At 40.3% G+C, this 144,179-nt stretch overlaps 1 protein-coding gene and 1 long non-coding RNA gene across 2 annotated transcripts; both read left to right on the forward strand.

Moving 5' to 3' along the window:
• Positions 1–8,102: 8,102 nt before the first annotated feature.
• NKX6-1 (NK6 homeobox 1) lies at positions 8,103–14,128 on the forward strand. Its single transcript, XM_082389941.1, has 3 exons — positions 8,103–9,614; positions 11,299–11,471; positions 13,730–14,128. Exons 1-3 carry the CDS (start codon positions 8,948–8,950, stop codon positions 13,985–13,987), a joined length of 1,098 nt encoding a protein of 365 aa, XP_082246067.1. The 5' UTR covers positions 8,103–8,947; the 3' UTR covers positions 13,988–14,128.
• A 14,708-nt stretch (positions 14,129–28,836) lies between these two features.
• Positions 28,837–84,583, forward strand: LOC309628321. Its single transcript, XR_014244417.1, has 2 exons — positions 28,837–34,408; positions 83,693–84,583. It is a non-coding gene; the product is annotated as an uncharacterized lncRNA (long non-coding RNA).
• Positions 84,584–144,179: the final 59,596 nt, after the last annotated feature.

Raw genomic sequence — 144,179 nt, forward strand, 5'->3', positions numbered from 1 at the left:
GCACATCATATTATTATAAAGTATTTTCCATTTATTTTTCCTTTATGTTATAGCTCAGGTTGTATATTGATTGTTTTGGAAATTATGTGTGTAGTTAGACATGAATATCGCTTCAGGGCAGTAAAAGAGCCATTATTAAATATTTGTTATAAAAAGGTAGCACTCATTCTAATAGGGTTGAGAACCACTGTTTTAAACCAACATGGCCCTTGTTATCCCTGTTTGCTGTAGTCTCTTAACCCTATCAGAGAACTTTCTATGCATGTGAAAAACACAAATTGTTACTTCTGAGAGTACACTAGTGCTCTCCTTTCCAAGGTGGGGCAATAGCTTTGTGGTGGAAGGGAGAAATAGCTGGACAGCCAACCTAGACAGCCTAGGAGGGGCACAGATCTCCCTCTAATATTGTGTGCAAATATGGACAGTGGATTTGTACTTTCTGGCAGCAATTCCTAGACCACGATTGAACATTTCAATAAAGCATAAGGAAAATTAAAAGGAAAAAATGAGTATCATGAAACTAGGTAAACTAGTTTATACAATGTACTCATCATCAGTTTGGGGTTCCCTTCAGGATTTTCTTCTTCCTAGATCAAATTTTGCTTCCATGTGATAGTGCTTAAATTTAACCTCTATCTTAAAAGCACCTTGGACAGCTCGAAATCCAAACCAAAACAAGGGACAGTCCGAGTGAGATAAACATTTTCTCTTTTCTTATCGTATGAGGTCACTTATATGCAGAATCTAAAAAGAAATGATACAAATGAACTTATTTACAAAACAAACACACTCACAGAATTAGAGAAGGAACTTACGGTTACGGGGGAAGGGGGGGGAAGGGATAGTTAGGGAGTTTGGGATTGACATGTACACACTGCTATATTTAAAATGGATAACCAGCAAGGACATACTGTATAGCACAGGGAACTCTGCTCAATATTATGTAGCAACCTAAATGGGAAAAGAATTTGAAAAAGAATAGATACATGTATATGTATAACTGAATCACTTTGCTGTACACCTGAAACTATCACAACATTGTTAATCAACTATGCTCCAATATAAAATAGAAAGTTAAAAAAAATTTTTCTCTTTTCTAATTATTTAAGGGCTGCCTTCAAGTATATCTTTCCTTCCCAAGGACCTGCTCTTTCACTGATGATTGAGACCAAGAAGTTCTACTTCATTTGAGTAAACTTCACCCCTGTATACATAGGGCCCTACTTCTGCAAGATTACCTCTACCAGCCAACTCTAGGAAAGACAATACACTAAGTCTAGAGACTCACTTATTAGCATGACAAAGTGCCAGTTTTAAATAAGAGTAATTAACTTGTCCAAGATCACAGCTAGGAGGGAGTAGAGCATGAATCAGATAGGGTTGCTGAATTCTAGGCTGATAAACAGCACATTTGTTCTAATAGACAGGGTATCACTTCTGGTTGGTTGATAGCTGTGCCCTGTAGATTGTAAAATAGCTTTAGTACCACTCCTATTCCATCATTATTTCATGATACCTAAAGTATACCAAGTAACTGGAGATTTTCTCACTGGGATAACCCACATCCTTGCAATTTTGCAGGGTAAAATGGCCAGGTTGACAGGTTTATTTAGAAGTCTACCTGGCCCGTGAATAGCTAGTTAGAGCTATAATCTAGACCATCTGTGAAGCAAATCTATGATTAACCGCTCCCCTGGATTCTGGGAACAAAAATATGAAGCTGAGGTGTGTGTTTGTTAAAATTAAAAATTTAAGTTAAAGTAATTAAAATGCCTAAAACTACTCTAAAATAAGGTCTATTTTTTTTAAAAAAGTAACTAAATTTAAAATTATTTTGAAACTGAAATACTTGTGTGTAAACCAAGGCCTAATATTATTTTCAGGAATTAAATTTTTATCTGAATAACTCAGAAAAGAATTCAATAAGCTCTATTATCCTTTTCAATGTTTTTCTTATCTAAGAAAATGTGAATTGTGTTTTTTTTCTGTAATAGAATATGCAAAGATTCACTTTATATTTACTTATCAATTTATAATATTCAGATTGCTTTCCTATGCATTAATTTTTTTTCAGTTATCAGCAGAGCAGTTTAATATACTGGTTAAAAGTAGGGACTCTAGAACCAGACTACCCGGGGTTTAAATCCCAGCTTCCCAAATTAGTAGCTGTATAATCTTAAGCAAGTTACTTAACTTCTCTGTGCTTTAATTTCATCATCCTTATAATGGGCACAGCTCTTGTACCTAATTCAGAGATGCAGAGTTGTTGAATTAATGCTGTAAAGTACTTGAAAGAGTAAACACTCAGTGTTAGCTATTGTTAATATTACTATGTCATAACATTCTGAGAACTAGTGGCAAAGTGTCTGAGGGGGTTAATGGTAAGTGGCAGAACCAGGGCAGGAACCTTGGCATTGGGGCACTTAGCATCCCTGCAGGATTATGGTTTGTGGGAGTAGGCTGGACCCAGGCCTCTGACAGTGTGCAGGGCTCTAAGAGGAGACTAAGTCTGGGAGATTTCAGTGCTGATCTGTATCTGCTTCAATAAGTGAATAAAGCAGGTTATAAAATAAGCTTGAGGATACACTATTATATACTCAGTGTGGTCTCAACCATTAAAACAAAACATAGAATAAGGATGGGAGAAAAGACAGCAAGCAAATATGCCAAAATATCAGAAGAGTTTGTCCCCTGAAGATGGGATTCTGGGTGACTCTTTGGGTTTATAATTCTCTCTACTTTCCAAATATTCTGAATGAATTAGAGTATTGTTTTGATAATTAGGGAAGAAAAGTAAAAAAATAAAACAATTCCAATAAAAATTGAAATTCGTTTTATCCCAATTGAGTCAAATAATGGAGTGCAACGAAATGTAGGTGAGGAAAAAAGATTAAAATCGAAATGTTCATTTTAGAGGGCTTTTACTATCTGAATTAAAGCAAGAACTGAAACCCACGCTTCATTTTATGAATTTGGCATTTCAGATAAAAATTAAGCACATGTTAATCAACGAGCACAGCAGTTACACAAAGGCAGACCTCTTTGAGAAAATAAATCCTTCTAACACAATCGGGCAGGTTTGTCTACTCTAGACCGAATTAACCGCTAAGTTTTTTTCCACAAGAGGGCGGTAACTGCTCAGGATTTCTTCAAAAGGGCCTGAAGGACCCAGGAACTGTAAGCAAAGCAGTGACGCAAATAAAACAACTTTTTCTCATCGAAGAATAAGGAGCCGCACGCGTGAGGCGGCTGAAAGGACCAATGCTGACACACTCACTCACATGTAACGACTTTTAGCAGGACAGAAAGAGGAACTAGTTCACAGGCTCGTTTAAAATTACTTAAATTATGTTCAGTGGACGTCATTTATACAGGTGTAAATTTTTTACCGCTGTTCACATCAGATATTGTTTAATCTGGTGGTGAAACTGAACCAGCATTTTATTATTTAAGGAAATTGTAGAAACTCACAGACATTCCTTGGAGCGCATGATTCCACGCCGGATCCCCGTCTCCAGAATATACATCAAAGCAAGTGGGTTCCCTGGAAGCAAATGGGGTCTCTGCAGAAAATGCTTGGGAGCGTGAGGGGTCGGGGGTATTATACATACATGTATGTGCTTTGCTGAAGTTATGTGTGCTTTGCTGAAGTTGAAGACTAGTTTTCTCTCTTAGCAGGTCATTGGTGTCTTCTTGCAATTATTCTTATTCCTGGATCGGGTCTTGATATTGCAGACATTTCCGGACTTTAGTATTCTTTAGCATCTTCTTGGACTTTTCAGAACCCTCCCTTCCGAGTGCACGTGTCTCCCAGGAGAGCTCAGTACGTATTCTGCAGTTGTGCACTGGACTGCCATGCTGCTACTTTGAAGATCGCTTGGTGGTGGTGATGCTGGGGGGGTCCTGGCTTGACGTTCGAGATCTTTTTGGTAGTAGATCCAACGAGGCAGTCTCCACCGAGGGTCGCTTCCCTCTCGTGTTTTGCGTTGGCCTCGGCTGGGAGAGCGCCGACAGCAGGATCCCCCAGCGCTCTTCCCCACCCAGCATTGTTGGCCCCTTCGCTACCCCAACCCTTCCCAAGTAGTCTCGTTAATTCCCTGTCAGCAGAAGCGGCCAAGGGTCGCGTTCCCATCCCGCCGCGTTTACGGGTTGCAAAGATGCAGACAGCCGTGCTCTCCCTCCTCGCCGGTTCTCCTTCTCTGACACTGGGTTGTTCCAAGATCGTGGACATTCTTCTTTCTCCTTTGAGTTGCCACTTCGCTGCCCGCTAGACCCCACTTTTAACATGAACGTAAACCCAGCCGGCCTCTGGGTTCAGCCCGAACAGGCCCCACTCGTCGGCGGAAGTGGAGTTATTAAAGAAGTCATCCAGACGATACAAGCAAACACATTTTCTAGTGGGTTTTGGCCTGAAACACACAAAATCCCCTTCATCCCCTCCTCCCTCCTTCTGCGAATATAGAATTGGCTTCCGGTGGCTACACTCGAGCATCCCGACCTTTTAACGTTAATATATCTGGGGAAGAATAGTTATCACCCATCAACGACAGACTGCTGAATTTAGGTACACTCAGCTGAGATTTCATTTGCATTCCTTCTGTGAATTACTCTGAATTTAGTGGCTGCTCCTTCATTTTAAAACAGAAGTATCAACGCACTAGGCGTCTGAGTCCAGGGTTAGATCGAGGGTAGGGTGGGCAGGTGCGTGGCGCAGGCTGCGTAATAGTAGGAGCGGCTAAAAACAGTAACTTGAGAACTGAGGCCCTTGTTTGCAGGCTTAAAGAAAGTCAAGGGGCTGGAGAGGGGTGCGTCGCCTTCCTCACCCCTACCCTTTTTAGCCCTTTTTGCAACCTCAGAATTTGCCAAACCGCTTTCATTTGTTTTTCAATTAAAATGCAAATCACTCGCTTTCAAACACAGTCCCCCCAAATATATATATACTGTTCAGAGACGCGGGGCGCGGGGGGCGTCGCGACCACGTGTGACACGTTCCATTCCTAGGGGTTGCTTAGAAGCGCCGGACTTTATTAGGTCGTGGGCAGAAGCGCGCGAGGGTCCTGAGGGTTCCCCGAGGGAGAGAAGTCCGGACTCTCTAGGGCGTGTGTATGCAGTGTGTAAGATGGCCCCGACCGAAAACGGCCTCCCGCATCCGCGTCGGGATCTGCTCCTCCAGGACGCCGTCCTGAAGGTGGTTTTAGCTCTGGAGGGACAGGGCTATCTTTCCCCGCGAGAGACTGGGGCAGCCCACCCCCCTTCGAGGACGCCCCCTCGCTCTCCCGGCTCCCAGCTGGAGACAGACGGAGCAGATCGATGACGACCACCAGCACCAGGCAAGAGGCACCGGCCTTCCTTCCGCGCCTCGCAGCGTGCGTCTGCAACACACACTGCCCCACGCGGGATTCAGGCACCCGGGGTTCACTCCCCGGGGATCGAGGTACACAGACCCCAGATTTGTTTTACTGTCACAATTAAGAACAATGCTGCTATTTTAATTCCCCAATGTGAATGATAAGTAAAAGCAAACGATTGAGACTTCTTACCCGTACCCAGCTTTGCAACTATTTACCGATGGCAATTAACCCGGAGTTGGGTGGAGTTGAATCAGTCTCTCCTGGTGTCGGTCTGTCTCTTTGATTTTACTCTGTCTCTACCTCACCCACCCCAAACCTGATACTAAATTTACAATAGGAAAATGCTCAATTCTTTCCCAGGTCACGCTATTTACATGAAATAAAGGGGAGTAGCTTTTTAAAATTGGCATCTTTGGGAATTACTGGCCTCCTTCCCTCTCCATTCCTACCTAGCCCTTGAGAATGCTGTGAGGAATGCCGGCGATGTGAGGTCGCTGGTGGCCAAGGCGCGCGGTCCAGGCGGAAGGTTGTGTGCCACCTCCGTATTGGAGACACACGAGGCGAGAAAAAGTTTCGTTTTTAACGAATCGAGAAGCAGAGGACCCCAACACTCGGGGCAGGGCCGGGCTACACGCGCCACTCTCCTGCAGCAGTCTCCCGGCTGGCCTGCCGAAGGGGCACGGCGCTGGGGTTTAGACCCATAGCCCAGCAAAACATCCTCGCCGGGAAATACAGATAGCCCCCTCATCATCTCTATTCTTGCTCTACTCAGCATAATTCACATTGAGGAAAGACTTCACCTTCCCCGGAGTCAGATTCTAAGGTCTATGAGGTGATGGGTTTAGCCCAGTCTTGAAGTTAATGAAAAAGGGTCGGGAAGCAAGAAGGGAACTTTACTTTTATCTCAAGTGAATAATAAAAGTGGCAAAAGATAAACAAAAACCCCTGAAGCTCAAGCTCAAGTTGCCACCCTTAAAAGACCAGTGCGTCGGAAATGAAGGTTATCAAAGCGGAATAATCCCTCTGGCTTTTGGTGCTTGGATGCAAATGAGTGCTTTTGGCACTCATAGCCAAACTCCGTCCATGGGTGGTGCCACTGGAATTTTATTCCTTTATTATAGCTGTTTATTTCTATTTTCTGCGAATTAAGTTTGGACTTAATGATCTCATCCAAATTACTCTAGTCACCACCCCTCAGTGGTGTGTTACTTTAATATCTTGAAATCTCTAAATTGTGCAAGGGTCCTCCTCCCCGTCTACACAGGTCAACCCTGCTGGAAATTTAAAGATCTCCAGGGATGGAAGAAATTGAGAGGGGATAAGGCAAACTGCCCTCCAACTCAAACCCTAGACATCCCATCACCACAGCGCAGAAGCCGGAACATCTCCATCTCCCGAAACAACCCTGGACTTGAGAGCAGGGGTAAGAGTTTCGGAGACGGTTTTCAAAATCTTACAGTGGATCGGGGGTGTAACCAGGTACTTCTGTATCTAAAGACTCCACCTCAATTTTGGTGATTCTGCCCCCGTAAAACTCAAAACGAATAATAATCACAGGGGAGAAAAGTTTAAAAGTTCACTGCTCTCAGGTCGAAACATCACACGAGAAATAAATATTCCCAATAAGCTGATTCCGTTCCCTGCGAATTGAGTAAACCTATAAATGATAACATCGTGTGGGGGGGGGCGGGGGGGGGGACCCAGGACTAAAAAGAAAATGAAGGAGAAGGAACAGCGAAGGAGAGCGGGAGGTGGCAAAGACGGAAAAGGACGATGCTTCGGCCTACAAGAGGATTAAGGACATCTATAAGGCTTAAGGAGCAACAAATTAATTTACACAATCCTGGGAGAGCCCAGATGGCCTTTAATTAATCCCTTCAAAAGAAGGAGCCAGGCCAGGGCTACGCGGGCTGCCTGCTCCATTAGCTCCATTTTACAAGAGACCAGACTCTGTTCGAGGTGAGGCGTCGCGAGCTAGTGGGGGGAAGGGGGGTAGGGTGACGCGAGCGAGCAGGCGAGGGGGAGGAGAGGGAAGAGTATGAACTGCTTTTCCATAAAAGGGTTGGGTTTCCATTATTCTTCTCTTTAAAAAGTAATACCCTCTTCATCTCTGCTCCCTCCTCCCCTTTCCCGTTTTATTTAACACAATTAATTGAGGCGTCCACTGGCCCAGCGGCCGAACCTCACCACTCGCCAGGCCCCGCCTCCGGGCCCCACCCACAGGAGGGATGGAAGTGGGAGGGGGCGGGAACCAGGCGGGCGCGGCCCAACGGCTCGTCCTCCTAAGCCAATCAGAGGGCGCAGCGCTCCCGAGTGGGCGCGACCCGGAGGCGACGCAAGGCCCAAGGCTGAGTGCTATTGGAGACGGTGGTTACGCCCCCCGGCCTGCACCCCCCACTCCTCGGCCCCGCCCTTGCCGGCCGCCTCGGAGTGACGTCCTTCAAAGTTCTCATTTTGGACCCCCATTTCCCCCTCCCTCTCGTCCCCCAGCTAAAGAGGGGTAGGGAGTGATGCAAATGTTTTATTACCTTTGAGAGCTTCATCTGAACTGTCAGGCCCGAAGGGAAAAGGAGAGGAGAGAGAGGCAGTGGAAGAGCCGCGGAGAGGGTCAGCTTGGCCAGAGGACAGGACTTAGAAGAGCGAAGCCTGTAGAGCCGCGAAGAAAATGCGAGAGAGGAGAGGCAAAGGCGGAGAGTGAGAGGAAGAGAGGGCGCTGGTGGGGGGGGTGGGGCCGGGGTCGCCAGGCCCGTTTACAGAAGTGGACAGACGAGTGGAGCTGTAACCGAAGCCGTCAGACTTTTCACTTAGTCTGTTTTCCCGTGTTTTTCTCGCCCTTTTTCTTTTCAATATTGCAACTCTAGTGCCCCGTGGCCCAGAGGGGAAGGCAGGTCGGCGCGCCGAATCCGGGAGCCGCGGGGATTGGTGGCACTGCCCTTTCTGGCGCAGAAGCCTCGGGCAGCGCTGGCGGAGGAAGCCCGCCCAGAGGCCAAACCCTCCCGCGGGCTGGATGCTCTCTCTCCCTGCGCGCTCCGAGCGCCGAGTGCGAATCAACCTCGTGGCCTAAAGAGCAGGGCATCCAAGTAAGATTGGACGAGCTCATCGGGCGGAACCCGGCGTCCTTTGAACCTCCCCAAAGAAAAAGAGCCAGCCCCCACTCTCCCACATCAAAGCGGAGATTCGGTGACTCTTAACTTTGTTACAAGCTCTCTGGGGCCGGCTGGGGTTTTGTTTTGCTTATTTCCAAGAGGGAGAAGATGAGAAGTAGCGCACTTTGAGCGGCGAGGAAAAAGTGAGGAAGAGAGAAGAGCCCGGGATTGAATCCGGGACTCTAAGAGGGAAAAGACAGCTCAAACCACCCGGACCCTCGCTGGTCTCGGCGAGCCACCGCCTCTCGACTGGTGTGTTTGGACATTTCTGCTGCGCAGTTACGAGAGCAACTCTCAGCGGCTGCATTCTTGGCCCAGTTGGCAGGTCGCCTCCTGGTGTGCGGAGCAACTCCTCGCTCGCGCCCTCGGCGCTTCTCGCTCTCCTGAGCCCCTCCGGGGCACCGGCCGGCGCTCCCGCTGCGTGGCTGCGGGCTCCGGCCTGATCGTGGGATGTTAGCGGTGGGGGCGATGGAGGGCACCCGGCAGAGCGCGTTCCTGCTCAGCAGCCCGCCCCTGGCCGCCCTGCACAGCATGGCAGAAATGAAGACCCCGCTGTACCCCGCCGCGTACCCCCCGCTGCCCGCCGGGCCCCCCTCCTCCTCGTCCTCCTCGTCCTCCTCGTCGTCACCCTCCCCGCCTTTGGGCTCCCACAACCCAGGCAGCCTGAAGCCCCCGGCCGCGGGGGGGCTCTCATCCCTGAGCAGCCCCCCGCAGCAGCTCTCGGCCGCCACCCCACATGGCATCAACGACATCCTGAGCCGGCCCTCCATGCCCTTGGCCTCAGGGGCAGCCCTGCCCTCCGCCTCGCCCTCCGGTTCCTCCTCCTCTTCCTCGTCCACCTCCGCTTCCTCCGCTTCGGCCGCCGCGGCCGCAGCTGCGGCCGCTGCCGCCGCCGCCTCAACCCCAGCGGGGCTGCTGGCCGGCCTGCCCCGTTTCAGCAGCCTGAGCCCGCCGCCGCCGCCGCCCGGGCTCTACTTCAGCCCCAGCGCCGCGGCCGTGGCCGCCGTGGGTCGGTACCCCAAGCCGCTAGCCGAGCTGCCCGGCCGGACGCCTATCTTCTGGCCAGGAGTGATGCAGAGCCCACCCTGGAGGGACGCACGCCTGGCCTGCACTCCTCGTGAGTACAATCGACTGCGCCCAGTTGTGCTTGTTTTGCCCGCTCTCAGGTCATGGCCCCTGGTGTGCATGCGGGTCGGTCCACCCTCTTGCCTGCCGAGTAGTTTGGCAGCACCAGAATCGCACGAGTTAGGTTGGGCCAGGGCGTTCAGCGAGGAACTCTCGCTGTCCTGAGCTCCATGGTTGCGTCCAAGCGCCCCCCTCTCCCCAAGCCTTGGGCACGCCTCGCGGAACCGGTGTGCATGCGTCTCCACGGAACACAATGTGGTGCGGGGCGTGTCTCATCCGAGGCCCTGGCTGCTCCCGGAACAGCCCGGCCGGAACCGCATACCCCTCCTGGGTTAAAGAGGTGGGGAGGGCAGGAGAGGCTACTGTGCTCCAGCCCGCACCCCAGCTTTCCAGTGTCCCATGCCGAAGTCCCACTCGACCTTCGCCAGCCTGACTGGCCTCCTCTCTACGAACCGGTGGGGACCGGCAGCGGCGAGCCCTCCACAGCCCTGAGCCGAACGTGTGTGTTTGATGTACGTCTCGGTCCAGGGTGTCCCCACCTCACCTCGTCGTCCTCACCACCCTCCCCCCTCGTCCCCCGAGTACGCTCAGCCCAGGTGAGCCCACTGAAGACAGGTCCGCGGCCCGTGGAGGAGGGCAAGTGCTACTTCGGGCCGCTCCCCACCGCTGGGCCCTCGCTTTTCCACCTGCCTCGGCCCCGGACATATTGAGGGGCATCGTGGCTCTCAACATCCTAATATGAGAAAGAACCGGAGGAAGAACGAGGTAACAGGGCAAGGACGGGGGAAAATGCAACATCCCGCAAAGATCTTGCTCGAAACCAACTGAGTTACCCCAGGATCCCCCTAATCTTACAGGTAGTTGGCCAGCGCGCCGCGGAAGCTCCCATACTCCCAGGTGGCATTTAGGGGCCAGTCCCCTGTCCTTTTCTCGCTCTGTTCTTTGCTTTTGACCGAGTCCCCGAAGTTTCTTCTGTCTCTTGATCTCTTTCGTGTGGCTGAGCGGCAGTAACTGAGGGAAGCTGGGGGAGCCAAGCGGAGGCTCCCTTCGAAGCCTCGGGACAGGGGCGGCCGGGGCGGGGGCGGCTGTCGGGGAGACGTTATTGTATTCGTTTGGATGGCCGCGTAGGGACCGCCAACAAAGGCGGCGCCCCCTCCCCCTCGGCCGCAGCGGCGTTCGACTGGGGGTGATTTAGCTCTCTTGTGTTCCAAAAACAAGGCGCTCTTTGTTGCGCGGGCACAGGTTAGGAAAGCGTTCGAGGAACAAAACTAGTCACCCCCATGCAAAGGCCCTGGGACCGAACGAGCCCCAACTAGACTTGGCGGTGAGAGGGGACTTCCCCCCCGCCCCGTACCCACACGCCTCAATTTACTGGGCTTAGAGATTGGGCCTCGGCAAACTTCAGCAGTGCGCTCCCTCTGTTGGACGTCGTTGTTGGGCCGAAGGTTATTTACAGCGGCTCCAAACACACGCTCTTTTAAAAAAACAGGTGGGTGTAAGAAGGCAAAGCGAGAAGCGCAGTGGGACTGCAAGCGCCACTGCCCTTCTCGTGCCGCCGCGGAATACGCTTCCCTTTCCCGCCACAACGTTGTTTCTGGAGTTCGTCTCTTCTCAGCGGAGCCGCTCGTAACTGGTTGTTTCCCCCCTTCCTTTCTTTTTTTAATCTGTTCTCGTAGATCAAGGATCCATTTTGTTGGACAAAGATGGGAAGAGAAAACACACGAGACCCACGTTCTCGGGCCAGCAGATCTTCGCCCTAGAGAAGACTTTCGAACAAACGAAATACTTGGCGGGGCCCGAGAGGGCTCGCTTGGCCTATTCGTTGGGGATGACGGAGAGTCAGGTCAAGGTGAGTGGACCTTGCAAACCTCGAGGGAGAGCTCCCCCATGTACGTCATGCGCGCGGGTGTGCGCGCACACACACACACACACACACACACACACACATACCCCAAACTAACAAACAGCCGCCCGAGGGTGCAGTCTGAGAAGCATGGGGAGAGATGAGATCAGCGAAGGGGGTGGAGGGGGAGGTTACAAAGGCTCTGGGGTCTCTCGGGCGGGCAAACTGTTGATGAACAAAAGGAATCAAGCCTCCGCCTTTGAAATTAGGTTAATCTAGATAGCAGCATGTGCTGGGGGAACTCGCCATTATTAGAGAATAAAAGCATTACGGAAATATCAGCCCTGAGAATAGACCAGGCCAGTTAGATAGCTTCTATGTATTCTATTTGTAAGGTTATTCAACCTTTTGTTTGTCAATTCAGGCTCCACTAGTTATATAATATCCTAATGTAGATCAGCATTATAGTGCTACTGTGTTAACTTGCAGGTTAAAAAAACCCCAATAAATCCACAAGATCTAACCACTTAGCATGGATGCATCTGCTTTTAGCTTACCTGAGGCAGCCACTTCGGAATAGTAATTTTCCAGGTGAATTGACAAGATTATTACTGTATTATGAAATACAAGTTTATCAGTAGATGTAAGATGGTTTACTGTTTATGACAACAAATTATAATTAAAATGTCACTTACCTTATAATTGAGTTGTACGGTGTATTTCCAGGGAATCAAATTGGAGAAATCTTTCCCTGAAATATAAAGGGATTGAAACAGCTAGGTACTTTAAATCTAGTGGTTTCCTATATTTCTGGTATTCTCTTTTGTTCCTCTTTTTCATTATATATATGTATGTATATATATATATATATATTTTTTTTTTTTGGTGTGTGTGTGTGTTTAAGTCTGTTTCCATTAGTTATACTGTTGCTTTTAAAATTAAGCAGGGATAACGTTAGCCATATCTGCTGGTCAGAGAGTATTTCCCCACAGACAAGCACCATAAAATGCATTTCAGGAGTGATTTTTGTATGTGACCATTAGAGTACCATCGCAGTTAAAATTATTTTTGCAGTGGTTGGTACAGAGCCTACCACAGTAATCTGGAGATCTTCATTTGTCACCATAAATATGTCGGCGTGGCTAGAAGTGAATTATAGCTGTATAAAGAAACTAAAAATCACTTTCTTAACAATTCTGATTCTCTAGATAAATACATAACGGATGAGAAAATGGATGAGAAGCATAAAGAGAGGATGATTCAATATGTTTGGGAAATTGGTTGCTATTGCTGATGCTTTAGGTTAAAATATATGTATCAAACACGATGTCAGACATCGTGAATAGGTTTAAAATATTTGTATAAAAATGAATGTCTTAGGGAGGGACAATATTAAAGTAATATTTGGAAGACTAGGCACGCTAATAGTGGGAAGTAATGTAACTGGCAAAATTTCACTTAAAAAAAATAACTGATGAAAATTCTTACTTTGACTTCGGTTTTATGAAAAACATTAAACCAGAGAGACAGAGAAAGACACACAAACTACTATGATGATTTCAACTTTTAAATATAAAATATTTTCATGCATTTATGTTGGTTATTATTACTGATTTGAGGTTTCTGTTTTAGCAGATTTTTTTTAACTTTACATCATACATTACAAGTGTAAATGGGGAGGGGTGTGTTTACCTACCATATTTGTGTGTATTCAGACCCGAAATAAGTGAAACAGACAAATACCCAAAAGTGAAAAGAACAGAGGTAATTGGGGTAAATGCTGTGGCTTCTCCCACAAATCACACTAAAAAGCCAGTACACTTCAGATTGTTTGAAATACCTTAATCTAAGAAAGTTGAAAACGAATAGAATCGCAGTCATTATGAGGCAACTTTACGAAAGGGAAAAGTTTTCTACTTCAATCGAGAAAGCAGGCAAGCGAACTCTTTTAGGGAAACTCATTTTAAGTTTCCAAGTTTTTTTCTTTTCTGAGAAATCGCTCACTGACAACCTCAATACTCTTGTGTTACCATCGCTATGGCAACGGCAGTCAGTTTGTTGGTGCCTGATACTCGGAGGAAGCTGGGGCAGTGGAGACCGACTTCAACGGCCCAGACATGGGAGGGCTCTGAGGGAGGGTGTCAAGACGTCAGGGGCCCGCAGGAGCGACTGCGGGATGTGGGAGAGAAGGCATTGCCTGGCTCTGCTCCCCTTAAACTCCTTCCGCCCCTGTCTCCCCTCTTCTCCTCTTTCTCGGCCCCCAGGTTTGGTTCCAGAACCGCCGGACCAAGTGGCGGAAGAAGCACGCAGCCGAGATGGCCACGGCCAAGAAGAAGCAGGACTCGGAAACCGAGCGGCTGAAAGGGGCCTCGGAGAACGAGGAGGAGGACGACGACTACAACAAGCCCCTGGACCCCAACTCGGACGACGAGAAAATCACGCAGCTGCTGAAGAAGCACAAGTCCGGCGGCGGCGGCGGCGGCCTCCTGCTGCACGCGTCCGAGAACGAGAGCTCGTCCTGAGCGCCCGCCGCCCGCCCGGCCTCCGGCCCCTCCGCGGCGACCGCGGGGACCGCGCGTCCCGTCTTCCCGCTCCTCGGGGCCCGGAGGACACGGCCCCGCCTGCCGGGGCCCTTTGCTATTTTCTAAGATGTACATATCTATTTTTTTAACCTAGAAGTTGAGCGGGGCGGGGGAGAGAGACTCGGAGGATGATGAGAAGGCAGAGAAGACCACGAAATACACCGCAAGACTAACGCAACAGACGCCGCAGCTGGGCCACCCTCCCGCCCCGCTCGGTGTCCTAGTCGCGTCCCCCTTCCCGTGCCCCCCCCCCCGCGCCCCCGCCTCTGTCTTGCGGCCGCTGGCCAGGGCGGGGGCGCTGAGAGGGCCTCTGGACCCGTCGACACCCACCGCGCGGGGGACCTCGGAGCCACGCGGGCGGGCGGCCGCCACAGATGGGAAGAGGGATGTTTCTCCCGCACACACTGCTGTGCCGACTAAAGTGGCCTGTTGAAGGCTCTTTGTAAATAAATCGTGAGTCTCACTGACTAGAAGTTACTTTATTGTGAATATTTAAAATGTAAAATGCTTTTTTGAATTTGGTATAAAAAGATGGACCTCCTTCTTCCTGCTACCCTTCCCCTTTTAAGAGCTATTCAAACCACGTTCCCCTTTGCTTAACTGGAGAAGCGTAGTAAAGAATGTTCTCATCCTCCCTCGCCCGGTCCCCTCCCGGGTTTGGATTTGATCAATCCCATTTCCCCTTCATCCCTCTCGCTCTTCCCGGACCACCCCTGGCTCCGCAACCGGCTCCCGCCTCCAGGACTTGAAGTAGAACACTTGGAACCAGGAAGGGCCTCAGGCCTGCCTCTCTGTTTCTCTCCGAAATTGCACAGTCGTTTGTTGCTATTTATTAGTGATTTAAAGAAAAGTGTTGGGGAGGGAGGGGCTACAATAGCTTGTATTTAATTTAACTCCTTTCTGATAAAAATGCGTGTTAAAGTAGATGGTGGGAATTGTTACGACTGCTCTGGGTCAGAAACATAAAAATCCATTTAGTTGCTGTAATTGAATTTGAAGTGTTTTGTATCATAAGAATACTATAGACTATGTAAATTGTTTTCTTTTTTAAGCTAATAACGGTGATATATTAGCATCTTTAACTTTTATTAATTTATATAAGGAATTCGGTTTGTAAAGAGAAGAAAACCCCCTTTGCAAGACCAGTTAAATGTAATGCACTTTCTGTTTCAAAGGATAAATCAAATTAAAAAACAGTTGAAGACGTCTGTTGCCTTGAATGAAAGGGTATAGATCGTTTGATCTCATCAGAGATCTCAAATAAAAGTCAAAACCACAAGCACTTTATATTGGTTTCTTGGGTAAAATAGCTGTTACCTGATTATTATTTTGGAAGAGTGGGGTCACATCTCCTGGTTTGGGAAGATAAATGCAGTCCCACTCATTGGGCTTCTTGGAGAGACTTGTCCAGCAGGCTGCCTCTGGTGTCTGTGTTGTCTAATTTTTTCCTGATGGCTTTTTCCTTTGCTAGGAATTCCCCGGGGGTTTTGGAGGAGACCTCATTTCCATACATCCAAGATAGCTTCTCAATTCAGCCTTAGCTCACTTAGCTGAGAGGAGGCAGCGGAGCCTGCTGTCAGCGCCGCACGGCTGTTGGATGCTAACATTTTCTCCCCAGTACCCTGTAAGAATACAGAAGTTGGTGGAAAGCTGGGAACCCGGATTTTGCTAAACATTACAATAAAGGATACATTTAAAGAAAGCTGCTTCTAACAGATGTGAAACTCTCTAGGATTAAGGAAGCAATGTCACAGCTTCTGCAGCTGAATTTGCCAAAAAAAAAAAAAAAAAAAAAAAAATTGGGAATTCCAGGGAGAGAGCTGTATCACTGTCTTGGGATCTTTTTGTTTTCAGACACTCAGTTATAGGCTCAGTGAAATATAGTTATCCCCTTAGTGTTTCAGGTTAATGAGCTTGTGTTCAAAGGGAGAAAAATCAATATAATTCAATAGATTCTTCAGGCTAGTGTTAGGTAAAGAAAGTGTGGGTCTGTTTTGTTCCCTTGAAAATAAAAAACAGTGAAAACTGGGAATGAAATTGCCTGAAGGAAATTATTGTAGAATACATTCCTGATGGCATGGTTTAATGGAAAAAAGGATGCAAATCTGCCTTATTTCTTTTCTCTAGTTCGTGAAGTTCCCAGTAAGTTTTAAACTTCTGAATTTCTGTGTGCTTAGCAAGACTAAGGTGTGTGTCCTACAAAGAGGCAGCTATTTCAAAAGAGGCTTTGCTGTGCTGGGGTGATATAATTTAAATCCTAGCTGTAAATAATAAGATCTTTCTTTTCCCTTCCTTCCCTCCCTCCCTCCCTCATCTTTTTCTTTATGAAAGAACCTGGGGGTGGGGCAAGTCTGTTATGTTAAAGCACCACTTTATTATTTGTTATTTTGCAACAACTGAGTCTCTTATCTACTTTATTTACTTATTTTTACCTTTATCATCCCTCTTCTGTCTTGAAAAGCCAAGCAACTTTTTATTTATTCCTTCTTCCTAAGAAAGCAAATCCACAAGATAATTAGAAATGCTATTCCTGAAATATAATAATAAAACCTACTACTATACCAGTAGCAGTAGTAATATAGTCATATCACTGATAGAAACTTGGAACTACGATTGAAACTTTTTCTCAAGAAGTAAATAGGGTTATAATATTTATCCCGAGTTAGACATGTGGAAAGACACCTCTTTTAGTTCCTTTAGGAAGCATTCTCTCTGAGCTCCTTATGTTTAGAGCATCCGAGAAGTGTGAAAGTTTGTGGCCTGGCCTCCATCCTACAGGCAAATACGCAGAAGGCAGACAGTCTGCGTGCTTGCCAGCCTGAGCACAGAAGTGCTCTGAGTGGTGTGGGCAGTAGCCAGAGGTGGGCTCTGGGGCCATGCTGCACTGGCATTCATTCCTTTATTCCAGGGGACTGCAGCAGTGACTCGAGTTTCCAGTTAATTTACTTCCACCCAGGATTCCAGCTGGCCACCAGTTGGAACTGGCCCTGTAAAACTGGGAGTGAGCGAGAAGTGGGTGGAGGGCACCTTACTTAGGTGTCCTTTACCCTGGTTGGTTTGGTTTAGTTCCATGTATGCACAACAGGAATGTTTTTCCTAAGAGTTAGCACGGTGGAGAAGCTGAGGAAACGCTTTACAGCTCAAGCAAGGGAGAGTAAGAATTATCTCTCATCATGGCTCAAAAACTTTATGACATTAACCAGCCATAAGCATCTGACTGAGCCTGCCAATCAGTCATTACAGCTAAAGGGGGTCACGATTTAAAAACAAAAAGTAAGGGCAAGTGACCTCATACACCACTGCTTTTATTTTAACAATTTCCCCAGTTTCATTAAGATATAATTGACAAATAATATTGTGTAAGTGTAAGGTGTACAACATAATGATTTGATATACATATATATTGCAAAATGATCACCACAATAAATCTAGTTAATATTCATCACCTCACACAGTTACAATTTTTCTTCCTTATGATGAAAACTTTTAAGATCTACTCTCTTACTAACTTTTAAATACACAATACAGTATTGTTAACCATAGTCCCCAGGCCGTACATTACGTCCCCAGATGTTTTCTACCTTTTGACCACCTTCACCCATTTCCCGCTGCCCCCCACTTGACCTCTGCTTTTAAAAATGCTTACAGGTAACAAAGTGTCAACACGGAAAACAAAATGAGAAAAACAAGGGTTTTGTGTGTGTGGTGAAAGGAAGGTAAAACTGCTTTTTCGCTTTTGTTTTATAGTGTGTATGTGTCTTCTCCTGTAAAGGGAAAGCCAGTGAGGTTGGGTGAGGGATACAGAGTGGAAGGGAAGGGCCCTGTTTGTGTCTCTCAGATGTCCCAGCAGCATTCACAATTTGAGGCTTCTACACAGTTATTTTCCCAGTCCCCAAATTCCAAGCTCAGTTCTTTGGTTCACATTCAGAGGATTCTGTAACTTAAAGCTCTATACCTTCTTTCCCAGAAGTTGTGGTTTATTGAGTGGCTTCCCAAGCTTGTGAACACTGTAATCCACTTTTCCTTTCTCTACTTGGGAGATGCTGGGAAGAGAAGGAACCAAAAATGTTTCATTCTTCTCTGGAAAGATGTGCACCCCTCACCACTCAGTGTGCAGGCAATTCTGGACTGGAGGCCAGCTCTTCTTGTAAATATGGTATCAGGCAACAGAGTCAGAGGGCGCCTTTGAAAACTTTTGGAGCCTAATGTCATGTACATGAGTGTGTTATTAGACCAGCATCAGCTTGGGTTGATCTACATCTACACCATCTTGCCCTTTAAGCTGGTCATCAGGGCGCGCGCGCGCGCGCGCGCGCACACACACACACACACACACACACACACACACACACACACACAAACACACACAGGAGAGGTGAAATTCCACTTGGTAACTCCTAGCACTGAATAGCTTAAAAAAGACAGTGACTCTTTTGTCAATCATTGACAATAGGCTCGTGTAATAACAACAGAGGTAAGCAGCAAATTTCATCTAGAAACTCTATTTTAGGCTAATCTGAGCAGATTTCTGCACTAAATTTCCTCCCTCTTACCACACAGATACATGCAAAATGTATTCTTCTCCCTTCCTCAGTATGACTCTTTAAAAAAAGCCAGCTCCTCACTATATTTCCTTTTTTCACAGGAAAGCGTGTATTTTGTTCTAAAGCATTTAGGCTCCAGCTTCACAGAGAAATATTCTCCCTAATGTAGCCCTTTTAAAGATCTGCAGAAATCACAATAATACAAACCCCACATCTATAAATGTAAAATTTGACTGGCAAGTAGAGTGATGGTGTGAGTTGGATGACAAAAGGGCTGGGATATTTTCCTGAATTTTAGCCTTCAACATTCCATAAATTGGCTTGGGATTGTTCCACAAACTGGAAAGTTTATCTGAGAGCCTCAGTTCACTCTCGGGTCTTCTTCTTTAATCCAACAGATCATTCACCTCAAGGATGAAATGTCTAGATATGCATCATTTATTTTCTGGTCTGGACCAGACATTTCCATGGAATACCACACTTGGAAAAAGGAAAGCATAATGTCTCTTTGGGGTTTAATATCTACTGGAGGCTGGCGAGAGTTCTGAAGTAGAAGCCTCATCCAGGGCTTCTATATTAGTACACTCTGAATAATAAGGGCTAGTTTGGATGAAGATACATTCAAAGATGAATCCCTTCCTCATTATACGGAAAGAAAGAATTTTTAGTACACAATTTAAATGGGTGCATATTATTTTTGTAGAGGAACCCTACCACCTCCCTAATGTCACTGCCTATGTCTACCTTGGCGAAGCTAAAGGAAATCTTGAGATATAAATATCTTATATACTTGGTTATTACAAGGGAGACAGAGATATCAGGTTGAGAAAGAAAACCAGCACACCTCTATAATATAGTTTTATTTCTTAAAAAAATTCTGAAGGTGCATACATTCTGAAAAAACTATCAATCGTCAGTATGTTGTTTGGGATCAATCTGCTTGTATAGACCACAGGAAAGCAAGGTTGTTGAAAATCCATTAACCTAGTTATTAGCAGATGGTCTAACCACCTTCGAACAAAGGCAACCAACAAGTTTTCATGCCTCCAATCTGAGCCTCGTATGTGCATCCGCGGTTTGCAGTAATTCCTCTAGGCATCATCTGCTGCTTGGACCCTTGTGCTTGATGCTATGGCTCAGCTCTTAAAAAGAATTCTGTAAACTTTTTTTTTTATCCTGGATTTTTCTTCTTCCCTCTCTGTGCTCTTCACTTTGGTCTATAAAGATCTGTCTAATTTTCTCCCAAATCCAAATGGCCCCGAGTGAATAAGAGGCTCTGAGAAATCTTTTATCTTTGCCATAACCAGGAGAGCACACAGTGGTTGAGAGCACGACTGTGCAGCCAGATTATCTGGTCTACAGCACTCACTGGTTGTGGTCAAATGACTCCATCTCTCTGTGCCTCAGTCTTTTCATCTGTAAAATGGAGATGATAATTGTACCTATTTCATAGTGTTATTGGGAGAATTAAGTGACTTAACATATATGAAGTTCTTAGAACAGTGCCTGGCCTAGTAAGCTATGAAAGTCTTAGCTACCATCATCATCATCATCATCCTGAAAGGCCCAGTCTCGGGTCACTCCTAGCTCAGGCCCTGCTGTCTTGTACAGGATAACTATTCAACCGGGGAAAGGATTCAAAGTGAAAGTGAAAAGAGAAGTAGGAGCAAGGGATATTTTTTATCCTGTGACACTTAAAGGTCTAATTACCTGTGGTGGTTTTCAAATATTTCCAAAAATTCCTTGATATTCCTTTCTTTGAAAGATGCAGCCTAATGCCCCTCTTCCGGAGTGTGGCTTGTATTTAGTGACTCTCACGAATAGAGTGCAGCAGAAGTGATGGTGTGTGGTTGGGTCATAAAAGGCCCTGCGGCTTCCTCCTTGCTCTTTCTCTTGATCACTCACTCTGGCGCAAGTCAGCTGCCATGTTATAAGGACACTCAAGCAGCCCTATGTGGAGGTCCGTTTGGTGAGACGCTGAGGCTTCTGCCAACAATCAGTCCTCATTTACAAGGAATGTCAGTGAACCCTGGAAGCAGATCCTCCAGCCCCACTCAGGCCATCACATGACTGCAGCCCTGGCCAACACGTTGACTGCAACCTTATGAGATGCTCTGAGGCTTAATCACCCATCTAAGCTCTCCAGGATTCCTGACCTGCAACAACTGTGTGAGATAATCAAGGTTTATTGTTCTAAGTCATTACATCTGGGGGTAATTTGTTACATGGCATAGATAACGAATATAGTGTTTAACAGACCTATCTCAGGATAGGTCTGTTTTCTGGATAAAGAAGAGTCTTTTGAAGGTAAAGATCTGGAGGGAGGCATCTTTTATGATTACTTAAACTCACTTGAAAATGACCCCATGTGGTGTGAAAGAAGCACTGGGTAACTTCATTAGGGTCAAAAAACTTGAGCCCTAGTGCTGGTTTCTATTTCTTGCTGATAACTGGATCCCAGAAAAGTCACTTAACTTTGGTAGGCTTCTGTTTCCTCGTCTATAAAATTATCTTAATAATAATTACTGCCTCACAAAGTTACTGTGAAACTCAAAAGCAAAAGGGCTTTAAAAATATAACATAGCACATAAATAAATGTAAGCGGTGATGAGTGTATTCTATAATGTGGATGTACAGTTTGGCTAAGTGTGTCATACTGTTGTTGAAGGAATCTCAGCCATGGAGAGAACTTGGATCTGGCTTCACAGGCCAGTATTATTTATTTCACCATAGAACATAGCCACAGACACTCTCCAATCTTTACTCTGGCTGGTTGGATGCCAGGAAACCTTTTGTCTAGCGGGAGAAAAGCTCAGGGAAACAAACAAAAAGGTACAAAGGAGAGAAGGGACCCTGAGTTTTGAGTAAGGATTGAGGGTTTGGAATTGCCCCCTTTATCTCTCCTTTGAGAACTGGGGACAAGACTCTGTTTCCAAGAGAGTCAAGGTGGCAAGAAGGCAGGAGAGAGAGGGGGTAAGTGACAGGCTCTGAACCTGCTGTTGGCTACTTGGGATGAAGGAAGGAAGGGAGGCAGCAAGCCCTTAGAAAAATAAAGTCCCCCAAAGCCAGGAGAGCTGGCTCTTGATTAAGAGGAAAGCTCCTGTAGACCTTGCTCCTTCCAGAGTGAACTTGGGCATTACTTGCCAACTGAAGTTGATGGGCAGAAGGTTCCTCTTCCTTGCCTGACTACTCTACTCTTGCACATCCCTTCCAACAGAGCAGAAGCAGAGAAGTCAGTGCGCCAGGGTAACAGTACAAACTGCAAATACAGTTGAAGACTTGGGCTTCATGGCCTTTGGTGTAAGAAGCCATCCCAGCGCCAGTCTAGGTATCCTGATAGAGGCAATTACAAAGAGACAAAGGACTGTAAAGGCATATATGAAATCAGCGTGTTGTCATTAACCTCCTTGGTATGGAGAGTAAGGCAGAAGTGGATGACTTCAAGGGACCTTGCTTCCAGCACACGCGGGGTGACTGTCAGCCTGGGACCCACGCTCTACCTAGAAGGATCATGATGGTTTCCAGTGAACAGTCTGCCTGTCTGCTTGCCTGCCTCTCTCCCTCCCTTTCTCCTCTTCTTCCCTCGCCTCTTCCTTCTCCTTCTTTACAGTATAGTGCTGTGTTTATTCACTCGGGAAGAATGTGCCTCAAAGGCCAAAGTGGGTGACAGCTTGGACAGAGCTGCAACTGCACTACCTCTTCGAAAACTAAGATGCAGAATAGTCAGACTGCAAGGGCACAGGCCCACGTGCCCCTTGTTTACTGTTGGATCCCCAGCACACTGCATGGTGCCTGCCACATGGTGGGCATTCAAGGAATATTCTTCGAATGCGCGTGCGTGAGCACACACCCACACACACCCACAAAGCTGAAGCCACAGGGAACTTTGCATTCTCTTGAAGGTCTTAAAGAAAATGATAGACCTTTAATGCAACCCTTTCTCATCTCCCAGCCTGCAGGCAGAGAACTGATCTCCAAGCTATCAGGAGTCTAATTTAACTCTGTGTATATATGTAAACATCTGACATATTGCTGTAAAAATAAGCACGAACAGCTTAAGTAGCAAATGGGTGAGTTCAAATATAAAAAAAATTTTTTTTTGGACAAAATGCAAGATCAAGTAAGGGTATTAAAATATATTCATTTATCAGCTCACATAGTTCCTTTAAAATAACTTTAAAATACAATCTTCAGCATTATCATCATTTGTAGTGGTGTTATGTCACTCTCCAAGACACATGGATTATAATCATGTGTAAAACAAATAAGAGGACTTATAGACCATTTAAAATACTCTTTGGGGCTTCCCTGGTGGCGCAGTGGTTGAGAATCTGCCTGCCAATGCAGGGGACACGGGTTCGAACCCTGGTCTGGGAAGATCCCACATGCCGCGGAGCAACTAGGCCCGTGAGCCACAATTACTGAGCCTGCGCGTCTGGAGCCTGTGCTCCGCAACAAGAGAGGCTGCGATAATGAGAGGCCCCGCGCACCGCGATGAAGAGTGGCCCCCACTTGCCACAACTAGAGAAAGCCCTCGCACAGAAACGAAGACCCAACACAGCCATAAATAAATAAAATAAATAAAATAGTGTTTAAAATACTCTTTGCAGTTGAGATGCATGTCTCAGTTACTGATTCCATCGAATAGTCTGCAATACCAAACTTAGATTTCCAGCAATATTTTCTTAGAAATAAAAATTTGAGAAGCTATACATTAATACGTCTAACTCCTGTATGTTTTAACAGGGTTTTCCTGCTGTTAGAGGATTCTCTCTCTAAGACTTGGAAGCATTTCTCTTGGCCACCCTCCATGTCTGTCTCATGCTATTCTCAGTACCTGAAAAGTCTGGATGCACTGTGGAGACCTGTGCATCTTCAGAGACCTCTTTGTGGTGAACTGATCCTTGGAGGCTGTGAGAGATCTTGCTGCAAGTAGGTGGTGGTGGTAGTGGTGGGTTTGGAGTCAACTTCTTCTTGACCTGTTGGTCAAGGTTACAATTAAGCTGTTTTCTTTAGTCCACTCCCTTTTCTTTCCCCTAGAACAGGGAATTTAGGGGCTCCTGGTCCGTGTCCCCAACCCCCCCTCCACCACTGGCCTCTGTATTGAAAGCCAATAGCCAATGACCACTTCTATTTCCAAGGGAAGGTTTTTAAAATTTTGTTCTGGAGAGAGGAACAAAATCTAGGACAAATCCAGGATCCAAGGAGGAGGAGGAATAAATAAATCAAGACCTCAGATCTCTTCAATAAAGCTATGAAACTAGCGATAGCTGCCCCGCCCCTGCAGTCCCCTATCCTCGCCTTCACAAGGGGTATGAATTCTTCCACCTGTAATAGCGGCATCACTCAACAACTTTTATGCAGTACTCTATCTGTATTGCTGGCTTACAGCAATAGCCACCCCACTGTCCCCTGGCTGCCCTGGGAAGCCTAGAAAAGTCCTTTGTGTGGTGCCTTTGCTCCCTGCAAATCTGGGAGATCCTTACCCAGGGAGTGGTGTCTGGTCTGCGGCTGTCCGTCCACAGCTTGAGTCCAGGCTATTTTACCTGGTCCTATTCCGCTGGGCGGAAAACTTGCTTTCGTTTTAGGAGCTGTTTCCCAGACCCCACCTCTTACTCGAACTGGCACCAATGAGGCTCTCTTTAAAGAGTGGGACGTGTGTAAGAGCAAAGAATAAGGGAACTCAGCTTCCCCAGGGGAAAAAGGCCGTATCTGGTGAGGGAAGACTTCCCAGACCGGGACAAATGTGACTAAGGGAAAAGTTTGCAGAGTGCTCTGCGTCCCACCTACAACAGGCAGGGGCTGAAATAATCGCCCCGAAAGCCTGAGAGGCTGTGCCTGGTCTATAGGCCTCCCAAAACTTTCCATCCAGGTGAGGAGGGAGGGGACACCCTGAAGGGCTTGGAAGCCGGAAGTTCTCAAAAGGCCTTCCAGTTCAAAAAGGACCTGGAAGCAAAAGATGTGGAGTTTGCGGGGGCTGAGATTCCCTTTGAATCACACAGGTCTGAAGGAGACAAATGGGAATTCATCTTGATTAAATGGGAAGACAATTGAAAAAACGCTATTTGCCTGCCTCATTCCATTTGCTCTGAAAGGGGCTCCCCACAGAGAAATCCTACATACAGGCTCAAGCTCCGTCCTCTCCCGTCCCTCTCCCGTCTCCGTCTCGTGAGACTCTGGGTCCTCGAGTCCACGGCTGCAAAGGGGGACAAGCGGGCAAGAGCGTGTCTGTAACGGGGGTTTAATGGGGTTCCTCGCGGAGTGGATGATGCGGGGATGCAGGCAAGGAGAGCCCACTGGATGGGTTTGCTTCTCTAGTTTGCTTACAGACTGCTTTAAGCCCAGAGGGCTGCGCCTCTGCGGACAGCTGCAGCGCTCATCCCGCCCTCCTAGGGAGCGCGCGCGCCTACCCTTAGAGGAACAGGTGCTGCAGATCCCGGATCCCTCCAGATCCCCTTAGATTGGGAAAGGGCACTTGTGGCTGCTGCCTTCTGTTATATGGCTGTCCCTGACTTTGTAGACTCCCTCTTGTCGTGCTGTCTCCTCTGCGACCCTCCCACGATTTGGATCGAGCTAAAACCCAGCCACTGCACAGCTGGTCACAGGGAACTCACCTCCACACATCATCAGACTCTCGCGACCACGTTCTCTACTTTCGGAGGTGACAAGGCCCAGGAAATTCGACAGAGTTCGGAAGTGGCAGGCACCGTGCCTCCCTCTCTGGTTTCGGCTCTGCCTTTTGGCAGATTCCTTATTGAGCCCAGCCAAACGAGGTGTGTTTTGGATTCAGGACACCCGGCCCCAGTCCGCTTGTGCCCGGGGCAGACTCCATCCCCGGACCCTGGGCCCCCGAGAGACCCCGCGGCCTCGGCCCCTATCGTTGGGCACAGGCCTGCGGGGGCCTTCGGGCTACACTTGCCATTGCCACGTGTGCGAAGCCAGTCGGGCTCCCTCCCGCAGAACAGCTTCCCGCTGAAACGAGAGGGTTCCAGAAGCCCCTGGGAAGGCACCACCGAGCCGCGGTACTATCTTCCTTTGATACTTCCGTGCCTAGAACTGAACCTATTCCCCTCCAGGCACTTGACAGCTCGGCTTCACAGAGGAATAAAACTGGGGTGCCCGGGGCAGAGCCGAGCACGGCCCGCTCTTTCTTCTCCACCTCCAGGAGTTTTTTACCCGAGCTTGCCGGCTGAAGGCTGAGCCTCGGACGCCCGCGCGTCGACGCTGCAGCCTGGGCGCGCCCCCTGCAGGAGGGGCGGGCTGTTCCGGCGGTCGGGATTCCGACCGGGGCTGGGCCCACGGAGCCCGAGCGCGCCCCCTGCAGGCCGGGAGAGACCACGCGCACCCGCGGTGGCGCCCCGAGCTTGGTCACCACTCTCCCCTTGGTCCCAGCTTAATTTGCACCTCTGACGTGGTCGGCGCACGACGCCTTCGTCGCCACCCGCCCTCCCGTCCGCCCAGGGAAAGGTCCGTCTTCTGGGCCTCCCCAGGTCGCAGAGCTGCAGCGCCCGGGCAGTGCACACCGCGTTGTGCAATTCGTAGACGAGGGCGAGCCCTCTTCCCCGAGTTCCTCCGCACAGACCACCTAGACGCACTGCGCTCGCTTCCGCGTTTCCCAGCTTCTCTCCGTACTTGGTTATCACGAAGAAGCCGTAAAGGCCACCGCAGCCATGCTGGACTTCACCGTTAAAAAAAAAAGCGATTAAATGATTCCTTTAGAGAAGTGTGTGCGCACGTGTGTACATAAATTTTCTCTCTTTCTCTCGTCTCTCTCACACACTCTCCTGATTCTTCCCCAGTCCATTCTCCCCTCAATACTGCCTCTCCCCTCTCCCCCGCAGCTCCCACCAGGTATGTTCTAGAACCGACACAGGTTGCTAGCGCGGTCCACCAGCTGTCCCGAACATCAGTTACAAGTCTCCGCGAGGGACGAAAACATCTGTTCGGGTAGAGGCTGGAAGCAGCGGCGGCGGGTGTCGCGCGGTGGGGACGCACCACACCCCGGCGCGGCGCCAAGGGAGAAGGGCCCTGCAGGTCACGAAGGATTTTCGAGATCGCAGGTACCCCTCGCGGAAGGGCACGGCGAGAGCGCTTCACGGTCTTCCACGCCCTGCCCCACCCACCTCCGACCTTTGTTCTTGCCCCACTCCCGCTAGGCTGGGGGTGGGGACATTCCCTCCACCTTCCGCGTCGGCTCCCGGGAAAGGTTTGCGCCCGCCCCTGTCCCGCAGCGCGCCGACTGGGTGCGGGTGAAAGGGCTCGTCGCGGCGGCGGCGGCGGCGCCCTGCGGGCACAGAGATGGGGCGCCGCTCTCCGCGCGCTGCCCGCGTCTCCGGCTCGGAAATCCCGCCGGAGACCTCGTTTGAGCCGTTTCTCCAGAGACCGCGAGGGAAGGCAAGGCCGCCTGCAGTTACAAATATATGTAATTTTTATAGTTTATTCATATTTTACTATGTAGTACGCGCACATGGTGAAAAGAAATTCAAGCAGGACAAAAGGATGCTCATGCAAGCAGGTATTTGAATGTATCCCCTTGGGTGCCTCATCTACGGAGTGTCAGGGCTCTTGGCTCTCTGGGCGCAAAGAGACTCTCAGTCCATGTGCCCACAGACTCGGCGGACGCTTCCTGAGTTATCCACAGTTTCTCACTTAGTGGTTTTCTCATCCCCCCTGCTCAGCGGCAGTTCACTGTGCTGTTCCCGGGAGAGCGGCTGCTTGTCCCGCGGGTTCTAGTCGAGCGTAGACTTCCTCTGTGACTTCCGACGGAGGGGTCCTGGTATCAAACGCTCATTATTGACTACCTAGATGGCTAATACGGGAGGGGGTGAGCGGCGGGAGGGGGCGGTTTCATTTTTCTTTTTCATTCCCCTGATTACATTCACAGTGAACGTACTAATAGTTAATAAAATGTAGTTTGCGACGGTAATATGGGGACGGAGCGGTCCCAATAAATGTCACAAGATATAAGACAAAAAGTACCCTCCAACTGTATGCGGAACTGTATTGCTTCCAGTTTCGGCTACGGATGCACTAAAATAACTTGTTAACACACACCAAAGTGCATCCTTATAATAACCTCCTCAATCATTTATTAAAAGTCGTGTCAAGCAGGCCCGTATAACTCATCTCTATGCAAATACATCAATGTCAGGCCATTAGTGTATTGCTCAGGTTTTTATTAAAGTGCATTCTTTTTAATTCAGCCCCGTAAAATACGAGCCCCATTGCTCAAGAATTATAGCAACTATTAGAGTAACATATGGGCAACATGCACTCAGAAAATAAAAACCAACAGATAAAGTGGCAGGGTCACATCGCAGGAGCAAACACTTAACAAAATGGCAGTGGGGTAATAGATTTTTCTCCCAGGGCCTTTGCGAAAGGGTGTCATGGGCATCAACACCTCGGAAAAGGCAAGAGGCTCGAAGTTGCTCTGCCCGGTCCCAACCCCAGAACCAGCCCGGGATGGACATCGTAGGAGTTAAGAGAGGAGAAGCTTTCAGAGCTCCTCCGTATCTGGCCTCCATCTTTCGCCTCGAGGATTTCAACATTCACCCGAGAGAAAAGTCAACGTAGGGTGTTTGGTTGAAACCATTCTCTCCCTTCCAGGCCCTCCACCTCTTCCCTCCCTCCCATCTCCCCGTCCCCGCCCCCGCCCCCCACCCGGTCAAGGCCACTTCTCAGGACTCACTGAGGAGGCTGGGAGCCCCACCCCCATCTCGAGCACTTCCTGAGATGTTCTTCCTTTCTTGCAGGAAAACCGAGCAGAAATGAACAAGGCCCAGGAAGGCCCGGGGATTTGCTGGCAAATTTCCCTCTCACGTGTAGAAGCCTGGAGAAAAACTTTCTATGAAATCAACCCGTGGCTAAATAGTATGGACATCTCCTGTAAACTCCCGACTCAGAGGAAACGTAGGTGACCTCTGCCCGCTCCACCCCTTTCTCCCTCCCTCCCCGCTGGGCCCCCGCCGGTTTTCCTGGTTAGAACTCTTTGCTGTCAATTTTGCTAAACCGGGGCAAGCTCTATTCTGATCCCGGGGGCCCTGGCTATTTTTTTGTACCGAATACCGAGGACGGTTTGGGGGGCCCTGCGTTCTTTCAACCAACAGCCAACGCACAGGTTTGAGGCGGGGTGGGGGAAGGGAGGGAGGGAGGGGGGAGAGAGAGAGAGAGGAGGGGGGAAGGGGAAGAGGAGGGGGAGGAGGAGGGAGGAGGAGAGAGAGGGGGAGGGAGGGGGAGAGAGAGGGGGAGAGAGGGAGAAAGAGAACACCGAAGTGAAATAGCAGCTGACAAATCCACTGGAGAAGTCAGCAGCATCAAATTCAGTTTTTTATTTTTAATTCCGTTAGAACAATCAATTTCTAGAGGCCTCAAAATAAACCTCAAATCCAAAGCACAGCACAGCTCTCACGGAATAATAGAGAGAAAAGGGGGAAAAACTCTTAAGAACAATCTCCCAGATTTAATGAGAGAGTCGCCCACATCCTCATCACCCCAGCATGGTAATTGAGCAGATCTATTAACTTGTTACACTAGATTTGTTTAAAGAGACTATTACACAGTCATTTAATCAATTTGTTACACTGGAGGTCCTGACTTATGAGACACTTGCCTTATGATTCCTTAATGACTGAATTAATTTGTTTTAATAAAACCAACATTGTGTACGAGTACATTTCTAGAAATGTAATTTTGGAGACAGAGCAGTCCAATGCTTCATCTGATTAGGTCCTTTCTATGGTTTATCAAAGTCTGTAGTTTCTGACATAGCTGCTTGTATGGAGTATTTTTCTTTTTTATAGCGCCATTAATTTAATATGGATCATTAGTTCTTTATACACATGCATGTTCTGACAAATGTACCCAATGAATAATGCAGCTAATGTGCTTAGGCCCAAATGCATCACATCATAAACAGAGACCTCTGCAAAAATAACAACAATGAAATAAAACGCCCCCTCTAGTCAATGTGATCATCGTCAGGATAGCATTTCAGTTACAAGTTTTGCAGAGCAAGGTATGTTTGGCCCCAGGATTGTATCAGCATAACCAACTGGGTCTAACTATGCAGTGAGCACAAATAGATTTATGGTGAATTAAGGTTGTCTTGAGAGCAGATGCAGGACAAGAAAATCGGTTTTGCTCTTCATGGAAACTGACGTGTTTAGAATGAAATGTAAAGAAACAGAAAGTCCCCAAGAAAAGGGACTTGATGTTATTGATTATGTAAAATAATTAGGACATTACAAATGATAATGCACTACAAATAGTTGGCATTTATGGCTGGATTTTTTGCAGAAAGAAACGATTTAGGCTCTGAAACACCACTTGAAAAATGGGGCATGATCTGAAGGGCAATAAAAAAATTAATAATGGAGGGATTGGAATGACCAGTTTGTAACTGATAACTGATATAAATGATAACTGAATGAGCCTGCTGCAGAGTAAACATTTGAGCTTAGAGGAATATAAGGCGAGTGATGGCCCTACATGATCACTTGAGGCATAAAGTGCTTTTGTATAATGTGTAACTATGCACAGAAGCCGAATATTGACTAACTAGCTTACTGTTATTACAGGGAAGAGAGAGAAGCTGGATATATTTCCAATAAGGAGATGCTTTACAAATCTTTCTTAACAATGCTGGACAGGCCGGCGCTTGAACTTGACTTCATTTCGAAAAAGACTCTAGGCTGCACACATATTAACAGTATATTTGAATGCTTTCTTGCCCTCCTTTTGGTGTCCTTTTGAAACAGAAATGGACATGAAGTTGATGAATGGAATTTGTAAATAAAAAGATATGGCTAGTTCTGCTGTATCAAGAGTCATTATGATGATTACATACCAATGAAACTCAGCTTAGAGTTATACGAATAGAAAGAAACTTGCTCTACAAATAGTCTGAAAAAAACCCTGCCAAGATTTCAATAAGAGGTACAAAAATCAGATGTGGTTGTGTGTATTGGTTTTGCTTAAACAATGTAACACTATTCATGGTTGGGATTCTCTTTTGAAACTAATTTTCCCAACATTGTTCTGTTGATAAAATAGGCTATTTTTGAGTCATTCATCCTAGAGTTTGTGGATAACCTGGAAGACATCACTAGAGTTTTGGTTTTTGAAGCATAAACATTTGTAAAACAAGGAAGAGTTTTAGAAATCAGATAGTTCTACAATTCTGACATTTTCACAAGCTACATTTATCTTTTCTCTTTCACTAGATAGAGCTCAGTGATTTCTCTGCCTGAGATAGGAATGTTTATGATGATAAATCAGTGTTGTTTAATTAGATTCATCTTTACTTCATTTTAATGTTAGCTGGAAATGTATTTCTTTAGTTTATAAAAATGAATAATTTAATCACTTCCCGGTATAAAATAAGTGGTGTGTGACCAAAAATCAATGTTGGCTCCTTTTTGGAATTTTTTGATTTATTTTAAATTCGTTATGTAATATCTTACCTTCTTGCTTTGACAAACGAATTTTATGCATCTCTTCCTATTTGTAAGCAGCTAATATAAAATATCTTTGCTACTTATTACAAAGTAAATGAATTTGACCTTTTGCCCGTCTCACCAGATGCTGTTTCTGACCATCCCAAAAAGCCTGTTTAAAGTCAACGACATGAAGCAGTTGAGGTCACAGGACCGACTCAAGGTCATTTTAATACTGGCAAAAGGTTAATTAGATCACTGCATTAAAACAGGAATAGACTTTTTTTCAACTTCATCTAAATAAGCACAGACAAGCTTACTTTACCTTTTAAGGTTTCCTTAAAGATTCTACCTCATTTCTTAGAATGGTAAAAAATAACTCTTTGTAAATATAAGTTTTAAAGACTTCCTTTCCCAAATTTTAGTAACATTTGTCATTTATTGGGTGCTTACTATATACCAGGCACTATCTAACATACTTTATACATCTTCACATACTTTGCATCGTCTCATGTAATCCTCCCAATAACCCTATGAAGTATTATTATTATTATTATCCCCATTTTACAGATGAGTATACTGAGGGTCAGAGAGGTTACTTACTTGACCAAGATTAGCAGAGGTGTTAATCTGGATTCAAATTCAGGCTCTAAACTTAACTGCTGCCTTCATTAAACGTATTACACATCATGTTAAAGCCACAGACTTTTTCTTAATTTGAAGCTGTTGTCTATCATATAGTTTAACGTGATAGAAGAAGAGAGGCTAAGCAATATGTATAGTTATGTTGGTTCTAAGAACAGTGAACTTTTGTGCTTACCTCACACAACACTAATAAACAAGTATTCAGTATGAGGATAAATCAGTGTTGTTTAATTAAAACCGTCCCATAGTGTGTATGACAGTAAACACCACCAAGTGTAAATGGCCTGCCTATTAGTGCTCTGGAAAAGTACTTTACTACAGAATTCCTTATGGCCCCTGAAGAAAAAGATTTGCACTCTCCAAGGGACAGTTTCTTGTGAGACTCTGTCGCTCCTAGAGAGAAACTTCTTTCCTAGTAAATTGACTGGTGGATTAATTGAATCATATTAGTTCACTTGGATGTCCCCCAAATGAACCCTGGTAACTTTCAATGTGACTTAGGAGTAGTTAGAAATTTTCAGGCATGCATCCTACTTTAGAGTTACTTTTTCTGGAGACTGGGAGGATTTGTTATTGTCTCCATACCTCAGCACTGTATTGTTTTCTATTTGTTTCATCTGGTTATTAACCTACTTTCCCAAGTAGACTGGACTAAATATTTTGAAGGGAAAAATACACGTTCTGCTCTAGTCTTTCTTCATCCAGATTATTTTTCTTCTCGGTCTCTGAAATGCAACTCTGGGACACTTGCAGGTCACAGACTGTAGAGGCAATCTTCTCATAAGCTTATATTTAAAATTAATTAGAAATAGATTTAGAAATAATTAGTTAGTAGAAATATTTCTGTTTTCCAGGTACTCAATATTCATTATACATTGTGGAAGATTTTTCAGTGGAATGAATCTGCACTCAGAGAGCAACAGGTGTTCCACGTTCTGCCTTCCAAATAGCCTGGCCCTTCTTTGAGTGCCTGTGAAGCTAGGCATCCTCTGGGACAGGGTTAAAAAGAAAGAATACCTAAAAGGAGATGAGCCAGGTAAGTCAGACAAATAACTTCATGTTGGAGCCTACATGGAATTTTCTTTTTTCCTTTATGAATGACAAGATTAAGATAATGTAATGAACATACCCACCACTCAGATTCTGGAATTACCATATCTTTTAACATAGAATTTAATTCTCATATATTAAATATGATAATACCTCAAGTGCTCTAAGGGCTGCCATATACAATTCATGATCTCGCAATCACTGCCAAGAACTAAAGATTCCAACTCCAACCTGATATACCACAGAGGCAGCAAATCCTATTTCCAAATTCCATGTGTTCAGATTTCATTTAAGTGGTTCTTGGTCAGGACTTTTCGGCTCTTGATCGCTACTGGAGGACTGAATGCTCCTGGTTTAGGTGAGCTCCAAGACAAGATGCTCCAGCCGTGAGATCTGGCCGTAAAATTACAAGGCAGAACTTGCCCCTAAGAATGGATCTGGAAAACTCTTCTTAGGTTTTCTACTGGTTCTACTTTGGAATCTAGGCCTACTCTTTTGCCTTTCCTTTGGGGCTTTTCTGAGACATCATGTCCATCTTACAATCTGCAGACTGTACTGAATCTCCAGACTGTATGTGAAAGTGTAGTGTCTTCTGGCTTTATGACCAATGGCATAACTAAATTTAAGTGAGATAATATGTAATGTGCATACAATAATGCTTGGCATGAAGTAACGGTGTAATAATTGATAGCCGTTGTTATTATTGATGTTGTTATTACTATGACAGTTGGTGTTACTGTTTTTTTACCCAGCTTTATTGAGATGTAATTGACACATAACACAGTGTAAGTTTAAGGTGTACAGTGTGCTGATTTCATACATGTACATAGTGTGAAGTGATTACCACAGTTAGATTAGTTAACATGTCTTTCACCTCACCTAATTACCATTTTTTGTTGTTCTTTTGGTGAGAACATTTAAGATTTGCTGTCGTACCAACTTTTAAGTATACAGTGCAGTATTATTAGATTATTATTGATGCTGTATGTTAGATCCTGAGAACTTATTCATCTTATGACTGGAATTTTGTACCCTTTAACCAGCATCTTCCCATGTCTCCCACCACCTAGCCCCTTACAATCACCAGTCTACTCTTTGTTTCTGTGAGTTCTGCTTTTTTAGATTACACATATAAATGAAATCATACAGTGTTTGTCTTTCTCTCTCTGACTTATTTCACTTAGCATAATGTCCTCAAGGTCCATCCATGTTGTTGCAAGTGGATTTCCTTCTTTCTCCTGGCTGAGTAATATTCCACCGTATATATATACATACCACATTTTGTTGTTGTGAATGGCAGGATTTTTTTCTTTTTTATGGCTAAATAATGTTATCTATATATCTACCTATCTATCTATCTTTCTCACATTTTCTTTATTCATTCATTTGTTGATGGATACTTAGGTTGTTTCCATGTCTTGGTTATTGTGAATAGTGCTGCTGTGAAAATGGGAGTGCAGATGTCTCTTTGATATCTTGATTTCATTTCCTTTAATTTTTTTAATAACTTTTAAAATTTTATTTATTTAATTTATTTATTTTTGGCTGTGTTGGGTCTTCATTGCTGCACACGGGCTTTCTCTAGTTGTGGTGACCGGGGGGCTACTCTCTGTTGTGTTTTGCGGGCTTCTCATTGCCGTGGCTTCTCTTGTTGCAGAGCATGGGCTCTAGGCGCGTGGGCTTCAGTAGTTGTGGCACGAGGGCTCAGTAGTTGTGGCTCATGGGCTCTAGAGCGCAGGCTCAGTAGTTGTAGCACGTGGGCTCAGTAGTTGTGGCGCATGGGCTGAGTTGCTCCGTAGCATGTGGGATCTTCCTGGACCAGGGATCAAACCCATGTCCCCTGCATTGGCAGGCGGATTCTTAACCACTGCGCCACCAGGGAAGTCCCTCATTTCCTTTAGATATATATCCAGAAGTAGAATTGCTGGATCATATGGTATTCTATTTTAATTTTTTGAAGAACATCCATACTGTTTTCCTTAGTGGCTGCATCAATTTACATTCTCACCAACAGTGTACAAGTCCCCTTTTCTCCCCATTCTCACCAACACTTCTCTCGTCTTTTTGATAATAGCCTTCTCCAGGTGTGAGGTGATATCTCATTGTGGTTTTGATTAGCATTTCCCTAATGATTAGTGTTGTTGAGCACCTTTTCATAAGCGTGTTGGCTATTTGTATGTCTTCTTTGAAATGATGTCTATTCAGATCCTCTCCCCATTTTAAAATCAGATTATTTGTATTTTTTTGCTATTGAGTTATATGAGTTTGCTATGATGGTTAATAAGGCCAGGTTGTAATAAGAACAACAGTGGTCATAATGATCCTCCTAATCAACTTTGACCCTTGGGATGACTTCTGAATTCTGAGGCTCCTTGATCTGAGTACAAGGCAAGGGCTGACATTTTATTTCTGGTAATCCACAGAAGCAAGAGGCAGTTTGAAGCCGGCCACCCCCCCTGCCCCCACCACACCCCTGCATCTCCTTTTATAGGATAGCAATAAACACAGCTGTATCTCATTAAATTTAATGAGTCTTCATAAAATAACCATTACATTCTGAAGGTAATGAAAGAATAGCTTTGATGGTTAGTAAATAAACTACCAAGGGCAGTTTCATCACATTCTAGGGCTGCATGGGGTACAGGCAACATCAGGAAGGGACTGTAGCATTTTTGTGTTAAGACCAAGACAGGGTGTGCCTGGCTTCACTGCATGAAAACCCATGGGACAACAATCTTCATTTTGGCCAGGGTGTTCCCAGCTATGCCTTGGCTGTGAGATGTGATTAAATTGATTGGCTTAAAAATCTGCTAAAGGATTTTATGTGTACCATGTCAGTGATATTGAATTTGAATACTATCATAGTAGGTTAGACCAAATAATTTATCTTATAAACATAGAGGTAGAGCAGATTGAATAGAGTATGCAAATTTATGTAAATAACCCTACAAATTCAGACTCTTCTGATCCAAGAGCCCTGGTACTTTATAAACAGGGCTGTAACATTGTAAATCAGGAGTTATTAACCTACGGTCCATGGCCCAGTAGGGTCCTGAATTTATATGCAAAATTGCAGGCGTGTGTATTTTTCTAGAGAGAGGGTCCAAAGCTTTCATTATATTCTCAAAGGGGCTCACCACCAAAAGAGTGTAAGAACCATAATATAAATATTCTAGATGGTCATATTAAATCAAATCACATTTACACTCTCTGCTTTTCAGGAAGTGTTGCTTAATTAGAATAAAAATCTGCTACTTATTTATGATCTAAGTAGAACTAACAGTTCCTGACTTTTTAATGAAATCTTTCAGTTTCTTTTGTAGACATATAAATTAAAAAAGTTCTATTCTTTCATATACTTGAATTTTTCTATATTACTTTCTACCCCAGACTACTCTTTCACCTTCAGTAGTTTTTGATACCAAGCCACCAAAGGCTTTGGTCAAAGAAAATGGGTCTGAAAATAGGCTAAGGAGGAACAAAGGAAAATGAATCTATAAATAAACAATCCTTTCTGGTGCTATTTTTTTCTTCTAATTGTCTTTTAATCTAGATTATAAACTTCCTGAATTAATCTAATAATTATTCAAATATTTCAGATTGACAAATATAGCAGGAACACTTATGTCCCTAGATTATTCCTGCGAGATAGGCAGAGCATGTGTAAGATAGTTTTACTGTTATGTCAACTGAGCTCCAAGGACACGTGTTTATGGCCGTAGAGTCCAGGTCTCCATAGCAAAGCGAAGGCAGAGAGTCAGAATTTTAGAGCTGGAAGGGATCTTTGATATTACTGAGTTATTCTTTACCAAGTTAAAAAAAAAAAAGAAAAAAACTTTAACTTAGAACTCTTCTCCTAAATCGCAACCTAGAACTTACTTATGACACTGTATAACCAAAGGCAATCAGGTGTGTGTTTGGGATCAAATAAGCACAGCAGTCTCAGTGTATACCAACTCAAGGATAATTTCCAATTTGGTTGGTTCTTTTTTCTCCTGTGATTGTATGTATGTGTGTATCCATGTACATACACATACACATACAAAGGTAAATATGTAGAAGCCCAAACATGTAAAGTGCTATTTATATACAGTCACAGTGAATTATTTCCTTTTCTTGGATCCCAACAAACTTCTTTGTAAGCAAGATAATCTTCTTTATTTAACAGGACCTAATTTCTCTCAAAATGAAGGGATTCTGGGTCAGGGATACTCGGGAAGTGTCACTGGTCACAATTTTTTTGTTGTTGTTTTGAAAATTGTAAACTGAGTGGACACACCAGAAGGACAGAGGATCTATATAAGTAGCCTTACAATTTCATCATTTCGGGGTATATAACATCACAAATAAGTCTATGTCTAGCTTCATGCTGATGGATGGTTGGCATTACTTGCAAAATAATAATGATGTATAAAATAATTTTATAAAATAATGTGTATAAAAGTATTTAGTGGCTACATATCTCTTAACAAACATAAGGTCATTACTCACTAATCTGGAAAAATATTTCTTCTCTCTTGATTAAACAAATGTAATAGAAACTCTAGTATCTTTTCTTATAATGTGCCTGTAAAACACAGTGAGAAAATCAGCAGCATACTCTTGGTTTATGGAACCAGGAACATCCTCATTTCTTAGGAATCAGAGAGGATTCCAAATCCTTGAGCCTATGGATTTTTATTCCCCAAATCTTATTATACTTCTTGTAGCTCCTAATGAGAACATCCTTTGGGAAGTTGGAGTTTGAGCATAATTTCTGATATTTTGGGGGGATCTGATATTTCAGCTCAGCTGAATGCTCCAATTAGGCACTCTGTTTGCCATTTGGAAAAAAATGGTCGGTTGCCTCTTTGTGGTCTGGGCTGCTTAATGAAGCTGTTGAAGACTTTTCAGTTAATCTTTAATCTCTTGGCCTCTGTAAAGTTCCCTACCTGTTGAATAGGTCACTACCTTAAAACAATGCATTCATGAACTCTTAAATAGGCTTGAACCCGTGGAACAGTTCCAGAGTCTTAGGACATAATTTGACTATTACATTAGTAATTGGAATATAAAGGTAAGAATAGATTTTTCTGAGTCCTTCTGTTCTCAGAACCCTAATTAATGATCAAAGAAAAGTGCTAAATGCTTCTAAAGGAGATTCCTGCCTTGACAATAAAAGTGTTCCGCCCACTATTTCCATTTTTATATCTTCTCTATCTTTGGAAATAGGCAGAGATGTGAATCCATTCACAAATACAGACTCACATTAACACCAGAAAACAGAAACATGGGAAAGCAGTTAATGACCTTAACAGTAAACTATTGTGTGTGTATGTTGCACACTCTTACTTACATATAATATAATATAATATAATAATTATCATTATTTTATTGTAGCATGGTTGTAATTTTTGTTGCATTATAAATATCGCAGATCCAATTTTTTTTTTTTTACTACCACAGCAGTTTCTGAAGACATGTAAACCCATAGTGTTATTACTCTCTAATCTAGCTGAGGTGATGAAATAGTGCCAAAACTCTCATTGCAATTTCATTAGCATATTCATGAGTCGCACTTTTGCAGTGTTGCAGAAACAACACAAATTGGTTTGTGGATTGTGAACTCCCCCTTCTTCTTCTCTCCAGAAGCACAGACTGTGGATTAGCAAGTCAAGTTGGTCCACAAACTTCTTTTTAAAAATTTTTTAATTTTTTGCCCGTGCTGTGTGGCATGCGGGATCCTAGTTCCCTAACCAGGGATCGAACCCGCACCCCCTGCAATGGAAGCTTGGAGTCTCAACCGTTGGACTGCCAGGGAAGTCCCAGGTCCACACGCTTCTGAACACTGAATTGCCTAAGTTTTCTGCTCTGCTCTCATTTCCATATTTTATGATTCTTCTGTTGTTGAATGCCATGTGAATGGACATACCATCCAATAGAAGAACAAGAATTGGGGTTTGAATGGCTTCGAAAAATGGAAGTTCTGGAAAAGCCAGACTAAATTGCCCTGCTAGAAGAGAACATTTCTTTTTTGGTTGTTCTTGATGTTTGTTCTCTTTCTTTTTTCTTTTGAATGGGGGTTAAGAGCACATTTGTAGTTTGACTGAAAATGGCTCTCAGTCTACTAAGTCAGTTTTCTTCCCGCCTTGGCAGACAACTAGACTACATTTTTCCAGCCTTCCTTGCATTTAGATGAGACCATAGTACTGATTTCAGGCCAATGGAATGTGAGTGGAAGATATGCACATCCCTTCTACGTCTGACCCGAGGCACAGTCTCTGTGATGTTCTACCCTCCCTCTTGCTCCATCTACTGGACACATACTTATCCTTAGGGCAACTCTGGCAGCTGATAGTTGAAGATGACAGAAACTTCATCAGCCTGGGTCCCTGAATGACTGCATGGAATTCCTGCTCTCCATTCCTTCCTGAACCTTTGTGATAATCTGCTGAGATCTTAGATTTTATCTGTTAAAACATTTAGCATTATCTTAACTAATTCAATGATAACTTTATTATCCAGATTTTGTGCTCTTTAAGAAACTCAGTTGCTATTATTTAAATTTTTATTTGACATGAGAACTTTGAGGATTAAATGTATGGTTCATTTCTGCTGTTTGTTGTATTTTCTTGCTGTGGTTATGTCTTTTAGCTTCTTTGTGACCCATTTTTACTAATTACCTGCCCTGAAGGGACATTATACAATTAACTAAACCCAGTTCTTCCATCTCTCATAGTAAATTAAGTATTGAGAGAAATATCTGTGAACATATTCAAGTTCTAGGTAGAACACTGAAGTCCACCTGTTAGTTAACTAGAAAACTAGAAAAGTCAACTTTGCTCAGCACCCTGCATATTTCAGAAGTTAAACACTGGGAATAGTGATGATTTTTAAAGCTTATGCAGTGCTTTTGGCTTTTCAAAACACTTCCACATAATAATGTACAGTGAAATGTATGTTTGCTCAGTTCTTTGAAAGATTGAGGTAAGAGATTTTTCTGAAGATGAAACATGCAATTTTAAATGAAAAATCTGTATTACAGTAACAACAACAACAAAATCACACACTGTTAACACATTGAAAAATGTATTTTACTCCTAACTTTAGTAGGCAGCTCGGGAAAGTTACTCAAGGTGACCAGCTCTTCTTTGTTAGCACTGCTTTTGATTTATATGTTATGTTGCTATGGTACTTTCAAAAAATGTAAAGCCTTTCAGGCTTTGTGTGGGCAGTTAAAGATGGCTGATAGCAAGGCACAATAAGAAAATTATTATTGAAACTTTAAGAGTAGATAATCAGGGTAAGAGTTGGTACTGATGTACAAAAGATCACGAATTCTGGGCTTTTTCTAGCTTATTTGAGAGGCTATGTAGAAATCTGGATGAAGTTTAAATATGTTATAAAATGTCTTTGGTACCTCTCATCCCAGCCAAGAATCCATTATATTTAGAGTTCAGAGCTTTTTTGAGCAGTTGACAGGCCATGTGTGAGGTATCCCATGTTTATATACATCTGAATTATAAATATGTTTTATTTAATTTTTCCATGGAAAGATTGCTGTGAGCTCACATTGTTCACATGGCATAATGCAACATAACTGATTTAATCAGAGCCTGTTTCTTGGCATGCAATCTCTCTATATGGGAGGGACTGCTTTTTCCATGGGAAAAACTATCAGTGGGTAACACTATTTAAGAGACAACTGCCCAATACATCCTCTGCTCTTTTTTCAGCCTTCAATCCATTGCTCAATATAAGTATGGAAATACTGCTTGTCAAAGACTTCTTGACACATGAATTTTACAACAAAATATCAGCGCACCTACTGCTTGGATTTCTAGCTCATTTATTTTACAGTATACAGCTAATCCAATCTACTGCTGCAAACATGGTTTGTGCAGTTATGCCTAGATACAGCACAATGGTTTTCTTTAAACTGGAGGGTTTTCTGAAGTTTTATTTTCTTTCCTTGGGCAGATAAAAGTGGACGAGACCTATTTTACTTGATAAACATGATGGTGTTGAGTCCATAAGTGGAAGAGTGGGGTTTGCAGAACTGAGAGGCTCTGGTTGCCTTTGAGACCAGCAAGACAGTGTCTTCTGAACTGAAGCTTAAGGGAAGACTCTAGGGAAGCGTGGTGCAAGAACTGGGGGGTGACTAGTAGGGAAATATCTGTAAAACTCTTGGAGAAAGATGCCTTAAAGGGGAAGAAATTATTTTACTCAACTCTGTTACATTATTGGTGAGCTGAATTAAAGTGGAGGAGAAGCAAGTGTTTAGAATTTGCATTTAAAAAAGATGAAAAACGTAAGTGAAAGGATCAATTTCTTTTTCTTCTTTGTATTATTTTTAATTTTAAGGATAGTGTATGCTTACTGTGAGAGACTTAGCCTCACTCTCCAGGGATTACCACTGTGAACTGCGTAATATATAGCCTGACTCTCTTTTTGCATATTTAAACACGTTAATTAAAAAGTAAAGGATTATCCTAGAAATGTGTTCTATGACCAACTTTTTTTTTTTAAACATCTTTATTGGAGTATAATTGCTTTACAATGGTGTGTTAGTTTCTGCTGTATAACGAAGTGAATCAGCTATACATATACATAAATCCCCATATCTCCTCCCTCTTGCATCTCCCTCCCACCCTCCCTATATCACCCCTCTAGGTGGTCACAAAGCACTGAGCTGATCTCCCTGTGCTATGCGGCTGCTTCCCACTAGCTATCTTTTTTACATTTGGTAGTGTATATATGTCCATGCTGCTCTCTCACTTCGTCTCAGCTTACCCTTCCCCCTCCCCATGTCCTCAAGACGTTCTCTACATCTGCGTCTTCTTGTCCTGCCCCTAGGTTCTTCATAACCATTTTTTTAAGGTTCCATATATATGTGTTAGCATACTGTATTTGTTTTTCTCTTTCTGACTTACTTCACTCTGTATGACAGACTCTAGGTCCATCCACCTCACTACAGATAACTCAATTTCGTTTCTTTTTATGGCTGAGTAATATTCCATTGTATATATGTGCCACATCTTCTTTATCCATTCATCTGTCGATGGGCACTTAGGTTGCTTCCATGTCCTGGCTATTGTAAATAGAGCTGCAATGAACACTGTGGTACATGACTATTTTTGAATTATGGTTTCCTCAGTGTATATGCCCAGTAGTGGGATTGCTGGGTCATATGGTAGTTCTAGTTTTAATTTTTTAAGCAACCTCCATACTGTTCTCCATAGTGGCTGTATCAATTTACATTCTCACGAATAGTGCAGAAGGGTTCCCTTTTCTCCATACCCTTTCCAGCATTCATTGTTTGTAGATTTTTTGATGATGGCCATTCTGACCAGTGTGAGGTGATACCTCATTGCAGTTTTGATTTGCATTTCTCTAATGATTAGCAATATTGAGCATCATTTCATGTGTTTGTTGGCAATCTATATATCTTCTTCGGAGAAATGTCTATTTAGGTCTTCTGCCCATTTTTGGATTGGGTTGTTTGTTTTTTTGATATTGAGCTGCATGAGCTGCTTGTATATTTTGGAGATTAATCCTTTGTCAGTTGCTTCATTTGCAAGTATTTTCTCCCATTCTGAAGGTTGTCTTTTGGTCTTGTTTATGGTTTCCTTTGCTGTGCAAAAGCTTTTAAATTTCATTAGGTCCCATTTGTTTAGTTTTGTTTTTATTTCCATTTCTCTAGGAGATGGGTATGACCAGCTTTTAAGAAAATTCACCAATATATTATGACAACCTATCTTTGTTCATACAACATAGAGTATGTGGTAGGCAAAATTCTAAGAATGACCTCTAATGACCTTTGCCCTTGCATAGATCCCTCCCCTTTTAGTGTGGGTGGAATCTCTGAATATGATGAGATATCACTTCCTTGATTATGTTACAATAAAGCAAGAGGAGGATTATCTGGATTTTCCTTTAAAGTAGAGAGTTTTTTTCTAGCAGATGAGTAGTAGGAATCAGTGATTCGAAGCCCGAGGGGGATTCACTGTGAGGGAGATTGGCCTTGAACACTTCTGCTGCCGCCGTGTTGTGAACTGCTTCTGGAGAAGCCAGGTGAGAAGGCGTGTAGGCAGCCTCCAGCAGTGGAGAGCAGTCAGTTGACATCCAGCCAGGACATGGGAACCTTAGTTCTGCAGAACTGAAAGAACTGAAAATCTGCCAGCAACCTGAAGGAACTTGGAAGTGGATTCTTCCCTACCTGAGCCTCCAGAGGAGAGAAGGCAGCCTGGTTGATACCTTGATTGCAACCCTGCGAGACCCAAAGCAGGAGACCCAGCTGCCCTGTGCCAGACTTCTGCCCCACAGAAACATGAGCTCGTAAATGGGGGTTGTTTTAAGCCATGAGGTTTGTGGGAATTTGTTACACAGCAATAGAAAATTAATACCGTGTAGGTGATTTCTCTCTGCTTCAGATTCCTCATCTGACTTCAGGGAGGCAAAAGGTCAAACAAAAGGAGCTTCAGAATTATAGAAATGTGATGTTCATTTATTCACTCAACACTAGTTTTGGATTATTACTGTGTGCCAATCATGATTCTAAGTGCTGGGGATACATCTACGGGCAAAGCAGACAGAAATATAGGTTGTTGATCTCTTAAAGGGGTGGAAGGGAATTGTTGTATTACAATAATGCACATATGTTTAGCACTTTATATATTACAAAGCATTTTTTTCATACATGTTCTTATTCTGTTTCCCACTGACGTTTTCACTATGAGGCAGGTATTATTATTATTCTCTTTTAATAGGTATGCAAACCAATGCTCCTGTCCTAGAGATGAAGGGACTCCACAAGCTCACCCAGCTCCTAATGGCTTCAGGGATCTGTTCTTAGTAGTAGTATTTTAAGGAGTGTTTGCAATGTACCTGACATTTGTGTTGAGTGCTTTACAGGAATTATCTGAGTTAATATTCACAACCACTCTGTGAGGTTGATAACTATATCTATCCTCATTTTATAGATGAGGAACTTGAGAGTGATCAAGGCTAAACAACTTTTCCATGCTGAAGCCAAGATCCAAACCCTGGCAGTCTGACTCCAAGATCCATCTTCTAAATCCTAAACTGCCTCCCCAGGCCAACAGTACTGTGCTGGCCTTCCAGAAGGACTGGCCATAAGTGCACATTTATACTCTGCTGCATGTTACTTTAGGGCTTATGTATGTCTTCAGTTTTTATGATTTTAAGCTGCATTGTTCCTCATGTTTCTTGTTTTACCGTGTAGGTTACTTTTTTAACCCATGAAATGTGAAGTCATTGTTAAACAGAAAACGGTAGTTTATATTCTTTATAGTTTTCATTGAGAACATCGTAACATAAGGAACACTATCATAGGGCCAAGCATCGTCTACTTATTCAACTTTTACCTCTAACAATGGAACAAAAAAGTTTAGAAGTTTAGATTTATGCCCCCTCTGTTCTCTCAGCAGCTTACTCTGGATCGTTAATCCATGAATGTACTCTTGTCTCAGATAGACGATAAATCTTGAAGAGAAGGTCCAAGTTTTAAGCATTTCTCTCATATCTAGAGTACTGGTATTCTAGACACAATAACAGGTACATCTTCATTAAATTAAATCTCAACTTATCTCCAACTGTATTGAAATTACTCCCTCCCCCCCTCCCCCACTAGCCCATCTCATTTCTTGAAAGTAAGAATTTCCATGTTAGCTATCTTCCTTCCTTTGCTCTATAAAAACCTCTTTCCAATTTCAGTTGGTACTCTGGTGTTCTACGGTTTGATTAATGAGTTCATGTTTAAGCTGTCCATTCCATTTAAAACCATAATAACTTTGATTGTGTCCCCTTCACCCTCTGTCACTAAAACTAAATAGTCTTACTTTAAAAAAGTTTAACCTTGAAGACTACAGCCTCAGCCATCCCATTTATTATTATTGAAGTAGTCTTTCTCCAGGTCTCTCTTTTTTGTGCTGTGGGGACCAGAATTGTGTGTATAATTTATAATTTGGTGTAAGAGTAAGATACTGCTTTTTAATTTTATTTACCCTGCCTCTTGGGTTGATGTTTGATAATTTTGTACTCTTCACTGCAGCAGGACCCTGGGCAAGGCTCACAATGACTTGTAGGTTCATTTCCTGGGCAGTGACAGTCTGCCCAGTATCTTCTGTGTGTTTTTGGAAGTTTCCTTAACATACTATTGTGGTAATATTTTATATCTGGTTAAAAACTATGTTAAATTATATATATATATATTTATATATATAAAATACATACATATATATATATAAATGTTATTTGAAAGTGCTTTTTTAAAGAAGAGGTAATAGCCTCTGTAGAGAACACTTTCTGGTATAAACTGATATTTTTAGACCTCCAAATAAGATTTTGTGTTAGGGTGCTTTTTCATACAATTTAACTGGATGATAGAATCTTAGTGATAATTTTATTCAAATTCCTTCTTTAATAGATGAAACTGAGTCCTAGAAAAGGCAAGTGATAGGATCTAGGTGGGCCAGCTACTTGAGCAGTGAGAATTGGGTAAGGAAACAAAACAAATATATTGAATGAAAGAAGAGACAGTAGGGTTAAATATAAGACATATTACACTGTTATGACTTTTTTGATTTTTGTTTCTTTTCCTTATAAAGTAGGAAAGCTAAGAGCTGAAGAACCACCATTTTAATTATCTTTAAAAGTCACCTGTAAATACCCCCTCCTTTTTTTTTTTTTTTTAAGTGTGTGTATGTGTGATAGATTAAAAACAACAAGAAGCAAAGGAAAAGTCACAAACATTTGTTATCAAAGTGAACTGAGGTCTTGGAGCCCATGGACTGGCCCTGGTAACATCGTGATTCCCAGATAATGACCTGGAATTAGAAAGGAGCATCCTTCTCAATTCATAGATATAACCAGGTAGTTGACTACAGTTAAGAGTTAATGTGTAAGTGCTAAATTGTATTTAGATATTTAATTTATCTGAATTTCAGATATTATATATAGCTTTAAAAATACTCCTTATCATTGCTATATTAATATTTTGATAAATAGTTCCTTTTTTATTTAAAAGATGAAAAGTGTGATCATGTTTCTCTGGTTACCTAGATAATTGAAAGTTTGACTTCCATGCGTAAAAGTACTGTTTCTCTTCTAGATGAGGTTTACTCTAACTGCAGAGTATTCAGGAAAAATAAGCATGCTGAATTTCTACACCTACACATGTGAAGTGATGACAGCAAGTGTTTTGACATAATGAAGCTTTTCTGCCACTCTCACACTTTTGATTGACATACGGATGATATTGTTCTAAAATTCTAAACTTTCTACAGTTATTTATTTCACTATTTTAAAGTGCTCAGTGCCTACAACAACTTGGATATTTCATATTGTAGGAGCTCTCCTTCCTTAACATTTTTCTGACAATTGCACTGAAGGCATACTCAGTTTTTCCCACCCAATTTTTCCTATTTCTTTGAAGTTAGTTTCTTATCCTTCCCCATTAATCTCACAATGACTCAATTTTAATAACAATTGTCAAGGGAATATTATAAAGGTCTTTTGGAAATTCAATGTCAAGATAACTTTTATGAACCTACAAAATGTATTCGCTTCTTGTTATAGAAATCTTGTGTCATTTACAAGGTGATCTTGAACTCTATCAAAACTTCTCTATAATGCATTGGCTTTGTTCCTAATTGATAAAATTGCCTGGGATATTTGATTTCAGGAGTGGAAGAAGAACAGTAGAGTGTAGTAGTGGCCAGTAGGTTAAATTCCACTGTTATTAGAGTATTTTAAAATTTTGAATTAATTTCCAAAATCCATATGTTAGGGGATTTCATACAAAATATTTATATCTCTAAGATTTCTATCTTCTCTTCAATAATTAGAAGAGCTGAAAACACTTGGTTTGCATCCTACATGTTAGTAGTCTGTTGGAATGTTTTTAAAAATTTTATTTAATTTTATTATCTTTTATTGAAGTATAGTTGATTTATAATGTTATATTAGTTTCAGGTGTACAACATAGTGATTCAATATATTTATAGATTATACTCCATTTAAAGTTATAAAACATTGGTTATATTCCCTATACATTATATCCTTGTATATTATTGATTTTATTTTATTTTTTTAATTTATTTATTTTTTAACATTTTTATTGGAGTATAATTGCTTTACAGTGGTGTGTTAGTTTCTGCTTTATAACAAAGTGAATCAGTTATACATATACATATATCCCCATATCTCTTCCCTCTTGCGTCTCCCTCCCTCCCACCCTCCCTATCCCATCCTTCTAGCTGGTCACAAAGCACTGAGCTGATCTCCCTGTGCTATGCGACTGCTTCCCACTAGCTATCTATTTTACATTTGGTAGTGTATATATGTCCATATATACACTATCACTGTCTCACTTTGTCCCAGCTTACCCTTCCCCCTCCCCGTGTCCTCAAGTCCTTTCTATAGTAGGTCTGAGTCTTTATTCCCTTCTTGCCCTAGGTTCTTCATGACAATTTTTTTTTTATATTCCATATATATGTGTCAGCATACAGTATTTGTTTTTCTCTTTCTGACTTACTTCACTTTGTATGACAGATTCTACGTCCATCCACCTCACTACAAATAACTCAATTTCGTTTCTTTTTATGGCTGAGTAATATTCCATTGTATATATGTGCCACATCTTCTTTATCCATTCATCTGTTGATGGACACTTAGGTTGCTTCCATGTCCTGGCTATTGTAAATAGAGCTGCAATGAACATTTTGGTACATGACTCTTTTTGAATTACGGTTTTCTCAGGGTATATGCCCAGTAGTGGGATTGCTGGGCCATATGGTAGTTCTATTTTTAGTTTTTGAAGGAACCTCCATACTGTTCTCCATAGTGGCTGTATCAGTTTACATTCCCACCAACAGTGTATGAGGGTTGCCTTTTCTCCACACCCTCTCCAGCATTTATTGTTTGTAGATTTTTTGATGATGGCCATTCTGACTGGTGTGAGATGATATCGCGTTGTAGTTTTGATTTGCATTTCTCTAATGATTAATGATGTTGAGCATTCTTTCATGTGTTTTTTGGCAACCTGTATATCTTCTTTGGAGAAATGTCTATTTAGGTCTTCTGCCCATTTTTGGACTGGGTTGTTTGTGTTTTTGATATTGAGCTGCATGAGCTGCTTGTAAATTTTGGAGATTAATCCTTTGTCAGTTGCTTCATTTGCAAACATTTTCTCCCATTCTGAGGGTTGTCTTTTCATCTTGTTTATGGTGTCCTTTGATGTGCAAAAGCTTTTAAGTTTCATTAGGTCCCATTTGTTTATTTTTGTTTTTATTTCCATTTCTCTAGGAGGTGGGTCAAGAAGGATCTTGCTGTGATTTATATCATAGAGTGTTCTGCCTATGTTTTCCTCTAAGAGTTTGACAGTGTCTGGCCTTAAATTTAGGTCTTTAATCCATTTTGAGTTTATTTTTGTGTGTGGTGTTAGGGAGTGTTCTAATTTCATTCTTTTACATGTAGCTGTCCAGTTTTCACAGCACCACTTATTGAAAAAGCTGTCTTTTCTCCATTGTATATTCTTGCCTCCTTTATCAAAGATAAGGCGACCATATGTGCATGGGTTTATCTCTGGGCTTTCTATCCTGTTCCATTGAACTATATTTCTGTTTTTGTGCCAGTACCATACTGTCTTGATTACTGTAGCTTTTTAGTATAGTCTGAAGTCTGGGAGCCTGATTCCTCCAGCTCCGCTTTTCTTTCTCAAGATTGCTTTGGCTATTCGGGGTCTTATGTGTTTCCATACAAATTGTGAAATTTTTTGTTCTAGTTCTGTGAAAAATGCCACTGGTGGTTTGATAGGGATTGCATTGAATCTGTAGATTGCTTTGGGTAGTAGAGTCATTTTCACAATGTTGATTCTTCCAATCCAAGAACATAGTATATCTCTCCATCTATTTGTATAACCTTTAATTTCCTTCATCAGTGTCTTATAATTTTCTGCATACAGGTCTTTTGTCTCCTTAGGTAGGTTTATTCCTAGGTATTTTATTCTTTTTGTTGCAGTGGTAAATGGGAGTGTGTTCTTAATTTCACTTTCAGATTTTTCATCATTAGTGTATAGGAGTGCAAGAGATTTCTGTGCATGAATTTTGTATCCTGCTACTTTACCAAATTCATTGATTAGCTCTAGTAGTTTTCTGGTAGCATCTTTAGGATTCTCTATGTATAGTATCATGTCATCTGCAAACAGTGACAGCTTTACTTCTTCTTTTCCGATTTGGGTTCCTTTTATTTTTTTGTCTTCTCTGATTGCTGTGGCTAAAACTTCCAAAGCTATGTTGAATAATAGTGGTGAGAGTGGGCAACCTTGTCTTGTTCCTGATCTTAGTGGAAATGGTTTCAGTTTTTCACCATTGAGGATGATGTTGGCTGTGGGTTTGTCATATATGGCCTTTATTATGTTGAGGTAAGTTCCCTCTATGCCTACTTTCTGCAGGGCTTTCATCATAAATGGGTGTTGAATTTTGTCAAAAGCTTTCTCTGCATCTATTGAGATGATCATATGGTTTTTATTCTTCAATTTGTTAATATGGTGTATCACATTGATTGATTTGTGTATATTGAAGAATCCTTGCATTCCTGGGATAAACTCCATCTGATCATGGTGTATGATCCTTTTAATGTGCTGTTGGATTCTGTTTGCTAGTATTTTGTTGAGGATTTTTGCATCTATGTTCATCAGTGATATTGGTCAGTAGTTTTCTTTTTTTGTGACATCTTTGTCTGGTTTTGGTATCAGGGTGATGGTGACCTCGTAGAATGAGTTTGGGAGTGTCCTCCCTCTACTATATTTTGGAAGAGTTTGAGAAGGATAGGTGTTAGCTCTTCTTTAAATGTTTGATAGAATTTGCCTGTGAAGCCATCTGGTCCTGGGCTTTTGTTTGTTGGAAGATTTTTAATCACAGTTTCAATTTCAGTGCTTGTGATTGGTCTGTTCATATTTTCTATTTCTTCCTGGTTCAGTCTCGGAGGGTTGTGCATTTCTAAGAATTTGTCCATTTCTTCCAGGTTGTCCATTTTATTGGCATACAATTGCTTGTAGTAATCTCTCATGATCCTTTGTATTTCTGCCGTGTCCATTGTTACTTCCCTTTTTCATTTCTAATTCTATTGATTTGAGTCTTCTCCCTTTTTTTCTTGATGAGTCTGGTTGATGGTTTATCAACTTTGTTTATCTTCTCAAAGAACCAGCTTTTAGTTTTATTTATCTTTGCTATCGTTTCCTTCATTTCTTTTTCATTTATTTCTGATCTGATCTTTATGATTTATTTCCTTTTGCTAACTTTGGGGATTTTTTGTTCTTCTTTCTCTAATTACGTTAGGTGTAAGGTTAGGTTGTTTATTTGAGATGTTTCTTGTTTCTTAAGGTAGGATTGTATTGCTATAAACTTCCCTCTTAGCACTGCTTTTGCTGCATCCCATAGGTTTTGGGTCGTTGTGTTTTCATTTTCATTTGTTTCTAGGTATTTTTTGATTTTCTCTTTGATTTCTTCAGTGATCTCTTGGTTATTAAGTAATGTATTGTTTAGCCTCCATGTGTTTGTATTTTTTACAGATTTTTTCCTGTAATTGATATCTAGTCTCATAGCATTGTGGTCAGAAAAGATACTTGATATGATTTCAATTTTCTTAAATTTACCAAGGCTTGGTTTGTGACCCAAGATATGATCTATCCTGGAGAATATTCCATGAGCACTTGAGAAGAAAGTGTATTCTGTTGTTTTTGGATGGAATAGCCTATAAATATCAATTAAGTCCATCTTGTTTAATGTATCATTTAAAGCTTGTGTTTCCTTATTTATTTTCATTTGGGGTGATCTGTCCATTGGTGAAAGTGGGGTGTTAAAGTCCCCTCGTATGATTGTGTTACTGTCGATTTCCCCTTTTATGGCTGTTAGTATTTGCCTTATGTATTGAGGTGCTCCTATGTTGGGTGCATAAATATTTACAATTGTTATATCTTCTTCTTGGATTGATCCCTTGATCATTATGTAGTGTCCTTCTTTGTCTCTTGTAATAGTCTTTGTTTTAAAGTGTATTTCGTTTGATATGAGAATTGCTACTCCAGCTTTCTTTTGATTTCCATTTGCATGGAATATCTTTTTCCATACTGAAAGTCTGTATGTGTCCCTAGGTCTGTAGTGGGTCTCTTGTAGACAGCACATATACGCGTCTTGTTTTTGTATCCATTCAGCCAGTCACTGTCTTTTGGTGGGAGCATTTAATCCATTTACATTTAAGGTAATTATCCATATGTATGTTCCTATTACCAGTTTCTTAATTGTTTTGGGTTTGTTATTGTAGGTCTTTTCCTACTCTTGTGTTTCCTGCCTAGAGAAGTTCCTTTAGCATTTGTTGTAAAGCTGGTTTGGTGGTGCTGAATTCTCTTAGCTTTTGCTTGTCTGTAAAGGTTTTAATATCTCCGTCAAATCTGAATGAGATCCTTGCTGGATGGGGTAATCTTGGTTTTAGGTTTTTCCCTTTCATCACTTTAAATATGTCCTGACACTCCCTTCTGGCTTGCAGAGTTTCTCCTGAAAGACCAGCTGTTAACCTTATGGGGATTCACTTGTATGTTATTTGTTGTTTTTCCCGTGGTGCTTTTAATATTTTTTCTTTGTATTTAATTTTTGATAGTTTGACTAATATGTGTCTTGGCGTGTTTCTCCTTGGATTTATCCTGTATGGGATTCTCTGCACTTCCTGGACTTGATTAACTATTTCCTTTCCCATATTAGGCAGATTTTCAACTATAATCTCTTCAAATATTTTCTCAGTCCCTTTCTTTTTCTCTTCTTCTTCTGGGACCCCTAAAATTCGAACGTTGGTGCGTTTTATGTTGTCCCAGAGGTCTCTGAGACTGTCCTCAATTCTTTTCATTCTTTTTTCTTTATTCTGCTCTGCTGTAGTTATTTCCACTCTTTTATCTTCCAGGTCACTTATCCGTTCTTTTGCCTCAGTTATTCTGCTATTGATCCCTTCTAGAGAATTTTTAATTTCTTTTATTTTGTTGTTCATGATTGTTTGTTTGCTCTTTAATTCTTCTAGGTCCTTGTTAAACGTTTCTTGTATTTTCTCCATTCTATTTCCAGGATTATGGATCATCTTTACTATCATTATTCTGAATTCTTTTTCAGGTAGACTGCCTACTTCCTCTTCATTTGTTAGGTCTGGTGGGTTTTTACCTTGCTCCTTCATCTGCTGTGTGTTTCTTTGTCTTCTCATTTTGCTTAACTTACTGTGTTTGCGGTCTCCTTTTCACAGGCTGCAGGTTCGTAGTTCCTGTTGTTTTTGGTGTCTGCCTGCAGTGGCTAAGGTTGGTTCAGTGGGTTGTGTAGGCTTCCTGGTGGAGGGGACTAGTGCCTGTGTTCTGGTGAATGAGGCTGGATCTTGTCTTTCTGGTGGGCAGGTCCATGTCTGGTGGTGTTTTTTGGGGTGTCTGTGACCTTATTATGATTTTAGGCAGCCTCTCAGATAATGCATGGTGTTGTGTTCCTGTCTTGCTAGTTGTTTGGCATAGGGTGTCGAGCACTGTAGCTTGCTGGTCATTGAGTGGAGCTGGGTCTTGGCATTGAGATAGAGATCTCTGGGAGATTTTCACTGTTTGATATTATGTGGAGCTGGCAGGTCTCTGGTGGACCAATGTCCTGAACTTGGCTCTCCCACCTCGGAGGCACAGCCCTGATGCCTGACTGGGGCACCAAGAGCCTGTCATCCTCACGGCTCAGAATAAATGGGGGAAAAAAGAAAGAAAGAAAAAGATAAAATAAAATTAAATAAAAATTTAAAAAGTTATTAAAATAAAAAACAAAAAGTAATTATTAAAAAAATTTTAAAAAGTAATTTAAAAAAAAAGAAAGAAAGAAGAGAACAAGCAAACCAAAAAACTAATGCATCAATGATAACAAGTGCTGAAAACTATACTAAAAAACAAAAAACAAAAAAAAATGGACAGACAGAACCCTAAGACAAATGGTAAAAGCAAAGCTATACAGACAAAATCACACACAGAAGCATACACATACACACTCACAAAAAGAGAAAAAGGGGGGAAAAATATATATCATTTCTCCCAAAATCCACCTCCTCAATTTGGGATGATTCGTTTTCTATTCAGGTATTCCACAGAGGCAGGGTACATCAAGTTGACTGTGGAGATTTAATCCGCTGCTCCTGAGGCTGCTGGGAGAGATTTCCCTTTCTCTTTGTTCGCACATTTCCTGGGGTTCAGCTTTGGATTTGTCCCCGTCTCTGCATGTAGGTCGCCTGAGTGCGTCTGTTCTTCACTCAGACAGTACGGGCTTAAAGGAGCAGCTGATTTGGGGGCTCTGGCTCACTCAGGCCACGGGGAGGGAAGGGTACGGATGCGGGGTGAGCCTGCGGTGGCAGAGGCTGGCGTGACGTTGCACCAGCCCGAGGCACACCGTGCGTTCTCCCGGGGAAGTTGTCCCTGGATCACGGGACACTGGTAGTGGTGGGCTGCACAGGCTCCCGGGAGAGGAGGTGTGGGTAGTGACCTGTGCTTGCACACAGGCTTCTTGGTGGCTGCAGCAGCAGCCTTAGCCTCTCATGCCCGTCTCTGGGGTCCGCACTGATAGCCGCAGCTTGTGCCCATCTCTGGAGCTCGTTTAGGTGGTGCTCTGAATCGCCTCTCCTCGCGCACCCCGAAACAATGGTCTCTTGCCTCTTAGTCAGGTCCAGACCTTTTCCTGGACTCCCTCCCGGCTAGTTGTGGCGCACTAGCCCCCTTCAGGCTGTGTTCACGCAGCTAACCCCAGTCCTCTCCCTGGGGTCTGACCTCCGAAGCTGGAGCCTCAGCTCCCAGCACCCACCCGCCCCGGCAGGTGAGCAGACAAGCCTCTTGGGCTGGTGAGTGCTGGTCGGCACCAATCCTCTGTGTGGGAATCTCTCTGCTTTGCCGTCTCTCCCCCTGTTGCTGCACTGTCCTCCATGGCTCTGAAGCTTCCCCCCACCAGCCCCGTCTCTGCCAGTGAAGGGGCTGCCTAGTGTGTGGAAACATTTCCTCCTTCACAGCTCCCTCCCACTGGTGCAGGTCCCGTCCCTATTCTTTTGTCTCTGTTTTTTTTTTTTTTTTTCTTTTGCCCTACCCAGGTACGGGGGGAGTTTCTTGACTTTTGGGAGGTCTGAGGTCTTCTGCCAGCGTTCAGTAGGTGTTCTGTAGGAGTTGTTCCACATGTAGATGTATTTGTGGGGAGGAAGGTGATCTCCACGTCTTACTCTTCAGCCATCTTGAAGCTCCTCTCCTCTCTTATTGATTTTATACCAAGTAGTTTATATCTCTTAATCCCCTTCCTCTATCTTGCCCCTCCCCCCTTCCCTCTCCACATTGGTAACCACTAGTTTGTTCTTTAAATCTATGAGTCTTTTTCTGTTTTGTTATATTCATTCATTTGTTTTATTTTTTAGATTCCACATATAAGTGAAAACATACAGTATTTTGTCTTTCTCTGTCAGACTTACTTCATTAGGCATAATACTCTCCAGGTCAAATCATGCTGTTGCAAATGGCTAAATTTCATGCTTTTTTATGGCTGAGTAATATTCCATTATATCTTCATTTTCCATTCATTTGTTCATGGCTGCTTCCATGTCTTGGCTATTGTAAATAATGCTGTCATGAGCATTGGGGTGCATATATATATATATATATTTAAAATTTGTTTATTTTTGGCTGCACTGGGTCTTCATTGCTGTGCGCAGGCTTTCTCTTGTTGTGGCGAATGGGGGCTACTCTTTGTTGCAGTGCACGGGCTTCTCATTGCAGCGGCTTCTCTTGTTGTGGAGTATGGGCTCTAGGCATTCAGGCTTCAGTAGTTGTGTCACATGAGCTTAGTTGCTCTGTGGCATGTGGGGTCTTCCTGGACTAGGGCTTGAACCTGTGTCTCCTGCATTGGCAGGTGGATTCTTAACCACTGCACCTCTGGGGAAGTCCACATATATTTTTTTGAATTAGTGTTTTTGTTTTCTGTTGGAACTCTGTAGATGGGCCATGTTATGCATGTTTGCCTCAGTTCCCACTGTGTCCCTTTAGCCTTCTAGATAACCTGCCTGACCCAGGTAGAAGCAAATATTAGAGGTTTAAATCCAGATTACGAAATTCTCATCTCCCTACATATATATGCCTTTAAACGTCAAGTTTTAGTTCCCTCTGTCCCTGTTATCCAATAAAATGGGCATAGACAGCTAATTAATAACTGAGAAAAGCCATTAGAGTTAAGAGTTTTCAAATCTCCAGATAAGGAGAGCCATAGCTTTCCTTTGCAAAGGAGATAGGAAAGTATTAAAAAATTGCTTTGACCTGCTTTTTGCACTCATGATTTTGATGGGCAAACCATATTAGATCCATTGTAAAGAGCTTAAGCAGATCTTTGTCTTCAAATGCTTCTTTCATTTTTGCACATATTTGTCTATAGATATATTAAAATATTTAAAAAATTGGAAAAGGTATGCCAACCAACTAGAGGGCCTATTTGTTCTTTTAAAAAATATATAATAGCCAAAAAACCTTTATAAATGTGTCCTGGCCATGATAGAGCTTACCATGGTGTAGAACTTGTTCTTCCACCATAAACAACTAAAAGCTTGGACGAAATAAACAAATCTTTTCAAACCACACAGAATTGGGACAAAAAGCCATCCAGGACTGTGATCCCTGAAAGAATAGAAAAATATGAGCCCTATGAATAGTCCAATCTCTAGAGGCAATTTTCAAACAGTGGCAGAGGGAGGGGGAACTCAAGCATAGCACATTACACTCACTGACTTGAGGAGATAGAAACTGCAGTGCTCAGGCAACTTGAATTTTAAAACAAAGTGTCAGTGTAGAAAAAGCTGTGCAGAGAGAGAGAGCGAGCTTCATGAACCTGCATGGGGGTTCCCTCAAGTCTTTGAATGAATACCTATCTGTCCATTTGCTCATGAGGCCAGGAAAAGAACATGTGTCATAAGAGAGCTATAAGGTGAACAATTCCATTAACTCATGTAGGACAGAGAGTTAACTAGATTCCATCAAGCCAGACTAGAGAGACCTCCTGGAACACTTGGGGCAATTAGTAGATACCTCAGAAGAATCATGCCTCAATAACAGGGCTAAATTAGTCTCAGAGTAAAATTCCTGTTTAACCTGCCCTAAGTTTTTAAAAAGTCTTAGAAGGATTAAGCTGTAACTTATCTGATAATTAAAACAAATTGCAAAAACAAAAATATCCAACAGTCAATAGTATAACATCCACAATGTCCAGCACCAAAATCACTAGATATGTTAAAAAACATGTGTGACCCATAACCATGACTGGAAAGTCAGTCAACAGAAGCAGAGCCAGAAATGGCAGAATTAATGGAAATAACAGATGAGGACTTTAAAATCTCTACTACAAATATTTTCAAGGATTTAACAGAAACATGAACATAATGAGGAGAGAAATGGAAGATATAAAAAGAACAAAGTGGAACTTTTAGACATTAAAAATATATATCTAAAATGAAAAATTCACTGGATAGGTTTAAAAGGAGCCTATAAGCTACAGGTGAAAAACAAGTGACCTTGAAAACTTAGAAATAGAAAATATTCAAGCTGAAAAACAGAGAGAAAAAAAATACTGAACAGAGTTTTAGTGAGCTATGGGACAATATTAAGAAATTTAACGTGCATGTAATTGGAGTCCAAGAAGAAGAGAATGGAGCAGAAGAAAAATATGGAGAAACAATGATAAAGAACTTTCCAAGTTTGATAAAATATATAGACTCACAGATATAAGACAGTCAAAAATGGCAAGCAAAATAAACATGAACAAAACCATGTTGAGGCATATCATAATTAAAATGCTGAAAACCAGTGTCAAAATGCAAATTTTAAGAGCAAGTAGAGAAAAAGGTCATATTCTGTACAGTGAAACAAAGATAAAAAAGACCACAAATACATACCACTACCAAGTAGGATTAATTCCAGGTATGCAAATCCATCCTTCTTCAAGCCACCGTGACTGGGGTTTTCCCATCAAAGTTTTAGCACTTCTGTTTAGTGCAGATTGGGCTTGCTCTGAAGTTAAAAAAATAAAAAATAGGAAATGCATGTCAGTCCTTTCTTCTAATTGATTCTTTTCCTGTTTCTGCCTGTTTTGGTTCACTCTTCATTGCCTTCAGATAGGTGTTTTTTGAAAATATTTCCCCATAATTTATAGATGTTACTTATAGAGGGTTCTGATAGTAACTATTCATCAGTATCAGAAGAAATCATTGATAATTGTCTACAGCAAAAGTAGTAATTACTTATTGTGGAATTTATAACATCAAATTAAAATCTCAACTATAGAATAAAGGATAGGATAGGAGAATTGTGAGATTCTTTATATGTGAAGTATAACATTATTTGAAAGGGGACTGTGGTTAAGTTAAAGATGCATTTTGTAAGTCATATAGCAACAACTAAAATGATAAACAGGTATAACTAATAAGCCAATGGTGGAGATAAGATGAAGTCCTAAAAAATACTCAATTCATCTAAAAATAAGAAAAGAGTAAAGAAGGAACAAAGAGGAGATGGAACAAGTAGAATGAAAATGGCAAGAGAGTTGACTTAAATACAACCATATGATAATTAACATAAATGTAAATGGCTTAAATGCTCCAAATAAAAGGCAGAGATTATCAAGATGGAAAAAATCAAGACCCAATTATATGCTATCTGCAGGAAACACACTTTATTAAATATGAAAACATGGATAGGAAAAAGTAAAAGGATACAATCAAACACTAATCATAAGTAAGCTGAGGTGACTATGTTAATGTCAGAAAAAGAAGACATCAAGACAAGGAATATTACCTGAGATAAAGGATATTTCATAATGATGAAAGGGTCAGTTCATCAAGAAGACAGCAAATGTGTGTCTAACTGCAGAGCTGAAAGGAGAAATAAGCTATCCATAATTATAGTTGATAAAGAAGCAGACAGAAAATCAATAAAGGGGTAGGGGGGGAGGTCTTGTAGGACTGAACCTGTAACCTGTGGAATTTGATGCTATCTCTGGGTAGATAGTGAGCTGAATTGTAGGACACCCAGCTGGTGCCTGAGAATTGCTTGTTGGTGTGGGGAAAACCTTGCCCCCAACCATATTGGAATTGGTACCAGAACCTATTTAACATGGTTCAAAACTGTGTTAGGAGTTAATGAGATGAGTTAGTATAGTATATCCCCAGCTTGTTTCACAGTATACCAAAGTTGTGGTTGTACTGTGAAAAAGTGGTTCCTTAGGCAAACATTTTGAGAAATGGTGCATATGTAATCCCTATCTGGAAATCCCTCCCCAGGCTTTACTAAGTTTTGCAGAAAAGAACTTGTTTAACTTCATTTAAACCAGTGTTTTCCAAGCTTAGTTAACCTCTAACATGGAATCTTCCATCCATACCAAATACTCATCAGCATATTCTGAGAGTGTCTTACAGAAGCCACTTTGCAAAACCTGCACTTAAATATTGTTGAGTTGAATAGAGGGCCCTTCAAAGTTAGACAAAGTGGATTTATGATAGATTCTGTCAGTGTCATTTCCTCATATCTCCTAGCAATACTCTGCCATCCAGGAGTCAGAGATGGGGAACATTGGGGCAGCCTAATGTGAGCAAGATTTGAGGTGGGAGTGGTCAACTGTAAAACGAATGTCACTAACCCTTAGTGTCCGTGGTATTGAAACTGAGTAGAAAGATGAAAGAAGCTAGATAGTGATGAGAACTAGGAAAACAGGGAGACTGGTGGCTTTTATGAAGATGGAGAGCAAGTTTGGTAGAAAGGAGGGAGCAGGAAAGGCAGAAGGTGGTGGACAGAGGGAATTTTGAGAACTTGATATAATAAGATGGTGACAACCTGAGCCCATTCTTCAGATTCTTTAGGGATTCGTAAAATGTAGAAGTTGTTTATTTGGAATACACAATCAAAAATCATCTCTAGTCAGAGATGACTGGAAGTTTACTGCAGAGACAGTAGATCAGGTGGTTTTCAATGTGTGTTCATATTTGCCATATCTGTAGCAAAGACCAAATGACATCTAGTCTGAGAAGGCTGACAGCCAACCTTAAATTATTTTGCAATGTAGGATCTGTGTCTATAGACTGTGGACAATTGCTCATTACTCATATTGATTTATATTAGGCAGTGCAGTGAACATACAATTAATAGTTGACTTCATTGGCAGCCAGCTGTTAGTACCATAATTTACTATGAGAATGGTTTGGTCCGGGGATGAACAAGAATTATACTGGGAACTGTATTTTTTAACATTTTAAAGGTCAAACTCAACTCTTATTAATTTAGTCAGAGGTTTAGGTTGATTAAAAAAAAGATTTTTGCTGATGCGGGATCTCTCACATGCTAATGTGAGGCTAAACTTAGGTAAAGTCTCTTTTATTCTTTGATTTAAAGTTGCCTTTGAATTTAATGGTTAATGAAATCCAGATTTGGACTGGGTGAAATATATCTGAAGATATTCTTGGAGAAGTTTTCAGAGTCTCAGAGAGTCTGAAGTCAGAACATAGCAGTTATTTGGCAGCAATAAATATTTTTTGCTTCTTGGAAGAAATACTTAAAGTTACCTCAAAGAGATAATCATAACACAGTTGTGGCTTCAGTTAAAAATCGTAAGCAGAGATTTTTCTATGACCATCTTAGTATTTAAAAAAATATTTATTGTGTGCCTACTATGTGCCAAGTTGCCATGCCGAGTGCTCTACTTGTTGCTCCCTTTCAATTCCCAAAATAGTTTTGTGAATTGTTCTCATTACCACCTCTCTTTTAGATGGGAAGAAACTGAAGCCTTGAAGGCAAAGTCATACTGCTCATGAATGGAAGAGCATGAATCATAATCTAGGCAGCCTTACTCTAGAATCTGCTCTCAAGTCCTGCATTAGACCGATCTAAATGCAGAAGGAACTCTGAGGAAGTCGGCATTTGGGTGTTTACCGAGTATGGTCTCTTTCTCCCCTTTAGGAATCTAAGATCAAAGCGTAGCTGAAGAATAAAATCTTTGGAGGCAGATGACTTGAGTTCAAACTTTAGCTTCCCATTTCCTGGCTGTTATTTAACCTCTATAAGGCTTAGTTGCCCCAGTTGTAAAATAGGTATTATAAAAATAATATCTGTCCTAGGTTTTTTTTTTTAAGATTAAATGAGATAATACGTGAGAAGTGCTTAGCAGTATGACTAGCACATCATAAGTTCTTAATAGATTTAGCCTGTGATTTATTATTAATTTTGATGAGTGCACAACAATGACAAACGTCAGAAAAAATGCCAGAGATACGGTCCCATAGTAAGCTCTTTCAAAGCTAACATGCAACAGGACATTTAATGAGGGCTTACTCATTATACCATTTGGGGGGTTCATTATTTTATAAAAGTACTATACGGCCCCTACTGGGACAGTTTGAACATCTAAATGATCATAATGGCTTTTTACCCAGTGAATAAAACAGGAATTTCTAAGACCACACTGATAGAAATAAATGGGGAAGAGGAAAAACTCTTCATTAGAGTAGAAAGCTAACTGATACATACAGAAGGAATGATGGAGTGATAAAATCACCACCTGGCAAATGTCATGGTAATATTGATTCCTGCAAGAATCATCAATAAATGTTAAAACTTGGTAAAAATTTGATGAAGAACAGGATATTTATGTAGTTCCATAGTATCTTTCTACAAAGCATTTATTACTTACAAAGGAAAAATAGTAACTTTATAGAGGAGAAACCAAGTGATGAAAGTTAATATCATAGTAATGGTGCAGACCAACATATTCCTCTTAATATGATGCACTGAAATGGACATAACACCACTTCCATGTTAATACTGCCAAAAATGCATAACGATGATCTAATCATGAGAAATTCCCTGATAAAACCAAATTGAAGGCCTTCTACAAAATAACTTGGCCAGTTTTCTTAAGAATGGTCAAGGTAATGAAAGAAAAATATAGACTGAGGAACTGTTCCAAATTAAATGAGACTAAAGAGACATGGCAGCTAAATGCAATGTATGATATGTGATCAGAGATTTTTTTCCTATAAAGAGCATTATTGGGATAACTTCTGCAGATTAGATAATAACATTGAATCAATGTTACTTTCTGGATTTTGGTGATTGGTTATGGTAGAGAATGTCTTTTTTCTTAGGAAAAGCATGTATTTATTGGTGAAAAGATATCATGTCTGCAACTTACTCTCAAATGGTTCAGAAAAAATCACACCTCCCCACCACATCCATACACAAAATAGCAAAGCAAATGTGGTGTAACATGTTGACAATTGATGCATCTGGGTGAAGGGTGTATGGAAGTTCTTTGTACTGTTCCTAAGCTTGAAACTATTTCAAGCTTATCTGTAAATTTGAAATTATTTCAAAATAAAAAGTTAAAATTATTTCAAAAAGTACAATATAGGAAGTGAGTTATAGTGAGTTTTGCTTCAGTTAGCAAACCAGATTACCACAGTCAATTTTGTTCGTTAAAACTTTTAAATTTCTCTAGGTGCCTTTCTCTGTTTTGATATACTTAATTTTTCTGATTTCCCCTTCTTTTCTAGGTAAGAATTCATAGTGAGTCACTTATGACTTCATTGTGCTCTAATTTAATAAATTTCTTTTCCTGGAACATTTTACACTGGATTATGCTAGTATTTTTCATATGGTCAGGTTTATTTTCCATCTGAAGACATGAAGTCTGCTTTGGTTATTTTGGAACATGTAAAAAATGTACATGTGGTAGATTGAATTGTTGCTCCATTTCTTCAACTCTCTATGTATCCGCACTCTTTGCCATGTGACTCTGGAGTGCTTGCCAGTAGAGATAAAGTGTATTTCCTGCCTCTTGATTTTGGTCTTGATCACGTGATTTGCTTTTGGCCAATGTGATGTTATCAGGTGTGATGCAAACAGACACTTGTTGTTGCAAATGGCAGGATTTCCTTCTTTTTCATGGTTGAATAATGTTCCATTGTATATATGCACTGCATCTTTATCCATTCATCTGTTGATAGACATTTCGGTTCTTCACATATCTTGGCTAATCTTGAATAATGCTGCAATGAACATGGGGGTGCAGATATCTCTTTGAGATCCTTTTTTCATTTCCTTTGGATATATGCTCAGAAGTGGAATTTCTGGATCATATGGTATTCTGTTTTTAATTTTTTGAGGAACACCCACACTGTTTTTCACAGTGGCTGTACTAATTTACATTACCACTAATAGTGCACAAGGGTCCTCTTTTCTCCACATCCTTGCCAACACTTGTTACCTCTTGTCTTTTTGATGATTACCACCAGGGCACTTTCAAGCCAGCAACATGACATCACAGAATGAGGAGTTGGAGAAAGATTTGCACAAATGCCTTTTGCAAGTTGATGGGAACTGGTTTTGGCTCCTCCACTGGAATGGAGGAATCTATGGTAGTATTTAGGTTTCTGGTTTCAACAAATGAGTGGATGTAATGCCATTCACTGAGAGGGTGACACTTTTTTGAGAAGCAAATTTGAAAGGGACAATGATGAGTTACACTTAGGACATGTGTCTAAGTTACAATTTTCCATTCGAATTGGTTAAATGGATCTTGAGCTTAGAAAAAAGTTCCAACACAGAATTTGGAGTCAATGGAATATAAGTGGTTTTTGAAACCATGAAAGTGGCTGAGACTTTCTGGATAGCAAGACTGAGTGTGTAAAGAAAATAAAACTGGGGATTTCATTGCCCCCAAAAGTTGCCAACTAGATACACTCTGTTCTTCTGTTCTTCCTTTGCTCCATTTTAGGCCTTGAGGATTATTTATAAGAGAACCAGGTTGTGGGACTGCCCGTCCGGCCTCCCAAACTAGAGCTGTGTGTCTGCTTTGATCTGCGTTTTAGAAAATGTAGTAGTTACTGCGAAGACATCTAGAATGATACTCTGTTTCTTGTCTTCAGATTGAAGACTGCCAAGATCAGGTAAGGAAAGATCAGAGCTTTTAAAATTTTACTACATTTTAGAAGAGGCAAGCTGTTTTTACTGAGTAGGTAGAAAAATCACATGAGAAGATGGATCGGTCTACACTGTGGTTCAAAAATTGCTGCAACTAAGAACATAAAAACAGCCTGGCTCAGCAAGAACAGAATGGGGCCAATACAAATATCATCATTCCCTTGCCTTTTTTTCCAACTGTGGGAGGAATTGAGGCAAGAAGGTGATATTATGCAAAAAGGAAAATTCTGTTTTTACTCATCTAGAAATAGTTATGATACCAGGCAAAAGTTGTTTTAACCTCCATCAGTTTAAAATTCTAAATCCCCTTCCTTGTTCCACATCAGCTTCCTTTCCATTACACTGCCCTTCAGGCATTTTTGATAAGGGCAAGTTGAATTGGGAAATCATTTAGTTGAGTTTAGTGCAATACACGTTGAGGTTCAGAGTAACTTCCACATAGTTACGTTATTCCTAGCAGTCCCTGGATAGGAGAGTCTTCCAGGGATACTCTTAGAGCCTATGGCATGGATATCCTTTGTAATGGGAAAGTGCAAGGCCAGAGATCATATCTCAGTATGAATACATCCTTCAGTCCTTGTTTCTGGAAATATGTGGGTAGTGGAGGAGAAAGAAGGATTAAAATGTGCAAAGTCAGAAGCCACTCTATGGAAGATTTTTCCAGCCATCAATCATGTACAAGTTCTAAGTGAGGAATTTCGTTCTCATCAAAGTGGAAGTTTTTTCTTGTCAGAAATATATTCAATAAGACAGTGTTTACAATTATAAACCCCTCATGATACATATATTTTTCTCTTTTGATGAGAATGATAAAAATAGTGTTTCTCAGAATTCTTGTGTTACACAGACATAAACTTTAGCAGAACCACAAATAGCAGATACCTCTGTGTGAAGTGGCCGGTTCTATGCACCTCCATTGATTGCATCATGTCTCAGCATAAGTCATGCATCTTGTTTTGACAAATTCTGTTGGTTCCAGATTAAATGGTACACAGAATTGCCACCAGTAAAAAAGCTTACTGCTTTCTAAATATTGTCTCAGAAAAATATGTAGTTTTAAAAAATAGAGGACCAGCAGATTGTATTAGTGTGATTTCTAAGTATTTAATACCTTGGGTTACTGTGTATGTGTTGGTTTGTAAATTGGCCCCCATATGCAGAGGGCAAGGAGGGACCAAAGAGAGAGAGCACCCACCCGAGATTGGGAGGTGGCATATTTAACTAGTAAGGGAACCTAAACAGGAAAGCTTGTTATTGGCGGCTGCAAGACAAGTAAATCTCCACACCTGCCCAACAGAATCAAAAGTTTATATAGAGAGGCCTTAATGGGGTTCAGTCACACATACCATCCAGATGGTCTCAACATCACATTGCTCTCTCAAGGCTGTGTCCTTGAAAATGGCTCCAACTGTGCAACCAGTGGGTGTAACGTTCACTCCAAGGACAGGGGAGGGGGCGAGGAGCCTCCGATTGCCCCAGTCCAGCTCGTGGGTCAATTAGAGGTCACGTCTTCTCAATAACCTCCATCAACAATATGCTAACTTTTTTCATTATATTTACCTGCAGTTTATTGTTAGTACAATAAACAGTTGTCATAATTAATAGGCGATACTAATTTTTAAAAATATCTAGCTACTCCACTGAGCGCTCATACTGATGGATCATTTTTTTCAATTGATTTTCTTAGGTTTTGTAAGTATTCACACTATCGTTATTTGCAAATAGCAATAATTTTGCTTCCCACCCCCAATTTTCAAATAGCACTTATTTCTCTTTCAGACACAACTCAGTTATTTGTGGTGACAAGGGACAGAATTTATATGGCTAAAAGAAATAGATAATTAAAATCTAAAAGTCATTTTAGCCTAATATTTAAAGCTCTTCTACTAAAATCTTTTATAAAAAATACACAAACAATTAATGTTGCCTGTGTTTCACCCTAATTCTTTTTCTCAGCCTAGGATAGGACTTGTCTTTAGAGTTTTGAACAGAAGAGACAGAGTTGTGATCAAATTCATTTGGAGGGAAACAGATTCGGCCATGCAGTGACACTTTTTACCTTTCTTGTAGCCCATAAATTTTCTTCATTGTATTGGAGTTATTCGTGAATATGTCTTCCCTTTTTTACTGGACTATAAGATTTTTCAAAGACTGGATCCTTATCGTGTTCTTCCTGTATTTCGTGCTATGTCCAGTGTTTTGTGCAAATCATGAGTGTATTGAGTGGGCTTTTTTTTCTTCCAGCTACTGCCATTCACCATGCTCTTCCTTCCCCGCCCCTTGACATCTTGGGTAGATCTCATATCTTTCTTTTTAAAAAATTATAAGAACACTGATTTTTAGTAATCAGGATATTTTTTCAGTTATTAAAAAGTCTGGTCTGGTATAAACTAAAACTTTCATTTCACATCCAATCCCAAGCTCACCCATTTCTTCTAGCTCAGACTTGACTTGTGGCACAGGAACCTGAGTGAGGAAGGGAGACTGGCATGTTATTTCACTTTTCCTCCTGGCCGTGTCACACCACTATCTCTAATTCCGGTGCTTCTGCTGCTTTCAGGGCTGGATGGGGAGGAGGGAAGAAAGAGAGGAGGGGTGTGGATTAGGGTCCCCTGGTATAATTCTGCCATGGTGTCCTGGAGTGCCAGGTACCCACATGGTAGGGCTCTCAAACGGGACATTTATGGGCTCTTTGGAACCCTTCTGTGGGGATCTGCCCATTTCTTTGATCAGTACCATGTACTTTCAGGCATATTTCTGATGACTTTCCCTTCAATTCTTGCTCTTAAATTGAACTCCTGCAGCAGACATTTACTTCTGGGATCTTCTCTCTCCAGGAGACCATGACTGAACCCTATTTCATTTGACAGACTCCACTTGGCTCATAGGAAACGTATCATCTTTGCCATGTAAAACCCTAGGGGTGTGGTTTGCCCAGTTGCTCCTTTCCTTCCTTTCCTTGCCATAGTTGGCATAAGTAGATTGCCTTCTGTCTTCCAAATTCACCAGGTAAGAAGCAGATACCAGTCTCCAAATTCGTAATTCCTCAAGCTCTAGGAGACATGCTGATTTCTTCTTAGAACTTTCTCACTGGGCCTTCTCTTGGTCCTGTGGCAGCACTGGGGTTAAATATTTTGTAGCCGGTAAACAATGCTCTGGGGAGTGAGAGTAGGTTGTTCTAGTGATAGGGGTCCATAGTGCTGGTTGATAGCCATTTAGTAAGGCTGGCATTGATGTGATTATTTCCCCTTTTTAGATTGTGAGGGTACTTATTGCCTATTGTTTTTAGCTTTGGTGTTTCAGCTAAGATTTCATGACTACAGAGATTAACCTGTCTAATGTTCTCGTATATACAGTATTCACTCAATCAATATGTGTCATTTAATTATTGATTAATTGTGAATCTGTAGGCAAATTATGGTAATATCTAAATTAAAACTAAAGTTATGCTATGTAATTTGATTTCCTTGAGTGATATGTCTAGAGACATTTACAGTCCTAATTTTTATTAGAACAGAAAACCTCAAGTGACTCCTTAAGGGATTTCAGTTCTGTTTTGAGAATACTGAAAGGTAAACTGAGGCATATAACTCTTTGACATAAATCTCAGCAATATTTTTTATGCTCTGTCTCCTAGAGTAATGGAAATAAAAACAAAAATAAACAAATGGGGCCTAATTAAACTTAAAAGCTTTTGCACAACAAAGGAAACCATAAACAAAACAAAAAGACAACCTACAGAAATATTTGCAAACAATACCACTGACAAGGGATTAATCTTCAAAATATATAAACAGCTTATGCAGCTCAATATCAAAAAAACAAACAACCTAATCAAAAAGTGGGCAGAAGGTCTAAATAGACATCTCTCCAAAGAAGAGATACAGATGGGCACATGAAAGAGATGTAAAAGGCACATGAAAAGATGCTCAACATTGCTAATTATTAGAGAAATGCAAATCAAAACTACAGTGAGATATCACCTCACACTGGTCAAAATGGCCATCATCAAAAAGTCTACAAACAATAAATGCTCGAGAGGGTGTGGAGAAAAGGAAACCTTCCTACACTGTTGGTGGGAATGTAAATTGGTACAGCCACTATGGAGAACAGTATGGAGGTTGCTTAAGAAACTAAATATAGAGCTGCCATATGATCCAGCAATCCCACTCCTGGGCATATATCCGGAGAAAGCCATAATTTGTAAAGATACATGCACCTCGATGTTCACTGCAGCGCTATAGCCAAGACATGGAAGCAACCTAAGTGTCCACTGACAGATGAATGGATAAAGAGGATGGGGTATATATATATATATATATATACACACACACACACACACACATACATATACACAATGGAATACTACTCAGCCATAAAAAAGAATGAAATAATGCCATTTGCAGCAACATGGATGGACCTAGAGATTATCATACTAAGTGAAGTAAGCCAGTCAGAGAAAGACAAATATCACATGATGTCGCTTATATGTGGAAACTAAAAAAATGATACAAATGAACTGATTTACAAAACAGAAATAGACTCAGACATAGAAAACAAACTTATAGTTACCAAAGGAGAAAGGGGAAGGGAGGGATAAATTAGGAGTTTGGGATTAAAATATAAACACTGCTATATATAAAGTAGATAACCAACAAGGACCTACTATATAGCAGAGGGAGCTCTACTCAGTATTTTGTTATAACCTATAAGGGAAAAGAATCTGAAAAAAATATAAAACGGAATCACTGTGCTATACACCTGAACCTATCACAACACTGTGAATCAACTATATTGCAATAAAATTAAAAAAAAATTTTTTAAAAAGCAAAAAAAAGAGTTTTTTGAAAATACATTGATGCAGAATTTCGGCACCAAACCAAAGGTGTTTAGGAGCATGCCACTGATAGGAGCTAGGGGAAGCAAAGCAAGGAAATTATTTGATTGGCTACAGCTTGTTGCCTTATTTAGGGAAGGCTAGTTGGCTGTTTTTGATTGGTTGTTCTTAAGTTTCATTTTCTCCAGTTCAGTTGCGTTGAATCTGGCTTAGGTTTTGGTCTGCTTATGCAGACTGCCAAGGTACTAGAGCCACTCCAGTCTAATGGCCTCCTTGTTTAATTACTTTTATAAGAATCTCTGTACATGTGAAAACAAGTAAGGAACAAAGCTCCACCAAGAGTCTCATAGTCTGCTTAAGCTAAGTGAGTTACTACCACCTTACTGCTTTGACAAAGTTTGATTCAAGTGCTTGCTTTAGCAAAATTTAAAATCTTTACACATCTTAGACTTGTGACAGTGCTAAAATATAGTTAAAGCCACAAATATCAAATTCACCACTGCTAAAGTGAATTTTATTTGGTGGGTCTACTTTTTATTAACCTTGTATTATAAAGACATAGAAAACTTTTGATCTGAATTTGTAATTCCTCTCTAAAAGACAGTGTAGTACACCATTCATTACAACAATATAATTTGCAGTGTTTAGAATGATAGATATTTGCTATAATTAAAGTAAACTGCTCCTCAAACAGTCCTGTATTCTATCTTAATATGAATAGCCAGTTGGTCAAAAATTAAGAAAATAGGAAAATGTGTATGATTTAGAAAGCTTGTTAGCAATGAATCCAATGAAATATTAGAATAATCCTGTGAAGGAAATAATTAGATTTAGCTTTTTTTTTTTTAAATTTATTTTTGGCTGCATTGGGTCTTCGTTGCTGGGCATGGGCTTTCTCTAGTTGCGGGGAGCAGGGGCTACTCTTCTTTGCGGTGAGCGGGCTTCTAATTGCGGTGGCTTCTCTTGTTGTGGAGCATGGGCTCTAGGGTGCCCAGCCTTCAGTGATTGCGGTGCACAGGCTCAGTAGTTGTGGCGCACGGCTTAGTTGCTCCGTGGCATGTGAGATCTTCCCGGACCAGGGCTCGAACACATGTCTCCTGCATTGGCAGGCGGATTCTTAACCACTGTGCCACCAGGGAAGCCCTAGATTTAGCTTTTTAACATTCATCAAATCATATTGAGTTTTCATGGGCTCTGTGGATTTTGCTACCCCTTGGGGCCTTCAGGCCATAGACTATATATAATTTTTTGTCTAAAATTATTGGTTTTTTTTAGTAGCTCAAAATTCAATCATTTTCTCTATGGGAGCTTTACCCATGGTTAACTCCAAATAGTCATTAAGACTAGAAAATGCCAAATACATTAGAAAATAAGGATCTTATGAATCAATCCAATCCTTAAGGAAGGTTTGGCTCTCTAGGCCCATCATTCAACACATTCAACAAGTAGTATATTTATTGTGTGCCTATAAATGTTAGTATTTTTATCAATTCCTAGGACAAAACATGGATATAATCTTGACTACTGCTAGGCTTATTATATTTTATAATTTGGTAGGAAGCCTTTTTTAGCCTTACATGCTGATTTTCCAAAATTACCCACTTATCACTCAATGTTTCCATTGGCGTGATTGATATTCCCAGTTCTTCCTACAAAAATAGAGAACAACCATTGCCTCCTTAGTCACTGTCTCACTTCATTTTTTTATAGATTTATTTTATTATTTATTTATTTATTTATTGGCTTTGTTGGGTCTTCGTTGCTGCACACAGGCTTTCTCTAGTTGTGGCAAGCGGGGGCTACTCTTTGTTGTGGTGCGAGGGCTTCTCATTGTGGTGGCTTCTCTTGTTGCGGAGCACAGGCTCGAGGTGTGCAGGCTTCAGTAGTTGTGACATGCGGGCTTCAGTAGTTGTGGCTTGCGGGCTCTAGAGCACAGGCTCAGTAGCTGTGGCGCACAGGCTTAGTTGCTCCGCGGCATGTGGGATCTTCCCAGACCAGGGCTCGAACCCGTGTCCCCTGCATTGGCAGGTGGATTCTTAACCACTGTGCCACCAGGGAAGCCCTCACTTCATTTTTGATGTCTCTTTCTTATACCCTCAATTTTGTTGCCTTTCAAATATTTCTAAATGAACAAGTGAAAACAGCAAAGTTAGGACTTTATTTTTGAACCTGATGGCCATGTACTCTAACCACTAGGAGGAGCTCCATATTCCCAACATTTTTATACGCACACAAGACACACACAGAGACACACACACACGCACACACACACACATCAAAAGAAACACAAGTAAATGTAATTTTTAGTAGGAAGGCTAAAAGTATTACAAATAAAATTAAATGTAGGCTGTGCACTCTCCTTGGACCTTTCTTTGAAGTTCTCTTTTCTCTTAGCCCCATGAAACTTGTGGTTTAAGTTAGAGCTTCTAGGCATCTTACACTTGGCAGATGCCTCCACTTTTGGGACGCTAAGCTAGGCCAGGCTGGGGCTCAGAGAGAGGGAAGCATTGAGAAGAAACTTAGGCATCCTCCACACTAGACCTTTGGAAGACAGGATGGTACTGTTTTGTTTACCTACCTTCTCATAATGTTACATCTGGATGACCAAGATCAGCTATATGGTATGGGTGAAATTGGGCAAGAAGATGGTTCTTTGTTCTGTTTCTAGTTTAGATCTTAAGCTAAAATAGCAGAATGAATCCACAGGCTTCTACATGGTCCAGCCCAGTTAATATCATGCACGTATGTAGATTGTCCCTTGTGCTTTACATCTCTCTTCAACCTACTGCAATGGGAGACAACTGTTAAGTCCTGGAGGGTGGTAGCCTAGCCTCTGTTATCATTAGGAGACCCAAATAACAGATCTCCTCTGCATTTGATTGAGAAATGATGTTCAATCATATAGGTGTCTTTACATAGATGGTCTAGTTTATGTTGGCAATATGATATCAGGACTTAAAAGGGATAAAAAGCTCATAATAAATAATAATAAATGCCTGATAACACATAACTATTAAACACTGGGGCTTGCTCCTTTATTATTTATTCTCATTGCAAAGATAAAAACACATGCTATAAATAATTTAGAGAATTTAGAAATGTTTTAAAAAGTGACTCCCATACTTTTAATTTTCACAGATAACCATTGTTCAAAATTTGGTATCTATGTGTCTGTATATATATGTATATGCACATATGTATTAAATATATAACAACATAAAGAATATATCTTAAGCATCTTTTCATATCGGTACTCATAGGCCTTTTCCTATCAGTATACATTCTTTCTAACAGCTGCAGAAGATTCAGTTATGTGTAATTAATATCCTATTCATTAGTTTTAAAATCTTTTTATTACAAATTTTGCTGTATTGAATATTGTTGCTTATATTGGGTTGGCCAAAAAGTGCCTTCAGTTTTTAAGTAAAAATAAAAGACACATTTTTCATTTTCACCAAGAACTTTATTGAACAACATATTCACCCTTTGTTCCACTACCTTCTGCCATTTTTCAGGCAACTTCATAATTCCATCTTCCCAAAACTTTTTATCTTTTTGAGCAAAGAACTGTTCCAGGTGCCTTTTACAGTCTCCCAGGGAATTGAAATTTTTTCCATTAAGAGAATTTTGTAAAGACCGGAATAAATGGAAATCTGAAGGTGCAGTGTCTGGTGAATACGGCGGATGAATCAGAACTTCCCAGCCAAGCTGTAACAGTTTTTGCCTAGTCATCAAAGAAACATATGGTCTTGCATTATGCTGATGGAAGATTATGCATTTTCTGTTGACTAATTCCGGATGCTTTTCCTCGAGTGGTGCTTTCAGTTGGTCTAATTGGGAGCAGCACTTGTTGGAATTAATCATTTGGTTTTCCAGAAGGAGCTCATAATAGAGGACTCCCAAACCCACCATAAACACATCACCATCTTTGGATGAAGACCGGCCTTTGGTGTGGTTGGTGGTGGTTCATTTCGCTTGCCCCACAATCTTTTCCATTCCACATTATTGTACTGTATCCACTTTTCATCGCCTGCCACAATTTGTTTAAAATATGGAACGTTTTCATTATGTTTAAGTAGAGAATCACATGCGGAAATACAGTCAAGAAGGTTTTTTTCGCTTAACTTATGTGGAACCCAAACATCAAAGTGATTAACATACCCAAACTGGTGCAAAGGATTTTCAATGCTTGATTTAGATATTTTGAGTATGTCAGCTATCTCCCACGTGGTGTAATGTTGATTGTTCTCAGTTAATGTCTTGATTTGATCACTGTCAACTTCAACTGGTCTACCTGACCATGGTGCATCGTCCAGCGAGAAATCTTCAGCACGATACTTCACAACCCACTTTTGACGTGTTCAATCAGTCACAGCACCTTCTCCATACACTGCACAAATCTTTTTTTGTGTTTCAATTGCGTTTTCACCTTTCTTGAAATAATAAAGCATAATATGCCAAAAATGTTCCTTTTTTCTTCTATCTTCAATATTAAAATGGCTACACAAAAATTCACCAATTTTGATAACTTTTTTTAAATGCACGCTGATATGACAGCTGTCACAATACAGTCTCATAAAATTGTTTCGAATGAAGTTAAAGATAACTAAGTGCTACTAGAGCCATCTTATGGAAAAAGACGAACGAACCTTTTGTCCAACCCAATATATGTGTACACACATCTTTAATTATACTTACGATTATTGGAAGTAAAATCACTGGGGGCGGGGATCAAAGGGATAGCACATTTAAGACTTTAATAGATTTTACCAAATTTCTTTCTAAAAGGAAATGTAAGAATGTGTACTTTTCTGATAGCATGTGAATATTTCCCCACACCCTTGGACATTTTAAAACTTAAAATCTTTTAAATAAAATCTCCATTATTTGTTTTAATTTATATTTTAAATAAGGTCGAGCCATGCTAATTGACTATTTTTAGTTCTTCTTCTATGAGTTTCCTGGTCATGTCCTTTGCCCATTTTCTCATTTTGTTTTACCTTATTATTGTGCTTTGTAATAACTCTTTGTGAATTATGAGGTTTACTTTCTGACTTGTGTGTTACATTTTTTTTTTAAACAATTTGTCATTTATCCTTTGGCTTTGTTTATGTTGTCATTATTTTGCAGTCAATTTAAAAATTTTACTCTGTTCTTAAATCTGTCATTCTTTTATGATTTTTTATGATAAATGAGTCAGTCTTTTATTATTTTTAGTTTTCATAAAATGTGCAAACAAAAGCTTCCCTATCACCCTAAGATTATAAAAAAGTTCACTCGCATATTATCCTAGTACTTTTATGACTTCATTTTTTTACATTTCCATCTTTGATTCAGTCTAGACACTAAGTTCCAGAAGGGCAAGACCCTGTTTCTTTTGTTTGTTTCTACATCTCCAGTGCCTAGTTTCTAAGTGATGCGTGAATGAGTTTAGTGGAAAAACAAAGTGAATTGGCTCGTGGAAAATGAACTTTATGGAAACGTGAAAGGTTTAGAGAAGTTCTACCTTTATGTTTCTGCAAAAAACAAACAAACAAACAAAAAAACCTATGTAACCAAAACAATTTAGGTTCTAAAGAGAAGAGAAGGTAGGGTAAACTATTGGTAGTTTGAGGGGGAGGGACACCATCAACACAGACACTTTGCATTTCTCTGGTGAAGGACTGTGTACAGGTTTTGAAGTCTTAGGATTTCCTGATCACAGTACCCACGACTCCTTCTGAGGTGTTCCTTGACAGTTGTGTAAATGGTGAGAATAACTTTACAAGTTTGAAAATAGGAGTGCTGTTCCTATTTCCAGAGTTTATTGTTCATTCTTGGATATGCATTAATGTAAAATATTTGTGTGAAGGAATATGAACCCAAAGTTGAAGTTTGACTATTCACCCTTTGGTCTATTATCTGGGGGATTAGGTCACTTCTGTTTCCCCCTTTGGAAGCTTACTTTCAGAAATTCAGGCATATTTGTATGTCTCAGGGGGAAAAGGCTGGCTACTCAGTTTCCTAGTGAGAGCTGGATATTGGTATTCTGTCATATAAACTGATTTTAGAACTTGGGATATTACCGAGGAACAGAAATCAAGGTGTAGTTGTTAATTATATTTTCTATTCCATCTGTACTGAAATTGGGAAAGACCTACAAACTGGACAGTGGACTTGATACAGCTATAGCTGGCCTAAACAAAAAGGAGTGCTTTATTTTTCTCTCTGTTTTCTCTAGTTTTGCTGGTGCTCCAGGAGTCACACAGTGATCTTTTTTGCCAACATTTTTCTTTTTTGTTGTTGTAGATCTCATAGTTATTGTTCCTCCTAATTTTTCACAAAGTAAACTTTTTCAACGTTTCTTGTATCTTCTTCACCCCTCCCCCGCCCAAAAGCTATCATCAGCTATCTCCTCACATTCATTTTTGTTGTCTTTATCTTCATTTGTTAGTTGAAAGGCAGGAAATATTGCCTCTTTGCTGGGACGTAGGTGTCAGGATGTCTTAGGAGGATGAACTAGGCAGGAAGGCCTCCTAGCTGTCATAAACCAGAGGGCAAGCAATTGGTCCCAAAAGATTGAATGGAGCTAGAGTGGATTAAGTATACAAGTAAGAGATTCAGTTGAGGGAAATCAACTAAATTAGAAAGGCTATTCATATTTGTAGGGTTCAGAGTTCAGGAGATCAGAGTTTCAAAAGCAGTGATGTTAGCCCTCTTCAAATCTTCCCAGAGCTCATTCTTTCACACCATTTGGGTTTCTGTTGGGAGATCTCCCTGCCCACTTATCTAAAATTGCTCTCCTTATCTCCCATAACTCTGAATCTTTCATTCCTGATTTATTTTTCATTATCGCTGATCACAATTAGAAATGATTTAATGAATTGATTTTCTTACTCATTGTCCCACTAAATATAGGGTACATGAAGGTAGCAACTTTGTTTTGTTCATCTCTGTAGCCACAGCACATACCTGCCCAAGAGTAGACTTGGACGAATATTCATTGCATGCATGAATGAATGAGTGAATGAGGGAGTGAATAAAACATAATCCTGTTTGTCTTCTTATAAAGGAAGTTGCCTAATCTGTGATAAATCTGTATCATATATTATCTTCAAAGCAGAGCGCAGTAATTGTTTTGAAAAATAGGCTTATGGACAACAGCTTTTTGTATTCAGTATAACTATTCTACCCTGTTGGTCATAGATTGGCAGAAAGGTGAGAATGGATGATACAAATTCAGGAGTCCTTCATGCTGAGGAAACCCCTAGAGTTATCTGGGAATGGTTAAACAGTTAAACCTAAGAAGAAGTTTCCTTTGAATTGACTGAAAAACCTTATGAGGTTAGGTCCAAAAGGTCTTGGTAGGTAATGACATATGGGACAATACATGAAAGGTGCTTGAGCCAGCCGACAGACTGGAGGAACAAGTTTTCTCTGAAAGGGATTGTGGGTAGTTTCCTCTGCATTGCCATAGTTACCTTTTGGTAACACCCAGCCCTGAGTAATATGATGAAGCAGTAATATGATGAGATCTCTGCCATTTCTAGTTATTTCTTTAGGGTAGATTGTGGAATTACTACATCAAAGGGATTAAATATTTTAAACTGAATTAAAAGTTTTTTCTCCATAATTTCTTCAGCTGAAAATAAAGGATGCTAATACTTGTCCTGTTGACTTAACCAGTGTTGCCAGATGGTTTAAACTCATGTATGTAAGAGTGCTTTGTAAAACATATGGTGCTGAGCAAATACCAAATATGGTTTTTTATTGTAATGTATATAGGTTTTGCTCTCAGAAGTACCATAAGACACTTCTTAGAGCTTAGGCGTATTTGGTTTATGTGGAGGAAAAGAGGAAATTTTCATTAGGTGTGCAAATGTGAAATAGGAAAGTATGGATGTTTTGTTCGGAGGGTTAAAATATTGATACTATGTTATATCATGATGTTCAAAAGTGCATACCTTCTCCAGAATTCTTTCTCCCACTTAGTCTTTCTAGTGCATCTATAACTGATTACAAGCTCCCTCAAGGTTTTAGCAAGTGAATCACTAGCTACTTGGCAGGCATTTGGAGAGCTCTGTAGTGAAGGAGTGTGGAGTTGCCAAAGTGAGCTGATTGTAATCAATGTTCTGTGATTAATGCAGGGACATGTTCCTCTATTCTTTTTAGTATTGATGGGAGATCATGCTTAGCAAATGGAGAGATGGATGAACCTCTTTAAGAGTTCTTCTTCGAGGTATCATAGATGTTTCTAATATCTAGTTATGCCCCTGGCTTTACAGAGCAATACATTCCTGAGGTCTTCACCGTGAGGTAACTTAGCAAAGTGACAGCAAAATTCTTCACCTTGCTAGATAGCACCATCACTATCTCATGACAGCAACGAAGAATCACACTTGGTCTATTTCCCTCACTCATGTTATAGATCACCAACTCTTATCTGTTCTACTTCCGAAACATATCTGGAATCCATCTACTTCTTTTTACTGTACTGCCATCATGATAGTCAGAATGTTGTTATTTCTCACCCGGGCATCGCTGTAGCCTTGTCTTGTCTTCCTGATTCCATACCCACTCCCTTACAATACGTTCTCTACCCAACTGTTACTGTGAGTGATCTTTTAAGAACATAAAGCAGATCACATCACGTTCCAGCCTAAACCTTCAAAAATTTCTCATCACTCTTCAAATAAAACCAACCCCCTTAAAATGGCCTACAAGGTCCTGGATGCTCTGTAACCCCATTTTATCCCTCTTTCTGCACCCCAGCCAACCAGCCTCTTTTCTGAACCTCTGACCCAGCAAGCCCTCTTGTGCTGTGAGACTTTCCTGCTCGCTGTTGCCTCAACCTGCAGTGCTCTTCTCCAGCTCTTTGTGTGTTAACTTATCTTCATACTTCACTTTCAGCTCAAATGATTCCTACTCAGAGATTTTTCTTTTCTGATCACCCAATGTAAATTGGCCTTCCCTATGACTGTCTCATCACCCTATTTCCCTCATAACACTTATCAGGATGTGTAATCATATTTAAAAATTTCGTTTACTTGCCTAATTCCTTTCTCCCCTCCTGGAGTATAAGCACGTGAGGGCAGGTTTGCATACTCATGGGGCTGACCCTAATGCTTAGCAAAGTCTATGGCATGTGGTTAGTGCTCAATGATTGAATGAATGAATGAGATCCAATGTGTTTTATCCATCAGTTAAATTTGTTGAATGGGCAGCTAAAAGCAATAATCAGTGATGCTTAGCTGGAATTAGTGAGGAAGCAGCGTGGAAGAATGGAAAGGTTTGTGGATAAAGACTCAGGAGCTCTTGTTTTTAGTCCTGACTCTGTCACTAATAAGCTTTGTAAACTCTCTAATGTCTACTTTCTGTATCTGGACAGCAGTTTCAAACTCTGGTATCTATAGGGTTCTTTAGATACCTTGGGTGAGATCTTTCTGATGTAAGATGTTCCTAAGCTTTTACAAAATAGGTACCCTTAAAATTTTATGGGAGCCAGTCCATGACCTTTAAATGGGGTATCCTTTCCAAGAATCAAGAGTTGCAGTATCAAGGTTGGGACTGGGCATTTCTGGATATTATTTCCAACTTGAATCCTTTAGTGATTGTGAGGAAGAAATGTCTCTAGATTATTCAAGGATGCTGAGGAATGGGAATTGCCCATGCTAAGTGGGAATGGAGGGATTGCCTTCAAATTTGGTTATCTTTTGGGCTGGCTTCCAATGTACATCTAGAGGGTTTTGAACAAATTTCTTAAGAGAACTACTCTTTGAAAGAATTAAAACCATTTTCACTCATGTAATATGGAATTTGAGTGCAAAGAAGAGAGACACACCCTCTTCTGTCATTCTTGATAGAGGCACATCCTAAATGATGAATTCCAGAAAGAAAAGTTGAATTATACTATCATAGTATTCTGGGAATGTCTCTAAAGTGTATATCAGAGTAAGATTTTAGGAATGCTTAGAAGTTCTTGCATTGCCAATTTAACTCTCTCATTAGAAATGTAGATATTATTTCTGTACAGTTTGAGTTTAGATATAATAAACTCTTTGAAAATCAAAAAGATGGTAAATAATTTCTACAGCTCTTGTGGCAGTATTACTTAATAAGACATTCTTTTTAAAAAATTTTAAAATTTTATATTGGAGTATAGTTGATTAACAATGTTGTGTTAGTTTTAGGTGCATAGCATAGTGATTCAGTTATGACATAAATCACAGCAATATTTTTTTCCATCCATCTCCCAGAGTAATGGAAATAAAAACAAAAGTAAACAAATGGGACCTAATTAAACTCAAAAGCTTTTGCACAGCAAAGGAAATCATAAACAAAACTTAATAAGACATTCTATGGTGACTTTATGATGATTGGGAAGGGATTGGTACATTATATGTAAAACCAGGTCCCAAATATTTAGTTGCCCTTTCTTTGCTAGATCTTTCATTATCCTATATCTATTAATGTTTCCCCTGGGCTAATAAATTCTTAGATTATTAACAATTAGCTTTAATGCTAATTATAATGTTAATTAGAGACATCTTAAAATCTCAAAGCAGGTTAGTCTCCAGATTAGATATTAACCTAATCAGTGACTTAATTCTGTTGGCCAGACTTTGTGAAAGAAGAAATTGAGGCAAAGAGAATGGATATAACTTAGTCCATGCCCTAGAGAATGTCAGTAATGGAGTGGGAGACAAGAAGTTAGACCCACCAGGTCCCTGAGTGGTTGAGTTGCTCTTATCAGACTTTAGACATTTTACACTCATGTAATGAGGAACTAATTGATTTAGATTTGTGGTCAGGAGCAGGCGATGGAGCAGGAGATGGAGTGGGCAATGGTATGGTACTTCAAACAGCCATGATTAATCTTGGCGACATGGAGGTGCAGAGGGAATTGTTAAATAGGAAGTAGAGGAAGATGAAGAAAGACTTGAGGGGTGCATGAGAGTTGTTCTCAGATAATAGCTTTGGGATTTCTGGGTTGTAGTAAAAAAGGCTCTATGTGCATCACCTGCTCAACTGCTCACACTCTCTGCTGAGCCCTCCAGGGACCTCTTTCCCTGTCTTTACTAATTTCAGTGTGTTTTTGCTTCCTTAGCTGGGTGATGCATACCCAGTGGGGTCTGCAATTGTCATGACGTAGATGCCAATATATGTTGAACTACACACAAAATAAAAGTCCCTGAGTAGGCCCAAGAAGAAAATAATATATTTTTTTGGTCCTTTGGAGAGTCAAAGCCAGATTAGACAACTCAGTCTAAGAAGAAACTCCTTTACACTCATTAGGATGGCTATTACTAAAAAAAAAAAAAAAACTAGAACATAAGTGTTGATGATGTGGAGAAATTGGAACACTTGTGCTTTGCTGGTAGGAATGTACAATGATGCAGTTGCTATGGAAAACAGTGTGGCAATTCCTCAAAAAAATTAAAAATGGAATTGTCATATGATCTAGCCATTCCACTTTTGGCTATATACTCAAAGGACTTGAAAGCATAGAATTTAACTAAGGAGATGAAAGATCTGTACATTGAAAACTATAAGACATTGATGAAGAAAATTAAGAAGACATAAATAAATGGAAAAATATTCTATGCTCACAGATTGGAAGAAATAATATTGTTAAAATGTCTATACTACCTAAAGTGATCTACAGATTCAATACAATCCTTACCAAAACTCCAAAGGCATTTTTTATAGAAATAGAAAAAACAATCCTAAAATTTGTATAGGACTACAAAAGACCTGGAAAAGCCAAAGCAATTTTGAGAAAGAACAAAGTTGGAGGTATCACACTTCCTGATTTCAAACTACATTACAAAGCTGTAGTAATCAAAACTATATGGTACCGTCATAAAAATAGGCACAGGAAAAAAAAAAAAAAATAGGCACAGAGCTCAATGGGACAGAATAAAGAGCCCAGAAATAAACCCATGCATATATGGGTTAACAACAAAAGAGCCAAGAATATACAATGAGGAAAAGATAGTGTCTTCAATAAATGGTGTTGGGAAAACTGGAAAACCACATATAAAATAATGAAATTGGACCACTAACTTATACCATACCTCTAAATTAACTCAAAATAGATTAAATACTTGAGCATAAGACCTGAAACCATAAAACTCCTAGAAGAAAACATAAGTGGTTAGCTCTTTGACATTGGTCGTGGAAATTATTTTTTGCATTTGACATCAAAAGCAAAGGCAACAAAAGTAAAAATAAACACATGGGACTACATCAAACTAAAAAGCTTCTGCACAGCAAAGGAACCATCAACAAAATGAAAAGGCATCCTATGGAATGGGAAAAAATATTTGTAAACCACATATCCAATAAGGAGTTAATATCCAAAATATACAAGGAACTCATACAAATCAGTAGCAAAAACCAAATAATCCAATTAAAAAATGGGCAAAGGACCCGAATAAGCATTTTCCAAAGACAAATACACATGGCCGACAGGAACACAGAAAGGTGTTCAACATCACTAATCATCAGGGAAGTACAAATGAAAACCACAATATCACCTCACACCTGTTAGGATGGCTATTATCAGAATGCAAGAGATAACAAATGGTGGCAAGGATATGGAGAAAGAAATCCTTGTGCACTATTGGTGGGAATGTAAACTAATACAGCCACTATGAGAAGAGTATGGAGTTTCCTCAAGAAATTAAAAATAGAACTACCATATGATCCACAATCCAACTTCTTGGTATATATCCAAAGAAAATGAAATTATTATCTTGAAGAGATATCTGTACTCCCATGTTCACTGCAGCATTATTCACAATAAATAGGTTAGTAAAAGGGTACAAACCTTCAGTTATAATATGAGTAAGGACTGAGGATCTAATGTATAACATGTTGACTATAGTTCATAGAGCTGTATTGGATAATTGAAATTTGCAAAGAGAGTAGAACTTAAATGTTCTCACGAAAAAGAAAAAAGGCACATACATGAAGTGATGGATTTGTTAATTAATTTCACGAGGGGAAACCTTTCACAATGTATTTGTATATCAAATCATCAGGTTGTATACTTTAAATATCTTACAGTTTGGTCAATTATACCCCAATTAAAGCTGAACAAATGAACTGAAAGCAGGGATTTGAATAGATATTTGTATATACACATCTTCATGGCAGCATTACTCACAGTAGCCAAAAGGTAGAGGCAACCCAACTGTCCATCAATAGACAGATGAATGAATAAACAAAATGTGATATATACATACAGTGGAATATTATTCAACCTTAAAAAGGAAGGAAATTCTGATAGTGTTACAATGGGGATGAACCTTGAAGACATTATGCTAAGTAAAAAGGAAAAATACTGTATGATTCCACCTATATGAGTTCCCTAGAGGAATCAAATTCATAGAGACAGGAAGTGAAATGGTGGTTTCCAGGGGTTGAGGGGAGGGGGCAATGGGGAGTTGTTCAGTGGGTACAGTTTCAGTCTGGGAAGATGAAAAAGCTCTGGACATGGATGGTGGTGATGGCTGCACAACAAAGTGAATATACTTAATGCCACTGAACTGCATACTTCAAAATGGTTGAAATAGTAAATTTTACATTAAGTACATTAACATTTTTCAAAAATTAAGATTAAAAAAAGAAGAAACTTAAAGGAGCTGTTGCGAGAGGGGCTCTTTAACCTTTCCTTTTCAGGTGCATCTGGTTACCTTCATGGTGACAAGGGACTGGCATATTTACTAGAGGGCTAAGGGTAAGGTGTGGTAAGAAGAGCCACACTTTGAGAACTGGTGTTATTTATTTTTGTTTCTGAAGAGTGATCTTGCTCCAGGCATTCAATTATTATTTGTATTATGGTAAAAGTGCCTCCCCAGTCAACTTAAAATTGATCATAATACTCAAGCCCATCATGATATCCATCACCCTTGCTCTGACAAAATCTGCCTTTATACTATTATTAGGGAAAGTGGTGTTTTTCTATCTTTTGTTTCTTTTCTCTTTTTTTCCCTCTTTCACTTGCCAACAAAAGAGTTGTCAAAAGTAACGTTTATAATAATTTAACGGATTATTTGCTTATTAGGTATTAATCATTCTGCCGTGCCTAGGGCCCATGCTGCTGCTTTGCTGCTAGAACAGTGATTCTGATCTCAATTAGATTATGTCTCTCTCCTTTACCGCCCCATAAATCATTCCGGCAAACTGAAATTAACAGCTACTGGAGCGCATTAATAATCTGCCTCACACATTGGAAAATGCATTAGCCGGAACCCTCCCATCGCTCTGACTGTTAAGCACATCATTTTGTTTATGAAATATAAACATTTCATGGAAGAGCTCTCCCACATTTCTCTGGGCCTGTGACAGCTAAAATGATTGCACACGATTGCCAGTCAGTCATGCGCCCAAATAAAGTTTGTTTAAAGTCATGGTTCTGTGACTGCCCCATTTTCTCAGGCATTTAAAAACCTACATTAAAAAAAAAAATCCCCTGTGATCATGAAAATAATAATAATAGTACCTTAAAATTGATACCTCATGTGTACAGTCCTTTGCATCGTTTACAAAGTGCTTTCACTTTCTTATGCCTGTGAGCTAGCAGGATGCTATTATTATTCCCATTTTATTTTTCCCCATAGGGGAACTAAGGCTGAGAGATGATTTGATCAAGGTCACACAGCGAGTGATGGAAGGATGGTCTAGAGTCCAGGATTTGACTGTAAGTCTCATGTTCTTTTCAATGTTCTACATTCTATACTGTAAACCACACTCTTTGTGTATCTATGTTCACGCTATTTCTGTTTGTTCATTTTATAATGCAGCCATGTGTCCTTTGTGGAGAAATAAGTGACCTTCCTTTATTCTGACAGATTAAAGAGCAAAATCAAGAAAAGTCAGAGGTAAAAGGGTTATTTTCTTTATTTTAATTTACTGCACTTATTCATTGCATCAATTACAGTATATTCACTGCTGTACAATTCAGCGATGATGTGCACAGCAGAGTACTTAAAATGGAGATTTGATATATTATCAACAGCATTTTTGGGAATTCGCTGGTGGTCCAGTGGTTGGGACTCCGCGCTTTCACTGCCGAGGGCCCGGGTTCAATCCCTGGCTGGGGAACATCCCGCAAGCTGCGCGGCTCGGCCGAAAGAAAAACCTAGCATTTTTTTTTTTTTTAAGTTTTTAATTTAACTTAATTTATTTTTTATACAGCAGGTTCTTATTAGTTATCTATTTTATACATATTAGTGTATATATGTCAATCCCAATCAAAACCCAGCATTTTTTACTCCTATATAGATAGCATCTCTGGATGATTCAAGAACTTAAACACCCTCCTTACTTCAACAGTAAATGTCTTGGTCTTAATTTACTTTGATGGCAGAAAAAGTCAGATGGCAGCAAAGTTGATCAATATTTTTTGTTGTTGTTATGTCCAAGCAGTTTTACTTAGTGAAGTTAAACTGATTACTGCCCAACTAGAATCTAAGTTCATCAGAAATATTGACTGCAGCATGTTTTGGCTGGTTTAATTATGGCAGGTAAATAACAGTCTTAGCTACCGAATGGAAGAAACAAAAATATAAATTTGTTGGAATTTTTTAAAGATTTATTGACAATCCAAACTTCAGACAAATTTGCATCTAGTCCCCATTGTTTTTATTTATTATTGTTTCTATACTCCTGACTAGTCCCAGAATTGTCACTTCTGTGTGGTTAACCTCTCTAAACTTCAGTTTATTTATCTAGAAAATAAATATAATAACATACCCTCCTTATCCCAGAGGATCAAACAGGAAAAAGTATGTGAAATGCATTTCACTAGAAAATTTTTAAGATTATATATCATTTTAATCAATTATTTTGTGGCCAAGTAGTTGAACAAATTCTTACGAGGTGTATTTTTCCTAAGGAGTTCAGGTAGCTGAGAAGACACAGTCTCTTTTTTTTTTTTTTTAATTTATTTTTATTTTATTTATTTATTTTTGGCTGCACTGGGTCTTTGTTGCTGTGTGCGGGCTTTCTCTAGTTGTGGAGAGCGGGGGCTACTCTTCGTTGCCGTGCATGGGCTTCTCATTGCGATGGCTTCTCTTGTTGTGGAGCACGGGCTCTAGAGTGCAGGCTCAGTAGTTGTGGCACATGGGCTCAGTAGTTGTGGCACATGGGCTCAGTAGTTGTGGCTCACTGGCTCTAGAGCGCAGGCTCAGTAGTTGTGATGCACGGGCTTAGTTGCTCCGCGGTATGTGGGATCTTCCCGGACCGGGGCTCGATCCCATGTCCCCTGCATTGGCAGGCGGATTCTTAACCAGTGCGCCACCAGGGAAGCCCGGCACAGTCTCTTGACAGACTGTTGATTGATGCTGCAGGTGCCTTCCTCCCTTTGTCCCCACCTTCCCAAAGACTCACTCATTCACTTTCTTGCTGAACAGGAACAATACCTGAACTGTCTTTTGCCTGACGTCTATAGTTTCATGAGTATGTGTTAATAGGCTGGACGTACCTATGATTAAGTTTGAATACCAACCTGAAAAAAATCAAAATTTATTGACTGTAGACCTTAAAAATTTTGAGAACATGACTGGTGTCTTTGGGATCCCAGCACCTAGCACAGCGTTTGGCCTGCAGTAGGCATGTAGTGAAAGTTTGTTTCATGAATCGAAAAATGTCACATTTCAGTCATGCTTCTATTGCACAAAACATTTTCCCATACTCTCCTTTTAGGTTGCTTACAGGTCACAGAAAACAAACAAACAAAAAACCCACAAACCAAACCAGTCTCATTAATCTCCGGCCAAACCAAAACTCTTGTGCTGGCTTCATTCACAAGTCTTGGCTAGTAATATCTTTATCTGTTTCAAAAGATTTTGCTCCTGAGAATTCCCTGGTGGTCCAGTGGTTAGGCCTTGGTGCTTTCATTGCCGGGGCCCAGGTTCAATCCCTAGTTGGGGAACTAAGATCCCACAAGCCATGTGGTGCTGCCAAAAAAAAAAAAAAGAAAAAGAAAAAGAAAAAAAAGACCTTGCTCCCAAAAGCATTTCGATCAGTCATAGTGATGATATTCAAATGACTATGCAAAAGCGTTTCACAAAGGTGTTACACCTTGTCAATCCATCTTGTAAATATGTATTATTACAAGTGTGTTACTTAAGTGTTTTCATTAAGGGAAAGAAATACTATGCAGATGAAAGTCAGTATGAATTAAAAAAATTTTTTTAAATGAACCTATTTAAAATTGATTGAAGTCCGTGTGTTTTGAAATACATTGTGGAGCACGTGGAATATTATTGCCTCTTTGGGTGAAACTATAGTGGCGCATTCTGTGAATGCTTATTAAGCATTATCCTGATCTTAATTATTTTCTTTTATGCCTCTGGATCCTGTAAAAAAATCACCATTGTAGTTTTCCAGAAATCTTCAGTGGCAGGGTAAGATCTTTCAGCCAATATTAATTTGGAGGTAAATAATTACTTTTAAAATGATGCAGGAAATTAAGTAATTTTTGCACAATCTATGTTACTCTTCAAGCAATCTTTAATGAGTGCAATATAATAAAGCAGTAATTGAATTGGTAATATATTTATCATTCCTGTTAAAAGCTCTTTCTTCTGCCCAGCAATAGGAGAGGGTCATTTGGAAAGTGAGCATTAAGTATGCGTGATACATACAGTATCGCACAGTACTGCCCAGTATCTTTTGGAGAAGCAGCTTCTATGCATGTGTAATAACCAATCTTTAAATGTCAAAGTTGCAGCCATTTTAAGAAAGAAATCCATATTTTGGACTAAATGTCATTTCAGATAACCAAGCTATTTGAAAGCTCCACGAGGATTTTTAAAAAAGTGGAAAAAAGCCAGATCCCCATAAGCTCTGACTTATTTATTTTTGCATTTCCATAACTCGATAATGACCAAACCAAACTTCCCAGAAAACTGAAAGCAAAATTGTGCTCTGAGCCGAGACCTGGTGTTTCTTGCTTCACCCTGAAGGAAATCTTCAGTTTAGTTATAAATCCCTGAAAATTAGGTTTTATATTGGAAATGCTGAGAGGCTCTCTGCCATTTTAACAACCAGAGCTAGAACTGCTTTAAAAAGGATGTATGTGCCTATAATATGCATATATCAGGAGGTTATAGCTATCTTACCAGTGATAAAACATAACACTCATAAAAATTAGTTTCATATACTGTGTGTTGAATAAACTTTACCTGTTCCTCTTTGCCTTTCTCTTTACACCCACATACCTACCAACAGGGGGGTAACAAAAACTATGCTCTTTTGCACCTAGGAGTAAAACTTGGTGCAGTCAAGTCCCTGGCTCTCCTGGCTTGTTGTTTCTTAGAGCAATTCATCAGATACCTAACAGTATCTGTGCAGACTAGAACCCAGCCTCTTTTTTTTCCGTTGTTTTATTAAACGATAATTTCTTGATATCTTGTGAGTGAAATCTTACACAGTTTTCTTTTAGGGCACATTCAGTACAAACCTATATGCAATACAGCTTATATGTGTGGCAGATTTACGCACACTGCATTCAAAGAGGAGAGCCATCCAGGGATGGGGCTATGATTGGGCGTGGAAGGGAAACTTCACGTGGGGAGAGGATTGGACTTTGAAATGGATTGCCCCCCGTTGCCCCACAACAGACAATTACTACTATTTGCTTCTGTCTCCAAATTTTATTTGATATTGTGGAGAAAGAGTCACTGTATTTTGGAACCAAAAAGAGTTAAGAATCTAGTCAAGAAGTAGTTCTTTTCTATAAAGATAGACAACAGGGATAAAAACCCCTATTAATTCTTATTTCTAGTGCATCCCTTGTCCTTTGCAGGAGAGGCAATAAATCTTTGCTCCCCAAATGAACAGCAAAGGGGAAAAAAATAATGTTAGGAGTGCCTACAACTTGTCAGATCAAATGTTAGTGAATCATGTCTTCGGAGGAAATGGTTTGCTGGAGAAGAGCTAGCTTGCTTGCTTGCTTTCTCTCTTTCTCTTTCTCTCTCTTTCCCCTTCCCTTCCCTTCCCTTCCCTTTTCCTTTCTTTCCGATCCTTCTTGCTGCATGGGGCTGCAGGATGACAGCCATCATCATGTTTATTACACCATATTTCTCCCCCTCTCCTCCTGTCTTCTAACACATAGACAATGCTTGGGAATTACTGACAAGTGACTTCTTGCAGGAGTTAGGAACAGGAAGAAAGACGCCACATACCCTGTAATACTGGCTGTGTGCCACGTACCTTTATGATGACTCTAAAATCTGCTTGCAGCTAGAATTTTGTGCCCTTTGAGCTGAAAACAAAGTCAAAATGGTAATTGATATTTTTTGTCCTTTCATTATTTCATGAGCATTATCTTCATTAACTAAGTAACATAACCCGTTACTTTGAATGGTCAAGGTTTGGGGGCATATATGCTTTGAAATTCAAGTTTTCTGTTTTCTTGCAATGCAGACAGCCCATTTTATATTTTCATAAAGAAAGGGATGCCCGAAGGTGAATGATGGATGAATCTTAAATGGTTGGTGTCCAGTTTGAACAAGCACCTGGAAGGTGGGCTGTTTTGCTGCATTCCTACAGATCTTTATTATTACTTAGCATTCACACAACATTTGGTATTTGCAAAGGGTTTCGCACTCATTTTTATAAGCTATTCTTCATACCAATCCTGAGAGGCAGGTTCATTTTCCTCAGTACTCCGCTGAGAAGACTTGGCAGAGGACTAGTTAGCTTCTTGCGTTAAGGCATGTGGGACCTTAACAGGGCAGTGGTTAGGCTGAGTACGCTCAGCCATTGTGCTTCCAGGGCGTATTGGCGAGTGCTTGTTTTCATAGCTGAATTTACTTTGAAAGAACACTTTAATTTTACTAAGGCACAGCTTCCAAATGAAAGAAAGGTTGATAAAGTAGATACTGTACTATAACAAAGAAAGGCATCGATTCCCTGGAATATTCAAGGATCTCAGATATTTGATCTACATTTAGGGTGTTTTAGAGAAAGAGTACTGGAAAACAGTTTAGCTGAAATCATTTTTAAAGGACATCATCCTTCTCTCCTCTCCTTTTTTTTTTTTTTTAACCTTTTCTCCTTTCCCTGCCCCCCCCCCTCCCCTTTCCATCTTTTGCCTTGTAGTCTAAGCCTTCTCCTTAACTCCTCATTTCTAAAATGTTGCTGTAAAGTCCTGCCTGAGATAATGCTGGTAAAGTGCCTGGTAAATTTGTTGGCTCACAGTAAATCGACATATCTTGTTATATTAGTGGTATTGTATGTTCCGGGATCAGTGTTATTTTCACATCTCTGGTTAAAATTAGGCATTAGCAGCAATATGTACCCAAGATTCACACAGAATAAAGAGGAGGACTTGGTAACCATCCCAGTAGCTTAGGTATATTCCTTTCTTCTCAATTTTATAGGCGACTTAGGCAAAAATCACTGTTAGACGTTTATGTTAATATTAATTTATTTTGGAGGTGGGAGTGGTTTGCTAGAGAGAAAAGCTGAATTACCTTTGGCATTATGGAGTAAAGAATGAAGTCTGAATGTGAGACAAGCATTCTTATAATGTGGCTTCTAATACATCCATTGCTTTTCTGTCCATACATTCAGCATAAATTTTATCAAGTGGCCATTGATCAGTACTTACTTTTCTTTCTCCTAATCCTCACTGTAACAGGAAGGATTTGAGAAATGACCTACAATTTATGATGCTTTATCAATGTTTTTACTCACTATGGAGGAAAGTGTGAGGAACATATTTCATGATGAAGTGGGTTTCTAGTTAACAGGACAAAATGAAAGCAAAGTCATAGATCAGTGTAATATGTCAAGCACAGAAAGGATCCAATTTATTGTAAATAATACCCAAGTTGCAAAAGAAATACAGCAACAGAAATCAGCTTATTCTATATGTGAAAAAGGAAAATTACCAGGAAGAGGTAATAGGCTCCATTTATCCCTTGACAGAAATTCATATTGTTTGTGCTTATCCCCTCTGGGAGATCAAGGACTCTGTCTGTCTTTGGGATTTTTAGAAGGATGGGCAAACATATTAAACTTCCTGTGGCAAAGTTATAATAACTAGCACCTTTAAATTCAAAACATTTTGCTGCTGATATACAAAGGTACTTCAGGGGACATTCCACCATTTAAGCAGTGTTTCTCAAAGAGTGGTTCCAAGTCTGCTTGCACTGGAATCATTCATAATGATTAATTAAAAAATAAGCTTTCCTGACCCCACGATAGAACAATCCAATCCAAATCTATGGACTTGGGAGGGGAGGAATTGGATGAAGGAAGCCAAAAGGTACAAATTCCAGTTATAAGATAAATAAGTACTAGGGATGTAATGTACAGCATGATTAATACAATTGACACTGCTGTATGTTATATATGAAAGTTAAGAGAGCAAATCCTAAGAGTTCTCATGACAGGAAAAAAATTTTTTTTTATTTCTTTACTGTTGTATCTGTATGAGATGATTCATGTTCACTAAACTTATTGTGGTAATCATTTCATGATGTACATAAGTCAAATCATTATGCTGTACACCTTAAACTTATACAGTGCTGTATGTCAATTACATCTCAATTGAAGAAAAAGAAAAAAACCCAAATCGATGGGGTTTGGAGACTGAGAATCTGCATTGTAAAGTAAATATTTCAGGTAATTCTTATTCTAGGCTTGCTAGATTTAGTAAACAAAACAAAATGCAAAAAACAAGCAAACAAAGAAAAAAAAAAAACCCAGGACACTCAGTTAAATTTGAATTTCAGACAAACAACATTTTTTAGGGATAAGTATATCCCATGTGATTTTGGGAACATATTTGTACTAAAAAACACTTTATTTTGATCTGAAATTCAAATCAAACTATGCATCCTGTCTTTTGTATGGCAACCCTATTTGACACACACTGAAGTTTGAGAAACACTGATTTAAGGGGTATATTCAAATGTTCAGAACCAGCACAAAGCTCTGGCCATAGCTGAAAACTTTTTGGGAAATGAAGGGTGGAGGGATTTTTGCTGATCTGACTCTAAATGCCTAAGAAGAGCTTTGTAAACTACTAAAGCGTGCAAACATAGGGTCAGCAAAGCCTTGCTTCCATCCTGTTTTACCAGGTAAGTGTTTTCCCACAGGAAAAGCAACAACTTTAGGAAATCTGCGTGTTATCAGCACACAGCTCGTTATCTTTTTAACGCTTGTTCTCTTAACGGTAGGGGAAAAGAGAAGGGAGGATGGACAGGTGCTTCCTAGATGGACATTTTTACAACCTTCTTTTGGAACCTATGATGATTTTCTAAATATTGGGCTAAACAGTTTGTTAACTCCTGTTCAGCTCTATCCATGTTAGGGAAGTGAAGTTATTCCTTGGTTAACATCAGGCTGTATTTTTTGTAAGGAAACTTTTTGGAATTCTTGGTGCAAGTTTTAGTTTCTTTTAGAGGAGACGAGGGTTTGATGATTTTTTTATTTCGATAACAATCCAAACAATCTTTCAGGCTGAAAGGTGTGCAGAATTGTGAGAAAGTGATTGCCTGGGACATCTGTTCTCACAGGCATGCTCTCTCTTCAGAGGCCTGCTGAGGGGTGACTCTGGAGGAGTGAAACCATCTTTTCACCACCCAGGTTTGTATGAAACGTGCTTAAAAACATGCTTCATGAACAGACTGGAGAGTCCAGTAAAGTCTGATCCACAGTGGGCTCAAGAACATTGATAGAAAGAACATTCCTTCTTCTGACTTCATTTTACTACAGTTTCTTTCCAGCTGAAGGTAAGGCGTTTCATTGATTTTGACTGGCTGGGACCATATTTCTAATTTACATCTCCTGAGTCTACACTCACTGCAAAGAAGCCCAGATAAAGTGGAAGCAAACAGAGCCTGCTGGAGAAACCCTCAGCATGAGTAATATACTATTTACCTTAATGAAAGCACTATCAGAAACAGGAGGGCCAGCCTGTTTTGTTATAGCTACACACAAGCAGTCTGCAACCTGAAGGAATAATTGCTGCTCCGTGTTCTGTCTGAACCTTTCCTAAATAATTTCAATTCTGTTGACTTTTTTGGCCTTTTAACCGAGCCATCAGCTTTCTAGATAGCTTTGCTTCCATTTCTAGAAATCCATAGCCCGTGGAAAGAGTGAGTAGCTCAAGACATCTTATAAACCGTACTTCATTTATCCTTACCATAGCCTTGAGAAGTAAAAGGTCTATAAGTCCTAATGACCCCAGTTTTCATATATGAAGAATGAGGTACAGAAAGGCTATAAATGACACAGAGGCTGAGAGTTCCCTGAAAAACTAGCAGTCTTCATACTTTTATCTGTGATTATTAATTATAAGCATTGGTTGGCTCTAGTACTAGGTGACCTATGAATAAAATAAAACTGCCTCTTTCCTGGAAGATTTGTAAAACGTTATAAGATTTTATTTAGAGTCTATATTCTTATCATGTTAGAGCAATGTGCAGAAACCAAGGTCCCCTCTCAATATTGCCTAAGTTCTTTGAGTTTATCAAACACAGGTGATACACCATTAGAAGATGTTTATATGGGAGCTTTGGTGAGATGAATGCTTGTAGCCAACTGATCTAACCGAAGTCTTTCTTGGTGTGATCCAAGGGGCTTTAGTACCTAAATGATCAACCATTATACGGTCTTTTCTATCATATGGGTCCACTGGTGGGATGGCAAATATTTTCTGGGTTAGGAAAGATATCATCCCTTTATGATCCTGTTGCCGTAACTCAGACACTGGGTCCAAACCCAGCTCTCTAACCCTTGATCTAAAAGGTTGCAAATAAAATAGTAGACCATGGAACTGGTGAAAAGAATAGAAACACAGAGGGATGCATGAACCTCCTTGAATAAGGGGGACACTTGAGACCTCCACCTCTGGAGGGTTTTGCCAGCGTTCACAGACAGGGATAGTTTAGGTGGCAGATATATATGTCAGCAACTTTGACCACTCTTACTCCTTAGTGGTAAGATAAGAAGGGTTAACAGTTGAGTTGAGGATAAGGTCACTACCTATGAGCTGAGTCTTCTGAACTCTGCTATGTTTATTGTCTAAGGAAGAGACCTGTGTCTATTAGATACCTTTCTGGGACAAGTGACAGGTCAGATTAGATGGGCTGGAGAGAGAGAGGGCTGGAGGACTAGATACAGAAAAACAGAGGAGGCGGGCTGTGTGCAGCCCCAGCTAGATTTATTTTAGCCCTTATAAATAAAAACATGAGCAGAGCCTCTCTGTAGAATTATTTACGGAAGAATTTTAAGCTTTGGGCCCTTTCCAGGCTAAGCACTGAATGCTAAAGTTCATGATGTAGAATGACTTTGGCTCCTGTGGCCCCAATTTGGACAAATCTGCCATTAACACCAGCATGGCAGTTATTTTACTGGGGGTGACAGATTGTGAGGTAGGGAGAGTAATTCAGACTATTACCCAGGTGAAGGCACGAAAGCTCAGTGATATATGAAGACCACTTAAATTCATTGTATCTTGTACATCACATCTTTGATAGATTATAGCTGTGGCATTAAAATGGAAATGGTTTCTCTGAGGCCTGACAGGGGCTGGGGTGACCTATGACCTCCCTCTGAGGAATGTGACTGACCGAATTATCAGTTAAGAGAAAAATCTACGGGGAATAGACTCACAGTGATGGCGAATCCCCCATGCATATATATATCTATATCTTTTAAACCTTTGGTTTGATTGAAAGCTTCAGCACTCAAACCTTGTTTCCACCTCCTGCCCCGGACCCTCCCCCCGGCGCGCCTGCCGCAACCCACGCTAACTTTCTCAGCTCAGATTTCATACCGGCGAGGCCCCTAATATTGATTGAAAAATTGTTATTAGAGATAGTGGGCCTCCTGCATGCTGCCTACTGATTTAATTTGGAAAACATTTAATTTTATGAAGCGGTAAATGATGGTGCCACGCTCCCCTGTGTTAGGGAGCATCTGGCTCGTCACCTCCTCACCCGCCCGAGTCCCCAGCGTCCTCTTGGCAATCATGTGCTCCCTTCCCCTTTGCTTAACAAGTTATTTCAATTTCTAAACGAAGGCTGAACAAGAGAAAGACAACATGCAAATTGAGCTCCAAGCCGCCATTCACACGTGAAAAAGTTCCCCTGGAATTCCCTCAACTCAGCCCACCCCCCCCCTCTCTGCATCTGTCATGAAAAAAACAGAGCCCTTGTTCTCCTCAGATTGTTTTCACCAATGACCTGACACCACCATCTATAATTAATTACATCATTTACATTAGACTATTGACTAAACAAATACATAAATCATAGGCAGAGTCAATAGGTGCAGACATATTTAATCATGTTCTAAATAATGATTACTGCTCCCATAATGCAATAATTATTTTCAGCAGCTGACTTGAATTAATCTTCTGTCAGTGTGCCATCTGAAAAAAAAAAAAAGACGAAGGTGAAGAAGGCAGCGCCAACGATGGAGGAACTCTTCTGTTTCTCTCAGTGTCTCTTTTCATTCTTCCCTGCAGGTGCCCGCTGCTCTCCCTCTCTCTTTCTGTGACCCCTCTCTGCTTCCCTCTTCCTTTTCCTCTGCTTTTCACGCTCCCCTTTGTCTCCTCCTGTGTTCACGTCCGCGTCTCATACTTGTTCTTTTTGCCACCTGTCTCCGTGGCTCTTTCTCCCCCGAAGTGTAACTTCCCCGCTCTTCTTCCTTTGCATTCGTCCTGCGGCTGGACCGTGGCCCTGGCGGCATCCCATCCCCCTTTCCAGCCCTGGCCCCTCTTGCCCCAACCCTCCTGCCCTCCCATCACCTTCATTTCTAAATCTCTGTGGACAGTTTAAATGTTAAAGACTCAGAGAAGCAGTTTTCTTAATAACTTATCCAGATTAGATTTTCCTTCTCTCCTGTTTGACAGCTTTTCCTAAATCATTTTCCACTTTGGAATGGCAAATTGATTAAAGAGATGGGGTAGTTATAACACAGGAGTACTCTACAAATGCAACGCTCGTAATTTTTAGACTAATTTAGCTTTTGTCATCAGAGAGAAGAGAATAAATCAGTGTTTGTAGGTGTACATGGGTCTAACTTAGAAATGGAATCAACTCTTCAAAGTATTTTATTTGGGATAGAGCATACTACAGTTAGTGGGTGCTTTGCAAATAAAATAATGCCTCCTATTCTACTCCATATTTGGCTATCAGTAGGCAAGGCCAATTATTAAGAAGTGACAGCCTGAAGGAAAGACATTAGGCCACAATTTATTTAAATACCAGTAGTTTGAAGTACTCATTCTAAGAGACTGCGTTAAGGATAAACGCAGAATAAAATTTTACATGCTGTCTTGTCCTTAGCACCATCCCTTGCTTTCTTTTTGTAAGTTTACAGACAGTTGTTACATCAGAGGAAAAGTCATTTTGGGTCAAATAATACAAAAGAGTTGCAAATGTTTACTCCCTGTAGTTAGTTTTAATGTTCTCTCCTGAAAGCTTTTCTGCAATGACCTTTTTAATTAATGCTTGTCCTCAGGGATTTGTGATCAAAAAAAGTCCCGGATCACTATCCATGAAATGGGGGATACATTTCCTAACCTCTTTTCTCTAGTCTCATCCCAAAGGATGAGCCGTTTTTGATCCTGTGCACACTCATATGTTGTGTCTGGCCGGCCAGGCCCCTCTTAGCCTTTCAAGCAATGACATCCTTTCTGGTTGTGGTACATACTTGCCAATTTAAGGGCCATGTAATAGGAATGTGATTGGAATTTGTCCTGATTAGCGATATAAGGGAAGACAGCCTTGGCAGGGAATATTTAGAATCACAGGTAATAGAATATTCATTCATTCAAAAAATAGGTACTGAGCGCCTGCCTGTGGCAGATACTGTGCTAGCTACTGGTTATCCACAATAATCATCAGTTCATAGACATTATTAAAGCTACTTTCCTAAACTCCTCGTTAAATTTCATAGAAGCAAATTTAAATGAACAATTATTTTGAGAATAGCACACTGTACAATTGAAATTATTGAATATGCCAGCTAGGATGAATTTTTTTTGGTGTCATGTGAACCGGGTATGTTCCAAACAGTTCAACAAATGTGTGAGGCTAATGTGAAACTCAGTGAAAAGTATCTGAAAATGTTAGATGTGGGGTTTGACTTTTTCCCATTTACATGTCTGTTCCCTAAGGAAAAAGTCAGAGGATAGAGAAGGATAGTTAAACAAGAGACCTAGTAAAGGGAAAGAGAGAGGGCTATTAGGAAGAATGAAATAATTTCCCCCTGTCCACTGACCAAAACCATCATGCACTGTGGAAGTACTTACCTCAAACAGATCCTGCCTCTATGAGAGGCACTATTTTGTAATTTCTCCAGGGAAGAAGTGGAAAGGGAATACACAATTTACATGAATTGTTTGAAACTCTGAGGTGTCATTTATTCAATATATTCCTTATTTATCAAGAACAACAAAAAATATCTTAGTAAAAAGGGTAAAACTTGCAAGGCAAAATGCAGTTTTCTTATGTGAAAACAGGGGGAAAAAATCTACTTCCTAGGGATGTTGTGAAGTTTAAATGGCAACATATTTATGGAAATGCAGTGCATCTGGCAATAGGCCATACACATAGTAAGTTCTCATAAAATGGGCTCTGATGCTGTTACTACAGAATGATCAAGTACAGAGTCTTAGGGTGCTTGTAATTAATTGAAGGATGGGTTGATTCTTTTTAGGTAGTTTTGAGTAGAACAAACCTTTGTATGGTTCTGATCCCCCCCCAAGATATATGTGTGTGTGTGTGTGTATGTGTGTGTGTGTGTGTGTGTGTGTGTGTGTGTGTGTGTATACATATATATACACACACACACACACACACACACACATACATAGTTTGGCTGCACTGCATGGTTTGCCGCGGCAGTGAAAGCCTGAAATCCTAACCACTAGGCCACCAGAGAACTCCCCTAGGTATGTTTTTATATATACAACTCCATCGTTAGTTAGTTAATCTTTTATTAGTTACCAGAATCATTCATTCAAAAAACCCCACAAAACTATGCATAGTCTGTGTGTTAAAGAAATTCACATTCTAGGACTGGAGGCAAGTGCACAGACAATTTTCGTAAAATTATGAAATGCAATGTAATATAATGTTCAATAATCCTTTGTTCCTGTAGTGACTGGAACTTCCCATCTCTGTAGTGGTACTGTATAGTGCTTGGATTAAGTATACTGTTAAACCAGATTTAAAGTCAACACAGAGGTAAATACAAACTAAATTTTTCTAAATTAGCATGGCAGTCACTTCTTTTACTTGGTCTGTGACTCAGTGGTTTATTCTAACACACAAGCCATATGCCCACTAACTTGCCTGGGGAGGCCTGTTCTTAGTTGCTGTAGAGTCAGTGACATACCATTTTTATGTATAAGCATCCTCTGAAATGCAGAGAAGTTTGGGGGCAGTTATAATAAACACTTCTTTTGGGACCCATAGCAAAGAATTTGTAGTACTTCATAACCTAGCACATCAAGGAGCTTATATAAAAATGGAGGAATTGTGCATTTTGGCTACCGGTTTGAAATATTTATAAAGGTAAATGAAAAAGGAGTCCACCTTTCCATCAGAGCCTGTGTTATAGCCTGGTTAATATTGCATGATGAGTGACCTATAAATAAACAATAAATAGAAATAAACATAGTGAATATAAAAATAATTATTGATATAAATAATAAGTGAATAAAACATAAGTTTAGGGCTGAGATAGAATGGAACTAGATATGAAATTTAATTGAGCTTGATTTTGAGTTTAAGTCTTTTGGAACTGGGAGTTCAGTGAGGATTTCAGGATTTTTTTTCCTTTTAATTTTAAATGAATGTGCTCATAGATCCTGGCTCCTCAGGTCAGTCAACCAAAGATAACTATTACTGTAATTCTAAATAGCTGCCTGGGGGAAAGTATTTGGCCTGAGGATGGGTTTAGACCAGGGGGACCAGAGGTTTCCATTTTAAAAGGATCATCCCCTGCTCAAACAGTTTTGATCTGTCTTTTAAGAAGTCTTTGGGGAACTGTACATTATTCCCTTTTCTCTGGGAGAAAGCAGCAGGAGGAAATTCTTGTCTTCAGTCTTGGGAGAAGCCTTCCAGATCATTAACCAACTGGGCTATCGGAACCAAATTTTCCAGAGGAAGTTGTTTGGGGAAAAAAAAAAAAGTTTTAGTGCTCTACCTGCATGGACTCATTCCTTTAATTCTCCCAACAGTTTAATTCAATGAGGCAGGCTGTAAGAGTTCACGTCTCTGTTTTAGAGGGGAAACTCAAGAGAGATTAACAGATCCTTGCCCCGGGTTATAAGTGATGGAGCCAGCCTTTAGTTGGTCGGTCTGACTCCAGAGGCTACACTGAAAGCGGCAGGACACATGGCGAAATCAGAGGCCAAATCCTATGGGGAATTCTGAGGTTTTCCACCAGTAAACCGGTGAGATAAGCAAAGGTAGAACTCTATTCCTCCCTCTCCCCAGCTATCCCACCGTCCCTACGACCTCCCTCTTCTACTTCTTTTCCATGCTTTTCAGGTACATTTTGCCTCCTGCCTAGTTTCCTTTTGGATAGTTAATATTCCTGTCTTATACTTCACTAACGTATCCTTTTGTAGTATCTAATTTGCCATTAATATCATTCAGTGTATTTTTTCATCTTACACATTATAGTTTTTATCTCTAGAGGCTGTTTGGATTTAAAAAAAAATCTTCTATGTCTCTACCTAAATTTTGGATAATTATAAAAACTGTTATAAGGCTTTTGCCTGGTAATTCTAACATCTGGGTCAATATCAATTAATTGATCTTTTTTCCTCTTCATTATGGGTCACATTATCATGCTTTTTTGCATGCCTGGTACTCTTTGGTTCAATGCAAGGTATAAAAATATTGTTGCATTTTGTTCTGGGACACAGTTAAGATACATTTGGGTTTTGCTTTCAAGATTTGTTAGTAGGACCAGAGCCATGTTTAGTCTCTGGCTGATTATTCCTCACTACTAAGGCAAGACCCTTCTGAGTACTCTGCCCAATGCCCCATCCATTATGAGGTTTTCTAGTCTAGCTAGTAGGAACAAGCACTATTCCTGGCCCTGCGTGGGCACCAGGCCCTGTTCTATCTAACAGTGAGCAAGGTAGAAGACCCTGTGTCTTCCTTTATAGTCTATTGGGAGTTAATGCTGAGTGATAACTGCTGAGTGATGAGAGAACTATGATGGTATATCAGAGGCAACCATGGCCAGACTAGAAGGATCAGGGGAGTTTTTTGTTTTTGTTTTTTTTTTTAAGAGGAAGTGATCTCTAAATCAAATTTAAAATTCGAATAGGTGTTATCCAGGCAAAGAATAGGGAGAAGTGCTTTCCACTTAAAGAAAATGACATATGCAAATGTCTAAAGCAAGATAGAACAGGGCCAGTTTGGTTTGAAGGATTGAAACAAATCTTAGATGGCTTTAGTGAGGAGTATGAGGAGTAAGGGTAGGAGGCTGCCAGGTCAATTACTCTTAATAAGCAACTGAATACAGCATTAACGCAAAAGGCTCCACAGTCAGACAACCTGTGTTCAAATTCTTGGGGACGATAATATTTATATATTATACTAGGATTAGGTTGGGCGACATGTAATAGAAAATCCAAAAGATCAGTAGCTTAAGAAAGGTGGAACTTTATTTCTCTCTGTGTAAGAGACGTCATCAGAACGACCTAGGCTCCTCCTGTCTTCTTTTGACATCCTGATGCATGGTTCAAAATGGCTGCTGGAGCTGCACCCATCACATCTGTTTTTCAGACAGAAGGAAGGAGGAAATGGGGAAAAGGGCAAAAGCGGAGATGACTGTTTTTCTTTTTTTTAAAGCTTCTTTCTTTCTTTCTTTTTGGCTGTGTTGGGTCTTCGTTTCTGTGCGAGGGCTTTCTCTAGTTGCGGCGAGCGGGGGCCACTCTTCATCGCGGTGCGCGGGCCTCTCACTGTCGCGGCCTCTCTTGTTGCGGAGCACAGGCTCCAGATGTGCAGGCTCAGTAGTTGTGGCTCACGGGCCTAGTTGCTCCGCGGCATGTGGGATCTTCCCAGACCAGGGCTCGAACCCGTGTTCCCTGCATTGGCAGGCAGATTCTCAACCACTGCGCCACCAGGGAAGCCCGGAGATGACTTTTTAAAGAAACTATCTCTGAAATCCCTAACAACTCTTCTGCATAAATCTCATTGGTTAGAAATTATTCTCATGGCCTTCCTAGTTGTAAAGGAAGCTGAGAAATGTCTTTTTAGTTGGCAATATTGTCACCGTGAATAAAATTAGGGTTCTATTGCTGAGGACAAAAGGGAGAATGGATATTGGGTGAGCAAGAAGCAGTTTTTTTCTATGTCTTATAAGCTTAATCTAAGAATTAAAAAAATGCATATAAAACATGTGTCATAGTCTCCGGCATGTGTTAATTGCTTAGTAGATGTTAGCTCCACAAAGCCAATTCAAAACAACCCCTTTTCGGAAGCATTGTATAAGGGCAATTAACTTTAAACTAAAGGGTCTCTTACCTACACTTGGATGAACTGGTTTTTCTCCTTCATTGCTGTGGCATAGGTGGGAGTCTGTGACACCATGCATATGACTAACAGCACAAGATCAAATAAATAAGTCTCCTTCACACTGTATTGGTATAATATATCCCACATCTAATTGCCCTTTGTTGACTTGAAGAGTTATTAATCTTTGTTAGAAAGACATGCTAATTGTACCTGATCAACCTGACAGAATAAGCAAATCATAAAGCCAACCAGGTAGAAGTCAAACAGAAAGAAAATGAATTTTTTTTGGTCATGGGGCCACCATATTTATTCATGAGGTGAAGCAAACAGTCATTTTATTGACTCAAGTTCTTTCATTTGCATCTTATCTCAGGCTATTTGCTTTAGTAGTTTAGCGCCCATCAGTTAGGAGAGAAGGCTGTCCGCATCCACCTCACATGCTGGCATCAGCATCATCATCATCATCACCAACACCATTACCCTCCCTGTGGTCATGATTACCCCCATGCAGGGACGTTTTTCCGCTAACCTACAATTAGCTTAGCTGGGCATGGTAAACAAAGGAAGTGCAGCCCTACTTCCCCTTGGCCTGCCTGACTGGGGATAGATCTAGCTGGAGCATTAACTAAGCACTAAGAGATAAAGCTATCGTCAGCTGGAGCAGTGAGGCTGGGAGGCAAGTCCATTAAAAACAGGGGAGGCTTGACTTATCACTACACGTGACTGTGTGCTTTTAAATGTCGACAGCTTCTATAAAAATTCCATCTTCCTCGCATGGGGTCAACTTGACCTACTGCAGTGAAAACTGGCAAGGTTCTGACCCTTCACATTTATCTCAGCTAGAGCCAGATAACCTTGCCCTGTGGCCTAAAAATACCCTGCCCTCCCCAGTATCCTCTTTATCTCTCTAGCAATAATGACAAAAATGAGCCTGGGCCTTGGTAACAACGTGTGGACTTGGAAAACTGTGCATTCCCACCCCTGCAGCCCGAACACACTAGACCTTTGTTTTCAGGAATTGTGAACACAGAAGCTCACGCCCAGGGGTGAGCTGAGGACACCTGCAGGCTTTCTCAGGCTCCCGCTGCCCCAGGTTGCAGCTGCTCCTGAAGTCCGCTGGTCACCAGGCTGGTCTGACAGCACTTTTTGTGGTTCTCTCTTCCCCTTCACTGGAGTAGTGGAATTAGGAGTCCAGAAGCCCTTGTTCAAGTCCTGTTTGGTCACTGAACTGTTGGCCTTGAGAAAGCCACTCAGATTTTGGGGTCTCCACTTCCTCATCGGTAACATAAGACAATTGATAAATCGTTTTCTAAAATCTTCCAACCTCTACAAGCAATGATTCTTTTTTCTCTTGCTGTTAACTTCCTAGCTTTTCATCTGACTGCCTCAGATTTTGCCTGCTTAAACTTCTGCTGGTGGTTTGCTTTATTTAACATCTTGTATTTTCTCCTCTGTCTCCACCTGGGATGTCAATCACGTGATCCCTGGTTTGGTGGGTAAGTCATTGTGGTGAGCGCCCCTGTATCCTCCACGGCACACACGAGCTGCGCAGAGTTTCAGAAGTTCCCAGGGATGATCTGAGATAAACCAAGACGATGTTTCTGGCCTCAAAGTGCTTGGAGCTCCTGGTATGTTCCTGGCAGTTTATAAAATTAAAGGAACAGAAAAGCTTTCCAATGTGGTCTCAGTAAACATTCCAGAAAGCACAAAGCCAGCAGAAAGAAACCTCGGTGCCTGGTTTCAGATATAACAGTGAGGCTGGGGACTAATCACCTGAACTGTCGTTTCAGTCATACTGAGAAAGGACAATCGCAGTGTGCTCGGTATAAAATGAGATTTAGGCTTTTGGAGGGATCGTGCTTATTTGGCCAGCCCCAGCTCAACCCTAATTTGGTTCTGTACAGCATGGTGTTGACCTGCCTGATTTGGAGTGTGTCTCCTGGAGTTTGCTCCTTGGGTCGGAACTGACACAAACTTGAATGAGCTGAATGTGGCCTGAAACTGATACTGTAGGTGGAGCCCGAATGTTTTAAACAGTCCATAAGCAGATTGTTATTAATGAACTTTGTTAATTATCAGCTTAAGCTGTATTTAAGAATGACCTTTTAAAGTGATGCTTGAGAAGCACAGTCTATACCAATGTGAGCAAGCCTTTGACTTGATTAGATCCCAATACCTTTATCTTGATGAAATTGCAACTTATTAACATTCTCAAATGAGATGGAACTATAAATGTAAGTGGGTTTTAATACAATCATTTTTGAGGGAATGTCAAACTTCATTGCACTCCTCTCTCTCCTGCCCCCTCCTTTAATGGAAGAATTCAGTGAAGGACTGAGCCAGATTAATGAGCGAGGGATGGAGAGGATTTTGGAGCCAGGGAAAAGACCACATAGCCGATCAGTCTCTAATTTAACATTTAAGTAGGCTATTCAGTGAGCTAGCATTATTGAACTACCCCGATCGTATTTATGTACCTGTAGAAGGAAAAACAAGGGAGAAACTAGGGCTGAGTTTATGAACATGAGGGAGTCAGGAAAAGAGCAAAATTGTCAGCCCGAGAAGTCTGTGACCTGGAACCAAAAAGCATAATTAGCTAAGAAAATCCACATAAGTAAATTAAATATGACTAGCCACTGATTGGGAATTGCACCACGGACAGAATATGCTTGCTGTTAATGACCCACAACTTATTTACACCTTAAACACCGTGTTTCCTTACTGCTCTAAAGTAGTAAAATTGCCTTCTTCCTGGTGAAATTTATTGCCATTTAAACATGCCAAAAGGCCATTCTGGCAGTCATTACAATAATCTATCATTTCTGCAACTGCTGGTATCCTGTTCTGTGGTCAAATTCAATCTGAGAAGGGTCAACAGAATTTTTCCACCAAATGCTTCCCTCTTGACTATCATCAATTTACTTTTGTCAACAAAAAGGGCATTACTAGGGAATGAAACAGAAGATCCCCTTAAGACCTCTGGCAAACACCGTGAGCTTCTCTGTGTCTAGTGTCTCTTCAGCCTGCAGATCTGTCTTTCTGCATGTGTCTCTATGCATGGTTGGGTCACTGCATGCAGAAGCATGAGTGGGAACCCTGCCACCTGTCTGTTTTTCTTGCCAATGACAAAAGAAGCGTACCTGACAGGAGCTGACATTCTTTATAGTTTCTGGTTTCGGTAGGACTGGCATTTTCTTTGAAGGAGGAACTTTTTTGGGATTTAGAGATGAATTGTTGCTATTGCTAGTCACATTGCTTTTCCCCTCTCTTCTTTTCTCTTCTGTATCCCCTTACACCTCTTTGTCAGTTTTGATATGACACTTCTTGTTCAACATTCAGATCACACAGTTTCAACCACTGTACACAGCAAGGGATGCTGGCTCTTGTGATATAGAAAGGAAAAAAAAATCCTTTGTTACAGAGGTGAGCATTGAGATTTTCTCCACTCTGGAAAAATGAGATGGAAAATTAAAGAAAAAGAATGAGGTTAATTCAGATCTTCACCTGTGTTTTTTTCTGACAAACTTGGAAAAGGGGGCTGTTGCTTTTTATGGGAGTAAGGAGAGGGACTTGGATAAGTGGAACCATTTCTGTATTGTCTCCCTTGGTTAATGTTTGAGGATATAGACCCCATTCCAGCTTTCCATGGCTGGGAGCGCAGCACAGCAGAACAAGTGACTGCCCTCTATATTATAACTACGTGGTGGTGATCACATTGCCCCTCAGCCATCACCTGGTCACATGGGCTGGAAACAGGTTATGATTTATAACCAACAGGTTTAATCTTTTTTTAAAAAAAATTATTTTATTTTATTTATTTTTGGCTGCGTTGGGTCTTCCTTGCTGCGCGCGGGTTTTTTTCTCTAGTTGCAGAGAGTGGGGGCTACTCTTTGTTGTGGTGCGCGGGCTTCTCATTGCTGTGGCCTCTCCCGCTGCGGAGCACGGGCTCTAGGCGCGCGGCCCTCGGCAGCTGCAGCACGTGGGCTCAGTAGTTGTGGCTCGCGGGCTCTAGAGCGCAGGCTCAGCAGCTGTGGCGCCCAGGTCCAGTTGCCCCACGGCATGCGGGATCCTCCCGGACCAGGGCTCAAACCGCGTCCCCTGCATTGGCAGGTGCATTCTTAACCACTGCGCCACCAGGGAAGTCCCAACAGGTTTAATCTTGAATGGTCAGACTGCAAACTCGAGGATGATATAGTGTTTATAGTGTGTTTTTTGGGGTGGGCAGGATAAAAATTAACTTTTTACTGTTAGTAGCAGTCTTGTATTTCTTTGATCATATAAAGTTTACTTTCACATTTTATCAGTTACCTATATATATATTTTTTAAAAATATTTATTTATTTATTTATGGCTGTGTTGGGTCTTCGTTTCTGTGAGTTACCTATATTTTTTTGCAACAATTCCAAGCAGGCTCTCTCTTCCTAGGAAAATGGATTTTTATTGGGATAGAATTGCCTTTTTAATTATGTATAAGGACCTTGACAAGCTGAGTGTTGCTCTTCTTTGGCTTTTTGATGCCTATCTTACCATTACATTCGTTAGGTTTAGTTTGTGTTTAGTTTGTTTACTTTCAACTTTATATATCATATGGGCAGATTTGGAATTTGGGTTAGTTTAGATGTGGCCATTACTTTTTTCCCCCAAGTTATTAAATTTTTATTTTATACTTTATGTTTTTTAAGTTTTAAGAAACATTTTATAAACCGAAGATTACAAGGGTTTCTCTTAATTTTATCTAGAAAATTTATATTTTTAACTCTCATATTTGGTTGATTATCTATTTTGAGTTTTCAATTACATACTGTGGAGATAAGAATTGAAGCTCAACTGTATATGGCAATCAAATCGTTGCAACATCATGTTTCAAAAAGATTATCTTTTCTCCATTAAGTTTCCTTAGCAGCTTTGTTGAAAATCAATTGACTACATATATGTGGGTCTATTACTCAATTTTCTGTTTTGTTCAATTGATGCATGTGTCCATGTTTTTGTCAAACCATGCAGAATCTATTACTCTAGCTTTTTTTTTTTTCAATTCTAGGCTGCAGCATAACAAAGAATGTATAATTCCTGCAGGGAAATCTGCATCTATCAGACCCAAACTGTGCTAATGTAAGCATTTTAAAATTGATCATCATCTCCTGTTTAGTTTAGTTAGAAGAGTAGGGAGTAGCAACCCATAGAGAAATGGCTATTTTATGGAAGTCCTCCAAGTAGCTCATAATAGAAATAACCATGATTTATTATTGTTTATTAAGGCTAAGTAGTCTACTAGGTGTTCAATCTGCTATCTATATTATTAAAAAGCTCTTCTTAGGTATTAAAATTCACCTAATTAAAAAATCAAGCTTATATAAGAATTATTCCAATTTTTACCAAAAAAAGAAATGAAGCTTAAGTAAGGTAAATGACTTGTTCAAAGTCACACAGGCAAAAACAGTAGGATATAGAACAGGGATTTGAACTCAGAGGTGTCTGAACTCAGTGTCCGTACTATTAACCTTATGCTAGGTGCTCCTAAAATAAGCAATGTACAGTGTTCCCTGGAAATCTCTGGAACAGAAATCTATGTCTGACTATTGTAAATACATTGTCTGATTTTTAGCTGTCAATTCTTTTTTTAAAAATTCTTTTAATTTTTATTTTATATTGGAGCATAGTTGATTAACAATGTGTTATTTTCAGGTGTACAGCAAAGTGATTCAGTTATACAGACACATGTATCTATTCCTTTTAAAATTCTTTTCCCATTTAGGTTATTACAGAGTATTGAGCAGCGTTCCCTGTGCTGTACAGTAGGTCCTTGTTGGTTATCTGTTTCAGATACAGTAGTGTGTATATGTCATAGCCAAACTCCCAATTTATCCTTCCCCCCGACCTTTCCCCTTTGGTAACCATAAGTTTGTTTTTTATGTCTCTGAGTCTATTTCTTAGAAAACATTTTTTGTTACAAAAAATTGATTCTAGAAAATATAAATAAGAAAAAAGGAAATTTTTTTTATGATGATATTAAAATCATTAATAATCCTACAACAATAGAGATAATCGTTTTTAATATCTGGGTGTATAACTCCATACTTCTTTATCTATCTTCCTATATATACTTACAGAAAATATAGGCACACTATGAGTTTTATATAAGATGTTTGTAGGACTGCCGTTCATAATAGCAAATACCTGCAAACAACCTGAATATTCGTCAAAATAAATTATAGTTCATTTATACAATGGAATAGTATATCGCAGTCAAAATGAATGAGCTGAAGCTGGCCACAAAAATAGATGAATCTCAGCAACATAATTTGGAGCAAAAAATATTTCTCCAAAGATTAGATACAGCATGATACCCTTTTTATCATTAAGACAAAACCAACAAAACCAAAAAATGTTGTACCTATGCTTTAGAAATACAGATAGATGTGGTAGAAGTTGGAGGGTTTACTGCAAAGGTGGCAGTGGGAGTGGAGTAGTTGCCTGCTGTCCAACTCTGGGGAAGAAACCCAGAGATGCTATCACTCGACAGACCAGTTTCTCTCTTTTCTGTCCCAATTCTCATCTGCTTCCAAGCCATCGGTATCTCAATCTTGGCACTACTGACGTTCAGGACAAGAGACCCCTTTGGTGTGGGAGCTGTCCAGTGCATTGTAGGATGTTTAGCAGCAGCCCTGACCCCTCCCACTACCTTCAGTAGCACCCTTTCCCCCAGTTGTGATAATCAACAAATTCTCTAGACATGGCCAAATGTCCCCTGCTGGGCAAAATTGTCCCAGGTTGAGAATCACTGTGTTAGGAGAACGCACATCAACTGTTACTGGCTCAAGAAGAACATGGCTGGTAAAGTAGATCTTGTTTTAAAAATTCTCTGTTTTTAAAAACGTAGTTAATCACCACTTAGGACTATCCATCCTATAAACACTACAAAATGTAGTTCCCCATTTGGTTGATTTTGGTGTTAGTAGAGCCTGCTGAAATAACATAACACAACCCGCTAAAATGACTTGGTACAGAAATGGATTTTGCTGTTTTATTAAAAAGTCCTTTGTAAAAGCCACTGACATATTTTTGTTGGCTCCTATGGAGCTCTGTTCTGCAACATCATTGATTCTCTAGGCTGTATGGTAGGGGACCCATCCTGCTGGGTGACCTCAGGGAAGCCACTGTGCTTCATCAATCCCATATGGGAGAAAAAAAGAGCAGTCATAACAATTAAACTGGCTAGCCTAGAAGGCCTTCTGAAGAAAGGTCTGTGTGAGGACAAACTTGTAATATTTATTGTGATTATCAGCCCCTCAGGGGCCTTTTGAAGAATTCTGTCTGATTTATCAGGCAGCTGCCCCATGGATATGCATGAAGGGAGAGGGGAAGGATTGGGGGTGGGGTGGGGAGAAGTGGCGAGTGTGACCAGGTTGATGGCAGTGCTCCAAGGGTGACCTCATATTTACCCCCAGATGTTCAAATCATTTCTAAATATCATCACAATCTTGGTGTGATGCCATTTTCTGTTCTTGCTAAACTTTGGGAAGCAAAGAAGACTTCAGAATTTTAATGCTCACTTTAGCCTGTGAAAGACATGGTAATGTTCAAAAGTAGCCTGACCTTTTCATTTTTCATTGCTGATTGGTTGAGTGACCATTTCTATGCCCCATTCCAACTGCTTCAGCAACTTTCTTGTCTCCTCCCCTTCTTAGCACCAGGTACATAATTCTGTGGAGGCCCTGACCTTTTCCAGTATATTTCCTTACCAAGATCTTGTTTATCTTATTCTAGCCCATTTTTTTTTCAAGGTGAGAACTAAATGATGGAATTAAAGCTTAGCAGAAAAATCAAAATCAATGAATGCCAGTGTCTAGAATTATTCTTTCATCAACAACAACAAAAAGGAACTATGTGATAGGCTAGCTTGTATAAGAAGCTGGGCATTGTCCTTAACAATTCAAATAATGTCGGTAATGAAAATGACTTTGAGGAGGAATACTCAGATTCCAATTAATTCCAAACAAGAAGGGGATATATATAATAAAAATATCCCTTTCAAATATTTTTCAGGCATTTCCTTGCCTGTTATTAGCAGTAACTCTGGCTGTTTCTCTACTTGTTATTTAAGGAAATCTTTAAGGCTCTAATTACCCAAATAATTTTCTCAGTGGTTGGATTTCGTGAATATCCTGGCTAAAAATTCCCACCACTAGCATCACTCTTGCCCATTAAGGTAGGAATATTTACCCTAGAGGCCATTACTGGAGTTCATATCTGTTACCTGGAAAGGGTAGAGGCATTGAGGAAAGGAGAGGTACAGCCATCTTCCATGGACACACTTTCAAAAACATAGCATTAAATGGTTGACTAAATTAACCATTTTGACATTGAAAGCAGAGAACAAGCTCCGGGTTATGGGATAGAGGAAAGACAAACTTTAAATAAACCTTTGTTTTCTGATATTGACTCTGAGAATATCATATTGAATCCATTGTTTACCACTGGCTAAGTCCATTCTCAAGCTGTCCATATTTCTCTGATATAGAATAAGACATATTTGTGAAAAGAAGCTGGGGTGTTGAATCCATCACTGAAGTAGTGACAACCCTGTCAGCTTTAACTAGACAGAGGAAGCAATCGTTTAGTATGATCTTCACCACTTACAGATAAAGTAATCACTAAACACATGTTAGATGACAAAAAGATGTCTCTTCAATGACAGTTCCCTGAAAATGAAGAGCTGAGGTTCACCAGACAATAGAAAGCCCATGAACCAATACAAATCGAGGCTTTTCCTCCCCCATGTTAGACACTCCATCCTGACACCTAACAAGTACCAGACTTATCTCTAAAGGGATTAGCTAAGAAATTATTGCATGCAGCTTGCACTCTACTAAGCTATCTTATACACCCTTATCAAAGACCATTTTGAAGTGGGTAGAGATTTACTAGGTATTTTATAAGCAATTAGTACCACCAACTAAAGGAATTATAATAAAGAAGTTCATTTGGAGTGACACTGAAAAAAAACAGTCAATTTTTTTCTTCATTTTAGATGGAATAAAGACTGATTTAGACTGTGAGCTCAAAGAAGGCAGGGACTGGATCTGTCTTCTTCATGCTGTATCCTCAGCTCCCAGGGTGTACACATTAAAATTTGTAGGATAAATGAATCAATGAATAAATGTTTGCATTATATCAGTTTCCATGTGCAATTTCATTGATAAATGGCATTATGGCCAAGTTGTGAATTCCTCCATAGAATTATAATTGCTAACATTTACTGAGTATTTACTATGCTCCAGGCACTTTTTAAAATGCTTAACGTGTATAAGCACATTTAATCCTCTAACAATCCTATGCAGCAGGCACTCTTTTAATCACAATTTTCATATGAGGAAATTGAAACTTAGAGAAGTAAAGTAACTTGCAGTTGGAACCAGAATTTGAATTCAGGTCTATCCAATTTAGATAATCCACTGTACTATTTGAGTTCCATTTAATTGTTTACTAAGATTAGTTCTAGACTTGGGGATTCCACTACTCCAATGAGGTGCAAATCCTTCTGAAATTCCATCACATCGTTTCCCCTTCTTTTTCCTTTCTTCCTCTCTGCTCTTCTTCTTCCCCTTTCCTTCTCATCTTCTTGCCTTTCTCTAACCCAGTGGGGTAGTTGACTTTAAGGAATAGGGTCTGGATTGTCAAAGAGAGCGAGGGAAGAAATCATTCCATTCCCCTCGTAGTTTGCCTTTTCTTAACTCCTTTTCATGTTGCTGCTTGTGGTAATGGAGGATGTACCATAAAAAGTAAATAAAATCCAAGAGACCAACTTAACTTTTAACGTCTAGATTTTTATTTTTTATTTTGAGTTTGGAATCCTAACTCCATCACTCACTGTCTTTCCCTGCTTCTCTTTGCCTGTTTCTTCATCTGTGAGATGCAGGACTCCTGATGGTTGTGATGATGAAATGACACGATATATGTAGTGCTGCCGTAATACTTTGCTCAAATGGTGAAAATTCAGTAAACGTTTAGTTTTTCCTTTTTCCTCGCTGTGTCTCTTCTTAGAAAGTGATGACCAAGTTGTGATGTCAGGGAATAGGGCAATAGAAGGACTATAAGGATGAAACAAGTTTAGGTGTAGTTTCACCCAGATAAGCCTTGCGTATTTAATGACACTATGGTGCTTTCTCTTGAAGAGTCTGAAACCACATTTTACTCAGGAAGGAGTGTCTCTCTTGGCCAGGCTCCACCTGATGGCCCATTTTAATTCCTCAGTAGGAGTCACTAAATGAACCAATGGCACATCTGCTGATTCTTTGGGTGGATTTTGAAATTTGTCTTCTTCAGGTCATTGTTTGAGTCACCTGATCCAGAGCTCCAGGGAGTCCCCTGGAGCTGTGCCCAGCCTGTGGGTTTTAACATTCCTGGAAGGAACCACCTAGTTTCTGGTACAGTACTACAGTAACCTGACCCTTTCTCTTGGCCCATATGGCTGGTACCAAGACACCTGAAAAACAGAAAAGCCAAATGAAGAAGACATCTGCCCACAATTATATCAGCTTTAGCTTTGTTTGGTTTTCGAAGAGTTATAAACAGGACGTCATTGTAGGAGCAAATTCAAGTGTTTTGGGGGCCTGAAGCTTATACAGTTCAGGGTGTATGATTTAAGAAGAAATATCAAACTGTCCCTTGAACATATTGCTAAAGCCCCTGGCAAGGCTTTGGAAGGAGCCCATGCAATTTGAGAGACTCTGCAAATAAACTTCATTAGCTTTGCGTTAAATCCACCCATGGTCATGTGATTAAATCGGTTAAAGCCTTTTTAATCAACAGCTTGGACCTCAGCTGGGCCCATTTTATTGGGAGGTCATGCTCATTTGTATGACAAATATGTTCTCTTTTTACTTTCTTTTTTAGCTGTTTGAAGACAGTTTTTCCTGTCTTGGAATTACCAGAAGCTTCCAAATATCATTATAAAAGCTTCTAAATATCACTCTAAAGGGACCCTTGGCAAATAGATTATAGCTGTTGATTTGTAACAGTAGCTAATATATTTAAGCATTTACCGTGTGCTAGACACTGGGATAAAAACTTTACATGTAGTTTCCCGTTTAATCCTCACACTATCTCTATGAGATATCTGCTCTATATTTTTCTCACTCGATAAAGTAACTTGCTCATTCTCATGCCCAGTGGATGGAAGAAACAGGGTTCAAACCAAGGCCTGTGTGATTAGATTAGAATCCAAGTTGTTAACCACTTTGCTGTAGTTTTAGGATTGAATATGTAGTGGGTGGGCGATACTAGTTGTTCTATGTGCAGTGGAAAGAGTACACTTTAAAAAAGCAGGCAGTTTGGGATCCAGTTCTCCTCCATCTCATTTGCTTTCCTCCCCTCTTCCTTAACTAAATAACTGTGCAGCCATTAATAAATGAACCTACTTCTTCTACACCTCAGATGCCCCAGCTGTAAAATGGAATAATACCTTATCTGCCTGAAAGCTGCTGGCTAGGTCATATATTCCTTGAGGCTTAAGTTCTATAATTACTCAACCACTGCTCAAGTTCCTAAACACCTGTCTCAGTATTTGCCTGATTTCAGATCTTAAATAAATAACTGACATCCAAATGTTGTCCCAGAGTTTAGGATGGAGCCAGCCATCAAACAGAAGTCTCCAGTGGAATGAGCCAGTGCTCAGACTGAAAAACAAAGATCAGTCTGAAGAAGTTCAAAGAGAGGAAGAAAAAGGTATGTTCCTAGTTAAATGCACCCATGTTGAACTGAAGACTCAGAAAAGTTCTTTTCATTTTATTTTATGTTGGACTGACTTTTAAGAAAACAATCTTGGAAGTGTTTATTTTATAACTCTAACAGCGTCCAAGAAAATGTGGACGGCCAAACTCTGAAAAAGCACAGTTGTGAATAGAACTCATTTTCAGTAAGCAGAAGGCCCTTTCCTGTCCCGAACCTACATGGTCATAGTGAAACTGTCCCCCCAAGAGGAGAACAAAATACACTGTCAACTGGGTAAGGCCTCCTGAGCTAAGAAGGCTTCCTCTGGTGCTTCTTGAATTGGACAATTTGAAAGCTTGTTCTCCATCGCAAAATGGGAGAGGAAGCCATATTCCTTATTCTTTTGATTAGTGTTGCAGCTCAGATTATGATTTGGGGATTTGGGGAGTAGGATGTCATCTTAAACAGACCTGAATGGACTACAGTTTGTGTTTTGCAGCACTGATGATGTGTATCAGGACAGTATTTCTGCTCTTTGTGTGTTCTTTAGTATTTAAGCAGTTGTAACCAAACAGATATTTCGTAGATCTTAGCTTATGCTATCGAGATTTGTTCGAGATAGCTTTAGATGGTATAATGGCCTGTTTGTGTGTGTGCGTGCACGCATACTGCTGATATCCAGAAAGCACAGAACAAAACTGGAAATGACTGAAGTGATAACACCACTAGTTCTTAATACATATATGCACCTTGTATTTTTTGTTAGCACTTTAAAATACTTTATCAAAGTACTAATAGTTTACCACAAATTTATATTGAGGAGAAAATCCTATTGCTGTTAATCTGTGTTTAAATTTTTGATGAAATCTATATGTGGATATTAAAAAATATTTATCATAGTTTAGACTGGGATTTTTTTGTTTTTTACAGATTTGTACCCAACTTATTAAAAAGTGACAATACTTTAATGGAAAAGAATATCAGATTACTAAATTCTAAAGATAGGGTTCTAGTGTAAGTCCTGTTACTACCTACTCATGTAACTATGAGCAAGTCCTTCAATATCACTGAATCTCAGTTTCCCCATCAGCAAATTGGAATAATGATAACTTTGCCTCTTTCATAGACTGAAGCAATGACCAAATGAATTAATATATTTATGGAATTTAAGTGCTTTGAAAATGCAAGGTGCATTTTGCTTCAGATATTGCTTCAGATTGTAGCTCCAAAACATAGAACACATAAAGAACACAATTAGGCAGCAAGAAGTGTGATAACATTTAACCTCATGGCAAGAATAGCTTATTTCTCTAGTTTTCTGGCCAGATCATACACAGGCCTATGGTTATGATATCTGTACTGTAGATTAGAAGAGCTGCTTGGAGATATATAGAGAGTTTATAAGGAAATACGTGACAGCTGAAATATGGAGTTATGTAAAATATTACACCAATTCTTACAAGTGCAGATGGTTAATCGAAGGAGTCTAATGCAATACATAGAGGTTTTCGACCTGGTTGTGCATCAAAATCTGTGGAGTTTTCTAAAATCACAGACTTGTGAGTCTCTTCCCTGGAGATTATTGATCCAGAGGTCCACACATCCTGGGCATTTGTAGAGTTGAGAACCAATGCTGTGGCTATATTTACTGGCCAAAGTCATTACCATGGAATACAGTGAGGTGCATGTTTCTGTTGGTTCTAATTGGAGTTTGCAATGATGTCAGCCACATTGCATGACTTGTCATCAACTCCCAGGTCCTCACTCTTATGTTCTCTTCATCTTGCATGCCTTTTGGGTAATCTTTTTTTCGTCCCATCTCCTGAGCTTTCAGCTTCTGCTCTAACCATACAACCTTCTTGACATTCCTTCTGAGCCAACCACTCCTGATTGAAGCCATCACAAGTTCCGCCAACCAGAAATGCTTCCTTTACAAGTAATCTCTCTTAAAACCAGCCTGAATCTCAGCCTTCCATGATACCTTTCCAGATTGAGGAGTAGAGAAATAAGGATGCCTGCCACTCTGCCTCCCTGGATTTTATGAATAGGGAGTAGTGTGATGAAAGCAATATTTTATGTTTTTTTATTTGGCTGCACCATGCGGCATGTGGGATTTTAGTTCCCAGACCAGGGATCGAACCCACTCCCCCTGGAGTGGAAACATGGAGTCTTAACCACTGGACCACCAGGGAAGTCCCCTGAAAGCAATATTTTAGATAGATGAGGCTAGCAGTGGGGTGCAGAATAGATGCGAAGGAGGAAAGTGTGGAAGCAAGGACATCACTAGAATTTTATTGCTTTGGTCCAGAGGGATGATGGGAGAATGATGCAATTTCCTAGTTGACTGAACTAGGGATGAGAATGGGAGTGAGGAACAGGAAAGGTGGAACCATTTGAGGAGAACAATCAATTTCATCTTAAATATTCAGGGAATTTAGTGGTCATAATCCTTTTTGTTAAATAGTGAACCACAAATGCATTTTCAGTGGCACATAGTATAGCAGAAATGGCCTGAAACAGGCGAAAGAAAATTTGAGGTCTTAATACTAATCCTCCCTGGCTGTGTGTTCTCTGGCCCCTCATTTACCAAGTCTCTGCTTCAGTCTCTTCCTCTGAGGATCATAACACCTGCTGTATCTACCACACATGAGAAGGAAGTGTAACATACATACCACATTTCTGGTTTTCTTATGTGATAAGGTAGTTGAATAAATTCCACTTGAGGAAGAAAGGACGTCTTCAAATGTAGCCCAGGGAACAGACATCATGAGCACTGAAGCTCATTTCCACCCCTGGGTTATGCATTTTGCTCCTGGATTTTAAAGGCCTTGTCCTTGCAATCAAATTGCACTGGGTTTGTTAATAAATGACATCCAGGGAATCACACTGGCATTGGGATTTGTCTATTCAGGCAGGGCTTCCCGGAGTGAGGCAGCATGCTGCCCTCAACAGAGAACTCTGTTTATCACTTTGGAGATGCAATAAAAATAACAAATGTCCAGAGTAAACCTAATTCACTATGCTACTTAGTATTTGAAATACATAAATATGTCAAGCAAAAGACCTCTAATAGACCCTTTTATCCTGGTAATAGTGTACATATAATTTTCCTCTCATTAGTACAAAAACTACCTAGGGAACTCTTGGCCCATCCTTCATCCATTTAATCTGCATTAGCTTACTTTTACCTTGTGTTTAATCTGCTTTCCCTCAAGGTATTTTGAATAAATCAATAGGAATACATGATTGTTTAATGATTTTTAGAAGAGCTCCCTTCGACCACAGCTGCATGATTTGGAATGACTAATTCCACTTTTTACAATTGATCCTTCCCTGTGTTGACCATCCATTTCTGCCAGGCTATTGTGAGAGAATTCTACAGCAGACTGCTCCCTACTCTCAGGGCTTCTGGTGGCCGGATGGTGTGCTAGCTGGCAGTTCCACTACCTCATCACCATCTGATTAAGGATCACATAAAGGCCTAGTCTCAGCCCCCCTGCTCAGCTGCTGTTTGGGGGCAATTTTCTGGGAGCTTGAAGGTGTCCAGTTTCAAAATCTCTTTCTTCCATTTCTCTTTTCACTGTTCATGCCTGGGAGCTGGACTCCCCTTTAAATGTATTCAGAATTTCCTGAATATGCTGATAGAATGATGGGTACAGATATGACGAAGTAGCAGTAATTTACTTTGTTAGAGGCTCATAATAGCTGTCTAGGTTTATCTTGTGTGTGTGTGTGTGTGTGTGAGAGAGAGAGAGAGAGAGAGAGAGAGAGAGAGAGGGAGAGAGAGAGAGAGGGAGAAAGAGAAAGAGAGAGACCTTGGGATTCCTGTATTCCTGTTCTATATGGTTACTTTTGAGAATTCTGAATTGGGACTGAGAGATTCTAGTCTCATCCTGGGTCAGTTGCTTGAATGCTCTGAGTAAGGAGCTGTGGATGGTGATGGGCTTGGAGAAGCAGAGAAAACTGACCAGCAAAGAAGGATGAGGCAAGAGGGGCAGACACAGGAGACTATGTGATGCCCTTCAGGGAGGGTGAGAGCTGAGAGAGTGACTGCTGCCTTCCTGCCAGCTTTTCAGGTCCTGGTCCTGCTCCTCTGAGACCTGGTGGTCTTCCCTCCCTGCGGTTCTCTGACTCTCTGTTTTCTTATAATAAATAAATCTCCTTTTTTTTTCTTAAGCAAATTTGATGTTTCTGTTACTTTAACTCAAGGAACTTTGTTTTTTATTTATTTTGAATTTTTGAATTTTATTTTATTTTTTTATACAGCAGGTTCTTATTAGTTATTTATTTTATACATATTAGTGTATATATGTCAATCCCAATCTCTCAATTCATCCCACCACCAGCACCCACGCTACCGCTTTCCCCCCTTGGTGTCCATACATTTATTCTCTACATCTGGGTCTCTATTACTGCCCTGCAAACTGGTTTCATCCGTACCATTTTTCTGGGTTCCACATATATGCGTGGAAATATATACGATATTTGTTTTTCTCTTTCTGACTTACTTCACTCTGTGTGACGGTCTCTAGATCCAGCCACGTCTCTACAAATAACCCAATTTTGTTCCTTTTTATGGCTGAGTAATATTCCATTGTATATATGTACCACTTCTTCTTTATCCATTCGTCTGTTGATCAGCATTTAGGTTGCTTCCATGACCTGGCTATTGTAAACAGTGCTGCAGTGAGAACTGGGGTGCATGTGTCTTTTTGTATTATGGTTTTCTCTGGGTATATGCCTGGTAGTGGGACTGCTGGGTCATATGGTAATTCTATTTTTAGTTTTTTAAGGAACCTCCATACTGTTCTCTGTAGTGGCTGTATCAATTTATATTCCCACCAACAGTGCAAGAGGGTTCCCTTTTCTCCACACCCTCTCCAGCATTTGTTGTTTGTAGATTTTCTGATGATGCCCATTCTAACTGGTGTGAGGTGATACCTCATTGTAGTTTTGATTTGAACGTACCTCAACATAATAAAGGCCATATATGACAAACCCACAGCAAACATCATTCTCAATGGTGAAAAACTGAAAGCATTTTCTCTAAGATCAGGAACAAGACAAGGATGTCCACTCTCGCCACTATTATTCATCGTAGTTTTGGAAGTCCTAGCCACAACAATCAGAGAAGAAAAAGAAATAAAAGGAATACAAATTGGAAAAGAAGAAGTAAAACTGTCACTGTTTGCGGATGACATGAAAATACATACATAGAGAATCCTAAAGATGCCTCCAGAAAACTACTAGAGCTAATCAATGAATTTGGCAAAGTTGCCGGATACAAAATTAATGCATAGAAATCTCTTGCATTCCTATACACTAACAACAAAAGATCAAAAGAGAAATTAAGGAAACAATCCCATTCACCATTGCAACAAAAAGAATAAAATACCTAGGAATAAACCTACCTAAGGAGGTAAAAGACCTGTACTCAGAACTCTATAAGACACTGATGAAAGAAATCAAAGATGACACCAACAGATGGAGAGATACACCATGTTCTTGGATTGGAAGAATCAATATTGTGAAAATGACTGTACTACCCAAAGCAATCTACAGATTCAATGCAATCGCTATCAAATTACCAATGGCATTTTTTACGGAACTAGAACAAAAAATCTTAAAATTTGTATGGAGACACAAAAAACCCCGAATAGCCAAAGCAGTCTTGAGGGAAAAAAAATGGAGTTGGAGGAATCAGACTCCCTGACTTCAGACTATATTACAAAGCTACAGTAATCAAGACAATATGGTACTGGCACAAAAACAGAAATATAGATCAATGGAACAAGATAGAAAGCCCAGAGATAAACCCACGCACCTATGGTCAAGTAATCTATGATAAAGGAGGCAAGGGTATACAATGGAGAAAAGACAGTCTCTTCAATAAGTGGTGCTGGGAAAACTGGACAGCTATATGTAAAAACAAACAAAAAAAATGAAATTAGAACATTCTTTAACACCATACACAAAAATAAACTCAAAATGGATTAGAGACCTAAATGTAAGACCGGACACTATAAAACTCTTAGAGGAAACATAGGAAGAACACTCTTTGATGTAAATCACAGCAAGATCTTTTTTGATCCACTTCCTAGAGTAATGGAAATAAAAACAAAAATAAACAAATGGGACCTAATGAAACTTAAAAGCTTTTGCAAAGCAAAGGAAACTACAAACAAGATGAAAAGACAACCCTCAGAATGGGAGAAAATATTTGCAAATGAATCAGTGGACAAAGGATTAATCTCCAAAATATGTAAACAGCTCATGCAGCTCAATATTAAAAAAACAAACAACCCAATCAAAAAATGGGCAGAAGACCTAAATAGACATTTCTCCAAAGAAGACATATGGATGGCCAAGAAGCACATGAAAAACTGCTCAACATCACTATTTATTAGAGAAATGCAAATCAAGGAACTTTGAATGCAAGAGAATAGTGTTGATTGGACTCTAATGATATAAGACTTAATTAAAGTGATCATATTAGCTTAGATTCTTATCCCTACTAGACTCAGGAGGATAATCTTGGCGACTTCCACGTTCACAGAAAAGTAGATAAACAAACTGTATTCACAGTTTTCTGAAGCAGTGCCCACTATTAGCGAACGAAAATAAAATAGTTGATTCTCTATTGTTTGTTATATAGACAATAAAATGTAATGTGTATTATAATTATTAGAAAACAGTGCATTTTAGCAAGGATTTAGGTGTTGAACATCAGTTTCTTTTGCCTTCTGAGTCTATTATGTACCTTCCCAAGCCTGTTTACTCATTTGTTGTATAACACGGAGATAATTTCTTCTTCTCAGGGTTGTCGTGAGAATTAAATGGGTAACATATGTCAAGTGCCTGGCTCACAGCCGATATTTATTTCAGCACAGGGAACATGTATAGAGTGGTCTCTGATGTATCCCAGTAATAATATAGCTAAAACTTAAGGAGTGCTCACTCTGTGCTAGGCATGACTCTGCATCCTTTTGCATATTAGCTTATTTAGTTAAATTCTCACAGCAACCACATGAGGTATATATGCTGTCCTGCCCAGTGCCCTCTGCACTCACCTGCTCACCCGCAAGGACCTTACTGCTTGCAGCCGCTAGCTCCTGCAGCTCTCTGTCTGACCGTGGGAGGCTGCCAGGCCTGCAGGTGGAACAGCAGAAGTGCCAGATCTGAGAGTCACACCTGGGAAGCCTGGCTCTGGAGGCCACATGCCCAACCACCTTGCTTTTCTAAGACTAAGCAGGATCCAGGGAGGTCAAAGCCAAACCAGAAACATCTGCTTTCCTTCTTGGCTGATGGGATCTGGGACAATGGAATTGTATATCACTATACTTTAGAGCTTCGGTCTTCATTTTTTTGTAGGACAAACATTGTGCTCAGAGACATGGAAAGACTTGGCTAAGTTCACAGTATTCAACACAGATTAGGAATGGAATTAGATATAACTCATTCTGCACATTTTGGGGGCAGTTTTAAAACTTCAAAATTTACATTTTATTTTGAATCACATAATAAAATCATTGGTTAAGTTTCTATAAAATTGCAAGAATTTGGGCATAGGAATCAACCAGGCTTCAGGCTGTAACTGCTATGACAGTGAGTGAGGCTGATGATGGAGAAGGACTTGGCAAATCAGCTGGACAGGATTCTCTTTAATAGCTCCAATGATGTCCAGACCTCAGCCACCTCAAGCTATAGTCAGTATAGGACCCAGATGTACTTTTAGAAAATAGGAGAATGGATCTCATTATCAGTTAAGATTATTAAAAAAAAACCTTTGGGGAAGAACAATGACAGGACTGAATGTCCATGGGAGAAAGAAGCAAAGTCAGTTAATATTTTTCAAACCACCCCCCATGCATGGGCAGACATCAATCTACTAATGTAAGGGAGCTTGCCCTCTAATGGACACCTGTAACTCCTGGTACCCGAAGCTGACAGTGCTTCTTTCTCTCATCTCACCTGATTTCATTCTTCCTCTCCAACACCCTCCCATTAGGCTGTAAACACCTTAGTGACTAACCATGCCCTGCGTTCATGCTTTCTGTCTGCCTACGTTGACTACCATCGATGGTGTAGGTACCTGATTAAGCATTTTCCAAGCATTCTCTCATTTCATTCTTTCAACAGCTTTAGGAGGTAAGTATTGATACTATTATTAACTCCATTTTAGAGATGAGGAAGATGAAGAAGTTGAGAAACATAGGAGCCCTATAGAATGTAAGTGAGCTGCGGTTCAAACCCAGGCACTCTAACTAAACAATTCTGTGTATAACCTCTCACCTTGGACATATTTATCTACTTGAGGCAATTGCTGAGCATAAAAGTTTCTTTGTTCTGTAATTATGAAAAGGAAAATATGTGCTAGACTCTTTTTCGTGTTTTAAAGACTTAATTTTTTAAGAACAGTTTTAGGTTCACAACAAAATTGAGAAGAAGGTACAGAGATTTCCCATATACCCCCTGCCCTGACACATCCATAGCCCTGCCATTATCAACATCCTCCACTAGAATGGTACGTTTGTTACAACTGAGGAACCTACATTGACACATCATAATCACCCAGAATCCATAGTTTACCTTAGGGTTCACTCTGGATGTTGAACATTCTGTGAGTTTGCACAAATGTATAATGACATATATCCATCATTACAGTATCATACAGAGTATTTTCACTAAACTAAAAATCCTCTGCACTCCACCTAGTCATCCCTCCTCCTCACCTTGATCCCTGAAAACCACTGATGTTTTTTGCTGTCTTCATAGTTTTGTCATTTCCTGAATGTCATATAGTTGTAATCATACAGTATGTAGACTTTTCAGATTGGCTTCTTTCCCTTAGTAATATGCACTTAAAGTTCCTCTATGTCTTTTCATGACTTAATAGATAAATTTCCTTTTCAGCACTGAATCATATTCCATTGTCTAGAGGTACCACAGCTTATTTACCCATTCACCAGCTGGAGGTCATCTTGGTCGCTTCCAGGTTTTAACAATTATGAATAAAGCTGCTATAAGCATCAGCGTGCAGGTTTTTGTGTGGATGTTAAGTTCTAGATACTTTTTTACACCCAGTGTTTAATCTGCCACAATTTTGTGATGTACTTCCTTCACATTTTATAGGTGAAAACTTAGGAACTCAAAGAGATGCAGAGCCACCCAGAGCCACCCAGCTGGTAGGAGCAGTGCTGGACTGTACACCCAGGCTTGTCTGACTCCAGAGACGGCATTTTAACCCTCTCCAGCACTGCCTGTCTCAAAGAAAGGGTGACTCTGGATCTCTCTGTCCATATATTTTTAAAGGGGCTTGCATAGGTTGTTGACTAAATAGAGTTACACACCACTTCATTTAAATTTAGTGGAGGAAAGCGTTGGACATGCTAAAATGAAGGAGCGGGGTTGTGCAGGCTCATGCTCTCCTAACCGTAGGTAGTAGAATTAGAAGGTACAGAATATAATGAAGGGGGCTATGGGGAAGTTTGCTCAGCTGGAAGGAGAGTGAATGGGGAACCATGTTGGTGAATCAGGTTAGGAGAACCTACACTGACAGAGGGGAGACCCTAGTTGAGTCTTTGTTAGCGTTTGTTAGTCTGGAGGGTACTTCCCTTCCATGTGGGTTTCAGAGAGAGAGTGTGGCTGATTCAAGAAGCAGTTTGTTCAGTAAAGAGCTGGCAAAGGCTTGTATTATTTGGAGCCTGGAGATGGTCTCTGTTTTAAAATTTCTCAGTGTCTCTTTAGCCCTGAACTTCAGTGAAGAACACACTGGGCTTGGGATCAATTAGAACTTAAGTCACTGAGATAGAACAGCATTTGGAATTCTTCGCTTGAGGTTGAAAGAATTGAAATTCGGTTGCCCCTTGCCCTGCCTTCTCAGGCTAGTGCACACTCTGAATTAGGAAGTTGCTCTCCTGCTGTTTGACCTTCCACCTGGAGGAAGCCCTAGCTGAAAATCAGTTGACCACCTCTGGGCACTATCATATCCTGTCCTAAGCCAGTATATTCATAATGTACTGACTTTGTTAGGAAAACTGGACCAGTGAGTCATTTTTTTTTTTTTTTTTGAAGGAAGTTTGGAGCTGAGGTGCTATTATTGTATTAGAATAGATGAAGAGTATATATATATATATATATATTTTTTTTTTAAACAAAATAGAGCTCTTTACTCTCACCAGGTCTAGAAATAGAGTCCAATTGACTCAAGGCAGACAAATATTATTTAGTAATTTCTTTAAAGTACAGGAGCCACACCATTAAACCTCCTGGCTGCCTACTTCATAGTTAGAAACCTTGCTAGCTGCTCTTTCCAGCTAGCTCACTGAGCCCATTCTTCAGGTTGAGCAAGACCTGAGGGTCCAGAGAAGCTGAAATTTATATGTGTCACGGGGCATTATTCTTAGCAGCCATCTCGTAATAATGGACTAGGTGTTTATCAGATTGACAAGCATTGGGGCACTCAATAAAGAGTAAAAAGTTGGAAATGATCATTTGGCTATTTCAGGCCTCTAAAATTATGTGATTAATTCATATCCTAAAATTCTGCCCTGTGAAAAAATTTATGGTCTGAATAAACCCAACCGTAAATCACCTGATGTATGTCTGATGGGTGGGTAGAGTATGATTTCCTTTTTCTCTTTTTGGGTGGGAATGAGCGTGAGGTTCAGTGAAAGAAGAGTTTAATTTTATGTTTTTGACTTTAGATTTGCAAATTGAAAACATTTCTTTGGACTTGAAGTGAATATGTGTAATAAGCATATGGCATTGTTAACAGACTATAAAAATGTTCTTTTGTGTAGAAGCATGCACGGGTGGGCTTATACACATTTCTACATGAGATTGTTAATGGACTGTTTTAAACCCTTACATCAACTGTTTTTTAAACAAGCTTCTTTGGGGCATCGCTTAAAATGTTTGCATTTTGGTAGCTGATCAAAGTCTTGAAGGTTTTGTGTAAATCAATAGAGCTGGCATGACCAGTGCAGGATCTGAGGCCAAGGGAGGTTTTGTTTGAAGAATGGCACTGTTGCAGGGCTTGCCAGCCAGACTGTGAAGAATGCACTTCTGTTTTTGCCTCCCTACTGTACCTTCTTTTATCCTCTGCCTGTCCTCTAAGGACATATGGAATTCTTCCCAGCGCCATTCTGCTTAACCTTGCTTCTGATCTTTCTATTCAGTCCTTTAAGACTCTCACACACATAAACATCTTTCTCTGACAACATGCCCATGTATACTGATTCCAAGACCTGGCCTCGTTTGCATGCAGTTGGTTTGGCTTATGTATCCTGAAGGGGGCTGCCTTGGATTGGACACATGAGGCCCTTGAAGTCGTGCCAAGCAAAAGCACTGGCAGCGAGACAGAACCTAAAAAGCTGAGTTGGCTACCTGTGCTGTGAAATGTAGACATGTCAAGCAGCTCCTCCACTCTTAGGCTCATTCAATCTGACACTTTCCAGAGTGGAGAATTGCTAATATTTATTTCTCACTTTGTTTGGGATGAAACTTCTGGGGTGAAATTGGTTTTGGCCATAGTGACCTAATTTTATTTGATGTATGGAGAGAGGGTTTAAATACCGAAGACTCCCTTATCACCAATTTTACCAGCAAACCCTGAGCAAACAATTTAAAACTAACAGAAAACACCTTGATGGCACAATCGTTATAATACTTCTCTAAAAGTAGTGTTTAACACTTGAATGATTCCTACTTATTAAGGAAACATTTTTTTTTTGCTTGTGTTTAATAAATTAAAGGTTATAATAAAGTGTAGGTTGGAAATAAAATCCTCTAATGCAATTTTATGTTGCTTTTTTTTTTTTTTAATCATTAAGGAGACAGTTCATTGTCTCCATGATGGGAAAACATGACAAAAATGGTAGCAAAAAATTAACAGTTTTCATGAAGCAAGCTATTGCTTTCTCTCTACACGTGGATACCAAGGACCTTCTGTTTTACCAGAAGAATAAAACACCTCTTTGATTGTCCGAGCTTCAAGGTGTTAAAATATGAAAAAATATATGCATCTTAAAATTCGTGAAATCTGCTGGGTTGTTTTGGTCCTGGGGTAGACTCTTTGAAGACTGGAAGGGCCTTGACAAATCTTGTTTTTCTTATAATGAAGGATCCCTGCCATCCATCCAGGAGTCCTGGGTAGTTGTGTCAAGAGAGGAAGCAATATTTTCCAGAGGAAGCAACATTTTCTAGAGGTTTTTCACATTGTCGGTGTTCTCAGTGGTTCTATATGGTGGGAACCTCATAGGTGGTGATTTTGATCAAGAAAAATGGGAACAACAATATCTACTTCTTTGTGTTGATATAGAAATTAAGTTAGATAAATCTAAAAGGCCTGGTGCATAGTAGGAGCTTAATAAATATTAGCATCTATCCCTTCTAATCTGAAAATAAGGAATAGATTGAGAGATTTCACATTCCCTAATTATTTATTTATATATCCATCTGCATATCCACCCTTTGCCTCAAACTGTGCACGCCACATTTTTTTCCCCAGTGTCTAGAATATTGCTTGACATACAATAGGTAGTTGTAAAATAATTGTTGAATTGAAGACTGGGTAGTGGAAAATAATGTAAGATATCTGTATTTGGATTAAATTATGGAAGACTGGACTTGAAAGCCATGAAAATATGCTTTTTAGTTTGCCACTTAGTAAATATTCATCTTCTTTCCCCAAAACTTAGTTCTTAGAATCACCCATGTTCCTAGACTAGAAAAATTGGGTTGCATTCAACTCTACCCTTTTCTTGCACCAAATTTTGTCATTTGTGCCTTCAAATTTATGGGTTCAACATTTTCTTCTTTATTGCTATTTTATTCCCACCTGTCAAGAACCTTAACACATTAATTACTTCAATAGCATTCTAACTTCAATCCTGGCCTTCGTTTTTTTTTTTCTCTTTCTAACGTTTCCATGTGAGATGCAAGGCTAATCTTTCTAGAGCACTCCTTTGATTATTTAAGACCAGGCTCAAATTTATGACCTTGTCCTTGTGATCATGTTTCCCTCCTACTTAACAAAACGAGTCCAAATCCTTTATCTGACTGTCAGAATCTTCCACTGTGTAGAGCCCACTGTACTTTTTCTATTTCTTTTCACATATACCATGAATGTTCCACCACAGGAAGACTTCTATACCTAATTTTTCCCCATATCCTCCTGAATCCAAATACTTCTTCCTGCCATTTGATTTGGTCACGTTTTCCTCTTAGTCTGAAATCTTCTGTCTTCTCCCTCTGCACTTTTCTACATCCTATTCATAAGCTCAAGTGCACAAAGTCTTCTCCAGAGATCTCAGTGCATGTTGATCTTTTCCCTATTTGAAAACCTCTGCAGTTATTCTTAATTGCTTTATGTATGTGAGTTTTGCTTCTCCTGCTAAATTGTAAGGCCCTTGCATGTCACAACTACAGAGGCCACGCACTCTGGAGCCTGCACACCACAACTAGAGAGAAACCTGCATACCACAACGAAGAGCGGCATGCCACAACTAAGACCTGATGCAGCCAAAAAAAAAAAATTATATATATATAATTATATATATATATATATATATATAATTATATATATATATATATATATATATATAATTATATATATATATATAAATTGTAAGGCCCTTGAGTCCAAGCACCTGAACTTATGTATCTTCTGTGTTTCTCTTAACACAGAGCTAGGACTTCATCATAGGAGTTGAAAACTGTTTTCTTATTGAGGAATCGAATTAGAGGAGCAGTTAAGATGACTGAGCAAGAAACTCTCCCCAAAGAGAAAAGTGGTTCTTGAGGAATATAGCATGGTCCAGGGTGGGCAATGGAATGGAATGGAGTGAAGGGAGAACTCGTATCAGGAATAAAGCATTTTAGGTAAACTTGTGGATCATTGTGTAAATTGTTGCTGAAAGCTACTTGAAATTTATTTCTAAAATGTGTGGATGTTCAGGAATACAGTGCAGAAATATTATTAAAATCTCTTCAGGGTCTCAAGATGTAAATAATGTAATGCTATGAATCCCTAGTTGATTTATACTTTTTGTGAGACTTTTCAAAGCTGTTACATGAAACACTGTATTCTGTGAGAAAGCAATAGATATTTTTTTAAAAAGTGTTTCATGGTCAATATATTTTGGAAATATGATTAATCTAAAGAGTTTTTTTTTTAACTGCAGAGATTCTCAAAGTCTTTCAAATGCTGTTGTACACTGTGAGTCTCCAGATTCATGACTATAAAACTCCCCCTTTTTTTGAGAAAAATGCATATTACATCATAATGAACACTGATGTTCCATAGAACATAGTCTAGGAAACACAGCTGTAAAGGTAAAAGACTATTCAATTGTTTGATTAATGTTAGTCATTTTTATAATTTAATCTAAATAAACTTAACCTGTCTTAATTAAGATAGGGTCCCTTCAAATTTCCCAAGTGTGTATGGCAGTGAGATGGTTAATGAAAGTCAATTTGCTCAAACGTAAATCCACAGCAAGCTCTTGAAATGGGCAAGCCGAACTCTTTTTTACAATTGTGCTATCATGCTGGCAGCTTCAATTTATCAAGCTTACAGTGTTGCCAATTTTGTTGTTCAAATCCCTCTCCTAGAGCAATTGGATTTGCAAACCAGGAACTGGTAAATGGATGTTGGATAAAGCTCACAACGGAGATATAAATGCTTTGTTGGCACCATGACTTGGCATGGAACCACATCAAAGCTAATTTGCTCATTTTTTCCCCTAAATTGGAGGCATTTAAACCTATTTAATGTTCTAGATTTTCTGAGTAAATGTTCTATGAGTTCATTATAAAACTGTACTATAATAACCTTCTGGAAAGCTCAAGTTTTTCCAATTCAGCATTCCAGTTGTATTCTTTTTAAAAGTTCTGTATTTCATTGTTCTTTCAGGTACCCAACAGCACACCATCATGACCACCATCATAACTTCTACTACCATTAACACCATTTAATGACCCTTACTGTGGACCAGACACTGTACTAAAAATATTACATATATTATCTCACTTAATCCTCACAACAGTTCTTTGAAATAGAGTTTTACATATGAGGGAATTAAGTTTGTGAGAGATTAGATAACATTTGAACTCAGTTCTGTCAGATTCCGAAACTTACACTCTATTCCATGAGTTTAGGCACAGTTTCTAATGGGTACTTATACACATATATGCATAAGAAATCACATATGTTCTTTTGTTCCTTTGGGTATTTCTTGGCCAAGATGGTGACAGATTCCTTTCATCTTGTGGTGGTTAGTTGGTTCCGTCACCAAGTCTAAAAAGCAGGGATATCTAATATAGGCAGTCCTCAATTTGCAAGTTGCTGATATGAACAGACTTCAGTTACTATGGTTTACTTGAATAGTATCAGAACCCAACAACATGGTTCAAACTTTAGTTACCACAGTATATTAACAGTGAGTAATTGCATAAACTTCACTGCTAGCTCTTTAGTCCACAAATCACTATGTAAATAACAAATAAGTATCATGATCAGTGATCAATCACATCACTTTTTCAAACTCTGTCAGTGATTGGTCATTGAGCAACTGTTATGCAGCTCATGCACAGACAAAAAAGTGTGTTGTTGTGTTGCCTCCTTGTTTTCCTTTGTTTTTTGCTGATTAAATATTTACTGCACACTCACTATATACCAGCCATCATGCTGGGTGCCAGAGATCAAGTGGTAGACAAGACAGCCTTTGAGGAGCAGATGCATGGTGAATTTGGGAGACTGACAAAGCCACATGGCATTTTACAGAAGTGGATCACTGAAAGAGGGAATTGGCTAACAAAGATGAAATTGCAAAAAGAAAAAAGATAATGAAAAGTGATAATTGAAAAAAGAAATGAAAAGTGATAATTCTGAAAGTGATATTCAAATTAAACTTAAATATAGCACTTATAGAAGAAATAACTGACTGAGAGAATGTTGACACTGTCCTTATTCAAGAGATTCTGAATGTGCAGCCAGAGAAACTTGGTGAAGGCAAACTGGTCAACATAAATGAGGAAAGTGGTTGTGATGAAAAGGATGAATATATGCCGGATGAAGTGACACTGGCAAAAAGTTTCACATTAAAGGAACTCTCGGAGATATTTCATAACATTGACATTGCAAAGGATAAAAGATTGGGAGACAATTTATATTTAGAAAGGAGTAGGTCAATTTATCAAGGCATAGAAAAGATGCTAACGTGTATATAAGCAAGAGGCAAGTGCTACAAAACTATTCTGAGTAGTTTTTTTTTTAATGAATAAAACATAAATATTTCTAATGTTTTAAATTAGTGTATTAAATTAATATTAGTTTTACTATTTTTCATTTTATTACACATTTATAACTTACAGTAAGAGAGTTTTTAATGTTTAGATGATTTTTTTAATATGTTATGAGATCACCATGATTTTTTTTGTTTATTATTTAGGTTGATTTGCATGGTTTCAGTTAGAAAGGTCTTTTTAATGGTCCCATACTACCATGCAAAGTGAGAACTGCCTGCATACTAAAAAAGTGTGAACTTCTGGTCTATCTGGGTCCTCTTGTGCCCATATAAATAAGATTCCCAGACACTATCACTTTGAATGAAAGACTATGGTCTCTATCTATGCTGGAATAAAGGACTTCACCAACTGGAGAAGACACTGAGAGCATATTTCAAAAAATGTTTTGAACTTGTTCAGCAGTTGATGAAAATCAGATACCTGGCACTGTAGGGGCTTTATAGAAAGATATATGATATATCAAAAATGCTTTCATAGTTACATTCTAATACCAAAATTATTATTCAAGATGTGCAATTAAATAAGCAAACTTGCCCAGGGACTAGGGAGGGACTTGAGGCTAGTGGAAAATATTTGACTCTATTTCCACTAAAATGTAAGAATGGAAATGCCACTGTTAGACCCTGAAATATTCTTTTTTGGTGAAGTTACATTTTAGTGTCTTGGTCATATTCAGTAAACTCAGGCAGAGCTGGGATGAGGGTGTGGCTTGAGAAGTACATGCCTTGGGCTAATTGGCTGAGCATTCACTCTTTCATTCATTCAACCAGTGATTTCTACCAATAGTTTTCTATCACATTCAAGGCACTGAGGCCAGTGGTGAATGACTCAGTCATCCCTGTTTTTATCTTGGGAAGGTGTCTTGACTACATGGATCACATATTTAAAGTGATAGCAGGCAAACCCCAGCTACAATTATGTAAATACTCCACTTAATGTAAGGGTTGTTTAGGAAATGCCACTTTGGAAGATACAACAAATATTTTGATAATTTTTACATTTGATCAAGACCTGGGGAAAATGTTCCTCTTTATTGTGGAAACAGCTCTTCAGAATAGGTTCATCTTGCCAGTTGTACGAGACCAGTTTATGCATAATTCCAGATCTGCTTTGTCTTCTTCCCCCAGCCCTTGGCCATTTCCCCTGCTTGTCAGCCAGATCAACTCTGCTGACAGCTCGCACTCTTCCTGTGACTGTAAAGCTCTAGCAGCCACAGCCTTATTTCCTAATGCCTGGAGTTGTTTTAGCCTCCTCTATGGATGAACGCTGGTTTCCAGCCTGGTCTTCATTGAGCCCATGGAGAAATGCAGTGGCTACGGCACCATATTCTGACCCAGTAAGACCCAGGAAGCTCTGGCTTCCCCAGTGACTTACTTGAGGGGCCAGACAACACAACCAGGAAGCATCAAGTTGTTAATACTCCAATGAAAGAACTTTGACTGATTAAAGTTAGGGGACAGAAAGGAGGCAGTGGACATTCGCTTACCCTTCTTTTCTCTGGCAGACTTCTAAGACACAGTGGTCCCTTTAGCCTCCCTGTAGCTGGATAGGGAACAATCTGACATGATTAAGCTACTGGTGATGCTGTATCAACTTCGTAACATACCATTTTTCCCTGTTTCCTGCCTAGTTTCATTTTTTTTTCACCTCACTCTTCCTTCCCTGGGGTTGTGCCCTCAATAAAGCATTAACACTAAGGTTTGCCTTATGCCTATCTTTACTAGGAACCCAGGCAAAGGCACTAGTGTCTGCTAAAAATGATCAAGGTCTGGTCTTAAAATAATCTGGTGGCTTTCTCATGGCTGAATAATATTCCATTGTATGTATATACCACATCCTCTTTATCCCATTCAGCTCTTGATGGGTACTTAAGGTAATTCTGTGTGTGCTAGAGGTGCTAGCTAACACTGCAATGGCAATCATATTGCCACGTATAAGTGTATCAAATTAACATGCTGTACACCTTAAACTTACACAACGTTATATGTCAAATATACTTTAATAAAAAATAATAGACTGGCTTAGTTCATTATTAGATATATTTTTACTAGTTTCTTGATCTGTCACATACACACACACACACACGCACACACATACACACACAACCAAAACCCAAACTAACAAACAACAAAACAAGACAAACATCTCCACACAAAAAAAGAGTCTGGATTTAATAAATCTTACTTTGTGTACCATATGATTATACTAATTCCTTTTGAGGGTTCAAGATGGTCCCATCTCAAACAGTGGAGATTAGGAAAAACTATAAGCATATGTAAACGATCACAAAAATAACTTTAATATGTGTTCATATAAGCCTTCAAAAATTTCTAGGCAATGAATGAAATGGTTTGTCAAAATTTTTCATTCTGTTATTAAAGCCACTAATAGTGGTGACAAGAACTTTACTGTGGGATTAGATGAGGAAGATAGATCACTCCAAAAGTTAAATTTTAGAAAATTATTGCTGTTATTCTAATCATTACTTGTTTTTCCTGGGCCATGAGGCTGTCCCATGAGCAGCCTGAGGAACTCACAGATGGGAGGGACATACATTACCATAGATATAATTATTCAAAATAATTTTCATTAGGAAAAGGAATCTCATTTTAAAAGACAAGGCAAGGCAATCAACTATCATTCTGTAGCACACAGCCAGCAAGGTGTACAGCCCGAAAGAGGCCACACACCGCTGCCAGGCTACCTAAGACGGGCTCTGTTCCCTCTTACTGCCCTCTGGTCCTGAAAACCATTAATCCTATTAATTGCATATCAAAAGACTGGTAGCAATTCTACAAATGAGTAAACACAGAGATAAAAGTGTAATCAGACTAGTCCAGCAAATTGGATTCAGGTCTTCATTGAACAATCCTGTTTCAATTCAGCAATTTTATTATCACTGTTACTGGAACAAATCACTTTATTAAACAGATGGAGCTTTTGTGGAGAAATTTCTTCTTGTGGCCAACATTATGAAGCTCTCTAACATAAAAACAGCACTTATACTTGCAAGGGATTTCTTTAGGCAATTCAACTAATGGCTTATGACAAGTAGGACTTGAAATGTTCATTCAAGCCCTCCATTTTGCAATGCAGCTGTATTTTTTTTCATTCTAAGGGAAAAAACACTCTTTTGATGCTTTTAGTGGAATTAATATTTTCAGTAAGGAGTTTGCCGACAAGAGGCTCTCTCTCTCCCGCTCTCTCTCTCTGTACGTCCCTCCACTCTCTCTCCCTCCCTCCCTCCCTTTTCCTCTCCCCTCCTCATTCCCTTCCTCCTACTCCCCCTCCTTCTCTGAAGGGCAGTGGAGCTTGAGGAAGGAGATCATCGCAGAACATGACAGTATTTCTTTGGATTTAATTGAGGCAGATCATTCCATAGAAAATGTTGCACAAGGACCTTTAAAATATGAGAACAACTCATCCTACTGCTAAGGCTAGAAAATGAACAAACTGGAAATGGTCAATCATGAACTTGCTTTTTAAATTCCCTTCCTAGGCAAGTAGGGCCCTGAGGAGTCAAGACCAGGGGCAGTAGTGGAGTCTGGCTCATCAGCTGCTGCAGGGCCTAGAGCTGAGGGAATCAAAGTCAGAATCCTAGGGAAAAAGCAGGCTCGGGACTCATCGTGCAGGTTTAAAATGCCTTCCAGTAGAACTTTCTGTGATAATGGAAGTGTTCTCCATCTGAGCTGCCCAATATGGTAGCCAGCAGCCACTGTGGCTGTTGATCTCTTGAGATGTGGCTCATGTGACTGAAGAACTGAAATTTCAATCTCATTTAATGTTAATTAATTTAAAGTTTGATAACCATATGTAGCTAGTGGCTCTTACACATCTAAAGTCTGAGGACAATGAGGTCTGAGCAGTAAAGTGAAAACTTCCTCCAAAGAGAAAATAAGGTTTGGCAAGACATAGTGAAACATTTAAAAGAGTGAGAAAAGGTTGAAAGAATCAGTAGAAACTGGAAAACATTCCCATATGAAACATTGACATTTGATCATTGATGAAGATGTACTTCTCTGAATATTAAATATAGTCCTAAGGAGACCACAACCCCTCCCATATGATCTTAGGTCTTAATAAACTGAATATCCCTGAAAATGCTATTCTCAAAACAAAATAAAAGCTGGTCAACCATGGACAGGGACCCAATACAAATTGCTGGAAACTTTACATAAATGATCAAAAGAGTTTTTTTTGGTAAGTCAATAAATTTGGTAAATTATGAATTGAATGTTTTGCAAGTTGATTTTTCAGTGAATTAGCCATTCTGCAAATTGCTATCAGTGAATATGACAGCTGTTCTCATCTCTCTGTCCTCCTCCACATGCTCCAGTATGCTCAGGCTGGAACAGTCCCTCAGGTAGAGGAGAGCCTGTCTCATCCCATCCTTCTTTGCCTGGGAAACTCCTACACATCACCAAGATGCAAGTAAATGTCACTTCCTCTAGAAGTCCTCTCAGACTTCTTCACCCCATGCCCACAGGCAGAGTTAACTGCTAATTTCTGTGGGTTTCTGGAGGGATTAGAAATTGTGAGGATGATGTAACCCTGGAACTTTTGGTGATATTTCTGCCCAACTAGGGAGAATCTGCTGGAGAACAGTGTGAACAGGGGAGCTGAGTGAAGAGATGGAAAAAAGGGACGGATTGTTTGTGACATTTTAACATCTGGATCTTGCTATGCCTCTTCAGCCTTGCACTTTCTAGTTACTTTCTAGTTACAGGAGACTCAGAAAGTACTACTTCATAGGGCTGTGGAGGACTTCCTGAGACATTAATAACTGTTAGCTCTTGTGATTACTTTTCCCGGCATTTGATGTGGGGCTCCTACCCCTTGATGTGCTCAAGGTGGACCCTGTCTCATAAAGAGGGCACAGAGCAGGGTAGAACATCCTCCATTGGTGGACTCACCAGCTCTAAGCAGCCTGGTGTTGTTACAAAAGGAAGACAAGTTGCTCCACCCAGGCTGATGCTGAATAGCCTTGAGGCAGAATTTACCCTTGGATGGAAGGAGCTGTTAAAATGTCCAGATGAAAGAAGAGGCATGCAGCTAGACTGCACTTGCTCTGGAAGACTTAATGGGAATTAAAAAGAGGAAGGTGAAAGAACCTGCCTATATTTGAAAGCACTCTTATTGTTCTTATTTCTTATATTTGGACTTCTGTCATTGCCAGTACCTTCACTACTTTCCAGATTTTGTCATGTGATGGTAGCAATGCCTTAGAACACACCAACTGAGATGCCTTTCCCAAAGACGTCTCAGGGATAACTTTCCCAGAGACACCTTGGCATTGTAAAAGATACCCTGCCTTGGGATCTCTCTAACTGGTTTCAAAGTCCAGATCTCCTTCCTCTTAGGCAAGATGTTTAATTTCTTTCTTTCATCTATAAAATGGGAAGGTGATCATACTACCTTACAGAGTTGTGTGAAGATTAAATGAAGAAATGCAAGAGAAGAAGCCGTAAAAGCATTATATGTGATTATGTTGTTATTCCCAGTTTCTTATAGTTCTAGCAAATAGAGTTTCTGTTAAACTTATTGTGTACAGGCTCGACACCGCATACATAGTCCCTGTACAGATTGTTCACTGAGAACAACTACTCAGAGGTCATCCATGGGAAACTTCCCCCAGAGGTTTCAGATAGACATAAGGGAGGAAAGAATATTGGTCTTTAGTAATTTGCACTGGAATGTGAATGACTGATAGATTTCTCTCACTCTTACCAGGAATTTTTATTTTTTAAAAATTGAGATATAATTGACATATACCATTATATTAGTTTCAGTGTACATCATAATGATTCAATATTTGTATATATTGTGAAATGATCACCACAATAAGTCTACTGACATCCATCACCACACAGTTATAAATTTTTTTCTTGTGCTAAGAACTTTTAAGATCTACTCTCTTATCAACCTTCAAATCTACCAGACAGTATCATTAACTATAGTCCCCATGCTGTACATTACATCCCCAGGACATATAACTGGAAGTTTGTGCCTTTTGACTCCCTTCATCCATTTCACTCCCCCCCCCACCTCCCAACTCTGGCAACTACCAATCTGTTCTCTGTATCTATGAGTTTGATTTTTTTTTTTAGATTGCACATACAAGTGAGATCATACGGTGCTTATCTTTCTCTGTCTGCTTATTTCACTTAGCACAGTGCCCTCAAGGTCCATCCATGTTGTCACAAATGGCAAGATTTCTTTCTTTTTTATGGCTGGACAATATTCCATTGTCTGTATATACACCACATTTTCTTTCTCTATTTATCCATTGATGAACAGTTAGGTTGTTTCCATGTCATGGCTGTTGTAAATAATGCTGCAATGAATATGGGGGTGCAGATATCTTTTTGAGTTAACGTTTATGTTTTCTTGGGATAAATACCCAGAAGTGGAATTGCCGGATCATATGATAGTTCCATCTTTATTTTTTGAGGAACCTCTATATGTTTTCCATAGTGACTCTAGAAATATTTGGTTTGGGTGAATACTAAGTGTGGCCAATGATGTGAACGCCATACTGAGTTGTAATTTATTTACAGCAACTGTTCACTCATTCATTCATTCAATTCACGTGTGTGTGTGTGTGTGTGTGTGTGTGTGTGTGTGTGTGTGTATGTGGACAAGGGGATGGAGGGGGCATTGTAGGAAACAGGACACTTTGACTTGGCTTTCAAATAATTTAACTTTCAGTTTTGAAAACCCTCCAAGTATTGTGTGATGCAGACATCCTCAGTCCATCTCTAAGTCTCACCCCATCCTGGAGGATGGGGTCAGGGATGATGTGAAGCTGAAAAGTGCCTTCTGTACAGATTAGAAAGAAAGAAAGAAAGAAAAATGCCACTATAGTTTTTACTTTGTTAAAATGGCTGTGCCCCAGAAGCCCATGGTAATGTCCCCGACCTGCATTACTTTCAAGTAGCTTCAGTGAGTCAGCCCCCTCGCTGGCCTAGAGGGGAACCCCTGATGCTGGGATCTGAAATCTGAGAAGTCCTGGTGGTGGTGAGGCAGGCAGCTGCCTCTTCAACTTGCCCTTTTACCTTCTGGCTTATTCCCTGAGCAACTGAGAGCTTGTTCCCTGCTGGGTGGCCAAGGACTGCTTTCTCAACGAATTGTTCAACATTTGTTAGTGCCAACAGTGTATCAAATCCACTGCTTAGCTGCATTTAGGAACATTACAGCTGAAAATACCAGTATTGACTGAGAGTAAGGTGACATCAAAAGAATTCATTCATTCATTCATTCAACAAAGTTTTATTAAAAAAATACTCTGTGCCAGGCATTGATCTCCAGGTTATTTATGGTCTCCTAGGTGCAGTAAGTGCTTTTTCATTTTGATGACAAGAACACTTTTTTTTTTATCATCCTCAGACTTTTTGTGTGATTTGTTCTTTGTCATAAGTGCAAACTAAAACCTTTCATTTCTTTCGCCCTACATATCCCCTGCCAAAATTTCCCCAACAGTCCAAAAACCTGAATTTTCTTCTGTCAGTTCTTTTTCCACAAGTACATTAGGTTCACTATAGCTCTGCATTCAGTAAAGGGGTAAGAAATTAAAGCAATTCGCATGACTAGAGGAGCTTTTAAAAACTCTACTGTTTGGGGATGGTCATGTAATTTCCAGGTTTTCACAAAGGAAATGGAATTAAAATGAAGGTCATCGTTAAATTGAAACAAAATTAACTCCTTTTGCACCTCATCAGGGACAAATTAACGAGACTCTCACGAGTACTGAACAGTACTATAGATTAGGGGCTCCTGTCAGCACAAACACTTAGATTGGAATCTGTAAAATGCCCGCTTTCTCAGCGATGGCCCGGGCAGCAGCGCTGGGCTTGCCAAGTCTCTGTTATTGAGGATTTATTTAAAGATACTTTTTAAAGCATTTCCTCCTTTACAATGAAGACTTTTCTCTGTGTATTTCAGTAGACATTTAAAATCCCAGCCGTAATCTTTTTGAAGTCTTTCCCTCATTAAAATGACTTGGCCTGAGAGCCCGTTGGCATTGCAACCTCTGATTATGGAAGGAAAAGCTGTGAGGAAAAACGGTTAAATAGAAATGAGTTGCCACTGAGGATAAACACTTTTCTCTGACTTGGGGTGAGTAATGGATTTAGGGATGGGTGGGCAAGAAACCTGGGAGAAAGGACAGTTTCTCATTACCTCTGGCTCTTGCCCCTTTTTTGGAGTAACTCTGGGGACTTGGAAAAGTAGGAATTTTTCCTGGGAATCTGAAATTTAACATCTCAATTTTTTCCTCATTTTTTTCTTTTTGCCTTCTGTGTTACTATTTTTATGTGTTTGTATTCTTGTGCGTAATTTTTAATTTTCCCTTGTTTGCTGCCCTTTGTTTTAGGATTCCAAAACAAAATTCTAAAGTTACTGTGATCTAAAATTTGACACCTGTATTCCATTGAAATTTTGGAGAAATTCTAAAATATATATATATACACACACACATATATATATACACACAACACTGGGACAGTAGCTGAGGTTTACAGGGGTTTTGCCTTTTCCCTCTAGTAGTAGCTCTGACCCATCCACAGCCTTCCCCCCCCCCCCCCCGCCCAGTTGTATTGAGATATAATTGACATATAACATCGTGTAAGTTTAAGGTGTACAACATGTTGATTTGATATATATATATATTGTGAAATGATTACCACAATAAAGTTAGTTAACACATTTATTATCTCACATAATAATAATTATTTTTTGTGGTGAGAACATGTAAGATTTACTCTCTTGGCAAATTTCAAGTAAATAATATTTGTTTCTATGAGCTCCACATTTTTAGATTCAACATGTAAGTGAGATCATACACTGTTTGTCTTTCTCTGACTTATTTCACTCAGCATAATGCCCCCCAGGTTCATCTATGTTGTTGCAAATGGCAGGATTTCCTTCTTTTTTATAGCCAAATAATATTCCATTGTCTACATATACCACATCTTCTTTATCCATTCATCTGTCATTGGACACTTAGATTGTTTCCATGTTTTGGCTATTGTGAATAATGCTGCAACTAACATGAAGGGGTGCAGATTTCTCTTCAAGCTCCTGATTTCATTTCTTTCAGATATATACCCAGAAGTGGGAATTCTGGACCATATGGTAGTCCTATTTTTAATTTTTTGAAGAACCTCCATACTGTTCTCCATAGTGGCTGTACTAATTTACATTCCCACCAACAGTGCACAAGGATTCCCTTTGCTCCATATTCTCACCAGCACTTGTTACCTCTTGTCTTTTTGATAATAGTCCTTCTAACACGTATGAGGTGATACTTCACTGTGGTTTTGATTTGCATTTCCCTGATGATGGGTGATGTTGAACACCTTTACATGTGCCTGTTGGCCATTGTATGTCTTCTTTGGGAAAACTTTTGTTCAGGTCCTCTGCCCATCTGCAGTCAGCTGATTTGATTTTGCTATTGAGTTGTACATCCATAACCTGTAAAACTGTCCCTCTCATGGACTGAAGCCAGGTACACGATAGCAAGACGGCTAACCAGTTAGCAAATGTGGTAAGGCTTTGCCCTCTTTGTGATATTCTGAGTTCAGGAAAAAGCTCTGAATCAAAGCACTGTAGATAAGATTCCTATTTCTTTTTTTTTTTTTTAATTTTATTTATTTATTTATTTATTTATGGCTGTGCTGGGTCTTCGTTTCTGTGCGAGGGCTTTCTCTAGTTGCGGCAAGTGGGGGCCACTCTTCATTGCGGTGCGCGGGCCTCTCACTATCGCGGCCTCTCCCGTTGCGGAGCACAGGCTCCAGATGCGCAGGCTCAGTAATTGTGGCTCACGGACCTAGTTGCTCCGTGGCATGTGGGATCTTCCCAGACCAGGGCTCGAACCCGCGTCCCCTGCATTGGCAGGCAGATTCTCAACCACTGCGCCACCAGGGAAGCCCCCTATTTCTTTTTAAAACTCTTTCCATCCATGCAACTTTCCACATCATTATTAGGGAAAGTCTGGAAGATGAGGGGGGCCACAGCATGAAATGCTGGGTAGAGACATGAAAGAAGTCTAGGGAATATTTGCCCAGCCTGAGTCTGCAGAATGACCGGCAGCAGGTGGGGAATGGCGGTAAGGACGTGGGGTGAGCACGGTCTCCATTTGAAGGCTGTGGCACACCTGGATTAGCCTGGTGACAATACGAGTGGAGACTAGGAGAGCTCATTTTCTTAAGCAAGAAATGACCGTACTCAGTAATAGAACAAATGGAGGGATGGAAGGAGAAGGAGTGAAAGATAATACCTATGATTTACGCTTTGGAGCCAGTGATTTGCAATAAAAGAGAAGAAACAGGTAACCAACAAGTCATTTATTAAGCATCCACTCTGCATTTAATATTGTGCTTAGAGCATCAGGGGGTGCAAAAGATACGGAAAACCTGTTCTCTGCCATAAGACAACCATGATGTAGTTTGAGATAGTGGAGCAGTCCGTGCACAGGAGAGTATAAATTAATAATAACAATAATACTAGCAATTTCTCTCTATTGGGGTTAACTGTGGGATGGGTCCATTGCTAAGCACTTTCTGTTTCTTTTGGTCAAATTCTCATACAGACCTATGATAGTAACACTATCTAAAATTAAAAATTGATAAAGTAACAATAACTTAGTTTCACTGAATACTAAGATGCCAAGGAGCCATGCTGAGCTTCATAGGATGCTTGTCCCTCTGTGACTGGCACTACAGTTGCCCATAAATTTCAGAGGAGAAAATGAGGCTTTGAGACAAGTTCCTTGTCTAAGTCACATGGCTAATAGCTTCTAATAAGGGCTGGGGACAAACCTAGATCTGCCTAATTCTAAGGCCAACGTTGTTAATATACAACACAATGCTAAATAATCTAGATCAAAAAGAAATGCCCCTTTACTCCTAAAATACATTTAAGATTTTTTTCAAGGTAATGCAGAAGGTCTAGCAGAACCAGCATTCACATGAAGTTGCCTTATTCTTATGGTCAAGTCTTATTCATGAGAGCTCTGTACCTTCCATTTCCTTTATTCACTCTGTTGACCCACAAAGGACTTTATTATTTCTAAATGGGTGCAAGTGTTTGCTGGGAAGCTTTGCATTTACACATGCTCTCTACGAAAATGCTATAAAGACTCTCCATTTGCCGTAAAGCGTGGGCTGTGCTGTTGAAAGTGAAGTATTGTCAAGATAAATCAGGAGAAAAAAATCCAGAACTGAATGCTGTGTTGGAGAGTACCTTAAAGAGCCTGTGCTTCAGAGAGATTTCCTTGGAATGTTTTAAGGAAACATAACTTGTTTAAAGGGATTCAGCCACCCTTTGCACTCTTAAGCATCAAATGCTCCCAGCTGGCGAGAAGGGGGTAACAAAGCGGTGCAGTGTGGTCGTCCCATTCCAAATCCATAGACTCTGTGGGTGTCAGAGTTTCCCTTTTGTGTATGGCATGGAGTAAACTTGCAAGAGAGTTAATATAAAGCCTTACATTCTCATTCTCTATCTAGATGGCTGATTTTGGATAAGTAGTCCCGTGGGCAAAAGATTCTTGTGCCCGTTTAGTTCAGATCTCTTCCAACAGCTCCATTCAGTTTTGGGGGTTTCCAATTCATTTTCAAATTGTTTAATTCCAAAGGCAAATCTTTTAAAGTCACCCTCCCGTCTGCTTTCCTCCTCACAAGCAAACTGTGCTACAAAAGCAGAGGCTTCCTCCGGCCCTGTTTACTTAGAGCGCAAACCGTATTCAAGCCGGCTATGTCAGATTAAAGGAAGAAAGGAGAGCGCACCCAAAGCCTTAAACTGCACATAAAAGGCAGCCGCTGGCAACCAATCTGTTCAACTTCCAACTATTTGCACTTTATGAATAAAGGTCAATCTGTTATTGGCACCCAAATGTTAATGTTCTTATGAAGGTTTAAGCTGCTTTAACAGCTGAATAAGTGAGAGTGAGCTATAGGGCCACACCTAATCATTCAGGCCCAGCTGGGACAGGGGGAGCTTCTCAAAAAGGCAAGAGATGCAGAGGGTCTGGGTGTAGGGGGCTGGCCGAGGGGAAAGGGGCATGCATTTCGTGAGGGGGCAGTGAGGGGTAAAAGATGAAATAACTTATATAATATATACAGGAAACTCAAGAAGAAATGTGCCTGTGCCTTTTTTCTTTCCGCCTGTTCTGCATGCTGCTTGCTGTCTATAGTAGCTACCCCTGCCCCAGACCTTTGCAGTTTATAGCATTAATTATCTTCTAATATGTATTTGAGTTTTCTCTTTGCAAAACAATACCTGCACGCATTTTATAACCCCTCCCAGCAGAGTTCTCTGGGTGAACGGTAGAGAGTGCAGCTAGTCGGCAAACCTCTGACCGGCCCCATGGTTAGAGTAGCCTCCTTACTCCTCAGACTACAAGGACACAGTCACACTCAAGGAGTGCAGTTTCCAGGGGAAAGAATGACAGTAGATGCATGACAATGCCCCCTCCCCCCCCAAAAAAAATAAGAAAGGAAAGAAAGAAAAAGGCTTGGTATCCTGCATCTAGGCAGAAGACAAGTATATATGAGTCAAATGCCACTTTATTGTATTGATACCTCCAAATTATTCCATGCAGATGGGGGCAATGCGTGACTGGAAGACAGATTTGTTTTGTCCCCTGTATGTCTGAGGCGAACAACCTCAGAAATTTCTGGCTCTGTTCCTACCTAAATGTCCCATACCCTCCCTAGGCCTCAGTTTCCTTCTCTGTAAAATGATAGTTTCCTTTAAAATCCCATTCAACTCTGCTGTCCTCTCTTAGCGATTTTCTTCAACTATCTAGTGAGGATATGTTATTGTGAAGTAAAACGAAGTTATTTGCGAAAACCTTTAAAACACTAAAACATCATACTCAAGTAAGGCGTCATCGTTACAAATAGGACTTTTGTGAAAAACGTAGGATATCCTCAAGGCTGGGCTTTGGGAGGGACTGAGGACTGTTGCTTATCCTCACCCGTTGTAGTGTGAGCAGAAGCAAGCTGCTCATGTCCTTCATTCCCCCTCTCAGGCATTTGTGGCCAGTTGCCCCACTTGGTGCATCCTGCCCCAATACTAACCATCTGTTCGTATGCAACTCAGATACACCAAGTGGAAATGACTGTCCTTCCATCTTTATTCTGTGACTTCACACGTTCCTTGATGGATTATCATTGTTTCTGTACTTTTCTGTCTCCTCTACAGGGCAACAGACTCTAAAGTCTGGAACTCTGTCATAGTTCCCTTTATACTCCTTGTAGTTCCTGGTGTGGTCCATAACATGCAGTAGTTGGGCAATCTCTTTGCTGAACAGAATTCAAATGATACTTGCTTTCTTCGCCTTTTAAATAAACTGATTTATTTTTCAAATAGTTAACAAATTCAAATGCTATAAATGCCAGAACTTACATATTTAAAAAAAAATTATTTATTTATTTGGTTGCATTGGGTCTTGTTGTGGCAGGTGGGCTCCTTAGTTGTGACCCGCTGGCTCCTTAGTTGTGGCATGTGAACTCTTAGTTGTGGCATGCATGTGGGGTCTAGTTCCTGGACCAGGGATCAAATCTGGGCCACCTGCATTGGGAGTGCGGAGTCTTAACCACTGTGCCACTAGGGAAGTCCCCACAACTTACATATTAACTCACAAAAAGTAATTCTCCTTCCTGCTCCCTTCTCCCTGTCCTCAGATTCCTGACCAGGAAGCAGCTGTTATGGGTTTCTTGTACTAGTCTTTTCTTTTCTTTTTTAAACCTCCTTCAAAGTCATGGAAAGTAAAATTAAGAACATATCTCAAAGTGGTTGGAAAGCCAAGGAAGGAAAAGTATCACAAAATACAAAGAGTCATTCTTAGGAGACAGTGCTTCTCCAATGCAAACAACAGTTGCCCGAATCAGGGAATCCAGGTTCTAGGAGAGTGAAAGGATGTTATTAATGAGCTGTATCTTGTTGGGCAAGACCTTTAACTTCGTTGGGCCCTTTGGATTCATGTCCACCCAACCTCCCATCTCTACAGTTCTCTGATTCTTATCTAGACAAGAGTGATTTCACAAAATCAGAGAATCAGTGTTTGAGAAAATGAATTCCATATTAGCATTTTCAATCAGGAATTTAACCTTCAAGCTGGTGAAGCGGCTTTGCCAAATCAATCTATTTAGAAAATTAAAAATAAAATTAGGCACATTTATTGCAAATTAAAGTGAGCTGGAATCGAACATTTCTAACTGGCGCCAGAAGAGAAATGTCCCAGCTAGATCTTTGTGCCAACAAGGCTAACGGGGCCAATCCTGAGTGCTATGCATTTCTTCCAGAGCTAGGATTTTCATTCTTGCCTCCTTAGATGGGCTTTGAGATGAGGGTGAGGGCAGGGAGGACAGTGGAGTCTATATCTTTGTGTCCAGTCTTTTATGTATATATGTGTTGGATTAGCCAGGGTCCTGACAGGAAGCAGATCTCACACTCAGACTGGGTAATTAGAAGAGAGGGTAATAATGGGCTATTTACAAAGGGCTGGGCAGGGTTTTTGAAAATGAAAAAGGATAATCCAGTACTCTGAAGTTAGCAGGGGAAAACGGTTATCACTCACCTGTTGGCCTGAAGGGGTCAGGAGGAGTAATTCTGGAGAAGACAGCTGTATGGAAAGAGCTTCCTAAAAAGAATTTCCACCTGCAACATCCACTTGTTCCTTCTTGCCTGGGTATATGCAGCTTATCCTTCAGGTTTCCCAGATGTCTGCTATGCCGGGAAGACCTTCCCTGAGTTCACCAGTCTGGGCTGAGTGTACACATTGGTTGCCATGAAAGAATCATGTGACTATTTCTATCATAGCATTTATCACACTCATTCGTAATTGCCTCTTTACTTTTCTGTGTCTCCTACATGTCTGTGTACTTCTTGAGAGCATAGATTCTATCTTATTGGGCTTGTTTCCTTGGTATCCAGTCAAGTGTTTATAGAATGACAGGAAGGAAGGAAATGACAGCACTGTCACATCATTATTGTTCAGGGGCCTAGACTATAATTACAGGCAATTCTCTAAGTGCCTGGAGGGGCAGAAGAATCCTAGATGTAGGTTTACTTGATGCAGTGATCACAAATTGGGAACATACTTTGCTAACTCATCTGTGAAAAATATGAAAACCTCCAGCCAATAGCTATTGAGTTTACATGATACCCATTATTGAGGCTGCATGAGAGGAAAACCAGGAATTAGAAGATTTAAGTTTTGCTCTAAATCTTATGTCTAAGAATTAACCCTAAGGCGACTACTAGTGAAATGTGAAAGAAAGTATGCTCATGATTTTCTTTTTCTTTTTAAAGATTTATTTATCATTTATTTATTTTATTTATTTTTGGCTGTGTCGGGTCTTAGTTGTGGCATGCGGGATCCTCGTTGAGGCATGCGGGATCTTTTGTTGTGGTGCGCGGGCTTCTCTCTAGTTGTGGTGTGTGGGTTTTCTCTCTCTAGTTGTGGCGTGCGGGCTCTGTAGTTGTGGTGTGGGTTCCAGAGCGTGTGGGCTCTGTAGTTTGTAGCATGCGGGCTTAGTTGAAGCATGCGAGCTCAGTAGTTGCGGCGTGCGGGCTTAGTTGCCCCATGGCATGTGGGATCTTAGTTCCCTGACCAGGGACTGAACCCGCGTCCCCTGCATTGTAAGGCGGATTCTTTGCCACTGGACCACCAGGGAAGTCCCGCTCATGATTTTCATCACGGCAGTGTTTACAAAAGAAAAAAACTAAAGGCAACCTAAAGTCCATCATTTAGAATTTATTAATTAAATTATGATACTTACATACAATGAAATATATGTAGCCATGAAACATGATGAGGTAGACACATGGGAAGATGCTTATGATATGTTGTGTGAAAAAGCAAGTTACCTACTTATATGATCAGTATGATCATATTTTTATAAGTAATATCCCCAGTTCTGTGAATTTGGGCAAGTTACTTAACCTCTCCAAGCCTTGCTTTCCTCATTTGTAAGTTACATCTACTTAAAGGAGTTGTTCTAAGCAGTAAATGCAAATATCCAAGATGTCAAGGATAGTACTTGGTTCATTGTAAGAAGTTAATAAATCTTATTATAATCATTATTAATATTATCTATCTATATAAAAAAAGATATACGGAAGGATGTTTGCAAAATATTTCTGGTAATTATTGGTATGTATTTTACTTTCTTCTTTGTACATTTCTGTATTATTTGACTTTTTCTCAATAATCTTCTATCAATTTTGCAACAACATTAAAGTTATTAGAAAAAGAAGACTTGTTTTAATTCTTCTTCTGCCACTTACTCTGTGTATTTGGGAAAGTAAGTGGAGACCCCTGAGCCTTATTTTCCTCACTTATAAAATAAAAAGAACTATTCATTTCTTTTCTACCTCAGAAGACTTTACTGCAGATCAAAAGAGTTATCGGGTTTGTCTGTGTTCTTGGAAAACAGCAGAGTACTATATTAGATATTATTATTATTGTTATCATTTGTATTAACTTCACTGGGATCACACTTACTTGGATTTTTTTTCCCTACTTCTCCTCTGGATGTTTTGAAGGAGACAAGTAGCCATTATGAAATGAGGCCTTAAGAAGCCCATAAATCATGGATTTGCTTGTAACATCACTGATCTGCTACCATCCTCATGATGAACTGAGAAGTCCTAGCCACCAAATTATTGACAGTGCAAACTATTTTATGAGCTTACCTTTGCCCTGGTTTATTTTCACTGGTTGTGGAGATCACTCTCTTCCTTTTTGGGCCCAAGCCTCTCCCCTTTCTGTGTGGGTTTGTCTGTTGCAACGCTTGCTGCTCACTTGAGCTATTAACTTAACAAGAGTGAGAGGTGAGCCAATCAGCAAACGTTTGGTGACTCCGTGAAGGGAACGTATGGATTTGGGAGGCGAGTCACTGCGTCGGTTCACGAGGTGGAACTGGCGTTGGGAGTCACCGGGGATTTGATCATATTTACCGTCGTTTCTGACGCATCATCTCCTTCCCCTTCACCTCATGAAAGATGCAGACGCCTTCAGGGAGGAGGTCCAACTCGAGCTTGACAGTATTCTG

Source organism: Balaenoptera borealis (assembly GCF_965194805.1).
Source record: "Balaenoptera borealis genome assembly, chromosome: 4".
Lineage (NCBI taxonomy): Eukaryota > Metazoa > Chordata > Mammalia > Artiodactyla > Balaenopteridae > Balaenoptera > Balaenoptera borealis.

Coding starts and splice junctions, on each gene's coding strand:
- NKX6-1 (XM_082389941.1), top strand. CDS start 8,948: ATGTTAGCGGTGGGGGCGATGGAGGGCACCCGGCAGAGCGCGTTCCTG. Junction 9,615..11,298: donor ACGCCTGGCCTGCACTCCTC/GTGAGTACAATC, acceptor CTGTTCTCGTAG/ATCAAGGATCCATTTTGTTG. Junction 11,472..13,729: donor TGACGGAGAGTCAGGTCAAG/GTGAGTGGACCT, acceptor CTCGGCCCCCAG/GTTTGGTTCCAGAACCGCCG.